We start from the raw sequence: 144,179 nt of genomic DNA on the forward strand, positions 1-144,179 counted from the left end.
CTTTCCTTGGGAACCATGGGGATTGAGTCATGGTGTTAGTCTTGTGCTTTTGGTATTTTGAGCTTGATTTACGGTTTGTTTATGTCTAGTGCAAGGCCTTGCCACTTTTTTGTAGTGTCATATCGTTATGGGTTTTCATGGTCTTCTTCTTGGTTTTTTCTTGTCTTCTCTTTTACTATTTTGAGTCTTGGGAATTGGATGGGAAAGAGGAAAGTTTATGGAACTCACGTAGAGTTGTTTACTACCTAAAAGGTAATGTAATATTCATATGAAGCTCTGTGTATGAGTAAGCACAACGGAAGGTAAGACTATGAATGTTGGTTGGACTGGTTGGGTACCTTGTGGTAAATGGACGGTGGTGGTACAAACATAAGGAAGGTAACCAAAAAGGTAGAGTAAATGGATCTGAGGTGTCAGATGCCTTGGCTATGTTGGGAACTATTGTTCTCAATATCATGCATGTTGTGCATGAATAAAGGAAGTTCTCTTAACCTTGACCTTGATATCTGGTAATTATTTTATGATCATGATTATGTTAATGTTTATATATGTATACAAGTATGCATGTATGTCATTGTCTGACAAGATGATGATTGTTTTATGCTAATGTTTATATATGTATGTATATGTGTATCTATGTTACTGTCTGACAGGGTTGTCAGGGATCATTCTTATGGTGGAACGATTGCTTATATAGGAGAATGCCATGAAGAGGTTCCTAGTCTTATGAGGAATTAGTTGGGAAGAGTAGTGACGACAAATATACAAGGTCATTATCATGTGGATATGAGTTGATATTGTATACTTGTATTATGCTTATGTTTAGGTTATGACAGGTAATGCTGAAGGATACATCAACAAAGTGAAAGTAGTGTGGTCTATGACATGTTAGGATAAACATGGACAAGACACTAGAAACAAGGTTTCTTGGTAGAGGTATTGTGGTTTCGGATGTGTGGTATTACTATTGTGCATATGTTATCCATGCTATACATGTTGCATCTCTAATGATTGTGCGCATATAGTATTGTGCATATGTAGTGTGTGTACATGTTGTTTATGCAATATTATGTACATAATGTCAGTATAGATAGTGTTATATGAATGTTTCATATTTAATGATGGGTATAGATGGTGCTATGTACATTTTGGATATGGAGTGTTGTGTAAAGATGATGCTATGTACATGTTGGAAATGTAGTGCTATGTACAAGTGTTATTGCGTGCATGTTGTACATGTGGTGCTATGTACATATGGTGTGGTGTGCATGATTGTACAAGTGGTGTCGTGTGCGTGTGGTGCTGTGTACATATTTTAAAAGTGGTGTTCTGTGCATGCAGTGCTATGTACATGTCATGGATGTGGTGTTGTGTACATGTGGTTTCGCGTACATGTCATGCATGATGTGGTACTGTGTACATGTGGTATTGTGTATGCATTGTATAGTGGTGTAGTGTACATGTGGCGTTCTGTACAAGTTGTGCAGGTGGTGCCATGTACATGTGATGTTGTGCACACATTGTGTAGGTGTTGTGGTGTACCGGTGGTACTGTGTACATGTTGTACATATGGTATTGGTGTACATGTGGTATTGTATGCATGTCATCCATGCTGCATTATGGGCATGCAATATTATGTATGTGCATCATGTAGTCATGGTATTGCAGCGTGTGTACTCGTTGTGTTGTACTCTATGTACGTACATGTATTGGGTGGTATTGCACATCGGGTATAGATGGATGCACTATGTTTTACACTGGTTGTAGGTGTGTGTGTTGTACGTCAGGGGTAGATGCATGTACTGCATGGTGTTGTGTGTCAGGTGTGGTTGTATGTGTGTGATGCACACTATCCGTATGTGCACCAGGTAGAGGAGAAGGCATTGGGTGTTTTCTGGGTGTGGCAACCGATGCGCTATCTATACAAAATAATAAAGGAAGAAGTAAGGATCAATAAAGGATAAGTATCAGTATTGTATTTCAGTTTCATTATGCATGTGATTTATGATTTTGGTATATGATGATTACATGTGAATTATGATTCTGGTTTATGATCTCGGATTCTGATTTATGATCTATGATTCTGGTTTATGATAGTTACATGTGATTTATGATTTTGATCTATGATGGTTGTCTTTTGAGCTAACTTGATGTCATATTTTTATACATGTTGATTTGGTCAAGGATGCTAGTTTTACTTCTTGTGATAGGAAGTGAACATGATTCCAAGTGTACCTTATTGACAAAATACCAATGAGGTATGATTTGGCGTTATTTAAATTTGTTTCAAATCTAATGGATGCTATTTTCTTGGTACAGGAAGCATGAACATGCCTAGTTGGGTAGTTGAAATCAACTGCAACAATTAACAACAACAATGAAAGAAATTATAAATTCACTAGTATGCTGGTAGAGCACTTCAGAAGTAGGGCCATTGTGGGACACTAGTACCCTATTATGTCCATTGATTTCCATGAGAATTCTATGTCTGGTATGATGGTTTTAAGGCAGTGATATGCCTTGGTTTTTTTATCTTCCGATGCGAGGAAGCCTTGCCAAGGGATGGATTGCCCGGGATGGGGTTGCCAACGGAACTTGGAAGGTGAGTGACTACATGGAAGGGGTGATTAGATTCTTGAGGGACTGTGTAGTAGAGAAGGGAAGTTCACTTATGGATTTGTTTTGGTCATTAGCATTGCCAAATGGAATCAGATGCACATTGGAAGTGTGCCCTAGAACAATGAGCCAGTAACTGTTCGCTCAAAGGACAAGTGGCGCAGGATTGTAGCACCAGACATTGGGTGTAGATTTGACCATGCATTGGATTTTGGACTTCCTGGGAAGGAGGTGGATCCTGATATTACTTTGAGGGTGGAGGAGTGAGCCTCTGGATTCCCTTATTGGGGATGCTGGCATCATATTTTTTTATCTGCTTGTTGAGCAAATTTGCATATCTGTATATGTATATGTGGTTATTGCAAATACTGCGATTAGTTATGTTATAAAGCTCCAGTATGTGGTATGTTGTCATGATGTTTTGATTTTGAGCAGGTCTTTCATTGTAAATACTACAAAGAGTTTTGTTATAAATCTTCATGGGTAGTGCCAGTGGAATTTGGAAGGTGAGTGACTGCATGGAAAGGGTGACCAAATTCCCGAGGGACTGTGTACCAGAGAAGGGAAGGTCACAGATGGATTTTTTTTTTGTCATTAGCATTGCTGGATGGAATCATATGCACATTGGAAGTGTGCCTTAGAACAATGAGATGGTAACTGTTCGCTGAGAGGACAAGTGGCGCGGGATTATAGTGCTAGACATTGGGTGGAGATTTGACCATTCATTGGATTCTACATTTCCTCGGAAGGAGGTGGATCCTGGTATTAATTTGAGGGTGGATGTGTGAGCCTCTGGATTCCCTTGTTGCGGATGCAACCATCATATTGTTTTATTTTCTTGTTGAGAAAATGTGCATATGTGTATATGTATATGTGGTTATTGTAAATACTGCAATTAGTTGTGTTATAAAGCTCCAGTATGCGGTATGTTGTCATGATGTTTTGATTTTGAGCAGGTCTTTCATTGTAAATACTGCAAAGAGTTGTGTTATAAAGCTTCATGGGTAGTATGTTTTGTTTTCAACAGTCATGTAGTTATAGGTGTCATTGAACACCGAGGATGGTGTTCCCCCAACGGGGAGGGTTCTGTAACAACTCTGGTGAAAATTCCATGTAAAAATATATAAATACCATGGATGATGGGACACATATTCAAAGCTGAATGGTGGGAAAGACATCCTAGGGGGTGTTCAATTGGTTGTTTATGGCTAAGGAAATTGGCAAAGGCAATGGTTAAGGCATTAAAGAGGCAAAAAGGTATTTTGCACGTTTATTTATGAAAATAATCGAAATTAGGAGAAAATGAAGATGAAAGGTCACATGTTGCATGTGAGGAGTAAATTGAAGGAAAATAATGGGAAATGAAGAAAATAGAGGCCTCATTAATAAAAAGGCTTTAGAGGATTAGTGGGAAAGACTTGGTCAGTTTAGCTTTGGAGCTCTCTCATTATTCTCTCTCTCTTTCATACTCTTGCATACTACAATAGGCTTCATTGCAGGTATCAAATTGCATGTGTATTTTCCTTGCTAGATTTGGCATGCATGGGATTGCATGTGTTTCTTTTCTACCATGGAATGGGTTTTGCCAGGTGTGATAGTATTTTAAGCCTAGCCTTGCCATTTCCTGATAGATTTGATGAGATGGGTTCTCTTATGTGGTTTGTGGGGGATGGTCGGATTGGATACAAAGCTGAGTGGCAAGGATAATTTTAAGGATGGAAGTTTATCTTAAAGTTTAGAAACCTTGACAAATCTTACCAGTACCTAATATGTAAATTATAAAAGGTTTGATGATATTTTTATAGAAATATTTAAATTTTCAATGATTTTATATTAGTCGATATAATATTTTGGTGATTTTTAAGGTAAACAATGGTATAGTATAAAATTTGGGCGAATCGTTTAAAAAAAAAATGGCAATTGACAAATCTTTTTTTTGGAAAAAGCGTGGAAAATTAGTCCACCTGCGAATATTAGCCCCTAAATTTTTCCCTGTTGAGTGGGGTGGACCTCTGAATTGACAAACACATGGTGGTAGTTGTCCCTGAACCAAACTGAGGATTCATGAAGCCACTGGCCTAGTAACCCCTAAACTGGACTGTGGGTTATGCTAAAGCTAGATTGTGTGCCTCAATGGGCCTAGGAATCCTTGCTGGTGAATGATGTGATATATGGTAAAGCCAAGAGGTGGATTTTCTCTCTGTTGGCCCTAGTGATTTCGGGATGGAATGCATTAGAGACTATGTCTCAGTGTAGGGCCTAGTGATCTCTGGATCAATCTTCGGATGCACGGTAAATCCTGAGAGACTAGGAGGCACCGAAATTCCTCATGGTGTAGGAAGAGAACTTGGTAGAATCCACATTGATTGGTGTTTTTGATGTGTTCTATGAGTCCCACATTCATGCTTGGAATATGGAATGGGAGTGATTGGCTGAAGGGAGACTTAGCGTAGCCAATCTATGGTCAAGGTGAATCTGTGACTATAAACATTAGTATAAAAGCACATGTTGTGAATCTATATAAAGTCATCAGTTTTAAATGGGACGACAACATTTAGAGGAGGATAGGTGGAAGCTACAGACTCTCTTTCATATCATGTCCCTACTACAACTGGAGTTTTTTGTGTCATTTTTTTTAGTCATTCCTTTGTTTTAAGTCTCTTTTCAGCGGTGGCGTTTATAAATTTTTTTTTTTTTATAGACCGGTTGTGTTATGAATTGTATGTAGGAAGAAACTAACAATTGAAGTATAATCATTTTGATTTAATATTTATTGTCTTGAGGTTTTTAGAAATAACAATAGTCTGAACAATAGCATGTCTGCAATTGATATGTGCAGTTGGTTAAGTTGGTGGTTGCATTGAAATTGCGGACCTTTAGGGAAAAATAAGGAAATGGTGTTGATCGATGTTTAAGAGCCCTAATCGAGTTAACTGTTTCTTTCACAGTAAAAAAATATTAAAATTAATGTTAAAAATCAATCATAATGCTTCAAACTATAACTACACCATAATAAATAAACATATGAGGGTAATTGTAAAAGGACTAATTTCTCGGTGGAGGTGCCTACCATATTTTCTTCCATATTAAATTACAATGTGCAATAGTACATTGCGGCTGTGGAGGATAATTTATTTTTTTCCTTTAGAAGAAATTTTATGTACTCAACTTAGATGATACATGCTTTAAGTATGCATAAAATTAGATGCAAACTTATTAAAACAAGATGACAACATATTTTAAGCCTAAAAAGTGTCATAAGAACCCTACAAGGTTACCATATTCATGATAATGCACCACTTATCAATAGTAAGCTGCATAATTTTGTATTTCCAATGCATTTCACATTTTTTTCCACATAAATGTTTTGAAGGCATGAATATTATAGTAAAGGAAACTATTTCTTAGAGTTAATTGGGTGTTCCATTCAATCGTTTTCACAATAGGCTTACTGTTTAAGCGAGGAGAGGGAAAACATTATCACCTACGCTATTGGTGATGCAGGAGCATCTGGCTGACAGGGCAAAGGCAACAGTGAAGGTGATATGGTCTCTGAAGGGGACGTAGGAGTTAATTCATTGAATGGATAGCGTACTTGTTTTTTTTTTTTTTTTTATTTCCTTCTTTTATTTAGTTGCCTAAGTTAATGTAGTAAATTGTAATTAGGAACAGTACGAATTAGTTAGAGTCATTGTTTCCAGACAGTTAATTTACTGTTATAAAAACATGAAAAGAAAATATGCTAGACGACCATGAAAAGTTCCGTATGAGGAATAACTGATGTAACCAATTGAACATAACTAATTGCAGTTAGTGACTGTTTGAGAACACTGATATTAAAAAGAGGGACAAAGCACAATGTAAGGGTTCGACTAACAAAGAAATAAAAAGGAGAAAAATATAAATTTTCTGTGCACATTCACCCTACAGTCTCCCAAACATTGTGTATAATAATTTGTGTAAAATTACTTCATGGAGATTGTTGTTATACCACTACAGGTTATAAAACGAAAGAGGAGATAACCGAAACCAGAGGAGAAATGACAGCGCCCAGATTACAGGCGGACTCAACCAAACAATCAGACATAAAATCATTTGTGTGAACAAACGATACGAAGTCGGGAATTGCAAGTCCAGATAAGCAAACAAATTTTGTAAACACCAGGTATGCGAATTTATAAATATAGTCCAAATCAGTTCCAGAGTTGAATTCATAGAAAACATAAATACAGTCATCCCATTCTTTGCTCATTTACATTCTGTTCAAAACAAAGGAACAAACCCAGTTCATAAATATATGACTCATACTTATAATAAGCGGAAGCTAAAACCCATAGTCCTCAACTCATTACCATAACCCAACGACAGTGACAAACTACAGAAGAATCAAATACAGACAGCGGCTCGAAGGCCAAAGATATACCGACCCTACAGTTGTAACACTAGAGCCAAGCGAAAACAACTAACGAACAGAACGCCACTACCCGTGGTCAATTGGAATGGCCGAGTTTCCATGCACTGAAACCCTCGAGTGGCTCTACCTGCAAAGAGAAACGACAAATGAAATGAGTTCTTGTGAAATGGAACAAAGGGGAATCAAAAGTTGAAGAAAACAATCAATACATATCTGGTTACCTGACGGAGGCAAACAATAATTCCAACCACTCCTCTAGGTTTTTCCCTACTCACAAGGAGCCGAAGACGTTAGACAACTGAGAAAAAAGGAGCACATATATCCAGCAAAGAACAGGGGACTTACCCAGATAAATTGGCAGAGGAACCGAAGGAATTCGCTACCTCAGTTCTGCCGGGCTCGTAGAGGAATTGAACTCGGAGCTGGAGAAACATTACCAGGAACAACGCAACCAACAATCGACTCTAAGACTCGTGGAAAGCATAGATAACGAACTGAGACAAGGACGCACAGAGATGGAGACATACAAAGTTGGATACCAAGCATACCATAACAATCGACATTCGAGGAGGAGACCACGAAGGGAGCAAACCTTACCAGGGTTTCAAACCTTGCTGGACGAATGGAAAAACTTCCAAGTCGAGTCCTGAACCAGTAAAGAAAGACAACAAAAACGAAACCCACATTGAAGCCGCGAAGACCGCCGAGAGCACACAGCACAAACGACCGAGAGAATAACGAATGAACCGAATGAGCGTGAAGGTGGTGAAACCCTATACCAAGGCGGGCTCATGGAATCCCAAGGAGGGATAGATGTCCAACACACAAAAACCATCGTACTAATCACCATAACCCTCATTTAATTCAATGCAGTTAAACAATTTTCATATATCAAAAAAATCTCTGTTAAACATTATTATCTGTTTGTACACCCACCAAGTGGAACGCGTTGACGGCGGGATCACGTGGGCTGGCCCCATCAAGTGGTATCAGAGCAGGAAGTTGAAAAAAAAAGGGAGATGGAGGTTCAAAGACGAGGACGTGGAAGAGGTGTGCGCAGAGTAGCAGACGAGGGCTTGAGGGAAGAATTGAGGGCCCTTACTGCTTCTTGGAAGCAGTGGAGGCAGGAAGGAGAAGAGACCCAGAACTTGGGGATGACAGTGAAGAGGAGGTAGTAAATGCTACGGACGGATTAGAAGAAGAAGCCCTGGAGTTAAGACTATTGAGATCGGTACTGTTAGCCAGCAGAAAACCCAAACCTGAGATCCCTAACTATGATGGCAGTCTATTCGCAGATGTTATACTGGATTAGGTAAGTGAGTTAGATAAGTATTTTGAAAACGAAGAGATCAGTGAGGAAAAAGGAGTCAGATTTGCTGCAACCAAGTTAAAAGGACACGCTGCTTTATGGTGGGATAGTGTCCAAGCAGACAGGAAGAGGATGAACAAGCTACCGATAAGGAAGTGGCCAAGGATGGTGGAAAAACTGAAAGGCAGATTTTTGCCTAAAGACTATCAGGTTGAGCTTTATCGAAGGGTGCAGAATTTAAGACAGAAAGGTATGACCATAAAGGAATACACAGAGGAGTTTTATCGTGTAAACTTGTGTGCTGGTTATACTGATGATACTCCAGAGAAGACAGCGAGATACGTGAATGGCTTGAGGCTGGAAATACTAGATGAGATCAGTATTCTCTCTCCACAGAATATAGAAGAAGCCTTTCAGAGTGCTGTAAAGGCTGAAGAGAAGATTAACAGGAAACAAAATAACAAGAGAGGATGAGGAAATAGTAGAGGACGAGGACAGTCCTACAACAGAGGGAGAACTACCACTAACAGCGAAGAAGGCAGCAGCTCCAGAGCTTCAAGGACAACAGAGAAGGGAGATAGCACCAGAGGAGGTCGGCCATATCAGCGGGGAAGCGGAAATGGTTGCGGAAGGGGGACTAATGTCCAGTGCTACAGGTGCCATAAGTGGGGGCACAGATCCTTCGAATGCCTGGAAGCCGAGCACGCTGGCCAGAGGGGAGCATTTGTTGCGCAGCCTGAGGAAGCTGAAGCACAGCCCCGGGTGGTAGAAAATGTGGCAGAAACAGGAGAGGCTTTAGTTTTAAACAAAGTATTGTTGAAGCCAGCCAAGGAGACGGATGATCAGACCCAACAGAAGGCACTGTTCCGAACAGTTTGTAAATCACATGGAAAGTGTTGTAAATTGATCATAGACAGTGGAAGTACAGATAATTTAGTTGCCACCAAGATGGTGGAAAAGCTGGGATTGAAGCGACTTAAGCATCCCACACCTTACAAGGTGTTGTGGCTACAGAAAGGCCACCAACTATTAGTTGATGAACAATGTGAGGTTGAATTTCACATTGGCAAATACCAGGACAAGGTTGTCTGCGATATCATGCCAATGGATATGTGCCATATACTTCTAGGGAGACCGTGGCAGTATGATCAGAAGGTGACGCACGATGGGAAGACGAATTGTTACAAATTTGTGAAAGATGGAGTAAAGCATACGCTTGTACCCATCAAAGAGGAGGATACAGTAGAAGCAAGTGGAACAAAAGCATTGTTAATGGGAGGAAAACAGTTTGTTAAGCAGATCGAGGAAAACGAGGTGAATTATGCGATTGTAAGGAGGACTAAGACAGTGTTGCTGAACAAAGAAAAGTCAGAATTGCCTACAGAGATTTAGGAGTTGTTAGAAGAATTTAAGGACATTGTAGTCGACGACTTACCAGATAAGTTGCCTCCCAAGAGGAGCATTAGCCATCATATCGATTTCATACCTGGAGCAAGCCTACCAAACAAGGCAGCATATAGAATGAGCCCGAAAGATAATGAAGAGATTCGTAAACAGGTGCAAGAGTTGCTGGATAAGGGACTGATCAGAGAAAGCTTGAGCCCTTGTGTGGTACCAACAGTACTCGCACCCAAGAAGGGTGGAGAATGGCGGATGTGTATGGATTCACGAGCTATCAATAAAATCACTATTCGGTATAGATTTCCCCTACCCAGAATGGATGACATGATGGATTGTCTTAGCGGGGCAACTTATTTCACGAAAATTGTTCTAAAGAGTGGATATCATCAAATCAGGATTAGAGAAGGAGATGAGTGGAAGACAACCTTATAGACCAATGAAGGGCTGTACGAGTGGCTAGTCATGCCATTCGGATTGAGCAACACTCCTAGTACTTTTATGAGATTGATGAATGAGATGTTAAAAGAATTTATTCGCAAGTTTGTGATAGTTTATCTTGACAATATTTTGATTTTCAGCAGAACAAAGGGAGAACATCTTCAACATGTTCGAAGGGTGCTAGAGAAGTTACAGCAGAATAAACTGCTGATAAACTTAAAAAAATGTACTTTCCTGCAGAAGGAACTAGTCTATTTTGGGTTTGTAATTGCGGAAAATGAATTGAAGATGGACCCAGAAAAGATTACGGCAATCATGAATTGGCCGCCACCAAAGACCTTATTTGAGGTACGTAGTTTTCACGGACTGGCAAGTTTTTATCGGAAGTTTATTAGGAACTTCAATGAAATCTGCGCGCCGATGCTAGACACCATCAAAAAGGCTAGTCAGCCTTTTTGTTGGACCAGAGCAGCAGAGGACAGCTTTCAGCTTTTGAAGCGGAAGATTACAGAGAGGCCAATCTTAAGGCTACCCGACTTTAACAAACTTTTTCAGGTTCGATGTGATGCAAGTGGGACAACTATTGGCACTGTGCTCAGTCAGGAAGATAGACCGGTGGCATTCTTTAGTGAGAAATTGAATGAAAGCAGGCAGAAATACTCCTCGTATGACAAGGAATTTTATGCCGTGGTCCAAGCTTTAAAGCATTGGAGACACTACCTGCTGGGCAACGAGTTTGTATTATTTTCTAATAATTCAGCGCTGCAGTATGTGATGCAGCAGCACAAATTAAACCATAAGCACGCCAAATGGGTAGAATACTTGTAGAGTTTCACTTTCATGTTAAAACACATTAGTGGGCAAGCCAATAAAGTGGCAGATGCCTTGAGTAGGAGAGCTTTGCTCTTACAGGAAAGTAGAATACAGGTGATGGGATTCGAACATCTAAAGGATTTGTACCAGACCGACACAGACTTCAAAGAAGCCTTTGAAGCCTGCCAAAATCCCGTGTTGAGGAATACAAGTCCATGGTTGGACTACAATTTGCAGGAAGGACTATTGTTCAGAGGTGGACAGTTATGTATCTCGGACTGTTCGATGAGGGAAAATATTGTACGGGAGAAACATAGTGGTGGTCTAGTCAGTCATTTTGGCATAGAAAAAACTTTGGAGCAGATCGGACACTTTTATCACTGGCCCAGAATGCGCAGGGATGTACAACGATATGTGAACAGGTGTAAAGTCTGCCAACTAGCGAAAGGACATAGTCAGAATACTGGACTTTACACGCCACTACTTGTTCCGAGCAGGCCGTGGGACTCAGTCAGCATTAACTTTGTCTTGGGACTGCCTAGAACGCAGCGGGGGTATGACTCAGTGATGGTGGTGGTTGACAGATTTTCAAAAAGGGCGCATTTTATCCCTTGCCGAAAAACTAGTGATGCCACGTAAGTAGCTCACCTGTTTTTCACGGAGGTTGTTAGATTACACGGCCTACCTAGATCTATCGTTTCTGATAGGGATGTAAAATTCACAGGACACTTTTGGCGCACCCTGTGGAAAAAGTTGGGCACGCAATTGAATTTCAGCTCTGCATATCATCCGCATACTGATGGACAAACGGAAGTGGTGAACAAGAGTTTGGGGAATTTATTACGGAGTCTGACTGGGGAAAATTCACGGTTATGGGATCGTGCTCTCACTTAGGCGGAATTCGCTTATAACGATTTGCCAAATCGTAGCACCGGACACAGCCCATTCCAAATCTTGTATGGCATGCATCCTCGGGGAATACATGAACTGCGAGATTTGGGAAAATTAGAGCGGAGAAGCGCGGATGGAGAAGATTTTGCCGAAGCAATGAGCAAACTACATGAATAGGTAAAATTAAAATTGCAGGACAACATGCAGAAATATAAGTAGCAAGCAGATTCAAGGCGGAGAGAAGTACAATTTAATGTTGGAGACGAGGTCCTTACACACTTGCGCAAAGAACGATTTCCTAAGGGCGCATATAATAAATTAAAATTTAAAAAAATTGGTCCCTGCAAGATCTTGCGTAAATTCTCAGCCAACACCTACGAAATTCAGCTGCCACCTGATATAGGCATATCACCTATTTTCAATGTGGCGGACCTGTTCCCATATACTGCCAAAGCAGAGGAAGACAGTGTGGTACGGCCAGAACGGGACACCCAAGTTGGAGACAGTTCTTGGATGAGGCATATTCCTTCGACTCAATCCCATGAGATTGAAGGGATTCTCGGTACCCAGATAGCCAAGAAGACACATAGGAAGGAATATCTACGATGACTCGTCAAGTGGAGAGACATCCAATGGAGGACAGTTTGTGGCTCAACGCGGCGCAGATATAGAAGGATGGCTATTCGGTGGAGGAGCTCATGGAACAGAGCCATGACTTTCTTTTACCCTAGGAGCCTGATGTAGGAGAATCTGGCTGACAGGGCAAAGACAACAGTGAAGGTGATATGGTCTCTGAAGGGGACGCAGGAGTTAATTCATTGAATGGATAGCGTACTTGTTTTTTTTTATTATTTCCTTCTTTTATTTAGTTGCCTAAGTTAATGTAGTAAATTGTAATTAGGAACAGTAGGAATTAGTTAGAGTCATTATTTCCAGACAGTTAATTTACTGTTATAAAAACATGAAAAGAAAATATGCTAGACGACCATGAAAAGTTCTGTATGAGGAATAATTGATGTAACCAATTGAACATAACTAACAGCAGTTAGTGACAGTTTGAGAACACTGATATTAAAAAGAGGGGCAAAGCACAATGTAAGGGTTCATCTGGCAAAGAAATAAAAAGGAGAAAAATATAAATTTTCTATGCACATTCATCCCTATAGTGTCCCAAACACTGTGTATAATAATTTGTGTAAAATTACTTCGTGGAGATTGTTGTTATACCACTACAGGTTATAAAATGAAAGAGGAGATAACCGAAACCAGAGGAGAAGTGACAGCGCTCAGATTACAGGCGAACTCAACCAAACAATCAAACATAAAATCATTTATGTGAACAAACGATACGAAGTCAGAAATTGCAAGTCTAGATAAGCAAACAAATTTTGTAAACACCAGGCATGCGAATTTATAAATATAGTCCAAATCAGTTCCAGAGTTGAATTAATACAAAAAATAAATACAGCCATCCCATTCTTTGCTCATTTACATTCTGTTCGAAACAAAGGAACGAACCCAGTTCATAAATATATGACTCATACTTATAACAAGCGGAAGCCAAACCCCATAGTCCTCAACTCATTACCATAACCCAACGATAGTGACAAACTACAGAAGAATCAAATACATACAGTGGCTCGAAGGCCAAAGATATACCGACCCTATAGTTGTAACACTAGAGCCAAGCGAAAACAACTAACGAACAGAACGACACTACCCGTGGTCAAGTGGAACGGCCGATTTTCCATGCGCCGAAACCCTCGGGTGGTTCTACCTGCAAAGAGAAACGACAAATGAAATGAGTTCTTGTGAAATGGAACAAAGGGGAATCAAAAGTTGAAGAAAACAATCAATACATATCTGGTTACCTGATGGAGGCAAGCCATAATTGCAACCACTCCTCCAGGTTTTTCCTTGTTCACGAGGAGCCAAAGACGATAGACAACTGAGAAAAAAGGAGCACATATATCCAGCAAAGAACAGGGGACTTACCCAGCTAAATTTGTGGAGGAACCGAAGGAATTCGCCACCTCAGTTCTGCCGGGCTCGTAGAGGAATTGAACTCGGAGCTGGAGAAACATTACCAGGAACAACACAACCAACAACCGACTGTAAGACTCGTGGAAAGCACAGATAATGAACCGAGACAAGGACACACAGAGACGGAGACATACGAAGTTGGATACCAAGCATACCATAACAGTCGACATTCGAGGAGGAGACCACGAAGGGAGCAAACCTTACCAGGGTTTCAAACCTTGCTAGACTAATGGAAAAACTTCCAGGTCGAGTCCTGAACCAGTAAAGCAAGACAGTAAAACAAAACCCACATTGAAGCCGCGAAGACCACCGAGAGCACACAACACAAATGACGAAGAGAATAACGAATGAACCAAATGAGCGCGAAGGTGGTGAAACCCTATACCAAGGCGGGCTCGTGGAATCCCAAGGAGGGATAGATGTCCAACACACAAAAACCATCGTACTAATCACCATAACCCTCAATTCAACGCGGTTAAACAATTTTCATATATCAAAAAAATCTCTGTTAAACATTATTATCTGTTTGTACACCCACCAAGTGGAATGTGTTGACGGAGGGATCACGTGGGCTGGCGCCATCAATTGGTCAATGCAATCAAGCAGTGAGGTGAGGGCATACATTAGCACTTACACTATTGGATGGTAGGCAAGAAGGAGAAATCGTGTAGCACTTGAACTATTGGACAACAAGAAATATCTCCTTACATGGTAAGCTTAAAACAACCCTGACCTTCTCAATCATATGGGTTAAAAGTAGGGGAGTAACAAAGAATCGAATTGGAAAGATTTCGCTAGAACATGTGTTGGTGAAAAGATATTATTCTCACTGGCACGATCTTTTCACTTTAGATGGAATTGATGTTACTTTATATTTTAAGAATGTTTCGATAGTGGGACACTACATCAAGGATCATATTAAGGGTGCCAAATTCATAATTATAAGTTTGAATAACACGTTTGATTTTGAAAACAAATTGATTGGTATATGACTCGAATTAATTACTATCAATTCAAAAAAAAAAGCTTGGTCAAATAAAGTTTCATGAAAGTCTTTGAAAAGAGATATGAAGTAATTTATGGAAATGTACCTAATCATGTTGGGTGTTTACCCTCACCTTGAAGGCTTTCCCTTTTTCTCTTCTTATTTTCCATCGACATTTTAAATATTGTACCGACGATTATTTATTTTTCATTTGTTGAATTTTCATTGTGAACCGGTGCATTTTCAGTAGTATCTCACACCCATTTAAAAATTTATTACAGACAAAATGGTCAAATTGGATAGATTATTAGAATTACTAAACACTCTAATACCATATATTTCTCATGACACAATTCAAATCAGTAAGGATACATTCAATGACTTCCTAATATTTTTCAAAAATGCACAAAGAAAATTTGAATTTTTGGAGTTAAAGTCATAGTTACAAAATGATGAATTATGTGATCGAAAGATGAGTTGTAATTTTGAACATGTTCTTATTTAGAACAAAAGTTTGTTTGAGCCTAATCCTGAGTCAGAGAATGATAGTAATGAAGTGGTTTCAAAAGAAAATTTGGATGTAGTGGAAAGTAATGTTCAAACAAGGGTATGCAAGAGTCATTTACATTCAGTTGTGAAACCTTTAGTTCCGAAAATATTTAGAAGACTGTGGGAAGAAATTGTACACAAAAAAATAAGATTTCTTTCGGATATAATAAGGATGTTTTGTATGTATCTTTTAATGTTCCTGTTTTTTCTATACCTATACAATTTTGTAGTGCTATATTTCTGGATGGTTTTGTTCCAGAACAAATTGATCGATCCTAATATTCTGATAGAGTTGGACATGTGAAAGATTGATGTTTTTATCTTCACCCATGTGTACATTGTGGAAAGTACTATCACCATTCAAACAAATTTTTTAGAAAGAAGACTATTGTAAGAGAGAAACTAAATTTTGGATCGTTTTCTTCTTGGGTTTGGTCCGAAATAGTGAATACGTTTTACAGGTCATACCATAGGTGTTAGGCCCCTATAATACTAGTGTATTCCCTTATTCTTATTATCATTGTAACCCCTTATTGTTATTGTTGTGCTCATGTTGTCCCCATATTTTTATTATTGTGCCCCACAGAGGCCCACTATTGTTATTTTTGTGCCTTTACATTATTATTGTTATGTCGGCTTTGACTATATTATGACCCCTTAGACTCTTATATATGGAAAGGAGTTCTTGTCATTTGTATTATCCAAGAATTGTTCACTTGTGTAATGTAAAGGAGGTGTCCCCCTCGAAGAGGCTAATTTTAAGTCATTTATCTATCTTTTCTTCTATTTTGTGAGCTGGTTCAATAGCAATTGCTGTCAAAACAGGTCATCGTGGCCATTTCGCTATAAATTTCTTTCTATGACGTTTCATAAGCTAAAATTAAAATCCATTTGAGACGAATTCTTGATGAATTAGGCATACAAATTTTAGATCTTGTCTCGCTATATTTTTGGAGATATGATCCAAGGAATGTAGGGTTTTTGCAGGCAACCGAATTATATCTCAAACAGGTGACGTGGGGAAAATCATCATAACTTTCTCTCTGAGAATCAGATTCAAATTTCATAAAAATGTATAGAAATAGGATGGAATGGAGTGTTCTATGTATTGGTTTCATGTCTGAAGGTCAAAAAAATGACACATGGCACTTCGTAAAATTTCGCTCTAACGAACCTGTCTATAATCCGATCATCTTGGGCGATTTGGAATAACTCTTTCTTGGAGAATCAAAACTTGATCAGACTTTTGGGGGTGGAACAAGGACTTAGAGGGCTACCATAGGACGAAATTTCAAACCTTTTAGATCCACAATTATAGAGATACAACTGATTCAATGTCAAGCTCCTACAAAGCCAAAAACGGTGTGTAGTATTTTTAAAATTTTGCATAAATTTGGTTTGAAAAATTAGTTTGAAGGAATTCAAAGGACATAGTGAAGCATAATTATCATTAATTGATGCCCCAAAGAAACAAAATGGAAACACCTAGTGAACAACTAGAAATATCTATCATGACTCATGAAGAAGAGGAAGATATGCAACATGATATATCAAAATTACGAGACCAAGTGCAACAAATTTCACTGTCACAAAAAGTAATAGAAGCTAAGATGGATGGTTTAAAGAAAGGCATGGAAGCTAATATGGATGGTTTAAAGAATGGTGTGGAAGCTAATATGGATGGCATGGAAGTTAAAATGGATGGTATAGAAACAAAACTTAAAGGCAACATGGAAGATTTGAAGACAGATTTTACAAAGTTGCTACAAGAAATGCTTACTAATGGCGAAAGGGTAGTAAAGGATACTTATGATGAGAATAAAATATATTTTAATCATGATTTCATAGACTCTAACATTGATTCAAGACCCACCATGTTCCAAAGATCAATATGAGGAAGTTTGATGGCAAGGATCCTGTAACATGGATACTACAGATGGAGCAATATTTCGATCTCCATAATGTGAAAAACACACAAAAGGTGCACATAGAAACTTTATATTTGGAACCCAATCAGTTTGTATGGTGTCGATGGCTTTTCTCTCGTAAGCAAATTGTCACTTGCGAAATTTTTACGGAAGAAATGATAGCACCTTATGAGGATACAAAAAGTAACAACTTTTTTAGCTAATTGGTAAATCTCAAACAAAAAGGTTCAATGGTGGAGCACATTGAGGACTTCCAAAAATTGAATATAAGGGTAAAATATATTCTAGAGGAGCATATGATTGATGTTGTCATAGGGAAATTAAAGGATAACATCTGACATGAGGTTTGCATTTGGGAACCTAATTCATTGGAGAAGGCATTTAGGTTGGTAAGAAAAATGAAAGAAAAATTATGGCAACAAGGAAGCCTACCAATCACAACTAAAAATATAGAAGTGTTGTTGCCCCTAGCCTTCACAACCTACAAGGTTGATACCACTACAATTGGAAGAAAAAAGAGCAAAAGGGATTTGTTACAGTTGTGATAACAAATACACTAAAGGTCATAAGAGTGATGAGAAGAAATTATTTTACATAGATTGTGAAGAGGAAGAAGAAAAGGAACAAGAAACATCAAAAGAAGAGGATACACACCATGAACAAAGCCTATATAAAGAAGAAATGAATCCGACCATATCCTATAATGCATTGGCTGGAATAATCACTCCTCAAACTATCAAGATATTGGAGGTTTTAACCCTGTACAGATATTATGTGCATATGAATTCTAAAAAACAGAAAATAAACAATACGAGAGCATAACACATAAAACACATATACACAAAGATTTTCCCCTGGATCCCAAAACCAGGACTACTAGACTTATTTTCCATTATGTTCCTTTCAATGTTACAATACATATATATACATGCCGAAGAATCCAATACCATGGACCGAAAACCACCGTGTCCAAAACCATGTTCGAAAATAATGCACAAAACCATAGGTAGGTTCACCATAACACAACCCAACATTCTCCCATTTGTTGTTTTCTTTCCATAGGGGGCCACAGGAGAGATTACTCATTTATCTAGCCCTGCAACGCCCAATGTTTCTCTACACCAAGAGAACTTCTCAGAGCTCACAAATTTTGTCAATCCATTTGTAATATTCTTCAAAGTGTCTACCTTTACTAGCAACACCTTTTTGTCTTCTATCATATCCCACACAAAGTGGTACTGAACATCAATGTGCTTTTTCTTTGAATGGTAAGCAGGGTTCTTGGCCAGGAAAATTACACTTTGGCTGTCATAGTCTATCCTTATAGCTCCCTATACAAATCCCATACTTGAACACAATCTCTACAACCAATTTGCTTCCTTGCTTTCATGAGTGGCTACCATGTATTCTACCTCTGTAGCTTATAGTGCCACTATAGATTGTTTCTTACTCATCCAACTGAATGCACCTCCAAATAGGTTAAACACATACCCACTTGTAGATCTTATTTGATCCAGATCTCCAACCCAGTTTGCATCAACAAAGCCACAAGTATCTAACACTCTGTCCAATCCTAGTCTTCCTTGGTAGCACAAACCATAATCACTAGTGCCATGCAAATACCTAAAAGCCTGCTTCATTTTTGTCTAATGCTCCTTTCCTGGTTTTGACATAAACCTGCTCAATACTCCCACTGCATGTGAAATGTCTGGTCTAGTACAGACCATCGCATACATCAGGCTACCAACTGCACTTTCATATGGAACACATGACATGTCCTCTTCCTCTTCTTGTGTCTTGGGACACTATTCAATAGATAACATTACACCTACATGAATAGGAACCATCACTGGTTTACTATCCTACATATTAAACCTCTGCAGTATTGTCTAGACATACCTCCTCTAGTTTAACCAAAGCTTCCTCCTTGCCCGATCTTTTTAATTTCCATGCCCAAAATATAGTTTATAGCACCAAGATCTTTCATGTTGAATTTGGAGGATAATTGGGTCTTCAAATCCTGGGTAATTTCTTTGTCATTTCCAACTAGCAACATATTACCACATACAAGACCAGATAAATAGCATAGTCACCAATTAATTTAAAATACACACAGTGATCTTATTTGTTTCTGGTGAAGCCAAGTCCCCATATAAATATGTCAAATTTCTAATACCACATCCTTGGTGACTGTTTTAACCCATACAAAGACTTTTTTAACTTGCATACGAGTTCTTTCTTACCCTTCACCGCAAAACTTTTAGGTTGATTCATGTAGATATCCTCTTCCAGATCCTCGTGAATAAATGTTGTCTTCACATCCATCTGTTCTACCTCAAAATCAAAAGTAGCAACAACATATAAAAGTAATCTAATAGAAGCTATCTTGGCAATAGGAGAAAATATATCACCAAAATCAATTCTGGACACCTGGGAATAACCTTTTGCAATCAACCAAGCTTTGTATTTCTCCACCTCTCCTTCTTCATTTGTCTTCTTCTTGAACACCCATTTTCTACCAATGGGTTTCCTTCTAGCTGGCAACTCCACCAAATCCCAAGCCTTATTTTTGTGCAAAGATTCCATTTCATCAACCATGGCCTCTTTCCAAAGTTTTCCATCGTCTGAATCTACTTCTTCCTTCACAGTTATGGGATAATCATTAGTAATATAAAAAGTAAAATTTGAAGAGAAAGCAAATGGACTATACCTTTCTAGCTACCTTCTTTCTCAAACCGGTTTTCTCACAACCAGAGTTTATGGTTCTTCATTTTCTAATTCCTCATCTATTGTAGAGTCTGATTCTTCCTCCTTTAGCTCAAAGTCTATCTTCTCAGGTTCGCTTGATGGGACTTCGTGTTTAATAACATCTTTTACCTCTCTGAACACCACATCTCAGCTATACACAACCTTCCTTATTACTGGGTTCCAAAGCTTATAACCCTTTAAACCATCCTTATACCCAATAAAGATACACTTTTCAGATTTACTATCCAACTTTGTTCTTTTCTCCTTTGGAACATGTACATATGCATCACATCCAAATACCCTCAGATGTGAAAGAGAGGGTTTATTAACAGTCCATACCACTTGTGGAGTCTTATCCTCCAACACTGATGAAGGTGATCTGTTGACTAGGTAACATGTAGTCTCCACCACCTCTACCCAGAATTCATGTCCTAACCCAGCACCACTGAACATGCTTCTTGCCCTTTCCATCAACATCTTGGTCATTCTTTCTGCAACTTCATTTTGCTCAGGTGTGTATGGAGTAGTCTTCTGCCGTACTATACCACACTTCTTACAACATTCTTCAAATTCCTTCTTGCAAACATCTCCACCATTATCTGTCCTCAACACCTTTATCTTCTTCTCTATTTGGTTTTCCCTCGGAGCCTTAAATTCTTTAAACATTTCAAAGACTTCATATTTCTTCTTAAGGAAATATATCCATGTACTCCTTGAGAAGTCATCTATAAATGATACATAGTACACAAACTTATCCATTGATGGAACCTTCATAGGTCCAAACACATCACTGTGCACAAGCTCTAATATATGTGTCTCCCTCTTACCACCAGAGGGGAAACTCACCCGATTCTGCTTCCCATATAAACAATTTTCATAGAAATCAAAATCTAGAGAGATGTTAGTCATACCTTCTACCATACCTTTACCATGAAGTATTTGAAGGCCCTTCTCTCCAATATGTCCAAGCCTTTGATGCCATAGCATGGTATTTTCTCCAGAGACCACTAGATTTTCTACTCCACTTTCAGGAACCACACAAATATTGCACCCATCAACAATAGTGCTACCTTTCAACTTGTATAGAGTTCCAAGCCCAACTCCCTGCATCAATACCAGTGCTCCCCGAACCATATTACAGTTATCTTTCTCAAACACTGTTTTTACACCTGCATCATCCATCTTTCTTACAAAAATTAGATTTCTGGCTAATGCAGGAATATGCAGAACACCCGGAAGTGTTCTAACCCTTCCACCTTGTAACTTCGACTTAAATTTTCCACAACCAACGATTTTATCCTTCCTGTCATCCCCCAATAAGACATCACCACCATCATATTTGTCATACTCTCACAACCAATCTCTATGGGGAGTGAAGTGAGAGGATGCACGTGAGTCAATCAACCATGCCTCATGATCTACATGTGTACTTGAAGAAGCCAAGTACACATCACCACCTTCATCTGAGGTGGTTTTTGCCTCTACAGAAGGAGCATCATCAAATCCATTTCCTTTGCCAGGAGCTTTAAATTTATAGTCCCTTTTGAAGTGACCTTCCTTTCCGCATTTCCAGCACACCTTTACAGGTTTTCTTGGAGATTTAGATCTCCCACTTGACGACTTATTTTTGTTTCTATTCTAGGACCATCCTCCCACAGACAAGACATCACCATTCTCGCTCTTCATATTTTTCTGTCTCATTTCTTCCGTTAGCAAGGATGAGACTATTTCATCAAACTGCAAGGTAGTTGCATTGCTACCTATTGCAATAACAAAACTATTCAACGAATTTGGTAGAGAACACAAAAAACTAATGCACCTATCTTCATGTAAAATTTTAATACAAATAAATAATAACTGACTTACCACAATATTAAATGCGTTCAGATGCTCTGTCACCAAGTCTCCATCTTTCATCCTCAGGTTATACAACTTTTTTGGTAGGAATAGTTTATTCACCAGAGACTTAGATTGGTACAAAGTCCCTAATTTGTCACACAATCGTATTGTGCTCTTTTCCTTCTGATCCAACTTCTTCCATTCTTCATCGGACACTCCGGTTTAGTACCCGAATCTACCATGATCCATTGATCTTTATCCACCAACATATCCTCCATCTTGAGTTTCCACAACTCAAAACACTGACCATTAAATTTCTCAATCTCTATCTTTCCACTGCTCCCCATCTTCTTTCAACACTAGAATCGATCCCGCAAATCTCTCACTGAGTACGGTCTACCACAGCCCGAGCGAAACCCCTCAGCAACAAAGGCATCCCCTTGAAGCCAAAACAACTATGATACCAAATGTAGGTTTTAACCCCATACAAAAATTACCTGCATACGAATTCTAAAACACAGAAAATAAACAATGCGAGAGCATAACACATAAAACACATATACATAGAGATTTTCCCCTGGAGCCCAAAACTGGGACTACCAGCTTGATTTTCCATTATGTTCCTTTCAATGTTACTATATATATATATATATATATATATATATATATATACATGCCGGGGCATCCAATACCATGGACCGAAAACCATCACGTCCAAAACCATGTGCGAAAACCATGCATAAAACCATAGGTAGGTTCACCAACCTAATATAGGGTCCCAAAAAAAAATTCCACGGGGCGCAACCCCAGACCCTGTAGAGGGGGGTGAACCGCCCCCCTCAAACCCCTTGTGATCCCCTTGCTGCGCAATCAACGCAACGCAGGGGGAGCTTCACCCCCCCTCTAACCGCCCGATTAACTAGGTAGGTTAGTAATGGAAAGAATATAACACAACCCAATAGATATAAGGACATATCAAGAAGAAAAATGTAATAGTGTTGATTGATTCAGGAAGTACCCATAATTTTATTCATTGTAAGATAGCGACTGAATTGAATTGCTTCCTATATCCAGCACCAGTGTGTCAAATAATGGTTTCAAATGGAAGAACCATAAATTTCTTTGGAAAGTGCCATAATATCAAGCTATCCATGGGAGAATATGTATTGAATAGCCCAATGCTTTCCATTCCAATGGGTGGTGTTGACGTTGTACTAGGAGTCGAATGGATACAATCTTTGGGTACGATAGCTTTTAGTTTTCAAGAAATTTTCTTGAAATTGTTTTCAGAAGTAAAGGAAGTTGAATTAAGAGGTATCACATGGAAACCGAGAAAGATAATCAACTCTAAAGGAATGACAAAATTTTAAAGAAATAACAACGTGGTGTAATTGCACAATTATGTTCACTAGAGGTTCCCACATCGAAATCAGCTATTTCTCCAGATCCCCAAAAAGTCTTGGACAATCATTCCAAGGTATTTGAGACTCCCAAAGGCCTCCCACCTATTCGTGATCATTATCATGCTATTCATTTGATTCCAGGAACTGTTCCTGCAAACATTAGTCCTTACAAATATCCCTATTCCCAAAAGAGTGAAATTGAACATATGGTTACAGAAATGCTAGAGGTTGGTATAATTCAACCTAGTCAAAGTTCTTTTGCTACTCCAGTAGTATTGGTGCACAAGAAGGATGGATCATGGTGCATGTGTCCATATTATAGGGAGCTCAACAACCTCACTATTAAAGGTAAATTTCCCATTCCTATAATTGATGAATTATTGTATGAATTGCATGGAGCAGTTTACTTCACCAAGTTGGACCTTCCTTCAAGATATCATCAAACCAGAATGAAGACTGAAGACATTCTAAAAACAACATTTAGAACTCATGAGGGTCATTCTGATTTTTTTGTCATTCCTTTTGGCCTTACCAATGCACATTCTACATTTCAAGGGTTGATGAATTCCATTTTCAAACCCACCCTTAGAAAATTTTTGTTAGTATTTTTTGATGATATACTAATCTACAAAAAGTCTTGGAAGGATCATGTTCAACATGTTGATAGAGTGCTCAAAATATTGGAGGAGAAACAATTATTTGAAAAACCTCCAAATGTTTCTTTGGAGTACAAGAGGTGTTATATTTGGGTCATATTGTATCTCATGAAGGTGTTGAGGTAGACCCTAGAAAAATTAAAGCCATTAAGGAATGGAAAATCCCCACATCCATAAAGCATTTGTGAGGATTTCTCGGGTTGACAGGGTATTATCACGTGTTTGTTAAGAATTATGGGAGAATAGCAACACCTCTAACAACATTACTGAAGAAAGATGCATTTTCTTGGACTTTAGAAGCAATGAAAGCCTTTGAATATCTTAAAGAGGCAATGTGCCAAGCACTAGTCTTAGCTACGCCATACTTCACAAAAACATTTATTGTGGAATGTGATGCCTCGAGAAATGGAATTTCTGCTGTTTTAATGCAAGAAGAAATAACCATTGCTTTTGAAATCGTCGAATCAAAGGAAATTATTTACACAAATCTATTTATGAGAAGGAAATGTTGGCAATACTACATGCACTTAGGAAATGGTGACCTTATCTAATGGGAAGAAACTTCAATGTAAAAACAGATCATAATAGTCTTAAATACTTTTTAGAAAAAATATTATCTTCAGAAGAGCAGCAAAAATGGGTCACAAAGATGTTGGGTTATAACTTTGAAATCATCTACAAAAAAGGGAAGCAAAATGTTGTTGCAGATGCACTCTTAAGAAAGGATGAGGATGTGGAAGCATTGATTCATGCCATTTCTATTATCCAACCAGATTGGATAAACGAAGTAAGGGATGAATGGAAGAATGATGAAGAAGTCTGGGTACTCATTCAAAAGTTACAACAATACCCCAGTACATCTAATACATTTAGCTGGAAAAAGGATTTGTTATGGTACAAAGATCGACTATACCTCTGTAAGAATTCCCAACTCAAACAAAAGATTCTTATGGAATTGCAAACCTCTCCCTTAGCTCGGCACTCAGGATTTTTAAAAACTCACCATAGGGTAAAGAAGGAATTTTTCTGGGATGACCTCAAATCTGATATTCAAAATTTTGTGGCAGAATGTTTGGTTTTCCAACAAAATAAAGTTGAAACAATTAAGGCCCCAGGTCTATTACAACTGTTATCCTTTCCAAGTCAACATTGGGAGCAGGTTTCAATGGGTTTTATCACAGGTTTACCCAAGTTTGAAGGAAAGAGTTTCATCATGGTGGTAGTTGATAGACTTACCAAGTATGCACACTTTTGTGCATTATCTCATCCATTTAAAGCCAATACAGTTGTTGCTTCATTTATGGAAAGAATTCAAAAGCTACATGGAAACCCAAATATTATTGTAAGCAACAGAGATCCCACTTTCAATGGAAATTTTTGTACATAATTGTTTTCTTGTCTGGGTACTCAGTTAGCTCATAGTTCATTGTATCATCCTCAATATGATGGGAAAGCTAAGATAGTGAACAAATGTTTGGAAGGATATCTTTATTTCTTTGTATCTAATAAACAGACACAATGGGTTAGATGGTTTCCTCTAACTAAATGGTGGTATAACACTTCCTTCCATACTGCAGTAAAAAGGACCCTGTTTATGGCACTTTATGGATATCATCCACCGTCTATCACATCATATTTAAGAGAATATTCTAAGGTTCAAGCAGTGGAAGATCACATCGAGCATCAACAAAAATTTCTCCAACTCTTAAAGGATAACCTCACTTTGGCACATAATAGAATGAAACAACATGCATATCAAAATCACAGTGAAAGAAGTTTTGATGCAGGTGACTAGGTATTTCTATAGCTATAACAATACAAACAAATTTCCCTCAAGTAAGCTAAGAAGGATAATAAATTATCACCAAAGTATTATGGTCTGTACAAGGTGCTGCAAAAGATTGGTACTATGTCATACAAATTGGAGCTTCTTATAGTTTCCCGAGTGCACCCAGTTTTCCATGCTTCATGCTTAAATAAGGTTATAGGTGGCAAGATCCTAGTTCAAACAATATTGCTAGAACTTTATGAGGAAGGAAAAATCATATTGGAACTTGAAGCAGTCACAGAAATAAGAACTTGACATCTACGAAATTGATCAATTTCAGAGTATCTCATCAAGTTGTGCCCATGTTGTCCCCATATTGTTATTATTGTGCCCCATAGAAACCCACTATTGTTATTATTGTGCCCTTACATTATTATTGTTATGTCAGCTTTGACTATATTGTGACCCATTAGACTTCTATATATAGAAAGGATGTATTGTCATTTGTGTAATGTAAAGGAGTTTTCTCCCTCGAAGAGGTTGATTTGAAGTTGTTTCTCTATCTTTTCTTCTATTTTGTGAGCTGGTTGCATAATAATATGATATGTTTGAGAGTATTGACCAACCTCCCAGTGATAAAGAGTACTTCATCTTCTCACCCTGTATCTGACAAGTGGGGAAATGATTCAATTGATGGTTTGCTACATTTTCAAATATTTGTCAAGTGATGCTAATTTAGAGATCCACAAGTGAGCCTGAGCCACAACCTGTACCAGTTAGAGTCATAGTTATAGCCAGAGAGACTTCATTTTTTACTGAATGAGTTGTTTGTGAACGAGCACTTTATGATTCATGATTGTTCTAGGAACTACATTGATGGTTCCAGAGTTGACATTTTTTATTGATCTAAGAATTACTATGAAGGTTACAAATGTGGGTATCGTTTGTGTTTTTCTATTAAAAACCACCATCCTTGGTTTGTGGTCATCCTTTGAAAACCATTTGTGAGAGACATTTAGCTCTTGGTTGAGATGAATTTTTCCGTTTTTACCTCTCGTCCTTGGACTTTGATACATCCTTTCAAATTAAGGGGGGAGGTTGTTAGACATATAATTCTTAGTATTAACATTTGGTTAGTGTGTGTTATAGTAATTAGTTGTTAGAGTCCAAGAAAAAACAAAAACTAAATCAACGTTTTTATCGTTGTATTAATGTTATGAAACCAACTCCTAAAAAGATAGAAAAGATAGATCAATGACTTAAAAATCAGCCTCTTCGAGGGGACATCCTTCTTTACATTACACAAATGAACGATTCTTGGATGATAAAAAATGACAAGAGCTCTTTTCTATATATAATAGTCTAAGGGGTCATAATATAATCAGATCCGACATAACAATAATAATGTAAGGGCACAACAATAACAATAATGGGCTTCTATGGGGCACAATACTAACAACATGGGTACTACATGGGCACAACAATATAATAAGGGGGTTGCACTAATAACAATAAGGGGTTACACTAGTAGTATAGGGACCTAACAATTAATATGTACACATTGCACATCATTCTTTGAGATCAATTCTTAATATAAAGTTGAATTTGGTTTCCAAATTATTGCCTTACACTAAGTACCATTTTGGTCATTCAATTGTGTATCAATATTCTATGCATTGCAATACAATCTAGGAAATCTAAACACCTCCTCATATTCATGTTGTCGTAGACCAACCTTAAAAAAAATCACAAACAAACAAATAAAAACATTGAAAACCAACACAAATACACACGAGAAATGATAAACATATATATAGAGATGGTAATTGAGTGCACTTACACTTCGGCCCTATATGTGGAAAAGGTGCTACACACATTAAGGCATTTTCATGTGCATATCAAATCAAGAAAACCAATTTCAGGGTGTCATGGTGGTATTGCGAATAATAAAGAGAGTAGTGATGATATTGTGTGATAATAACTAAATTAAGAAACCACTTTCACGCCTTAAGAAATGATAACTGACAACAATTTTTTTAGTTAGTATTCTATATTTTTTTATGGAGTTTCAATTACTCATATTATGTTTATGTTACCTTTGCAAGAACCTTAAACGTCTCTTCCCAAAAGTTTTGGGAAAGATTTATAATAATAATAAAATATGAGGTGAATGTGAATGTGAATGTGAATGTGAATGTGAATGTGAATGTGAATGTGAATGAGAATGAGAACAAGAACATATTTTACCTTTTGTGAAATCCAAGACTTGTTATATATTGTTAATGTAAAAATTAAAACTAGCACAACTACATTAATAAATGTGGTTGATATCCGTGGAAAACATCATTAATAAATGTGGTTGTGTAGTCATGTACTAGAAAAATAATTTACAAACATATCGACAAACAAAAATTTGTGTTTCAACAGTAATAAGATGGTTTATTTAAATTTGAGATAACATTGTACACCTGTAATTCACATGTCAATGTATCCAAAAATAAACAAGAATAAACCAATATTTACGTTAGAAAACTATCCAACTAAATAGCCAAAAAAATCAATTTCCCATTAGAAAAATAGCCAAATAAATTATGAAAATGTAGACTTTGACATTAATTGTGTAAAAAAGGTTTTCCATTTTAAGATTATAATAAATGAAATAGTACAATATATTAAATTAAATTAAAGTAAAAATATTACATACATATATAATATATTATTTTAAACCTTTCTTTCAAATTCAACTTTATAGCTATATATAATGCAGCATTTAGTGTTCTTAAACAATTAGGTTACATAGTGAGGATGGAGTATGTGGGAGTATAAAAATTGTACCATGTTCTCGCTATCTCCAAAAATCTCCAAACAAATTGTACACTGCTCTCCTTTTCCTTGTCAATCGTTTGTTTTTTATTTTTATTTTTGCAGTGTGACGAGCTGATCATGGGTCATTGTTGTTGCGGTGTTGTATGTGTAATGGTTATGAATAGAAGGTCAACGTATTTCTGGAATAGAAGTAGGAGGAGGATTAGGATTGTTTAGTGATGCATCATCACGGTTTCGAACTGGATGTGTACGTATTCCTGGTTGGTGGTATGAAGATGTGTTGGAGAAGTGGGAGTGGGAGGTGAAGCAGGATTGTTCTTTGATTCATCATCACTCGAGGGGTGAATGTTAATCTCTTCTAATTCCTAATAAATTCCCAGAAAAAATTAATATTTTAATTTAATTAGATATTCTTACCTTTGAAATGGGAAATTGTGACTTTTCATTTCTCAAACCATTAATTTCATCCATTGGATTGTGACTTAGATGAAGGATATTCCTAGTTCATCAAATCAATACAACCCAAACTATTTTTTATTTATGAAAAATCAAAATTCCTCAAACCCAATTCTAATATAAACCACGTTTTGGGCGTAATTTATTTTTTTGTTATTATTAATATTATTTTAATCATAAAAATAAATATTTGATGTCAAAATAATATGGTAGGATTGTAATGTATGGAAAGATAATTTTATTTTTTTAAAAGTAAATGTAGAAAGTTAAAATTTCTTAAGAAATTTTATTCTTAAGAGTTATATCATTTGACAAAATATACATACATATAAATAAAATAAATTTAACATTATTTAGAAATTCAAGTTTAACATTATTTGTAAATTGCAAAGACTAAGATTAAAATTACCTTGTAAGCAAAATAATTAGTGTTTGCAACATCAAGACCAAGTGTAGTGGCACTAGCATTTCAAAACACCAACATGCTTGGTTAGAATTTCTAGGATCATACATAAATACTTTGTTAGAATTCCCTAGATCAAAAGAATTAGTCATAAACTAAATTCATACATAGCGACAAGTGATCAACCATAACATTTAAGGCTTTGATTAGTTGTTCTATGTTTTCATGTTTTTGGTTTGAATATTGATAAATGATTTTTGGTCAGATATTAAGTTTTTTTTGTTTCAAATGTGTTTTTTTTCTTTTTAATTAAATTATTGGAAGATACTATGGATATATCAAAATTATGTTGACTCATCTTGCTCCACAGGCGTCGGATTTTGATATAGGGGAAGAGTGGTCCTTATTTTAACCATTGTATTTGATGTCCATGTTTTAAACCTTGAAAGCAATATGCTATCTAAAATCTTGAGAAGTAATCATGGCTCCCAAGCATTGAATAAAATCTCAACCAACTCATGAAGTTGAAACCCCACCTCAAGTTGACTCAGGGGTTAGAAACTCAACTAAGTAAGAAATACTATGTTTCATGGGAGAGATGACAAACATCTTTAAAGATTGGATTTCTAACCATGGTGAAAGGCTAGGACAAAATCAAGAAAGGGAATCAAAATAGAAAGAAAGGAAAGACCAGGACCTTCTAACTAATGTTGAGATAAGTAGAGAAAGAAAATATATTATGAAATAAGTTTAAAAATCCAAACTACCTAAATTCATAGGTGAAGGTAAGGGTTCATTAACAAAATCATAGACTGTAAGCGTTAAGATGGTTGTATCCTTCAAAGAATATTACATAGTGGGAAAAACACATATAGCAATGAACCTTCTCAAGCGTGAACCTCTATTATGGTGGGTAAATTAATAAACTAAATTACATGTCACTCCTTTTAAAATTACATGAGAAACATTTGAGGAAACTTTTATAACCAAGTTCAAGTCATTATAATACAAACACCAAGAATATGTATTTTGTGATGACTTACAAATTTATGAAATTTCATACTACTCATGATGTGGATTTATTTTCTAGAAGAAAATCATGAAATAATTACATTGAATGAAAGAGCTCCAATTTATTCAATGAACTCAAGGAAGCCAATTTATTTGATGATGGATGTTATCTAGTAAATTAACGAATCATGACAAGAATGATTTTTAAAATTAAGTGTTTTTCTCTCCATAAGCTAAGTGTATGTGTATGATTTGGGTCCCTATATGTCAAAATAATAATGAAGGGACAAGATAACATGAGGTGGTACCCTCATGCCCTAAATATCAATACTAGTCTATAAATTATGTTCTTTCAACGTGGTAAGTGTTTGTGTCTAATTCAACTCCCCATATGTTGAAAGACCAATGAAGGGAGGAGATAACATGAGATTATCCCCTCATGCCGATAATATCAATAATAACCTTTGAGAATTATGATATCATGTGAATTCATTTATTATGTTGATACGTCTCTAATAAATATGAAATTAAAATATGATTTGAGGGTATAAGGGACATATCAATTTATTATGACTTAGAGTAATGATGACCAGTTTAGAAGGAAGGAAGAAATTATGAATTATATCTCAACCATATAATCCTAACTTGGTGTCCAATGATATTCCTATCTTGCTGATAAATGTTTTCCTTGGCAACAGATGATGAACTTATCTTAGTGAATGATACCTTCCATGGTGGCAGATGATATTCTTATTTGGGTGACAGATACCTACCATGGTGACAAATGATAACCATGTCTTATTGACATATGCCTATAGGTGATGTTATTATCTTGGTGACAGATGATTGCCTTAGTGGTACATGATATTCCTTTCTTGGTGATAGATGCCTACTTTGGTGGCATATGATGTTCCTGTCTTTGTGAAATATGCTTACCTTAGTGGTAGATGATGTTCTTATCTTGGTGACAAATTCCTAGCTCAGTGGTAGATGATGGTCCTGTCTTGGTGGAATATTCTTGCCTTGGTGCTAGATGATATTCCTATCTTTTTGAAATAAACCTACATTGGTGGAAGATGATATTCGTATCTTTGGTCACAAATGCCTACCTTGGTGGAAAATGATGTTTCTGTCATGGTGAAAAATGCTTGACTTGGTGGAAAATGATGTTCCATTCTTGGTGACAGATGTCTTCCTTGGTGGCAGATGATATTAATATCTTGCTGAAAGATTCCTACCTTGGTGGTAGATGATGTACCTATCATGGTGACTAATACTTGCCTTAGTTGTAGATGATATTCCTGTCTTGGTGACAAATGCTTGCCTTGGTGGTAGATGATATTATTGTCTTATTGAAAGATACGATAACAACCCTGGTCAAAATTCCATGTAATAAAGTTAATAAAGGATAAATAATAACCAAGGTCATGGTTCACTTATTCCAAGTTGAATGTTGGGAAAAACATCCTAGTGTGGGTGTTCATTTGGTTTATTATGGCTAAAGATATTGGAAAAGGCACATGCAATAGATTTGGAAAGGCATGATGCATTAATTTCCATTTTATTTATGGAAATAATGGAAATTACGAGAAAAGTAAGGTGAAAGGTCATAGGTTGCATGTAAGGAGGAAAATGAAGAAAAATAATGGAAAATTGAAGAAAATAGAAGACTCGTTAATAAAAAGGCTTCTGAGGATCAGTTGGTACCTTTTTGCAGTTCAGTTTTGGAGCTCTCTCTCTATTATCTTTCTCACACACTCTTGAAGACTTAAAGAATTATTGGAGCGCTCTATCATTGGATTAAGGAAAGCAAAGGAAGGATAAAGAAGGCTAAGGGAAGCAAAGATCAATGAAGGAAGATCATGTTCAAGTAGCTACAACATGATTACTAGCAGGTATCGATTTGCATGTGTGATTTCCTTCCTATATTTTAAATGCATTATACATGCATGTGTGTATTTGGTTCTCTTGTTGTAATTGGAATGGGTTTTGCTAGGCGTGACAATGATTCTCAGCCTTGCCTTTCCATTTCTGGATAACCATTATGTGATGGGTTCTCTTTTATTTGGATAAGCTATATTATCCTATGGTTTTGAAACTTAGTGAGGTGGTCTCTAAAGACAAACACAACAGCTAGGAATCCCTGGACTGGAGAAGATGGAATTGTGGTAAATCCATATTTTCTGTACCTCGGTGGGCCTAAGAATCCTTGATCGATGTGTTGTCACCTACTACAAAATGTGTTTTTAGCTGCCCAAAGTGCAAAAGAGAAGAGACGTTTGTAGGAATCTTGCCTTTCCATTTCTGGATAACCATTATGTGATGGGTTCTCTTTTATTTGGATAAGCTATATTATTTGATGGTTTCGAAACTGAGTGAAGTGGTCTCTAAAGACGAACACAACACCTAGGAATCCCTGGACTGGAGACGATGGAATTGTGGTAAATCCTTATTTTGTGTAGCTCAGCGGGCCTAAGAATCCTTGACCGATGTGTTGTCACCTACTACAAAATGTGTTTTCATCTGCCCAAAGTACAAAACAGAAGAGACGTTTGTAGGAATCTTCGAAGCCTCAAAAGGACCCAAAGCCTAAATCATATGCTCTCCATTGGAAATTGCTCTGAACAAGATTTCCAATGATATGTGGAAGTCCAAAAATGGACTCTTGGATGAAAAGATATCGTCTTTTGAAGTTTCAAGGACTCGATCCTTAGGAAAGAAGGAATATTACAAGTTTGATATCAGAGATCACATATAAGAGGTCCAACAACATGTAATATTAGTGCATCTCATATCATAGGTTTGATATATCATATCTCTAGCAGTATCTACGATCACACATAAGGGATCTAATGCATCAGACCATCAAGATATTGCCACATCGCAACCGCAATCAAAACTTCTGAACATTTTACAACATTTTAAAGTTACGATATCACATAAAGTTCTGATATACTATAAAATTTCCATGGGACTCAAAAATAAGTTTACAAAGAATTTCCCCTCAAAACGAAGGGTGAGCGGACCCTTTTCTCTCTCCTCTAGCAGGACATCTGTTAGCACATGGTTGGTCCCGATAAGCTACACATGGCGACATAGGATTGGTTCTTATAAGGACAGGAGGTGGCACAAGATTGGCTTCGATAAGGACGCGTATTAGATGATGTCAACATGACATGGCGGTTCAGAATGAAACGTGGCAGGTAGTTTTGGTGTTTTGAGGGGCCTAAGGGGGCAAATCTTGGTGACATGTGTCACCACTCAGGAAGTGCCATGTGGTAATGATGATGTCATAATCAGAGATCGGTGATCAGAGAATGAGCATGTCACAACTCCAAAGTTATTCCCCTGACTGGAAACCTCCGATGAGAGGGGCTCCGATGTATTGGGCTAATGCATCATCTATAAGAAGTTAAAAAGCATTGGGTGCTATGTAGTTTACAAAGGAAATTGGCCCCTGGGTAGGAAAAAAAGGCCCTGTTGCCTAAAGGCTAAGCACCCGGTCACAACCCCCAGTCATATGACGAGAAATGATGAAAGGGGTATAATAGAAAGGGCCAAAGGAGATTGGGATTCACTATTTTGTAATTTTGTTAAGAGTAAAAGTCTCGATGAGGTAAATCTCTAGTATAGAATTATGAAAATTTTATAGGACATGATAACAATCCTATAGTATAATACAAGAAGTCTAAAGAGAAGAGTGAGTTGGAAGTTGTGATTCCTCGACACCACCAAGGTCACCACTGTTAATCGCTCCCAGCTCTAGAAAGTGGGAAGTTCAGGCAGTTAAGGCGAAAGAGACATGAACCGACTGAGTGACTGAAGAGGCAGCATCATGGTAGAGACGTGGCCTGATCAGAGGCCATCAAAAGAGAGACAAGGAGATATTTTCCTCCATCATCGTTCAATTTTCCTTTAGCTTTTATTCAGTAATTTCTTGTATTTTAAAGAAGGAATCATTTTGTTGCAATGATTTAGGCAACATAGCCTTTGCACGCCGAGACAACTAGTCGATCAAACAACTGGAGCTTAGGCTAAGATATTTTTGTAACTATTTTCAAAGCTTCCCCTCTCCTTATAAAAAGGGGGAAGAAACAATTAACTAGGGTTCCAGAACTCTGCACCTAAGAGGTCCAAATTCTGTGGTTCTAGTTTGGTTCTATTTTCCTGTTCATGAGGCACTTGAGCTATATATTGCTAAATGTAATGGATTGGTGATTTGGAATCAATTTGAAGGATTAATGAAACTCTTTGGTGATTCCTATCAGAGAAATGTTCAGTATGCTTCCCTCTTTGTTTATCACTTCATGTATGTTTTTCTCCCTTTGAAATCATGTAATAAAGCGGCAAGTCTCACACTAATTCATGGTTGTACATTTGTTGTTAAGTAGTAGTAGTACCTGTGTTAACTACAAATTTACTTATGTACCTATAATGTGTGCAAATTTACTTAATGTTATTTGGTGATAATGTATTCATGATGTGTAGAGCTTGAGAGCTTAATTAGCACTCCACTATTTGTGTTATTTCACCTTCTCATTCTTTCATACTTCTACTAGAGTTTGTTTTTTAGGATTCTGGGTTGTATCCAACCCTCTACATCGAATTCCCTCCTTCCTTTCCTCCTCTTCACTTTCAATACAACGCCAATATTAAGCTACCTATTGTTTTGTACTGACCACCAGAACTAGACATTTCTCCTTGAGATTAGTCCAAGTTACCCCCTGTGTCTTTATATCCCTGTATTTGCTTGAGTCTACCTTGATGAAGGACTATTGAACCAAGCCCCTTGAATTATCGTTTTCCTATTACGTGACAATGTGGAGTGCAACAATAATCCCTTTGATAATACTAAAAAGCCCTCCTCTATTTAAGATGTCCTAGGCACTGGTCTCCAATCAACCCAGAGGTTATCTCTAGGAGGCTTCTATATCTTCTGAAGCAATTTTGAAAAAGGTTATAGAAAAATCTACAACATCTGTTTAGTGCCAATTTTGGGGAATGAATCAGAATATTTTTCCCTTGGCATGACAATTTTTACATTCCCTCTGTCAGGTGAGCAAGGGAAGTGTGGGTTGAAGATCTCTCACCTTGGTGACTCCACTGTTTCAATCTTATTATAAACATCCTAGTGACTCCATTGTATATATATATATATATATATATATATATATATATATATATATATATATATATATATATATATATATATATATATATATATATATATATATAGATCATCCTAACTTTCAAGAGGCCTCATACTTGCTCTGATGCTAAATAGCATAAAACTTCCCCAACATACGATCCTAAGATTACTCACCTAGAGGAGTTTTCAAAATGGCCATTCCTGATAGAAGGTTGGACCAACACCTTAAGGATTTTCATGAATGCATGGAAAAACATGGTATTGTTTTTGAAGATGTTAAAAATAAATTGTTCATGTATTCTTTAGAGGAAGATTTCAGAGTTTGGTACAAAACAATACCTCATGGTAGCATATCTTCTCTAAAGATATTTCACATAGTCTTTAATCATTTTTTCAAAAGATTATATCCACCAGGTTCTCTATTTGAAGATTTTTGTGCACATTTTAATCATGAAAATATTTATGAGGTTAAGGATACTACTTAAGGTATTTGGGGTGCTCCACTCCAAGACGATATCTACTCGCATCAAGAAGCATCATTGAGTGATCAAGAAAGAAAAGAATGGGACATCATCAAGTTGTAGACAAACCCTCAGAGATATTATTCTGTCGAATTGTATGATTCTCCTTATTATGATTCATATGAATCCGATGGGATGTTGAGGAATGTAGGAATACAACAGTCCTAGTCATGGGAAGCTCCAAAAAAAGAGGAGGCCCACTAGGAGGTTTACAAAGAGGCTCCAATTTATGATCCACATCCTTCAAATGGAGAACAAGTTCAAGAAGTTGATATTAAAGTTGATGAATATTCTCCAATTTATGATTCATATGATTCATAGGAGGATGTGATGGTTGCATATTTTCAAAGGGATATACTTACAGACAAGTGGGGAGAATACTACCAACAATAGCTCCTTCAAGAGGAGCCCAAAGTTTAAGAGCCAAGCAATATCCATGGTTTCCTGTTGTAGAAATATTCCTCCGTGGAAGATGTTCAAGGAAGGGAGGAAACTGTAATTTTTTCTCATTAGTTACATGATCCAATAGCTGACTACACGACATCTTTCTTTGGTCTGCATCAATATATATCAATTCCAAGGTATGTGACAAATCTTTGGTCTGAAGTCCTTATGGGGTATATTCCTATTTTAGTCATTGATTTTAAAGAACACAACCCCATTAGAAGGTTCATGGAGGAGATTAACATTGTTGAGGATCAACAATCAAGTTGGGGGCACATATCAATTTTTTTTTTTTAACATTTTTCATGGTGAATGCTTGTTTTAATTTTTTAATTTCAGCACCATGGAGGCAACAGGTCCAACACCCAAATGCTGACCTAGTAGCATTAGAAGGTTGGCCTCACTTGGGTGAATTGAGCCCTATGCTTAAGTAGGATTTGTATATAAATAATCTCACTAAATGAGCATTTAAGATCGAGTTGTTAGAGTTTATTTTTCTACATTTTAGTATTGTGAGGAAAGGAATCCCAAAAAATAAAGTTCCATGGAGATTTTGTGGTTTTATAGATTCATTATATTTTTTACTCCATGCCCAATAGTGATAGCCACAGGTCTGCAGGTTCTCAACACATTTTCATCAAGGCATTTTCCTCAGTTGGAGCCAATGTTGTCACCTACTGCAAAATATGTTTTCAGCTGCCACACGTGAAAAAGAGTAGAGACGTTTGAAGGAATATTCCAAGCCTAAAAATGACCCAAATTCTAAATCAGTCCCTCTCCATTGGAAATTGATCTAAACAATATTTCCAACGATATTAGGAAGTTAAAAATTGGACTCCTAGATCAAAAGATATGGTCTTCTGAAGTTTTGAGGACTCAAGCCTTAAGAAAGAAGGAATATCAGAGGTCTGATATCAAAGATCACATATCGAAGGTCCAATAGCATGTCATATCAACACATCTCATATAAAAGGTCTGATATATCAGAGGTCCAGAAGAATCGAAGGTCACATTGGTGATCGCACATCGGCGATCGCACATCAAGGATCCAATGCATCAGAGCATCAAGAGATTGATGTATCGAAATCGACAATCAGAACTTCTAAACATGTGACAGTGTTTTAAAGTTTTGATATCACATAAAGTTCTTATATAGTGTAAAATTACTGAGGGACTCAAAAATAAGTTTACAAAGGATTTCCCTGCAAAACCAAGGGTGAATGGGCCCTTTTATCTCTCCTCCAATGGGACACGTGGCAACACTTGGTTGGTCTCGATAAGCTACATGTGGCTGTATAGGATTTGTTTCGATAAGGACACATGGTAGCACAAGATTGGTTCTGATAAGGACACGTGGTGGCACAAGATTGGCTTCGATAAGGACACGTGTTAGATGACATTAGCATGATGTGGCAATATGGAAGGACACGAGGCAAGAAGTTTTTCCATTTAGAGGGGCCTAACGTGGCGAATCTGGGTGACACGTGTCACCACTCAATAAGTGCCACGTGGAAATGATGATGTCATAAATGGAGATCAGTGATTGGAGATTTAGAATGTCACAACTCCAAAGCTATTCCCCATACTGGAAACCTTCGATGAGAGGGGATTTGATATATTGGGCTAGTGCGTGATCTATAAGAATTTAATGAACCTTGGGCATTATGCAGTTTACAAAGGAAAATAGCCCCCAGGGAGGAAAAAAATGCCCCAGCGCCTTAAGGATAAGCACCTGGTAACAACCCCCAATCATATCACGAGAAATGTTGAAAGTGGGTAAAACAAAAAGGGTCAAAGGAGACCGGTATTCGCTATTTGTAATTTTTTTAAGAGTAAAAGTCTCGATGAGGTAAATCTTCGGTTTAGCATTAAAAAAATGTTACAGGACATGATAGCATCCCTATAGTATAATAAAAGAAGTCTAAAGAGAAGGATGAGTCGACATCTATGATTCCTCGACACCACCAAGGCCACCACTGTTAATCACTCACAACTATAGAAAGTGGGAAGTTCAGGTAGTTAAGGCAAAAACCATGTGAATTGGTCGAGTGAATGAAGAGGCATCATTGTGGCAGAGACGTAGCCTGATATGAGGCCATCATAGGAATAACAGGGAGATATTTTTCTCCATCATCCTTCAATTTTCCTTTTAGCTTTTATTCTATAATTTCTTGCATTTTAAAGAAGGAATCATTCTGTTGAAATGATTTATGCAACATAGCCTTTACACTCTGAGACAACTAGTCGATTAGATAGCTGGAGCTCAGGCTAAGATATTTTTGTAACTATTTTCAAAGCTTGCCCTCTACTTATAAAAATGGGGAAGAAATAATTAACTAGGGTTCCATAATTCTGCACTTAAGAGGCTAAATTTTGTGGTTCCACTTTGGTTCTATTTTCCTGTTCATGAGGGACTTGAGCTATATATTGCTAAATGTAATAGAGTGGTGATTTCGACTCATTTTGAAGGATTAATGAAAGTATTTCATGATTCCTATCACACAAATGTGCAGTATGTTTCCCTCTTTTTTTATCACTTATGTATGTTTTTCTCCCTCTCAAATAGTGTAATGAAGCTATAGGTCTCACTCTGATTCACGGTTGTATAGTTACTGCTAAGTAGTAACAATACCTGTGTTAAGTACATATTTACTTATGTACCTGTAATGTGCACATATTTACTTAATGTTATTTGGTGACAATGTATTCATGATGTATAAAGCTTGGGACTTGTTGAAGGCTCTAAATTCTCTTCCTACAACAATATAAGGAAGATCACCCGGTTCGGACCTTAAAGCAAATCCTTTTCCATTTGGGATGGTCATTCCAACGGGTTTAACTAGGTTCAGTTACCTTTTCCCTATTTCTATTGGTTTAAGATGTGTCCTTAGTTACCAATAGGCAACGATATCAGATCGATTCTTCTTGCTCATCGGGTAAGAGAATGACCCTTAAATTATTTTGACAGCACAACAAAACCACTCTAAATTTTTTCCTCTTCAAAAGAGGACTAGTAGAATGAAAAAAGTATGATAACACATGAAATATCTAATCTAAGATGCATTAATCTAACTTATCTCGATTGAAGGAAATGGAAATCCTTCTCTCAATCGAGAGCCAATTAACTTAACAGGGAAAAATTGTTTTAAAGATTTGGAATTAAGATTGAGGAATTAGATCAAAAAGATAGCTCACAAGATCTGATTCCTTGTTAATAGAAATACTAACAATCAAACACTTTGTAAATATTTATAGAAGTGCGTATTGAAAATATATCCAATTCCTTGTTTATCATATCTGTAAGAACTAAAAATATTCATGATGAATTATTGAATTAGTTTGAATAAGGCATCATGTATGCAAGCAAACAATTATTATCCTAAATTGTAAGATAGCTCGTTGATCTAAGACTATAACTATTTTTCCTATGCAAACTTCAATTTTCATATTATATCTAAAATTAAGTCTCTAGAATAGTCTAAGTAGACTTTTAAATGAATTAATGCTCATGATTCATCAATACTGCATGAATCTGATTATTAACTCATACATTTGAAATATAAATTGAAAGACAAAAATAAGAATTCACTTCAATTAAATTTTGTAAACAATAGTGCTAAACATCATTAAATGAAATAAACATTATTAATAAATGAAATCAAATTACAGATCCTGACAGTACGGAAATAGTGCACAATCCTATGGGCCTGCAATCGATCTTTGCTTGCAGAAATGACATCCTCTCTACAACAGTAATACATAATAAAAAAGATTTTCTCCACAAACATATGAAAATCACATAGAGAATCATTTGTCGATGTGTTTTGAACCAACTAGTGTGGTTCATTGTTAGGACAAGTTGAGGAACAATTCTGAGTGATCCATTAAATAGAGCATGCAGGTCCTTCAACGGCTATATGAACGGGCAACAGTTAAAAAAGCCCTTAACGGCTAGATTAGACCAAGGCCTACGGGAGAGGGTCAGGGTTCGATAAATTATCCAAAAATATAATCATTAAAGAGACCATGGTTCAATTTATTACCATAATTATTAACTTCTCAAATAAATATTAATAATTTAATAATACACTAGTGTAATTTTTTTTTAATTAATTAATTTACTTATCTATTTATTAATTAATAATTTTATTAATATATATATTATTATAATTATAATTATTTTATTTTATTTTATTTATTTTTTTTTAATTTTTTAATTATATATATATATATATATATATATATATATATATATATATATATATATTTTTTTTTTTTTTAAGTTGCAATATTTTTATATTAACATCAAATTATTAAGATATTGTTATTAATAGTAATATTATTGTATTAAACTTTAGTAATATTATTATATATATCTCCAAGCTAATATTATTATATTAATTTCAAATTAATATTATTAATAATATTAGTCTAGGGTAAATTTTCTAATGAATAATATAATTATTAATAATAGACCAGGGTAAATTTTTTTATTTTTTATTTTCTATTTTTTATTTTATTTTATTTTTAATTTTATTTATTTATTTATTTATTAATTAATAATTTTATATATTATTATAATTATTATTATTTTTTTATTAGTTGCAATATTATTATCAAATTATTAAAATATTGTTATTAATAGTAATAATATTATATTAATCTTTAGTAATATTATTATATTAACTCCAAGCTAATATTATTATATTAATTTCAAATTAATATTATTAATAATATTAGTCTAGGGTAAATTTTCTAATATATGAGTAAAATGAATAATATTACAATTGTTAATTACTAATAATACAGGTCTAGGGTGAATAATTAAGATTATTAATTACTAAAGAGACTAATGTTATTAAAAGAGCGATATTATTATTACTAAACCAATGTTATCATAAGAAAACAGCGTCCAGCTAAACAAACCGAGAGGGGTCAGGCGAAGAAGAGGCTAAGGTAAAAGGGCTGGGATCCAACACCTACTAATCTTCCAGCCGTCATCCCTATTGAGATTCAAAGGTCTTTTCTCGATCTCAAGGGCTTCCCTCAATTTACGATGGTGAAACTGCGCAACTCTTGCGATAACTTGAGCCTCTTCGATACAGACTTGATGTTTAGTTTTCTGGGCATGCTCAGCAAGGGTTGAGGACTTGGCCCTTCCATGCCTCAATTCTGCTAAGTGCTCACTAATCCTCTGATTAATAGAACGACCAGTTTCACCAATGTATGGGGCCCCACGAACAGGGAATGACATAGACCCCTTTCATGTCTTTAGGGTCGACAGGGTTCTATGTCATTCCTTGCTCCTGTGGGGCCCCATACATTGGTGAAATTGGTCGTTTTATTAATTACAGGATTAATGAGCACTCAACAGACTTGAGGCATGGAAGGGCCAAGTCCTCAGCCCTTGCTGAGCATGCCAAGAAAACTAAATATCAAGTCTGTATCGAAGAAGCTCAAGTTATCGCAAGAGTTGCGCAGTTTCACCATCGTAAATTGAGGGAAGCCCTTGAGATCGAGAAAAGACCTTTGAATCTCAATAGGGATGACGGCTGGAAGATTAGTAGGTGTTGGATCCCAGCCCTTTTACCTTAGCCTCTTCTTCGCCTGACCCCTCTCGGTTTGTTTAGCGGGGTGCTATTTTCTTATGATAACATTGGTTTAGTAATAATAATATCGCTCTTTTATTAACATTAGTCTCTTTATTAATTAATAATCTTAATTATTCACCCTAGACCTATATTATTAGTAATTAACCATTATAATATTATTCATTTTACTCGTTTATTAGAAAATTTACCATAGACTAATATTATTAATAATATTAATTTGAAATCAATATAATAATATTAGCTTGGAGTTAATATAATAATATTACTAAAGCTTAATACAATATTATTACTATTAATAACAATATTTTAATAATTTGATAATAATATTGCAACTAAAAAAATAAAAAATAATAATAATAATAATAATAATAATTATAGTAATATATAAAATTATTAATAAATAAATAAATTAAAAATTAAAAAATTAAAAATAAAAATTTACTCTAGTCTATTATTAATAATTATATTATTCATTAGAAAATTTAATCTAGACTAATATTATTAATAATATTAATTTAAAATTAATATAATAATATTAGCTTGGAGTTAATATAATAATATTACTAAAGGTTAATACAATAATATTAATATTAGTAACAATATCTTAATAATTTGATGTTAATATAATAATATTGCAACTTTTATATATATATATATATATGTAAATAAAAAATAAAAAATAAAATTATAATAATAATAATTATAATATATATATATATATATATATATATATATATATATATATATATATATATATAATAGAGATAAATAAATAAATTAATTAAAAAAAAATTACGCTAGTCTATTATTAAATTATTAATATTTATTTGAGAAGTTAATAATTATGGTAATAAATTGAACCATGGTCTCTTTAATAATTATATTTTGGATACTTTATCGAACCCTGACCCTTTTCCCTAGGCCCTAGTCTAATCTAGCCGTTAAGGGTTTTTTTAACCGTTGCCCGTTCATATAGCCATTGAAGGACCTACATACTCTATTTAACGGATCGCTCAAAATTGTTCTTCAACTTGCACTGATGATGAACCACACTAATTGGTTTGAAATGCATCGACAAATGATTCTCTATGTGATTTTGCTGAAATCATTCTCACAATCAAGTATGGATCACAGAAGTCTAAACTCTTTATTAAACATATGAAAACACAACAATATCAAGCCTTCTTCCCCCAAGATTTGTATCATCTACAACTCTAAATCCCCATTACAATAATGATTATAAGAATTCTGGAATTGTAGAGAAGAGAAACCCTTAATACCTTCTAAAATCTGTTATTTATAATTTTTACAAATTTAATCCTCAATGAGAAAGTTGTTGAAGAGTAGTTATGCTCCATCAGTTTTCATTAGCCCAAAATCCTATTCTTCTATTGCTGGAGTATCCTCATTGATTGAAATATTTTTCTTCTCATCTCTTCAAACTGTTTCCCTGCAAAAACCAATCAATAATTTTAATTAAACTCAAAATACTAAATCTGGAATATAACACATATTAAATAAAAATTGAATTACCTCATTAAATAAAATAAATCTGAGCTTTCTATTGATGTCTGTGAATATTTAATTGGTCAAGGGGAATAGAGACAAATTAATCTTCACTTAGTAGAACTTGTTGGCAAATGAGAATGCATAAATTAAACTCAAAAAAATAGTTTTGTTTAAAAATTCAGGGTCGCTTGACCTTCTGCTAAATTTTAGGCTTGCTAAATGATCAAATATGACCATAATAATGCTTCATAAATGTTCTCCATGATTTTATCTATCCAATGAGTCATCCTGGGCCTCATTTGGCCAAGTAAAACTCAATTTAGGAGTTTCGAAATTTGTTAATTAATTCTAATTAGTTATAATTAGAAACCTAAATTAATTAATAAGAAATTAAATAAAAAATAAAATTTAATTAATAAAAAAATGATTAAAAATTAATTTAAATATAATATAATTTTAATAATATTATAATTGTATTATATTATAATTATAATATAGTAAAATTATAATACTAATATAATTTATTTGTAAAAATCATAACCAAATCTCATTTTGAAAAGAAAAATCAAACAACCTACGTGCTTGGTGTGAATAATAACGGAGGAGGGAAGAGTTAATGAGGAGAGATGGAGTGATAAGGAGGGTGAGCAGAGAGTGAGGTGTAGGGATAAGGAGTGTGAGGTGAGCATGATGGAGAGGAGGTTGGGAGTTATAGGGAGAAAAGCAAAACCTTATGTTAAAACCAAAATAGCTAATCGCATAAAATTCTATCATCGATCAGGGGTTTTGTTATATCGGACAAATGTGCACTCAATCAAAAATGTTGATACACTGATATGTGATATCAGAATATCAACGAATTTTAAAAATCAGAATTTTTAGATCGGCGATTTTATTTCGTCGTTTTTTGAATTGGGATTTTTAAATCGGGGTTTTGGAAAGGACGAGGTGGGTTGAAGTGGGGCCCACATGGAATTAAAAATTATACAAAATGAACTACAACCACTTTTCAATTTTGAAATTTCAGGTTTGACAATTTGTTTTCAAATAAGAAATTGGAATAAATTAATGAGATCCCGAAAATGCATTTTTTAACTGTTCTATGATTTGGCTGGGTCATTTTGTAGGGAATTAGTAAAAAATGAAAAAATAATAAAAATTAACTAGGAGTTAATATTTACAATGAACAATTATTTTAATTACAAAAGCTAAAATATTATACATTTTGTACATATTAAACTGAGGTGACAAAATGATCAAACTTCAAAGTAGTTCCATTTACAAATTGTTTAACCAAATGAGGCGAAACAAGTATCGATGGAAATATTGCTAAAAGGAAAATTAAATGAAATAATCAAAATAGAAATATGACGAAAATAAACAAAAATGGAAAAATTATAGTATAATTAAGTAAATGAGAATCATAAAAGGTGGTTAGCCAAAATTTAATGTAAAGGGTCCCCATTATTTGAAGAAAATAAATGAAAAATGGGCGGTGTTGGGTTTTCCCTACAACAATGGTGACACACTGGGAAGAACCAGTTATCTCTGGTTAAAGATAATGAACTTTAATTTACCTAAAGGTTAAAAATAATGGAGTTCACGAAATCGTCTAGCAATACAACGTTTTCATGGGTTCCACATAAATAGATTAAGAAAAATGAGTTTGTAAAGGTAAGTACTCAAAGAAGATTTGAGTAAAAGTCATGAATCCAAATTTTGGAAAATTTTATTTTAAAGTTACCTCATATAAAAAATAGAAGAAGGTACCAATATGAGGTTTTTGATAAAGCATATATCCATTTTTATGAATGGCCTCTAACATCACTTCTCTCTCAGTGAGCCTGAACACCCCGACAAAGTTGTATTTTATGCCGTACAAACCTAGTCCCGTGGCCACCAATCATCCATAGCCCCGACGGGTTTACTTGTATTTCCCATAATTCTTCTTTAATTACCCTTTTGATAAGTGAATTTTGCAAGCTTTTAGTTTATGATGTGCTTGACTGAAAGAGGTGGGATGGTAATAGAGACTTATGTTAATTGATATAATACTTTCATAATGTTGACTCCAATCTTTTTCCCCACGACTATCAATCAGAGGCTTTTATAAAGTGGATGGGTGAGAGGGATCCATTGTGCTAAACTCAAATCAGTGCTTTCCTTGAAAAGATAAACTATATTACTTAGTAAGAAAATGTGTTCCTCCATGAGAAATATTTAAAGAAAGTTGGTTTTATGGTTCCATAAATCTATTCCTTTAATGATAAATGAAATTCAATAAAATAGATAGAGTTAAAATATTTCCCATTTATGCCAACCACTGTTGGGTGACTAAAAGGCCTTTCACATAAATCATGGCAAAATCACAAAAATCAAATCATAACTAAAAGAAAAGTAAAATAACTCCAAACTAAAGTATGGAAAAGAAATCAACAAACAAAAGTAATAAAAAATTGAAGAAGGTGAAAGGTGAAAGAAAAAAATCCAAATTTAAAAGATAAACTCCAACAAAACTTCTTATACAAATTTCTCAACAAAAGAAGTACAAGAAGATAATCATGTTAATGTTCCTTCTTATGTTGATATTTACATAAATTTTATCCTACAAAGTTGTAAGAAATGAGGCTCTCAAAATGGAGAAGGTGAAGAGCAATGAGGATAGATAATATGCTAATTGAGAAGTCTTTGTCTCCTACAAATTTTCCTATTTCAAATCAAAACCTGCATAAAAGAATTTTAACCATTTTCTGACAAAAGTAATGCTCAAGAAACATACTAAAGGTTCATAAACTCCTTATTAAGTTGATTCTATGAGGATTATTAATTCTTCTCTGAAGAACTTCAGAGTAAACCAAAGAAATGATAATAAACTCAAAATATGATCTGGTAGAGGTATGAAAGGTTCTTGAAGACATCAGAAATATCATTTTCTCCAATACAAGGTTACTTCTTCTTTTAATTAGAATTAAAAGCATAAAGAAGTTAACTGAAATTTTATTAACCTAAAATCTAAACTTATTAAATATATACTAAAACAAGCAGTAAACTAAAAGAAAACCATGTTTCATGTTCAAGGAATAAGAAATAAACCAAATCCACAAAAATGAGAATGAAGATATTCTTCTTAATGACTTGCAGTGATGATTGTTCTCTTTGCTTTTCCATTTTGAATTTATATCAGCCCCAATAGATTGAAGTTGATTCAAAATCTGAAATAATGTATCAATTATGTAAATGAATAGGAATTGTATCCTTATATGATAAGCATGGAGTGAAATATCAAAAATTCAAATAAAAGAGAATTAAAAAATGAATTAACCATGGTTTCTTACATTTTCCTGTTCCAAATTTCTTATCAATTGTTGCATTACCTTAGTGGTTTCTCAAGAGTGAATTCAAAATCAAATGAAGATGCTTACTAAAAGATGATTGAGATGAAAAAATGTGCATTGAATAATGAGTAAACATGTTAGGTCCCTATAATACTAGTGATTCCCCCATTACTATTGTCATTGTATCCCTTATTATTATTGTTGTGCCCCTATTGTCCCCATATTGTTATTATTGTGCCCCATAGAATCCCTCTATTGTTATTTTTGTGGCTTTATATTATTATTGTTAGGTTGGCTTGGTTATATTATGACCTTTTAGACTCCTATATTTAGAAAGGAGGTTTTGTCATTTGAATCATCCAAGAATTGTTCATTTGTGTAATGTGAAGGAGGTTCCCCCCTCGAAGAGGCTGAATTCTAAGGCGTTGATCTATCTTTTCTATCTTTTTGTGAGCTGGTTTCATAACATTTGGTATCAGAGCTTTGGATTCTAGGGTTTCATTGCTCCAAACAAGTTATCGTGGCATTTGCGCTGTAATTCTTTTTCTGCGATGTTTTAGATGCTAAAACACAAACCCATTTGGGTTGAAATCGTTCTGAACCTTGGGTCCGAATTTCATAGCTTTTCGTGCTATATTTGTGGAGATATGATCTGAGGAATTTGGCCTTGTTGCAACCTCCCGAATTACATTCCAAACAGGTGACCTGGGGAAAATCATCATAACTTTTGTTTTGAGCATCAGATTGAAATTTCGTAAGAAGTTACAGAAAGAGGATAGATTGTAGTTTGTTGTGTTTATTTTTCAAATACTAAGGTAAAAACAGTGACACATGGTACTTCATAAAATTTCAATCTTCTGAAAAGATATATAATCAGGTCATCTTGGGAGATTGTGCATAACTCTTTCTTGCAGAATCTAAATTTGATCAGACTAGTGTCATTGGAAAGAGGATGAAGAGGGATACTGCAGGTTAAAATTTCAGAACTGGAAGATCCGAAATTACAGAGATACATCAGATGCAATATTGAGCTCCTACAAAGTAAAAAAAGGTGTGTATATTTTTCTAAATTTTTGCATAAGCTTGGTTTGAAAAATTATTTTGAAAGAATTCAAAGGGGAATAGTGAAGAATTATTAGCATTAGTTAATGCCTCGAAGAAAGAAAATGGAAACACCTAGTAAGTAACCTGAAAACTCTAGCATGAATCGTGAAGAAGAGGAAGAAATGCAACATGATATATCAAAATTACAAAACCAAGTACAACAAATTTCACTCTCACTAAAGGTAAATGAAGCCAAGATGAATGGCGTGGAAGCTAATATGAATGGCATGCAAGTTAAGATGAATGGCGTGGAAGCTAAGATCGATGGCATGGAAGCTAAGATGAATGGCATGGATGATAAGATGGAAGAATTGAAGATAGATTTGAATAAGTTGCTACAAGAAATGGTCACTAATGGTGAAAGGGTAGTAAAGGAAACTCATGATGAGAACAAAATAAATGTTAATCATGATTTCATAGACTCTAAATTGGATTGAAGACACACCATATTCCAAAAATCGTTATGAGGAAGTTTGATGGCAAGGATCTTGCAACATGGATACTATAGATGGAGTAAAATTTTCGATCTCAATAATGTGAAAAACATACAAAAGGTACATATTGCAACTTTATATTTGGAACCAAATCAGTCTTTATTGTATCGATCGCTTTTCTCTCATAAACAAATTGTCACTTGGGCAATTTTTATGGAATAAATGACAACACATTATGAGGATACAAAAAGCAACACCTTTTTTAGCCAATTGATAAGTCTCAAACAAAAGTGTTCAATGATGGAGCACATCGAGGATTTTCAAAAATTGAACATAAGGGTAAAAGATATTCCGAAGGAGCATAGGATTGATGTGTTCATAGGAACTTTAAAGGATAATATCCAACATGAGGTTCGCCTTTGGGATCTTGATTCATTGGAGAAGGCATTTAGGTTAACAAGAAAAATGGAAAGCAAAATTATGGCAAATAGGAAGCCTACCACTCACAACTATAAATATGGAAGTGTTGTTGCCCCTAGCCTTCCACAACCTATAAGGTTGACACCATAACAATTGGAAGAGAAAAGGGCAAAAGGGCTTTGTTACATTTGTGATAGAAAATACACTAAAGGTCATAAGTGTGCTGAGAAGAAATTATTCTACATAGATTGTGAAGAGGAGGAAGAAAAGGAACAAGAAATGTCAAAAGAAGAGGATATACTCCAGGAAAAACCCTAGATAAAGAAGAAATAAATGCGACCATATCTTGTAATGCATTGGCTGGAATTACCACTCCTCAAACTATCAAGATAGAAGGACATATCAAGAAGAAAAAGGTAATAGTGTTGATTGATTCAGGAAGTACCCACAATTTTATTCATTGTAAGATAGTAAAAGAATTGAATTTCTTCCTACATCTAGCACCAGAGAGTCAAGTGATGGTTGCAAGTGTAGGAACCATAAATTACTTTGGAAAGTGCCATAATATCAAGCTATCGATGGGATAATATGTATTGAATAGCCCAATGCTTTCCATTCAAATGGGAGGTAATGATGTTGTATTAGGAGTCCAATGGCTACAATCCTCGGGTACAATAGCTTTTAATTTTCAAGAACATTTCATGAAATTTTTTGTGGAATGAAAGAAAGTTGAATTAAGGGGTATTGCAGGGAAATCGAGAAAGATAATCAGCTCTAACGGTATGACAAAGCTTCTAAAAAAGGAATAACGAGGAGTAATTTCACAATTATGTTCGTTAGATGTTTCCACATTGAAATCATCTATTTCTCCAGATCTCCAAAAATTCACGGATAATCATTCCAAAGTATTTGAGACTCCCAAAGGTCTCCCAACTATTTGTGATCATGATCATGTTATTCGTCTGATTCTAGGAAGTTTTCTTCCAAACATCACGCTGTAAAGATATCCCTATGCCCAAAAGAGTGAAATTGAACGTATGGTTGCAGAAATGCTAAAGGCTAGTACAATTCAACCTAGTCAAAGTTATTTCTCTGCTCCATTAGTATTGGTGCACAAGAAGGATGGATCATGGTGCATGTGTCCGATTATAGGGAGCTCAACAAGCTCACTATTAAAGATAAATTTCCCATTCCTGTTATTGATGAATTATTAGATGAATTACATGGATCAATTTACTTCACCAAGTTGGATCTTCATTCAGGATATCATCAAATCAGAATGAAGACTGAAGACATTTCGAAAATATCATTTAGAATTTATGAGGGTCATTATGAATTTTTGGTCGTGCCTTTTGGCCTTACCAATGCACCTTCTACATTTCAAGGTTTGATGAATTCCATTTTCAAACCCTTCCTTAGAAAATTTGTGTTAGTATTTTTTGATGATATACTAATGAACAGCAAGTCTTGGAAGGATCATGTGGAATATGTTGACAGGGTTCTACAACTATTGGAGGAGAAACAATTATATGCAAAAAGCTTCAAACGTTTCTTTGGAGTACAAGAGGTGGAATATCTGGGTCATATTGTATCTCATGAAGGTATTAAGGTAGACCCTAGCAAAATTAAAGCCATTAAGAAATGGAAAATCCCCACATCCATAAAGCATCTGCGAGGATTTCTTGGGTTGATAGGGTATTATCACAAGTTTGTTAAGAATTATGGGAGAATAGCCGCACCTCTAACAACATTATTGAAGAAATATGCATTTTCATGGACTCCAAAAGCAACAAAGGCCTTCGAACATCTTAAAGAGGCAATGTGCCAAGCACCAGCCTTAGCTACACTAGACTTCACAAAAACCTTTATTGTGGAATTTGATGCTTCAGGAAATGGAATTGGTATTGTTTTAATGCAAGATGAAAGACCCATTGCTTTCGAAAGTCATCCAATCAAGGGAAAGTATTTACACAAAGCTATTTATGCGAAGGAAATGTTCGCAATAATACATGCACTTAAGAAATGGCGACCCTACCTAATGGGAAGACACTTCGAGGTAAAATTGGATCATGATAGCCTTAAATACTTTTTAGAACAAAGATTATCCTCTGAAGAGAAAAAAATGGGTCACAAAGATGTTGGGTTATGACTTTGAAATCATCTACAAAAAAGGGAAGAAAAATGTTGTGGCAGATGCACTCTCAAGAAAGGATGAGGATGTGGAAGCATTGTTGTGCACCATTTCTATTATCCAACCAAATTGGATAAACAAAGCAAGGGAGGAATGGAAGAATGACGAAGAAGTGTGGGCACTTATTCAAAATTTACAACAAGATTCCAGTACGTCTGATACATTTAGCTGGAAAAATGATTCGTTATGGTACAAAGATCGCTTATACCTCTGTAAGAATTCCCAAATCAAACAAAAGATTCTTATGGAATTTCACACTTCTCCCTTAGGAGGGCACTCAGGATTTTTAAAAACTTACCACAGGGTTAAGAAGGAATTTTTTTGGGATGGCCTTAAATCAGATATTCAAAAGTTTTTGGCAGAATGTTTGGTTTGCACACAAAATCAAGTTGAAACAATTAAGACCCCAGGTCTATTACAACCTTTATCCATTCCAAGCCAACGTTGGGAGGAGGTTTCAATGGATTTTATCACAGGTTTACCCAAGTCTGAAGGAAAGAGTGTCATCATGGTGGTAGTTGACAGACTTACCAAGTATGCACACTTTTGTGCATTATCACATCCATTTAAAGCCAGTACAGTTTCTACTGCATTTATGGAAACAATCCAAAAGCTACATGGAAACCCAAAGATTATTGTAAGTGACAGAGATCCCATTTTCACTGGAAATTTTGGACAGAATTATTTTCTTGTCTTGGTACTCAATTAGCTCATAGCTCATCTTATCATCCTCAATTTGATGGGCAAACTGAGATAGTAAACAAATGTTTGAAAGGATACCTTTGTTTCTTTGTATCTGATAAACAGACACAATGGGTCAAGTGGTTGCCTCTGGCTCAATGGTGGTATAACACTTCCTTCCATATTACAACAAAAATGACCCCATTTATGGCACTTTATGGATATCAGCCACCATCCATCACATCATATTTAAGAGAAAATTCTAAGTTTCAAGCAGTGGAACATCACATCGAGCATCAACAAAAAGTTCTCCAACTCTTAAAGGATAACCTCATGTTGGAGCAGAATAGAATGAAACAACAGGCAGATGAACATCGCAGCGAAAGAAGTTTTGATGTAGGTGATTAGGTATTCCTACAGCTACAACCATATAAACAAATGTCCCTCAAGCAAGCTAAGAAGGATAATAAATTATCACCAAAGTATTATGGTCCGTACAAGGTGTTGCAAAAGATTGGTACTATGGCATACAAATTGGAGCTTCCTGAAGATTCTCGAGTGCACCCAGTTTTCCATTTTTCATGTTTAAAGAAGGTTATAGGCGACAAGCTCCTAGTTCAAACAATATTTCCAGAACTTGATGAGGAAGAAAAAATTATATTGGAACCAGAAGCAGTCACAGAGACAAGAACTTGACAACTACGAAATCGATCAATTTCGGAGTATCTCATCAAGTGGAAGAACTTATCTACTGAATATTCCACATGGGTGGATGAGAATTTTATAGAGAAGCATCTAGAACTACTCAAGCGTTGAGGACAACACATTTTTGAAGGAGAGGGGCATGTTAGGTCCCTATAATACTAGTGATTCCCCCATTACTATTGTCGTTGTATCCCTTATTATTATTTTTGTGTCCCTATTGTCCCCATATTGTTATTATTGTGCCCCATAGAATCCATCTATTGTTATTTTTGTGGCTTTATATTATTATTGCTATATATAGAAAGGAGGTTTTGTCATTTGAATCATCCAAGAATTGTTTATTTGTGTAATGTAAAGGAGGTTGCCCCCTCGAAGAGGCTAAATTCTAAGGCATTGATCTATCTTTTCTATCTTTTTGTGAGCTGGTTTCATAACAAAACGAGATGAAAAAGATATGCCACCTTTCACTAGTGAATTTCCCTGATTGAAAGGCATGGTGCAAAAAAATTAAATGAATCGTAGGTGATGAAATTTTCATTTAACCAAGTTGATTGCTAAGAAGAGTAAAATATTATCGATGTACATACAGCATGAGGAATGTATATCCCTATAGTTAGAAGGTTATCTTGACGAATGAATAATTGGATTTGTTGAAGTTATAATTAAAATACATCCAAACTCTCAAATAGGCTCTGAGCCACTTCAAAAAAAAAAGAAAAAAAAAAAGAAAAAAAGAAAAAAAAATGTGAGTAAAGGGAAAATAATATGAAAGAGTGTGATGCCGTGATTCTACTAAATTTGGCAATTGTAATATTTAAAACAAGCATAGATAAAATTATGGATAAGATCATTTTCTGCAAGTATTTTTTGGCAATATTTTCTTCGTTTCTAGCAAATTAGAGTGATAATGAACATAATAATTTGATTCTAGTTGTATCGATGCGAGAAAAAATATGATAATTTACTCTTATCGCTAAGTAAAAAAAAATATAAATTCCCGAGTTTCTGCAGACATCGGAATATCGGAAGAAAAACGTTGATGAAATCCTATGGTTGTATATTTCAAACATGTGATATTCTAACCTTCTGATAGGATTTTGAACGTAACAACTAAAAAAATTTAAGTAGGAAAGGATATCGGAGGTTTGCTATCAGGAATTGTTAAGAGCTACTTCCGATGACATGTTTCGATATGGTGGTTTTCGATATGGATGATTGACTACATTGGAAGGAAAGGTTTATCGGAGGTAGGAGTGATGAAATTATCGAATATCGGAGGGGATGGGAATATCAGAGATCAGTGATCAGAAGATTTGAAACGAGTACAGAAGGTAGCATTGACGATACACCGATGTGCGATATGGAACAAACCCGATAGTTTTATTATGTCGATTTATTTTCATATTGTATCTGAGACATCTGAACTTCTAAACATATACCTCAACCAAAATTTTGATTCATGAATGGAGGTGATATCTTTGAAAACTCGAGCTTAATGTCATATCAGGTCCAGGGGTTGTATGGACATCACAATATTTTGATTGTTGCTTATATGAAATGTTTCAATATTCAAAAGATCTGATAACGTTACATGGAAGTCCTGTGGGGTCAACAAATTTTAAAGTTTTTAATTCAAAAGAAGGAAGCCAACTGAATTTTGCCTTTTTACAAGAACCTCCTTTTAATAATTTAATTAACGGCCGGGCATATTTGATCGGAGAGTAATTTTATCGAAACTTTCTTATGAAGAGAGGTACGAAATATAATGATCCAATATTAATCTTCTGATAATGTATTAAAGGCTTATCATGATTTCAATGAAAAGAAGCAAAATTAGAGAATCCTTAAATTTAGACAAAACCATCAATACTTCCCTGAACATGTTGCAAATTTAGGAAGCGTTGACTGCTTGCTTATTTTAAATCTCCAAAGTTAAGTGAATGAAAATCTGCAAAGAGAAACAAAAAAAAAAAGAAACAAACTATGAAAAATAAAATCAAATGATAGATGAAGATGAACTTGTAAAATGCATACCTCGAAGAATATTAACTGTAAGTTTACCTTATGAATCTTCAAGTTTGCCCATGCATTTCTCAAAATTTTCATATGTTCAAGACCATCTTTTTATTCAGTTTAAAATGTTAAGCAATGAACTTTCAGATTGCATCCACTTCAAATTTACATCAGGGGAAAAGAGTGGTGACTTATGAGCCTTTTAGAAGTACTTGTGAATCAAATATTGTCAAGCCATAGTAATTCTTTGGAATTTCTTCATACATGATTTAAAATATTTTTGTCAATGTGATAGAGTTTTTCAAAAACAATACAATCAAACGGTTCATCAGGTTTTGATACGTTTTAAGTCACTTTTCCATCAAATTAAAAGGGAATGCTAGAAACTTGGATTCATTACTTGCATATTAAAATATGCATACCGAAATAAATGGAAACATAAAAGAAATCTTGATCTAAATTAATCTATTTCTATTTTTAACTGAATAGAAGGAAACATGACTAGGTATAGTCATACTTCCAATGTAACCATTCTCTCATTCTAATTCTTGTATGTATGTAAAGATCAAACGTTAGAAATAAGAATATAGTTAAATGAATAAATTTAAATATAGTATGTACACTAATTTCTAATATACTTACAGAAAGTAGTTTATTTGCAATTACCTTATCTTGAAATATCTCGTCCAACAAAATTTCAACTAAATAATAGAAATCTGGATGGATTTCCATTAATGATTGGGAGAGATTCAAAAGAGAAGATAACAGACCAGATTGTGAAAATGAAGTTTTAAATACAATGGTCCACAAAAAATTGTCAGTGTTGTGTGCATATGTTAAATTATCAACAATCTTCCGTGTAGGATAACTTTCCAAATGTATCTCAAAGGAGTCTATCAAATATGGATGGAAATATGATAGAGTCAACGAAATATTATTAATTGGATTAGATTGTTGGTCATATTGTGAAAATAAACTTTCCCATTGGCACTATTTTGAGAAGAAAGATGCAAGTGATAATAGATGAACATCAATTAAAATTGGAAGAGAAATAGATCTTGATGTTCATGATTATAATTTGAATCTTCATTTTCCCATTTAGGCAATGCATCAATTGAATGTTCAATACTAAACTGCTCAATATGCCAACATAAGGTATATAAAAATTGAAAATTGAAAACATAAAAGAAATTTGAAGTTAAACAAGATAATTGAAGGAATAATAACAAAATTGAATTACACTAGTGTTACAATTATTGTCATAACACAATTGGGACTGACTTGAAGCAATTTCCTCTTCACAACAATTGGCTAGAATAATGGAATTCGAATGATTGTCAATACCAACTTGTGAATTAGAGAGAGGGTCAAAATTATGAATAAGTGTGAGAATTTTATCATCATATAAACCATAGATTGGAATGGGCGCTTCAATGCTAAACTCATGAGCATGATTTATTGTTTGAAAATGAGAACTAGTTGAAAATTTTTCTAAGTTGGAGTGTTCTTCATATTTACATGTGATTTGAATTTGATCATGGGATTTAATTGTGAAAAATACAAATCAACATCCTCAATGGAAGAGTAACTATCGTAAATGACATGTTGACATTAATTATAATTCCATTCAATCTTATCTGATGTATGAAACCAATAAGGAATATGGAACACGTTTATTAATGCCAAAATAATGATCAATTAATGTTTCTCTATCTTGATAAAAAGTAATTGGAAATTCATTTATATCAGCCTCTATGTTTTTTGAAATAACGTTAAAGCGAAGAGAGGATAAATTGCTACCAGCAAAAATATCGAGATAGAGGTAAAAATGAGAATCAGAAACAATGAATTTGAAAATGTCTTTATTTGTAGATTCTTGTAAATTCCTTTCATTGTAAATTTTAGGTTCCAGATCATTCATTTGTGTACTTGTGATTTATTGAAGATTGTTATTTGGCTGCCATGAATTTGGTATTTGATCAATATGATTAAATCCATAAATTTGTATAGCAGGTTCTGTTTTATTGGTAGTTTCAATTTCTGCTTGTACTTGTTGATTTACTATCTGATTTTCTGAATTTAATGCACACTGCTTTTCATATTTCAAAGCAGTATGTTCTCAAAGATTGTTGCGAGTATCTTCTTGTAATTGAATAGTAAAATTTTCTAAGCTTTGTAATTGAGATTCACTAATATGTGAAGGTGCATCTTGATCAATATTAATATTGTAGGATGTGTGCACTAAATGAACAAATTGATAGTAAATAGTAGAGGCCACTTCATCATCATTAGTTTGCACCTCCATATTAGAATTATCAATTATGTTAATAAGAATTGGAGAAGATTGATCAAACCTTGTAATTATTGCATTTGGATTTGAAATGGAAGGCATAGAACAAATCTATTCAAACCAATCCATCAATTTGATTTCTAAAGTTTTATCTACAATTTTGAATCTTAAACAATTTAATCGAAATCTAAGGGTAAATCCATGAAAGATTCATTTTCAAACTTTCTTAAATATTCGATTTCATCACATACCTATTTATAATCATAACCATCAAATTGATAAAGGAACATTGTGATAAATTGATCCCAATTGTGAATAGAGGCAACTAGAAGAGATTGACACTAGCTTCTGGCTTTTCCCAAGAATGTAAGAGTAAAAATCCTTCATAAAATATGTTCATCAATATCATGGAAAGTAGAATTTGAAAGTTTTTGAATGAATCGTAAAGCATGCTTAAATACAAAAAAATTATTCTTACCATTAAACTTTACCTTTGACAATTGTCTAACTATTTCTGGTGGAGTATTAGCAGATGCATGCCTAGAAATACAACTCCAAATGGGAAGTTTGAGAGAATTCATTGTAATAAAAATAAAACGTTAAAATAAAAAAAATTCCAATAGACAACAGGTCTTCAGGCCCTCCTTCTAGCGTGAAAAATGTTGAAGGATCGAAATTCTCTACCTTCAACAATATAAGAGAGACCACTGGGTCCAGACCTTAAAGCATCTCCTTTTCCATTTGGGATGATAGTTACAACTGGTTTAACTAGATCCACTTACCTTTTCCCTATTGCTATCAGTTTAAGATGTCTCTTTAGTGACCAATAGGTAGGGTTATCAAATTGATTCTTCTTTCTGATGAGGAAAGAGAATTGCCCTTAAGTTGTTTTGACGACATAACTAGACCACTCTAAAGTTTTGCCTCTCAAAATGAGGACTTCTAGAATGAAAAAGGTGTGACAACACATGAAAGATCTAATCTAAGATTAAATTAATCTAACCTATCTTGATTGAAGGAAAGGGAAATCCATCTCTCAATCGAGAGTCAATTAATTTAACAAGGAAAAGAGGCTTTAAAGAATTGGAATTAAGATGGAAAAATTAGATCAAGGAGATAACTCACAAGATCTGATTCCTTGTTAAAAGAAATACTAACAATCAAACACTTATTATATAGCTACATAAGTGCCTATTGAAAATATATCTAATTCCTTGTTTATCATATGCGTAAGAACTAAAAAGATTCATGATGAATTACTGAATTAGTTTGAATAAGGCATCATGTATGCGAGGAAATAATTATTATCGTAAATTGTAATATAGATCATGGATTTAAGATTATAACTATTTGTTCCTAAGTAAACTTCAGTTTTCATATTATATCTAAAATTAAGCTTGTAGAATAGTCTAAGCAGACTTTTAAATGAATTAATGCTCATGATTCAACAATATTGCATGAACCTTATTATTAACTCATACATTTGAAATATAAATTGGAAGCTTGAAATAAGAATTCATTTCCATTAAATTATGTAAACAATAGTGCTAAACATGATTAACTGAAATGAACATTTTTTAATTAATGAAATCAAATAACATATCCTCATAATACATAAGTAGTGCGCAATCCTATGGGACTATAATTGATCTCTGCTTACATAAATGGACTCCTTATAGTAGTAGTACATAATAAAAATAGTTTCCACAAACAAATGAAAACACAACAATATTGAGCCTTCTTTCCCCAAGATTCGTCTCAGTTATAGCTCTAAATACCCATTATAATAATGATTTCAAGAATTCTGGAATTGCAGAGAAATATCATTTTCTCCAATACAAGGTAACTTCTTCTTTTAATTAGAATTAAAAGCATGAAGAAGTTGACTGAAATTTTATTAACCCGAAATCATCACATATTAAATTTAAACTAAAACAAGCAGTAAACTAAAACAAAACCATGTTTCATGTTCAAGGAATAAGAAATAAACCAAATCCACAGAAATGAGAATGAAGATATGCTCCTTAATGACTTGCATTGATGATTGTTCTCTTTTCTTTTCCATTTTGGATTTATATCAGCCCCAAAAGATTGAAGTTGATTCAAAATCCAAAATAATGTACCAATTATGTATATGAAGAGGACTTGAATCTTTATATCATAAGCATGGATCGAAATATCAAAAATTCAAATAAAATAGAATTAAAAAATGAATTAACCCTGGTTTTTTATCTTTTCATGTTCCAAACTTCTTATCAATTGTTGCATTACCTTAGTGGTTGCTTAAGAGTGCCTTCAAAATCAAATGAAGGTGCTTACTAAAATATGATTGAGATGAAAAAATGTCCATCGAATAATGATTCAAAGGACAAAAACTTAAACGAACCGTAGGTGATGACATTTTCCATTAACCAAGTTGATTTCTAAGAAGAGTAAACTATTGTCGATGTGCATACAACATGAAGAATGCATATGCCTATAGTTAGAAGGTTATCCTGATAAATGTATACTTGGATTTGTTGAAGTTATAATTAAAATACATCCAATCTCTCAAATAGGCTCTAAATCACTTCGGAAAAAAAAATTTGACTAAAGGGAAAATAATATGAAAGAGTGAGATGCCATGATTCTACTCAATTTGACAATTGTAAGATTTAAAACAAGCATAGATAAAATTATAGATAAGATCATTCGCTGCAAGATTTTTTTGGGAAAGTTTCCTCCATTTCTAGAAAATTAGAGCGATAATGAGTTTAATAATTTAATTCCATTTGTACCGATGTGATACAAAATATTATTATTTACTCATATCGCTAAGTAAAAAAAATATAAATTCCCGAGTTTCTGCAGACATAGGCATATCGGAAGAAAAATGTTGGTGAAATACGTTAGTTGTATCTTTCAAACACACAATATTCTAACGTTTTGATAGGCCGTTGAACTTAATGGCTAAAAAATTTAAGTGGGAAAGGATATCAGAGGTCCTATATCAGAGGCTTGCTATCAGGAATTGTTAAGAGCTGCTTCCAATGAAATGTTACGATACAGAGGTTTGCGATATAGATGAATGAAAATATCGGAAGGAAAGTTTTATCAGAGGTAGGAGTAATGAAATTATCGAATATCTAAGGGGATGGGAATATCAAAGATCGACGATTGGAAGATTTGAAATGAGTACAGGATGTAACATTATGGATATGTTGATGTGAGATATAGAACAAATCTAATAGTTTTATTATGTGAATTTAATTTTATATTGGATCTGTTAGTGTCAGTCTTTCCAGCCTTTCTCCAATGATCAAACATGCTCTTACAAAGTGATTTTAAGGTGTTAAGGTCAAATTTTGTCATTTCAGTGAGTCTTCAAGCAAAATTTGGTCACTAGGTATTAGGTCTAGGGTTTTCTCTTACTTTTGTCAAAGTTGTCCAAATGTCGGCTCATGTCACCATTCAGATGAGTGTGCCATCATTAAAAGGGTTGTCTTTATCATGTCAAGTTCCAATGGGTCATTTTACACCTTGTTCATGCTTCAGTTGCACCTAAGTAAGGTTCATTTCCCTCTCCTAGGGTTTTGAAGGCAATTTCTCCTGGATGGTCAAATCATCAACAAAACTTGTATCCCGATGTTCATACACCTTCCCCTATCCTTAATGTACCTTATTAAACACTTCCCGTCACGGAGATCCCCCAAATTCCTCATTTTCGCACAAACCCTAGTTTCTTGCTACAACTTGGCAATTTTTTAGGCTAGGCCTGTGTTTTGCCCTTTTGGACACATTCCCCTCACTCAATATTTGAAATTCCACTTTCCCCTACTTCCTAACATCCCTCCCTACTTCCAAAAAATTTCTCAAGAATTTAGGAGCCCCTTATCCCCTTCGTTTCGCTTCATTTCGACAAATCCCTTGTTCCACACATCGGGGTAGGTTTTACTCAAATGATGTTTATGAGAAATCAAAGATGAATTTGGGAAAAATGAGAGATATTTTTTCCAAAATAGGCCAAGGAAGAAAAACCTCCTTCACTTTTTACACAGGTGTCATGGTTTTAGAGAAATGTCAAATATACAATTGCCTCGGGAGAATTGATACACCTCTGAAGACCTTGGGAAAATCAAGTTTTCTCCTAGCTTGGTTGGCCAAATTACTTGCTTGATGAGTCAAATGATAACCAGACACAAATATCTTTCCAATGATCTATCATGAGCTCAATTTGGAGTTGACGAAGACCTTCAAAGGTTGACTGCAACAGCATTCTGCCTTGAGGCAACCTCATTTGCCACATTTTGACCAGTCTTGGGAGATTTGATTTTTGACAGAGCAAATGAACTCCAAATTGAAAAATTCCAATTGGGTTGGAAATTAGCCTCAAATACCTTTCCAACTAGCTATCCTGCACCCGATTTGGACACCAAGAAGGCCTCCAAATGTCTCCTGGAAAACGAGCGATGCACTGGGAAGGCGCGGCGCATTGGGCAGTAATTTCCAGTGTAAATTTACACTGGCGCGGCGCACCGGGAAGGCGCAGCGCATTGGGCTAAAAAGCCTGAAATTCATTGAAATATTCCTCCAAATTGCAAATTCTTCATTCCAAAACTAGGTAGAGCCTCCATTTTCGTGTTTCATCCAAGTTTGTGCTAGGGTATGGTGGTTGATGGATGGTAATCGTTCAAACAAAAACTCAAACCCTACCATGTCAAAATCTTCACATGAAAGTTGATGTTTAGAGTTTTCACCAAAGTCATTCCCCCAGCCCATTTCTTCCTTATTTCCATCATTCCTAAGTTTCCCTACTCCCTAAAATCATCAAACCCCTATCCCAAATTCTTTGTCCCAAAATTCTCAAATTCCAAAACCCAAACCCTAACCCTACCAAAACTCTCCTAACCCTATACATAAAACCCCTCAAACCCTCCTACATTTCCCTAATAAAATTTGTCCCAATAGTCCCTAATCCCTCACTATTTTTCCCTCCCCTTACTATCCCTCATGTCATTGTTTTCTCTTGGTGACAAAGGTCAAACACATCATCAAAGGCATTACAAGACAGTGTGACATATCAACACCTATTTGTCCAAGATAGTTTGTCCACTAGCAGACATGACATCTGATCCGTCATATGATCATGAAGAAGAGACACACAGTGGTTCACCAACAGAGGTACATGCACCCAGGAGGCCTCATAGAGGTGGCAAAACATCCGTGAAGACCAGCAGGCTGCCCAAAGAAGCCTAAATGAGAAGACACCCATTCAGCAAGAAATTAATGAGGATCAGGAGTCAAATCTCGAGAGAATCAACATCCACTTGGAGAGACTGCTGGACAAGGCTGATAAGGACCATGCATTGCTGAGACACTTGGCTTTCCACTACATGGCGCGTAACAAGGTCTGCAAGGCATGAATCAGGAATTTAAAGGCAAAATTGAGGAAAGCAATAAGGAAGCAAAAGAAGAAAAGGGAGCTTGATCGTCTTCAGATATTGGCTGAAGCCTCTTTAGCCCAGCATAACACTTAATGAGGAAGCTCCAGCCCAAATTTCAAGAAACTTGGGGAATTTTTGGCATTTTGGCAAATTTTGGTACAAAAAACAGGGTTTTTCTCCCTGTGCGCCACACCATGTGGCGCGCACTTTTGCTAGAGAGCTCCAAATTTCTAAAAGCTTACATTTTTGGATTTGGCATGAAAGATCATGACTGCTGTTGCATGGCCAAGAATTTTGGGCAAATTTTGAGTCCTCAAGAGGTCAAAAACACTCAAAAAATGACCTCTCTGCCCTTATTTTGACACACAGGAAGCAGTCCTGGGAGGTTGCAGTTTTGGAGGGGCAAATGACATCCAAATTGAAAAATTCCACTTCGGGTGGAAAGTAGACAGGTAGGGATTTCCAATGAGCTATATTGGGCTCAATGTGGACTTCAGGAAGTGCCTCAAAATCAGCCTCAAAGTGGCGTGATACATAGAGAAATTGGCGCGACGCATAGAGGATTTTTGCTCAATTTTTCATCTTCCAGCTCAGAAATTCGACCAGTTTGACTAGTTTTGCTTTTTGATGTAATTTTTGATCTATCTTGATGTAATTGGATAAACATGATGTAACTTTGGCACTTATTTACTTGTTCTAGAGGATTCATTCACTAAAGAGTGAAAATTTAATGAATGAATCAGTTTCCTACCTTATAGAGGCAAGTTGTTTTGATTGCCTAGATTTTAGTGCTTTGTTTAGAATTATTTGAAACAGCTCCTAGAATAATAAGTTCGACCCCTATAGGCAAGGGAATGGGTTGGGCTAGTCTATATCATGTAATTCCAAAGTCATTTTCAGGGTTGGACACTTGAGATTGCTTTGGCATATCATTGTACATTCTATCTCTGCATTTTTGGCTAAGGAAAGACTAGGGTTTTGTAGCATTGTTTGGGATCCATGTGGCTTTATGTTTTGATGGTGTTCTTCTCTAAGTAATTGTAAGTTCATTAGTGTTATGTGTATCATTTTCCTCTCTTTTCTTCTGAATTTGAACAAATGAGTGATTAAGGTGGAGTCCATTAACTGTTATTCTCTGCTTTTGAATTTGTTTAAATTTCCATGTTTTCATCTATTTAAGGAGAATTCTTGAGACTCTCTTGCTCTCCTTAGCTCCTCACCAGTCTGATCTATCCATTCACTCACTTTTAAGCATCAAAATGATTTCCTTCCTTGCCCCAATCAGAACTCTGCAGAAACTGTGCCTCATCCCCGAGCCCAATTTGCCTTTCCCTGTTTCCAACACAAAACCCCCAAAAACTCAAATCAAACCCTTGTACTTCATACCTAGCCTAAGATTAGATTTTATTTCAGTCATCTCGAGCCCCACCGCTTGTCTTTTGCCGAGATTGACCTGGAGAGAGCCCTCTCCTGTCCTCGTAGGGCTAGCTACGAGCTTGAGCGTGGTTTGATGTGGACCTAGAACCTTGTCTTTTCAGCCTGAGACAAATCTAGGCTCTAACAGGATCCAAGACATCGGAACTTTTAAACATATGCCCAAACCAAAATTTTGATTTATGAATGGATGTGATATCTTTTAAAACTAGAGTTTAAATTCAGATCGGGTCTGGGGGTTGTATGGACATTGCAATATTTTGATTGATGCTTATATGGAATGTTTCAATATTCATAAGCTTTGATAACGTTACATGGAAGTCCTGTGGGGTCAACAAATTCTAAATTTTTTAATTCAAAAGAAAGCAACCAACTGAATTTTGCCTTTTTACAAGAAACACCTTTTAATACTTTAATTAATCATCGAGAATATTTGATCGAAGAGTAATTTTATCAGAACTTTCTTATGAAGAGAGTTACGAAATATAAATATCTGATATTAATCCTCCGATAATGTATTAAAGACTTGTCATCATTTCAATTAATAGAAGAAAAAATAGAGAATTCTCAAATTTAGACATAACCATAAACACTTCCTTGAACATGTTGTAAATTTAGGAAGGGTTGGCTGCTTTCTTATTTAAAATCTCCAAAAGCAAGTGAATGAAAATCTGCAAAGAAAAAAAAAACAAAAATAGAAATAAACAATGAAAAAGAAAATCAAACGACAGATGAAGATGAACTTGTAAAATGCATACCTAGAAGAATATTGACTATAAGTTTACCTTATGAATATTCAAGTTCTCCCATGCATTTCTCAAAATTTTCATATGTTCAATACTTTTTTTTTTTTATTCAGTTTAAAATGCTAAGTAATGAACTTTCAGATTGCATCCACTTCAAATTTACATCAGGGGAAAAGAGTGGAGAATTATGAGCTTTTTATAAATACTTGTGAATCAAATATTATCAAGCCATAGAAATTCTTTGGAATTTATTCATACATGATTTAAAACATTTTTTTCTATGTGATAGAGTTTTGCAAAAACAATACAATCAAATGGTTCATAAGCTTCTGATATATTCTAAGTCACTTTGCCATCAAATGAAAAGGGAATTCCAGAAACTTGGATTCATTACTTTCTTATTAAAATATGAATTACGAAATAAATGCAAACATAAAAGGAATATTGATCTAAATTAATCTATTTCTAATTTTAACTTGATAGAAGGAAACATGACTAGGTATTATCATACTTCGAATGTAACCATTCTCTCATTTTAATTCTTGTATGTATGTACAAATCAAACATTAGAAATATGAATATAGTTAAATGAATAAAATCTACTATGTACACTAATTTATAATATACTTACAGAAAGTAGTTTATTTGAAATTACATTATCTTGAAATATCCCTTCCAACAAACTTTCAACTAAATCATAGAAATATGGATGGATTTCCATTAATGATTGGGAGAGATTCAAAAGACAAGATAATAGGCCAGATTGTGAAAATGAGGTTTTAAATACAATGGCCCACAAAAATTTGTTAGTGTTGTGTGCATATGTTAAATTATCAACAATCTTCCGTGTAGTATAACTTTCCAAATGTATCTAAAAGGAGTCTATGAAATATGGATGGAAATCTGATAGAGTCAACGAAAGATTATTAATTAAATTACATTGTTGGTCATATTGTGAAAATAAACTTTCTTGTTGGCACTTCTTTTGAGAAGAAAGAAGCAAGTGATAATAGATGACCATCAATTGAAATTGGAAGAGAAATAGATTTTGATGTTCAGGATTATAATTTGAAACTTCCTTTTCCCATTCAGTCAATGCATCAATTGAGTGTTCAATTTTGAACTGCTCAATATTCCATCATAGGATGTCTAAAAATTGAAAATTGAAAACAGAAAAGAAATCTGAAGTTAAACAAAATAAATAAAGGAATTATGATAAAATTGAATCATAGTTTACACCAGTGTTACAATTATTGTCACAAAACAATTGGGACTCACTTGAAGAAATTTCCTCTTCCCAAGAATTGGCCAGAATAATGGGATTCGAACGATTGACAATACCAAATTGTGAATTAGAGAGAGGGTCTGGATTATGAATAGGAGTGATAATTTTATCATCATATAAATCATAGATTGAAATGGGTTCTTGAATGCTGAATTCATAAGCATGATTTATTGTTTGAAAATGAGAACTAGTTGAATTTTTTTTGAGTTGGAGTGTTCTTCATATTCACATGTGATATGAATTTGATCACGAGGATTCAATTGAGAAAATACAATCAAAATCCTCAATGTAAGAGTAATTATCATAAATGATGTATTGGAATTCATTAGAATTCTATTCAATCTTATATGATGTATCAAAACAAGAAGGAATATGGAACACATGTTCATTAATGCAAAAATATTGATCAATTAATGTTTCTCTATCCTGATAAAAAGTAATTGGAAATTCATTTATATCAACCTCTATGTTTTTTGAAATAACATTGAAGCGAAGAGAGGATAAATTGCTATCAGAAAAAATATTGGGATAGAGGTAAAAATGATAATCGGAAATAATGAATTTGAAAATGTCTCTATTTGTAGATTCTTGTAAATTTTGTTCATTGTAAATTTTAGATTCAAGATCATTCATTTGTGTACTTGTGATTTATTGAAGATTGTTATTTAGCTGCCCTGAATTCTGTATTTGATCAAGATGATCAAATCCAGAAATTTGTATAGCAGGTTGTGTATTATTAGTAGTTTCAATTTCTGTTTGTACTTGTTGATTTACAATCTAGTTTTCTGAATTTAATGCACAGTGACTTTCAGATTTTAAAGCAGTATATTCTCCAATATTGTTGTGAGCATCTTCTTGTAATTGAATAGTAAAATTTCCCAATCTTTGTGATTGATATTCACTAATATGTGAAGGTGCATCTTGATCAGTATTAATACTGTAGGAAGTGTGCACTAAATGAACAAATTGATCGTACATAGTAGATGCCACTTCATCATCATTAGTTTGCACCTCCATATTATAATTCTCAATTATGTTAATAAGAATTGGAGAAGATTCATCAAAGCTTATAATTATCTCATTGGGATTTGAAAGGGGAGGCATAGAAAAAAAATATTCAAACCAATCCATCAATTTGACTTCTGAACTTTAATCTTCAATTTTGAACCTTAAGCAATTTAATCGAAAGCTAATGGTAAAATCCATGAAATATTCATTTTCAAACTTTCGGAAATTTTCAATTTCATCACATACCTGTTCATAATCATAACCATCAAATTGATAAAGGAACATTTTGAAAATTGATCCCAATTGTGAATAGAGGCAATTAGAAGAGATTGACACCAACTTTTGGCTTTTACCAAGAATGTAAGAGTAAAAATCCTTATAAAATATCTTCATCAATATCATGAAAATTAGAATTGAAAATTTTTGAATGAATCCTAAAGCATGATTAACTACAGAAAAATTATTCTTACCATCAAACTTTACCTTTAACAAGTGTCTAACTATTTCTAGTGGATTATTGGTAGATGCACGCCCATAAATACAACTCCAAATGGGAATTTTAAGAGGAGTCATTGTAATAAAAATAAAACGTTAGAATACAAAAACTCCAATAGAAAACAAGTCTTCAAGCCCTCCTTATAGCACCAAAAATGTTGAAGGTTCGAAATTCTTTGCCTCCAACAACATAAGGGAGACCGCTACGTCTAGACCTTAAAGCAACTCCTTTTCCATTTGTGATGGTAGTTCCAACTAGTTTAACTAGTTCTAGTTACCTTTTCCCTATTGCTTTGGTTTAAGATGTTTCTTTAGTTACCAATAGGCAGGGATATCATATCAATTCTTCTTGTTGATCAGGCAAGAGAATGACCCTTAAGATGTTTTGACGACATAGCCAAATCACTCTAAAGTTTTTCCTGTTAAAAAGAGGACTTCTAGAATGAAAAATTTATGATAACACATGCAAGATCTAATATAAGATGAAATTAATATCAGCCCCAAAAAATTGAAGTTGATTCAAAATCCAAAATAATGTACCAATCATGTATATGGAGAGGACTTGAATCTTTATATAATAAGCATGGAGTGAAATATAAAAATTTGAAATAAAAGAGAATTAAAAAATGAATTAACAATGGTTTCTTACCTTTTCTTGTTCCAAATTTCTTATCAATTATTGCATTACCTTAGTGGTTGCTCAAGAGTGCCTTCAAAATCAAATGAAGATGCTTACTAAAATATGATTGAGATGAAAAAATGTGCATCCAATAATGAATCAAAGGTAAAAAACTTAAACAAACCGTAGGTGATGAGATTTTCCATTAACTAAGTTGATTGCTAAGAAGAGTAAACTATTGTTGATGTGCATACAACATGAAGAATGTATATCCCTATAGTTAGAAGGTTATCCTGATGAATGAATACATGGATTTGTTGAAGTTATAATTGAAATACATCCAAGATCTCAAAGAGGCTCTCAGTCACTTCGGAAAAAAATGTGACTAAAGGGAACATAATATGAAAGTGTGATGCCATGATTCTACTCAATTTGGAAATTATAAGATTTAAAACAAGCATAGATAAAATTACGGATAAGATCATTTTCTGCAAGCTTTTTTTGGGAAAATTCCCTCTGTTTCTAGCAAATTAGAGCGATAATGAATGTAATAACTTGATTCCATATGTACCGATGGGAGACAAAATATGATTATTTACTCATATCTCTAAGTAAAAAAAATATAAATTCTCGAGTTTCTGCAGACATCGGAATATCGGAAGAAAAATGTCAGCGAAATCCTATGGTTGTATCTTTGAAACACATGATATTCTAACCTTCTGATAGGCCTTTGAATGTAATGGCTAAAATATTTAAGTGGTAAAGGATATCAGAGGTCCTGTATCGGAGGTTCGCTATCGAGAATTGTTAAGAGTTGCTTCCAATGAAATTTTGCGATATGGATGATTGATGATATAGGAAGGAAAGGTTTATTGGATGTAGGAGTGATGAAATTATTGAGTATTGGAGGGGATGGGAATATCAGAGATCGACGATCATAAGATTTGAAATGAGTACGGGATGTAACATTGTTGATACACCGATGTGCAATATGGAACAAACCCGATAGTTTTATTATGTGGATTTAATTTCATATTGGATCTGAGACATCAGAACTTTTAAACATATGCCCCAACCAAAATTCTAATTTATTAATGAACGTGATATCTTTCAAAACTAGAGTTTAATTTCATATAGGGCCCGGGGGTTGTATGGACATCGCAATATTTTGATTGATGCTTATATGAAATGTTTCGATATTCATAAGCTTCGATAACGTTACATGGAAGTCCTGTGGGGTCAACAACTTTTAAAGCTTTTAATTGAAAAGAAAGAAGCCAACTGAATTTTTCCTTTTTACAAGAAACTCATTTTAATAATTTAATTAACCGTCGGGAATATTTGATCGGAGAGTGATTTTAACGAAACTTTCTTATTGAGAGAGTTACGAAATATAATGATCCAATATTAATCTTCTGATAATTTCTTAAAGTCTTATCACGATTTCAGTGAATAGTTGCAAAATTAGAGAATCCTCAAATTTAGATGTCACCACAAATACTTCCCTGAACATGTTGCAAATTTAGGAAGGGTTGACTGCTTGCTCATTTTAACTCTCCAAAATCAAGCGAATGAAAATCTGCAAAGAGGAAAAAAAAAGAAATAAACTATGGAAAAGAAAATCAAATGAGAAATGAAGATGAACTTGTAAAATGCATACCTGGAAGAATATTGACTGTAAGTTTACCTTATGAATCTTCAAGTTCTCCCATGCATATCTCAAATTTTTCATATGTTCAAGACCATCTTTTTATTCATTTTAAAATGCTAACTAATGAACTTTCAGATTACATCCACTTCAAATTTACATCAGGGGAAGACAATGGTGGCTTATGAGATTTTTAGAAGTACTTGTGAATCAAATATTTTCAAGCCATAGCAATTCTTTGGAATTTCTTCATACATGATTTAAAACATTTTTTTCATGTGACTGAGTTTTGCAAAAACGATACAATAAAATGGCTCATAAGCTTCTGATATTTTCTAAGTCACTTTGCCATTAAATGAAAAGGGAATTCCAGATACTTGGATTCATTACTTGCATATTAAAATATGAATAATGAAATAAATGCAAACATAAAAGGAATCTTGATCTAAATTAATTTATGTCTAATTTTAACTTAATATAAGGAAACATGACTAGGTATAGTCATGCTTCCAATGTAACCATTCTCTGATTCTAATTCTTGTATGTATGTACAGATCAAACATTAGAAATAATAATATAGTTAAATGAATAAATTTAAATCTGGTATGTACACTACTTTCTAATATACTTACAGAAAGTAGTTTATTTGCAATTACCTTATCTTGAAATATCTCTTCCAGTAAAATTTCAACTAAATCATAGAAATCTAGATGGATTTCCATTAATTATTGGGAGAGATTCAAAAGAAAAGATAACATGCGAGATTGTGAAAATGAAGTTTTAAATATAATGGCCCGCAAAAATTTATCAATGTTGTGTGCATATGTTAAATTATCAACAATCTTCCTTGTAGGATAACTTTCCAAATGTATCTCAATGGAGTCTATGAAATATGGATGGAAATCTGATAGAGTTAACGAAAGATTATTAATTGAATTATATCATTGGTCATATCGTGAAAATAAACTTTCCTGTTGGCACTGCTTTTGAGAAGAAAGAAGCAAGTGATAATAGATGAACATCAATTGAAATTGGAAGAGAAATAGATTTTGATGTTCATGATTATAATTTGAAACTTCCTTTTCCCATTCAGGAAATGCATCAATTGAGTGTTCAATACTAAACTACTCAATATGCCAACATAAGATATCTAAAAATTGAAAAATGAAAACAGAAAAGAAATCCAAAGTTAAACAAAATAAATGAAAGAATAATAAAAAAATCAAATTGTAGTTTACACTAGTGTTACAATTATTTTCACAACACAATTAGGACTGACTTGAAACAATTTCCTCTTCACAAGAATTGGCCGGAATAATATAATTCGAATGATTGCCAATACCAACTTGTGAATTAGAGAGAGGGTAGGGATTATGAATAAGAGTGAGAATTTTATCATCATATAAATGATAGATTGGAATAGGTTCTTGATCGTTGAAATCATGAGCATGATTTATTGTTTGAAAATGAGAACTAGTTGAAACATGTTATGAGTTGGAGTGTTCTTCTTATTCATAAGTGATTTGAAATTGATCATGAGGATTCAATTGACAAAAATACAAGTCAACATCCTCAATGGAAGAGTAATTATCATAAATGACGTGTCAAAGTTCATTGAAATTCCATTCAATCTTATCTGATGTATCAAAACAAGAAGGAATATGGAACACATGTTCATTAATGTCAAAATAATGATCAATTAATGTTTCTCTATCTTGATAAAAAGTAATTGGAAATTCATTTATATCAGCCTCTATGTTTTTTGAAATAACATTAAAGAGAAGAGAAGATAAATTTCTATCGCCAAAAATATTGAGATAGATGTAAAAATGAGAATCGGAAACAATGAATTTGAAAATCTCTCTATTTGTAGATTATTGTAACTTTTGTTCATTATAAATTTTAGATTCCATATAATTCATTTGTGTACTTGTGTTTTATTGAAGATTTTTATTTGGCTTCCCTGAATTTGGTATTTGATAAATATGATCAAATGCATAAATTTGTATAGCAGGTTGGTATTATTGGTAGTTTTAGTTTCTGCTTGTACTTGCTGATTTACAATCTGATTTTCTAAATTTAATGCACAGTGATTTTCAGATTTCAAAGCAGTATATTCTCCAATATTGTTGCGAGTATCTTCTTATAATTGAATAGTAAGAATTTCCAAGCTTTGTGATTGAGATTCACTAATATGTGAAGGTGCATCTTGATCAGTATTAATATTGTAGGAAGTGTGCACTAAATGAACAAATTAATCGTACATAGTAGAGGCCACTTCATCATCATTAATTCTCACATCCATATTAGAATTCTCATTTATATTAATAAGAATTGGAGAAGATTCATCATAGCTTGTAATTATCTCATTTGGATTTGAAATGGGAGACATAGAATAAATATATTCAAACCAATCCATCAATTTGATTTCTAAAGTTTTATCTTCAATTTTGAATCTTACACAATTTAATCAAAATCTAACGGTAAAATCCATGAAAGATTAATTTTCAAACTTTCGTAAATATTCGATTTCATAACATATCTATGCATAATCATAAGCATAAAATTGATATAGGAACATTCTGATAAATTGATCCCAATTGTGAATAGAGGCAACTAAAAGAGATTGACACCAGATTCTGGCTTTTCCCAAGAATGTAAGAGTAAAAATACTTCATAAAATATCTTCATCAACATCATGATAATTAGAATTTGAAAATTTTTGAATGAATCATAAACCATGATTAAATACAGAAAAATTATTCTTACCATTAAACTTTACCTTTTACAAGTGTCTAAATTTTTTTGGTGGAGTATTGGCAGATGCATGCCCAGAAATACAATTCAGAATGGGAAGTTTAAGAGGAGTCATTGTAATAAAAATAAAATGTTAGAATACAAAAACTCCAATAGACAAGAGGTCTTTAGGGCCTCCTTCTAGTGCCAAAAGTGTTGAAGGTTTGAAATTATCTGCCTACAACAATATAAGGGAGATCACTGGGTCCAGACCTTAAAGCAGCTCCTTTTCCATTTGGGATGGTAGTTACAACTGGTTAAACTAGGTCTAGATACCTTTTCCCTATTTCTATCGGTTTAAGATGTGCCTTTAGTTACCAATAGGAAGGGATATCAAATCAATTCTTCTTGCTGATAAGCCAAGAGAATGACCCTTAAGCTATTTTAACGACATCGCCAAATCACTCTAAAGTTTTGCCTCTTAAAAAGAGGACTTCTAGAATGAAAAGGTATGATAACACATGCAAGATCTAATCGAAGATGCAATTAATATAACCTATATTGATTGAAGGAAAGGGAAATCCTTCTCTCAATCGAGAAACAATTAAATTAACATGGAAAAGAAGCTTTAAAGAATTGGAATTAAGATGGAGGAATTAGATCAAGGAGATAACTCATAAGATTTGATTCCTTGTTAATAGAAATACTAACAATCAAACATTTAGTAAATAGTTACATAAGTGCCTATTGAAAATATATCCAATTCCTTGTTTATCATATGCGTAAGAACTAAAAATATTCAGAATGAATTACTGAATTAGTTTGAACAAGGCATCATGTATGCAAGGAAACAAATATTATCCTAAATTGTAATATAGCTCGTCTATTTAATATTATAACTATTTGTTCCTATACAAACTTATGTTTTCATATTATATATAAATTAATCTTGTAGAATAGTCCAAGAAGACTTTTAAATGAATTAATGCTCATCATTCAACAATATTGGATGAATCTTATTATTAACTCATACATTTGAAATATAAATTGAAAGCCTGAAATAAGAATTCATTTCAATTAAATGATGTGAACAATAGTGCTAAACAGCATTCACTGAAATGAACATTTTTTAATAAATGAAATCAGATTACATGTCCTCACAGTACATAAGTAGTGCACAATCCTATGGGCCTGCAATCGATCTCTACTTGCAGAAATGACCTCCTCCTTATAGCATTAGTACATAATAAAAGGGGGTTTCTCCATAGATAGATGAGAACACAACAATATCGAGCCTTCTTCCCCCAGGATTCATCTCACCTACAACTTTAAAAACCCATTACAATAATGATTTGAAGAATTTTGGAATTGCAAAGAAATATCATTTTCTCCAATACAAGGTAAGTTCTTATTTTAATTAGAATTAAAAGCATGGAGAAGTTGACTAAAATTTTACTCACCCAAAATCATCACTTATTAAATCTAAACTAAAACAAGAAGTAAGATAAAAGAAAACCATTTTCTTTTATAATCGTTTTCCTCTAGCTGTTAGGTTGACCTTTCTTCCTATTTAGCCTTCTTCTGAGATCTGTCTCTTCATCTTGTGCTGAAGATGAACCACACTGGCTGGTTCGAAACGCGTCAACCAAATACTTTCAATGTGATTTTTTTTCCGAAAATATTCATAAATTAAAAATAAACCATGTTTCATGTTCAAGGAATAATAAATATACCAAATCCATAGAAATGAGAATGAAGATATGCTCCTTAATGACTTACAGTGATGATTTTTCTCTTTTCTTTTCCATTCTGAATTTATATCAGCCCCAAAATATTGAAGTTGATTCAAAATCCAAAATAATGTACGAATTATGTATATGAAGAGCACTTGAATCTTTATATGATAAGCATGGAGCGAAATATCAAAAATTCAAATAAAAGAGAATTAAAAAATGAATTAACCATGGTTTCTTACCTTTTCCTATTCCAAATTTATTATCAATTATTGCATTAGCTTAGTGGTTGCTCAAGAGTGCCTTCAAAATCAAATGAAGATGCTTACTAAAAAATGTGAATTGACTAATGAGTCAAAGGAAAAAAGCTTAAACTAACCGTAGGTGATGAAATTTTCCATTAAGCAAGTTGAACGTAATAATTTGATTCCAGTTGTACTGATGCAAGAAAAATATGATTATTTACTCATATCGCTAAGTAAAAAAAATATAAATTCCCGAGTTTTTGCAGAAATTGGCATATTGGAAGAAAAATGTCGGTGAAATCCTATGGTTTTATCTTTGAAACACGCGATATTCTAACCTTCTAATAGGCCTTTGAGCGTAATGACTAAAAAATTTAAGTGGGAAAGTATATCAGAGCTCCTGTATCGGAGGTTTGCTATCGGAAATTGTTAAGAGTTGCTTCCGATGAAACGTTGTGTTATGGAGGTTTGCGATATGGATGATTGAAAATATCTGAAGGAAAGTTTTATCGGAGGTAGGAGTGATGAAATTATTGAATATCAGAGGGGATGGGAATATCAGAGATTGGCGATAGAAAGATTTGAAATGAGTACGGGATGTAACATTGTCAATACGTCGATGTTTGATATGGAACAAACCAAATAGTTTTATTATGTGGATTTAATTTCATATTGGATCTGACAAATCAAAACTTTGAAACATATGCCCCAACCAGAATTCTAATTTATCAACGGATGTGATATCTTTTAAAACTGGAATTTAATGTCATATTGGGTCCGGGGCTTATATGGACATCACAATATTTTGATTGATGCGTATATGAAATGTTTCGATATTCAGATGCTCTGATAATGTTACATGGAAGTCTTGTGGGGTTAAAAACTTTTGAGGTTTTTAATTCAAAATAAAGCAACCAACTGAATTTAACCTTTTTACAAGAAACTCCTTTTAATAATTTAATTAACCATCGGGAACATTTGATTGAAGAGTTATTTTATCAGAACTTTATTATGAAGAGAGTTATGAAATATAATGATCTGATATTAGTCTTCCGATAATGTATTAAAGGCTTATCACAATTTCAATGAATAGAAGAAAAATTAGAGAATCCTCAATTTAGACGTAACCATAAATACTTCCCTGAACATGTCGCAAATTTAGGATGGGTAGACTGCTTGCTTATTTTAAATCTTCAAAATCAAAAGAATGAAAATCTTCAAAGAGAAACAAAACAAAAAAAGAAATAAACTATGAAAAAGAAAATCAAACAACAGATCAAGATGAAATTGTAAAATGCATACCTGGATGAATATTGACTCTAAGTTTACCTTATGAATCTTCAAGTTCTCACATGAATTTCACAAAATTTTCATATGTTCAAGACCATCTTTTATTCAGTTTAAAATGCTAAGTAATGAACTTTCGGATTGCATCCACTTCAAATTTACATCAGCGGAAAGGAGTGGTCACTTATGAGCTTTTGAGAAGTACTTGTGAATCAAATATTATGAAGCCATAACAATTCTTTGGAATTTATTCATACATGATTTAAAATATTTTTCTCAATGTGATAGAGTTTTACAAAAACAATACAATCAAATGGTTCATAAGCTTCTGATATGTTCTAAGTCACTTTTCCATGAAATGAAAAGGGAATGCCAGAAACTTGGATTCATTACTTTCTTATTAAAATATGCATAACAAAATAAATGCAAACATAAAAATGAATCTTGATCTAAATTAATCTATTTCTAATTTTAATTAAATAAAAGGAAGCATGACTAAGTATAGTCATAATTCCAATGTAACCATTATCTCATTCTAATTCTTGTATGTATGTACAAATCAAACATTAGAAATAAGAATATAGTTAAATGAATAAATTTAAATCTAGTATGTACACTAATTTCTAATATACTTACAGAAAGCCGTTTATTTGCAATTACCTTATCTTGAAATATCCCTTCAAACAAAATTTCAACTAGATCATAGAAATCTAGATGGATTCCCATTAATGATTGGGAGAGATTCAAAAGAGAAGTTAACATGACAGATTGTGAAAATGAAGTTTTACATAAAATTGACTGCAAAAATTTGTCGGTGTTGTGTGCATATGTTAAACTATCAACAATCTTCCGTGTAGGATAACTTTCCAAATGTATCTCAAAGGAGTCTACAAAATATTAGTGGAAATATGATAGAGTCAACGAAAGATTATTAATTGAATTAGGTTGTTGGTTATATCGTGAAAGTAAACTTTCTTGTTGGAACTGCTTTTGAGAAGAACGAAGCAAGTGATAATAGATGAACATCAATTGAAATTGGAAGAGAAATAGATTTTGATGTTCATGATTATAATTTTAAACTTCCTTTTCCCATAAAGGCAATGCATCAATTGAGTGTTCAATACTGAACTACTGAATATTCCAACATAAGATATCTAAAAATTGAAAAATGAAAACAGAAAAGAAATCTGAAGTTAAACAAAATAAATGAAGTAATAATAAAAAACTCGAATCGTAGTTTACACTAGTGTTACAATTATTGTCACAACACAATTGGGACTCACTTGAAGCAATTTCCTCTTCACAATAATTGGCCAGAATAATAGAATTCGAATGACTGCAAATACCAACCTGTGAATTAGAGAGGGTCAGGATTAAGAATAGCAGTGAGAATTTTATCATCATATAAATCATAGATTGGAATGGGTTTTTTAATGCTAAAATCATGAGCATGATTTATTGTTTGAAAATGAGAACTAGTTGAAACATTTTCTGAGTTGGAGTGTTCTTCATATTCACATGTGATTTGAATTTGATCATGAAGATTCAATTGACAAAAATACAAATCAACATCCTCATTGGAAGAGTAATTATCATAAATGATGTGTCGACATTCATTTGAATTCCATTCAATCTTATCTAATGTATCAAAACAAGAAGGAATATGGAATACATGTTCATTAATGCCAAAATAATGATCAATTAATGTTTCTCTATCTTGATAAAAAGTAATTGGAAATTCATTTATATCAGCCTTTATGTTTTCTAAATAACATTAAAGTGAAGAGAGGATAAATTACTATCGGCAAAAATATCAGGATAGAGGTAAAAATGAGAATCGGGAACAGTGAATTTGAAAATGTCTCTATTTGTAGATTCTTGTAAATTTTGTTCATTGTAAATTTTAGATTCCAGATTATTCATTTATGTACTTGTGATTTATTGAAGACTGTTATTTGGCTGCCCTAAATTTGGTATTTGATCAATATGATCAAATCCATAAATTTGTATAGCAGGTTTTGTATTATTGGTAGTTTCAATTTCTTCTTGTACTTGCTGATTTACAATATGATTTTCTCAACTTAATGCACAGTGATTTTCAGATTTCAAAGCAATATATTCTCCAATATTGTTGCGAGTATCTTCTTGTAATTAAATAGTAAAATTTTCCAAACTTTGTGATTGAGATTCACTAATATGTGAAGGTGCATCTTCATCAATATTAATACTGTAGGAATTGTGCACTAAATGAACAAATTGATCGTACATAGTAGAGGCCACTTCATCGTCATTAGTTTGCACGTCCATATTATAATTCTCAATGATGTTAGTAAGAATTGGAGAAGATTCATCAAATCTTGTAATTATCTCATTTCGGTTTGAAATGGGAGGCATAGAACAAATATATTTAAACCAATCCATCAACTTGATTTCTGAAGTTTTATATTCAATTTTGAAAGTTAAACAATTTAGTCGAAGCTTAATGGTAAAATCCATGAGAGATTCATTTTCAAACTTTCATAAATATTTGATTTCATAACATACTTGTGCATAGTCATAACCATCAAATTGATAAAGGAACATTTTGATAAATTGATCCCAATTGAGAATACAGGAAACTAGAAGAGATTGACACCAACTTCTGGCTTTTCCCAAGAATGTAAGAGTAAAAATACTTCATAAAATATCTTCATCAATATCATCAAAAATAGAATTTGAAATTTTTTGAATGAATCATAAAGCATGATTAAATACAGAAAATTTATTCTTACCAGTTAACTTTAACTTTGACAAGTATCTAATTCTTCTTGGTGGAGTATTGGCAGATGCACGCCCAGAAATACAACTCGAAATGGGAAGTTTAAGAGGAGTCATTGTAATAAAAATAAAATGTTAGAATACAAAAACTCCAATAGACAACAAGTCTTCAGGTCCTCCTTCTAGCGCAAAAAATTGTTGAAGGTTCAAAATTCTCTCCCTACAACAATATAAGGGAGACCACTATGTCCAGACCTTAAAGCAGCTCCTTTTCCATTTGGGATGGTAGTTCCAATTGGTTTAACTAGTTCCAATTACATTTTCCCTATTGCTATCGATTTAAGAAGTGTCTTTAGTTACCAATTGACAGGGATATCATATCGATTCTTCTTGTTGATTAGGCAAGAGAATGACCCTTAAGCTGTTTTGATTACACAACCAAACCACTCTAAAGTTTTTCCTCTTAAAAAGAGGACTTCTAGAATGAAAAAGTTATGATAACACATGCAAGATCTAATCTAAGATGCAATTAATCTAACCTATCTTGATTGAAGGAAAGGAAAATCCTTCTCTCAATCGAGAGCCAATTAACTTAACAGGGAAAAGAAGCTTTAAAGAATTGGAATTAAGATGGAGGAATTAGATCAAGGAGATAACTCACAAGATCTGATTCCTTGTTAACAAAAATACTAACAATCAAACACTTAGTAAATAGTTACATAAGTGCCTATTGAAAATATATCCAATTCCTTATTTATCATATGCATAAGAACTAAAAAGATTCATGATGAATTACTGAATTAGTTCAAATAAGACATCATGTATGCAAGCAAACAATTATTATCCTAAATTGTAAGATAGCTTGTCGATCTAAGATTATAACTATTTGTTCCTATGCAAACTTCAGTTTTCATATTATATTTAAAATTAAGCTTATAGAATAGTCTAATCAGAATTTTAAATGAATTAATGCTCATGATTCAACAACATTGCATGAATCTTATTATTAACTCATGCATTTGAAATATAAATTGAAAGCATGAAATAAGAATTCATTTCAATTAAATTATGTAAACAATAGTGATAAACATCATTAATTGAAATGAACATTTTTTAATAAATGAAATCAAATTACGTATCATCACAGTACATAAGTAGTTGATAATCCCATTGGTCTGCAATCGATCTCTGCTTGCAGAAATGGGCTCCACCTTACAAGCAGTAGTATATAATAAAAAAGAGTTTCTCTACAAACAGATGAAAAAAAAACAAGATGGAGCCGTCTTCCCCCAGGATTGGTCTCACCTACAGCTAAAAATCCCCATTACAATAATGATTTGAATAATTCTGGAATTGCATAGAAATATCATTTTCTCCATTACAAGGTAACTTCTTCTTTTAATTATAAATAAAAGCATGTAGAAGTTGATTGAAATTTTATTAACCCAAAATCATCACTTATTAAATCAAAACTAAAACAAGTAGTAAACTAAAACAAAACCATGTTTCATGTTCAAGGAATAATAAATAAACCAAATCCACATAAATGAGAATGAAGATATGCTTTTTAATTACTTGCAGTGATGATTTTTCTCTTTGCTTTTCCATTCTGAATTTATATCAGCCCTAAAATATTGAAGTTGTTTCAAAATCCGAAATAATGTACCAATTATTTATATGAAGTGGACTTGTATCTTTATATGATAAGCATGGAGTGAAATATCAAAAATGAAAATAAAAGAGAATTAAAAAGTAATTTAACCATGGTTTCTTACCTTTTCCTATTCCAAATTTCTTATCAATTGTTGAATTACCTTAGTGGTTGCTCAAGAGTGCCTTCAAAATAAAATGAAAATACTTACTAAAAGATGATTGAGATGAAAAATGTGTATCAAATAATGAGTTTAAGGAAAAAAGCTTAAATGAACCATAGGTGATGAAATTTTACATTAACCAAGTTCATTGCTAAGAAGAGTAAAATATTGTCGATGTGCATACAATATGAAGAATGTATATCCCTATAGTTATGAGATTATCTTGATGAATGAATACTTGGATTTTTTAAAGCTATAATCAAAATACATCCAAGCTCTCAAATAGGCTCTAAGTCAATTCAGGAAAAAAAAATGTGACTAAAGGGAAAATAATATGAAAGAGTGTGATGTCATGATTCTACTCAATTTGGCAATTGTAAGATTTAAAACAAGCATAGATAAAATTACGGATAAGATCATTTGTTGCAAGCATTTTTGGCAAAATTTCCTTCGTTTCTAGCAAATTATAATGATAATGAACATAATAATTTGATTCCATCTATACCGATGCGAGACAAAATATGATTATTTACTCATATCGCTAAGTAAAAAAAATATAAATTCCCTAGTTTTTGCAGACATCGACAAATCGAAAGTAAATGTCGGCGTAATCCTATGGTTGTATCCTTGAAACACGCGATATTCTAACCTTCTGATAGGCCTTTTAATGTAACGGCTAAAAACTTTAAGTGGGAAAGGATATCATAGGTCTTGTATTGATGTTTGCTATTGGGAATTGTTAAGAGCTTCTTCCGATGAAATGTTGCGATACAGAGGTTTGTGATATGGATGATTGACGATATCGAAAGGAAACATTTATCAGAGGTAGGAGTGATGAAATTATCGAATATTGGAGGGGATGGGAATATCATAGATCGGTGATTAGAATATTTGAAATGAGTATGAGACGTAACATTGTCGATATGCCGATGTGCGCTATGGAACAAACCCGATATTTTTATTATGTGGATTCAATTTCATATTGGATCCAAGACATCAGAACTTTTAAACATATGCCCCAACCAAAATTCTGATTTATGAATGGACGTGATATCTTTTAAAATTGGATTTTAATGTCATATCGGGTCTAGGGGTTGCATGGATATCACAATATTTTGATTGATGCTTATATGAAATGTTTCGATATTTAGAAGCTCTGATAACATTACATGGAAGTCTAGTGGGGTCTACAAATTTTAAAATATTTAATTCAAAAGAAAGAAGCCAACTGAATTTCTCCTTTTTACAAGAAACTCCTTTTAATAATTTAATTAACTATCGGGAATATTTGATTGTAGAGTAATTTTATCAAAAATTTCTCATGAAGAGAGCTACGAAATATAACGATCAGCTATTAATGTTTCGATAATGTATTAAAAGCGTATCACAATTTCATCAAATTTAGACAAAACCATAAATACTTCCCTGAACATGTTGCAAATTTAGGAAGGGTTGGCTACTTTCTTATTTTAAGTCTTCAAAATCAAGCGAATGAAAATCTACAAATAGAAACAAAACAAAACAAAAAGAAATAAACTAGGAAAAATAAAATCAAACAACAAATGAAGATGAACTTGTAAAATGCATACCTGAAAGAATATTGACTGTAATTTTACCTTATGAATCTTCATGTTCTCTCAAAATTTTGATATGTTCAAGACCATCCTTTTATTCATTTTAAAATGCTAAGTAATGAACTTTCAGATTGCATCCACTTTAAATTTACCTCAGGGGAAAAGTGTGGTGAATTATGAGCTTTTTAGAGGCTCTTGTGAATCAAATATTGTCAAGCCATAACAATTCTTTGAAATTTCTTCTTACATGATTTTAAACATTTTTGTCAATATGACAGAGTTTTACAAAAATAATACAATTAAATGGTTCATAAGCTTCTAATATGTTCAAAGTCACTTTTCCATCAAATGAAAAGGGAATGCCAGAAACTTGGATTCATTACTTGTTTATTAAAATCTGCATAACGAAATAAATGCAAACATAAAAGGAATCTTGATCTAAATTAATCTATTTCTAATTTTAACTGAATAGAAGGAAACATGACTAGGTATAGTAATACTTCCAATGTAACCATTCACTTATTTGAATTCTTGTATGTATGTACAAATCAAACATTAGAATAAGAATATAGTTAAATGAATAAATTTAAATCTAGTATGTACACTAATTTCTAATAGACTTACAGAAAGTAGTTTATTTGCAACTACCTTATCTTGAAATATCCCTTCCAACAAAATTTCAACTAAATCACATAAATCTGGATGGATTTCCATTAATGAGTGTGAGAGATTCAAAAGAGAAGATAAAAGGCCAGATTGGGAATAAAGTTTTAAATAAAATGGCCCACAAAAATTTGTCAGTGCTGTGTGCATATGTTAAATTATCAACAATCTTCATTGTAGGATAAATTTCCAAATTTATCTCAAAGGATTCGATGAAATATGGATGGAAATCGGATCGAGTCAAGGAAAGATTATTAATTGAATTAGATTTTTGGTCATATTGTGAAAACAAACCTTCTTGTTGGCACCGCTTTTAAGAAAAAAGAAGCAAGTGATAATAGATGATCATCAATTGAAACTGGAAGAGAAATAGATTTTGTTGTTCATGATTATAATTTGAAACTTCCTTTTCCCATTCAGGCAATGCATCAATTGAGTGCTCAATACTTAACTGCTAAATATGCCAACATAATATATCTAAAAATTCAAAAATGAAAACAGAAAAGAAATCCAAAGTTAAACAAAATAAATGAAGGAATAATAACAAAACTGAATCATAGTTTACACTAGTCTTACAATTATTTGCACGACAATTGGGACTAACTTGAAGCAATTTTCTTTTCACAAGAATTGGCCAGAATAATATAATTTGAATGATTGCCAATACCAACTTGTGAATTAGAGAGAGAGTCAGGATTATTAATAGGAGTGAGAATTTGATCATTATCTAAATCATAAATTGGAATGGATTCTTGAACGATGAAATCATTAGCATGATTTATTGTTTGAAAATGAGAACTAGTTGAACATTTTTCTGAGTTGGAGTGTTCTTCATATTCACATGTGATTTGAATTTGATTATGAGGATTCAATTGAGAAAAATAGAAATCAACATCCTCAATGGAAGAGTAATTATCATAAATCATGTGTCGACATTCATTAGAATTCCATTCAATCTTCTCTGATTTATCAAACCAAGAATGAATATGGAACACATGTTCATTAATGCCAAAATAATGATGAATTAATATTTCTCTATCTTGATAAAAAGTAATTGGAAATTCATTTATATCAGCCTCTATGCTTTTTTAAATAATATTAAAGCGAAGAGAGGATATATTGCTGTCAACAAAATATCGGGATAGAGGTAAAAATGAGAATCGAAAACAATGAATTTGAAAATATCTCTATTTGTAGATCCTTGTAAATTCTGTTCATTGTAAATTTTAGATTCTATATCATTCATTTGTGTACTTGTGATTTATTGAAGATTGTTATGTGGCTGCCCTGAATTTGGTATTTGATCAATATGATCAAATCCAAAAATCTGTTTAACAGGTTGCGTATTATTGGTCATTTCAATTTCTGCTTGTACTTGCTGATTTACAATTTGATTTTCTGAATTTAATGCAGATCGATTTTCATATTTCAAAGTAGTATATTCCCTAAGATTGTTGTGAGTATCTTCTTGTAATTGAATAGTAAAATTTTCCAAGATTTGTGATTGAGACTCACTAATATGTGAAGGTGCATCTTGATCAGTATTAATATGGTAGGAAGTGTGCACTAAATGAACAAATTGATCATACATAGTAGAGGCCACTTCATCATCATTAGTTTTCACCTCCATATTAGAATTCTCAATTATGTTAATGAGAATTGGAGAAGATTCATCAATGCTTGTAATTATCTCATCTGGATTTGAAATGGGAGGCATAGAACAAATATAATCAAACCAATCCATCAATTTGATTTCTGAAGTTTTATCTTCAAATTTCAATCCTAAACAATTTAATCGAAATCTAATGATAAAATCCATGAAATGTTCATTTTAAAACTTTCATAAATATTCGATTTAATCACATACCTATTCATAATCATAACCATCAAATTGGTAAAGGAACATTCTGATAAATTGATCCCAGTTGTGAATAGAGGCAACTAGAAGAGATTGACACTAGCTTCTGGCTTTTCCCAACAATATAAGAATAAAAATCCTTCATAAAATATCTTCATCAATATCATGAAAAGTAGAACTTGAAATTTTTTGAATGAATCATAAAGCATGATTAAATACAGAAAAATTATTCTTGCCATTAAACTTTACCTTCGCCAAGTGTCTAACTATTTCTAGTGGAGTATTGGTAGATGCATGCCTGGAAATACAACTCCAAATGGGAAGTTTGAGAGGATTCATTGTAATAAAAATAAAATGTTAGAATACAAAAACTCCAATAGACAACAAGTCTTCTGGCCCTCCTAGTGCCAAAAATGTTGAATGTTTGAAATTATTTGCCTACAACAATATAAGGGAGACCACTGGGTCCAGACCTTAAAGCAACTCCTTTTCCATTTGGGATGGTAGTTCCAACATGGTTTAACTAGGTCCAGTTACCTTTTCCTTATTTCTATCAGTTTAATATGTGCATTTAGTTACCAACAGGTAGGGATATCAGATCGATTCTTCTTGCTAATCAGGAAAGAGAACGACCCTTAACCTATTTTGACGACACAACCAAACCACTCTAAAGTATTGCCTCTCAAAATGAGGACTTCTAGAATGAAAAAGGTGTGATAACACATGCAAGATCTAATCTAGGATTAAATTAATCTAACCTATCTTGATTGAAGGAAAAGGAAATCCTTCTCTCAATCGAGAGTCAATTAACTTAATAGGGAAAAGAAGCTTTAAAGAATTGGAATTAAGAAGGAGGAATTAGATCAAGGAGATAACCCACAAGATCTGGTTCTCTGTTAATAGAAATACTAACAATCAAACATTTAGTAAATAGTTACATAAGTTCCTATTGAAAATATATCTAATTCCTTGTTTATCGTATGTGTAAGAACTAAAAATATTCATGATGAATTACTTAATTAGTTTGAATAAGGCATCATGTATGTGAGGAAAAAATTATTATCCTAAATTGTAAGATAGATCATGGATCTAAGATTATAACTATTTGTTTCTATGCAAAATTCGGCTTTCATATTATATCTGAAATTAAGCTTGTAGAATAGTCTAAGCTGACTTTTAAATGAATTAATGCTTATGATTCAACAATATTACACGAATCTTATTATTAACTCATACATTTGAAATATAAATTGAAAGCTTAAAACAATAATTCATTTCAATTAAATTATGTAAACAATAGTGCTAAACATCATTAACTGAAATGAACATTTTTTAATAAATGAAATCAAATTACATATCCTCACAGTACATAAGTAGTGCACAATCCTATGGGCCTGCAATCGATCTCTACTTGTAGAAATGGCCTCCTCCTTACAGGATTAGTACATAATAAAAAGGAGTTTCCCCAAAAATAGATGAAACAACAACAATATCGAGCCTTCTTCCCCCAGGATTCGTCTCACCTATAGCTAAAAATCCCCATTACAATAATGATTTTAAGAGTTCTGGAATTGCAGAGAAGAGAAGCCCTTACTACATTCTACAACCTGTTATTTATAATTTTTACAAAATGAATTCTCAATAAGAAAGTTGTTGAAGAATAGTTCTGCTCCATCAATTTTCATTGGCCCAAAATCTTATTATTCTATTGCTGGAGTATTCTCATTGATTGAAATATTTCTCTTCTCATCTCTTCAAACTGTTTCCCTGCAAAAACCAATCAATAATTTTAATTAAAATGAAAATTAAACTCAAAATGTTAAATCTGGAATATAACACATATCAAACCAAAACTTAATTACTTAATTAAATAAAAGAAATCTGAGCTTTCTATTGATGTTTGTGAAGATTTAATTGGTCAAGGGGAACATAGACAAATGGATTTTCACTGAGTAGAAGTTGTACGCAGATGACAATGAATAAAATTAAACTCAGAAAATTAGTTTTGCTTAAAAATTCGGAGCTTGATTTTCTGCTGAATTTTATACCTATTAAATTATCAAATATGGTAATAAAACCACTTCATAAATGTTCTCCATGATTTTATCTATCCAATGAGCTCTCATGGGCGTAATTTGGCCACCTAAAACTAAATTTAAAAGCTTATAAAGTTGGGGAATTAAAACTGCTAGAATTTTGGAAATTATGTTTTCTCAGCCACAAATGAAAATTTTAAATTAAATTCTAATCTTAAATTAAAATTATTAATTTATAATAATTAGTTATAATTAAAAAAATAAATTAATTTATAAGAAATTAATTAAAAAGATAATTTAATTAATAAAAAAATGATTTAAAAATTAATTACAATATAATATAATTATGTTAATATTATAATTCAATTATACTATAATTATAATATAATAAAATTATAATACTAATATAATTTATTTATAAAGCTCTTAACCAAATCTCATATTTAAAATCAAAATCAATCAACCTACGTGCTTGGTGTGAATAGTAATGGAGGGAAGCGTTAATGAGGATAGGTGGAGTGATAAGGAAGGTGAGTGGAGAGTGCGGTGGAGGGATAAGGAGGGTGAGGTGAGCATGATGGTGAGGAGGTCAGGAGTTATAAGGGGAAAACTAAAACCTTATGTTAAAACAAAAATAGGCAATCACATAAAATTTTATCAGTGATTAGGGGTTTTGTTATATCGGACAAATATGTGCTCAATCAAAAATGTCGCTATGCTGATATGTGATATCGGAATATCAATGATTTTTAAAAATTAGAATTTTTAGATCGGCGATTTTATTTTGGTGTTTTTTAGATCGGGATTTTTAAATCTGGGCCTTAGAAAGGAAGATGTGGTTTGAAGTGGGGCCCACATGGAATTAAATATTCTACAAAATTAACTACAATCACTTTGCAATTTTGAAATTTCAGGTTTGGTAATTTGTTTTAAAATAAGAAATTGGAAGAAATTACCGAGATCTCGAAAACATGTTTTTTAACTGTTCTATGACTTGGTTGGGTCATTTTGTAGGACAGTTAGTGAAAAATGAAAAAAATAATAAAAACTAACTAGGTGTTAATATTTACAATGAATTATTATTTTAATTACAAAAGTTAAAATATTATACATTTTGTACATTTTTTAACTCAGGCAACAAAATGATAAAACTTCAAAGGAGTGTCAATTACAGACTGGTTAACCAAATGAGGTGAAACAAGTATCGATGGAAAACTTGATAAAGGAAAAATTCAATGAAACAATCAAAATAGAAATGTGACGAAAATAAAAAATGACAAAATTGTAGGACAATTAAGTAAATGAGAATCATAAAAGGTGTTTGGCCAAAAATTAATGTAAAGGGTCCCCATTATTTGATGAAAATAAATGAAAAATGGGGGGTGTTGTGTTTTCCCTACAACAGGACCTTAATTAGCGATCCACTATTTCTACCATTTCACCTCCTACATCTTTCATACTTCTATTGGAACTTGTTGCTTAGGATTTTGGGTTGTATCCAACCCTCTGCATCGAATTCCATCCTTTCTTTCCTACTCTTCACTTTTACTACAATGGAAATATTAAGTTGCATATTGTTATGTGTCAGCCACCATAACTAGACATTTCTTTTTGAGATTAGCCCGATCTACCCCCTATGTATTTAGAGCCATGTATTTTCTTGAGTTTAGCTTGATGAATGACTATTGAACCAAGCCCCATGAATGATGTTTTTCCTATTATGTGACAATATGGAGTGCAGCAATAAGCCCTCAAATAATCTTCAAAATCAATCCTCTCTTTAAGATGTCCTAGGCACTGGTCTCCAATCAACCTAGAGGTTGTCTCTAGGAGCCTTCTATATCTTCTGAGCACTTGTGCAGAAGGTGATAGAAAAATCTACAACACGATGAATGATAGGATATACGATAAAGCCTTGAGGTGTGTGCCCTCGATGAGGTCTTGGAATCCTCATTGGTGAATGGTGGGTTATATGGTAAATTGTGGAGGGTGGAGTCTCGATTAGGCCTAGCAATCATCGATCAATGAATGAAGGGATATGTGGTAAAGCCTAGAGAATAGGATATAGGAGAATTCTTCATGGTGTAAGTGGAGAGATGCAGAGGCACCAATGATTGTTTAAGGCCTAGTGATCCAATGGGGATTGCAATAAAGACGGAGGAAACCTGGATTAGTTTTGTTGTGACTCCCACATTCATTCTTCGAATATGGCACGGGGGTGATTGGATGAAAGAAATATTTGGTTCAGCCCAATCTATGGTCGGGTGGTTCATGAAAGTTCTAGGCCTGGTTGGCTTATGCATTCATTAATAATATTTATTTGTCCTTTATATTTCATCTATAAATGTACTGGTTCATATGTGATTTTTATGGCTGTTGTTTCCTTGTATTTTATGTTGGTTATATGCTGGTTATAAGTATGTTTTATTACAAACTTAATCTATGGATCTCATGATATTTTGATTAGAAAATGAATGTACAATGAATATATGACCTAATAGATAATACACAACTATTTTGATAAGGCTACAATGCTTCTTGACGAATCTCAGATAAGTATGAGACTCCTACGCTCAGATTTGTTGTTATGACCTGTAGATTATATATTTGTGACATATTTCCTGAAATGCCTATCATGGCTAGTAGGGTTCAGATCAAGTAGTTGTACTAGTGATTTCATTAGTAGCCTTATTCCATTGTTATTTATCATTTCTAAAAGTTTCATGAAGTTTTTCGCGATGGCCTGAGAACTATCCTTAAAAAAAGTGGCTCAAAATCTAGGGTTGCTGGCATAGATGAGCAACGTGGTGTTGGGAACTCTTATGATATAGCATAAAAATTGAGAAGCTTGAAGGAAAAAATAAGAAGTTTCAAGGAAAATGATGATAGAATCATGTAGGAATAGGAGAAACAAGTAGAAGTTAATGTAGTCATCCTTCATATTTTGTCAGAATTATAGAGACAGGGACCGCTTCGGCTCAATCATGGGCAGCAGGACAGGACTAATGGGGCATATGCAAGTGATCTCATGATGGACATAGGTCAGATAAGAATGACACGATATGAGATGGTAGGCTGTAGCAAGCATCATATGAGATGGTAGGTCAGAGAGGTACTACGACAACAAATCCAAGGAATTCTACGAGCTAGAGATGGGATCAATGACAAATGAGGAGTACTCGACTAAGTTCATAGAGTTATTAAGTTATGTACCATTTATTAAGGATGAGAATGAAAATTTCAAAGATTTGCATTAGGGGAAGTTTGAGGTCTAAGATGGTTCTCCTAAGGAAATTATAAAATAATAGTGGAAATAATAAAATAAGATTAGATTACATCATCAAATTTTGGAGGGAAAAAAGAAAAAAATGTTTTTTCAACTCACATTTTCAACTTATCTCTCTATGAGTTTACTCAAATTTCGAATGAAAACAGTCATTGGATGCATAATTTGATTCCTCATCCATGGATTACCCATGTTGCGTACTTTCTATGGAACCTTGCTACATAAAAATGAATAATACATGAAAAACGTGATGAAAATCAAATTTTTTCATGTATTTCTCACTTTTCATGTAGCAAGGTCGATCAAAAGTATGCACCATGGTTACGCCTTGGATCGGGAATTAAATTTTGCATCCAATGAGTACTCCCACTCAAAATTGAGTAAAACCTTATGGACATAAGTTTAAAATACAAGTTGAAAAATTAGTTTTATTATTCTTTTATTTTTTTATCTTTTTACTTTTTTACCCCAAAAATGGTGAATCATCCCCCATGGTTGACTTCATTATCTTGAATCATATTGGTTCTTATAAATTTTATTTTTGTTGTACATTTTTCTTAGGAGGCCCATTTTAGACCTCGAAATTCCCTTAATTTTAGTGGATTTCCATTAGCATTTATATATCAGATTGAGTATGATGAGCCTCAATCACTTGAAGAAGTCATTGGGAAATTGAAGCATTGTTATGAGAAATCAAAGAACAAGGAAAAATCTCATCAAGATTGGAAAGGGAAAGAAAATCTAAAGGTAAATGGAAGCTGAAAAGAACAAGGCCTCAGGATGCGGGTGAGAAATAAAATGTTTCACCTTGAAAGAAGTTTAATGGATCATAACATGGAGTGAAGAAGAATAAAGGTGATGGCTTGGGATGGTTGCAATGTTGGAAATGTGGTAAGGAACATATTAATAGGGATTGTCCGTAGAATCATGGTGGTATGCCTCATATTTACAATGCACAGAAAGCACAGACAGTTGGGGATGTTGGGCAGAGAATTCCACGGATCTATGTAATGTTGGATAACATGCACGCATATCACCAGGCATTTATTATCAAGATGGATAGTAAGATTTTTGATCAAGTTGTTTGTATTTTTTTAACCCTGGATCTATTTATGGTTATGTTAGTCTTGGCCAGGTGGATAAGTGTGTTTTGAATAAATAAGTGCATGAAAAATCTTGGTTAGTGCAATTGGCTACAGTACAAAGAAAAAAGTTCATCATTGGGTATGAGCTTGTGCATTCGAGCTAAACGACATGCCTACATCGACATATTTGAATGTATTACCACTGGGATCATATAGTATTCTTTTGGGTATGGATTGGTTATATCTTCACAGGACTAAGGTGGACTGTTGTGACAAAGATATTGAATGTTTAGATGAAAATGGAGAACAGAGGATCTTGTAAGATAAGAATAATGAAAGATCAGTTAGAATGATGACAACTATGCAGGAAAAGTGTAGTCACAGAAAACAGTGTGTGTTATTTTTTGTACATATTTCTAGTGATAAAGATAAGGAAATGCTTGACAAGGGATACATTAGGCCAAGTGTATCACCTTGGGGTGAACCAATGCTATTTTTGAAGAAGAAGGATGGTACTCTTAGGTTATGTATTGATTACATGCAATTGAACAAGGTAACCATCAATAACAGGTATTCCTTGTTGATGATTGATGACTTTTTTTATCAGTTGAAGGGAGAAGTAGTGTTCTCAAAGATCAATTTGAGATCTAGATATCATCAAGTATGCATCATGGAAGAGGACATTTACAATACAGATTTCAGTACTAGTTATGGGAATTATGAGTTTATTGTAGTTCCATTTAGTTTAACTAATTCTCAAACAAATTTTATGTGCTTGATGAATAGTGTATTGTGTCCTTATATGGACAAGTTTGTTATTGTATTCATTGATGAAATATTGATATATTCTAAAAATGAGGAAGAACATGTTGAACACTTACTAGCACTGTTGATATTGCTAAGGGAGCATCAGTTGTATGTCAAGTTAGAAAATGTAGTTTCTTTAAGATAGAGGTACATTACATGGGATGTGTTGTTTCCAAAGAAGGCATAGCAATGGATGTAGAGAAGATAAGGGTTATCATGGAGTGGGAAGCTCCTAGAAATTTGGATGAGGTAAGAACATTTATGGGGCTAGCAGTTTATTATAGGAGGTTCATCAAGAACTTCTCTCGCATTGCATATCTTACTATGTCACTATAGAGGCAAGGTAAGAAATTTGAATGGACCGAGGAATGTGAAACCAGTTGTGGGAAATTGAAGCAGTTGTTGAGAAATGATCCAGTTTTAAAGATTATAGATCCAGACAAAGAGTTTGTGGTATGTATAGATGCCTATAAGAGATTTCTTGGTGGAGTCCTAATGCAAGAAGGATGGGCAGTGCGTTATGAGTCACATAAACTGAATGAGCATGAGAAGAATTATCTGACACATGATCTTGAGTTGGCAGCGATCATCCATGCATTGAATATGTGGAGGCACTATATTATTGGTAGGAGATTTGTATTTATGAGTGATCATAGTGGATTGAGATACTTGTTTGACCAACTAAATCTAAATGCCAGGCAAGCTTGATGGTTGACCACAATTAGTGATTTTGACTTTGAGATCAGCTACATCAAGTGTAAGGAGAACATGATTTTAGATGCTATTAGCATGAGAGTCTAGGTGAATCACATAGCAGTTATGAGTTATTATGGGACAGACTTATAGTATCGATTTTATAGGCAGGACAAGAGGATGACAGGTACATGGAGCTTATGCACAGGTTATAACATGGTATAAATGATCAGGATGTGGACTATCATCTTACAATAGATGGTTTGGTTAGATTTAGGGATAGGATCTATGTGTTGAATGAAAATGAGTTCAACAAGACTATATTGCAATAATTTCATGCTAAACTGTATTCAGGTCACCTAGGATACCAGAAGACATTAACATTAGTGAAGAAATTTTATTATTGGCAGAATATGAAGAAGGAAATGCCAGATTGTGTGGCTAGATACTTAGACTATCAGCAAGTCAAAGAAGAGTGTAAGCATCCAAGTGGACGACTACAACTGATTCTGGTTCAAGATTAGAAGTTAGAGGTCATTTCCATGGACTTCATCACGGGGTTTCCAAGGACATCTAGAAGACATGATTCTATTATGGTTGTGGTGGTCAGGTTGACAAAGGTAACATACTTCATTTGAGTGAAGTCTAATTATTTAGATAGTGATGTAGCACAGGTCTTCATTAGATATGTAGCGAGATTGTATGGTGTTCCAAGGAAGATTTTTTCATATGGGGATGCTAAGTTCACTTGCAATTTTTTGAAGGAGTTGTTTACAGGTTTAAGGATAGAGTTGGCCTTCAACACAACTTATCATCCATAGATAGATGGACAGACATAGAGGGTCAACAATATATTGTAGGGGATGTTGAGGATGTATGTGATACATTAACAAAGGATATTGGAGGAGTACCTTTCATTGGTTGAGTTTTCTTTTAATAATGGTTATCAGGAATCACTGATGATAAGTACATTCGAGGCACTGTATGGGCAGAGTTGTAATGCTGCCATTAGTTGGACTGATCTAGTGAATAGGGAATTGATAGGATAAGACATGTTGGCAGAGATGGAACAGGAAATTCGGGTAATCAAGAAGAATCTAAAGGAAACATAGGACCAAAAAAAAAGTTATGCAAATCAGAACACGATGTTTAAGGAGTTTCAGGTTGGGGAACATGTGTATTTGTGCATAAATCCCAAGAAGAGATCCATGAGGATTGGATCATCTGCCATGTTGGCACCTCAGTCTTGTGGACCTTTCAAGATTCTTGAAAGGATTTGACCAGTAGCCTATCGAATTGCACTGCCTCCGACAGTGAAATTCCATGATGTTTTCCATGTGTCATTACTTAAGTGGTATGTTAAATATGTTGATCACGTGATTGACTAGTCTATATTCCAGGTGGATCCAGATGGAGAATTAGAGTTGAAACCTTAGTGTATATTGCATAAAAAGATACTTATGCCCCAAAACCGAGAAATCCAGTAGGTTAAAGTGCAGGAAGAACATTGGGTCTGATGAAGCTACATGGGAGATGGCGGATTAGATACAGGGTATGTATCCTTATCTATTTGCTGCTTAAGTGAATGCTTTTGACATATATTTTGGTGTGGTGTTTGGTATATGTATATATGTATATTTAAATACCACCATGAGATGTGTTATAATCTCCAATAAGTGGTATGGGTGTCATGGTGTTATGGTTGTCATGTTGTTAAGTTGTCATTTTGGTTTGCTTCTCAGAAAGTTGATCATTGTAAATACTACATCAAGCTAAGTTATAAAGCTCCGTGTGTTATAGCTCCAAATATCACCCTTGGTATTTTTGATTCTTGGTTTATGGCCTAGGGCAACCCCTCCTTCCAGACTTGGTCCAAATATTTTAAAAACAATGTTTTACTCCCTGTACACTACTTTTGCCTGTGTTAAAAGCGTGTACACATGGGTCAGTCTATGCCAAACCCACGTATATGTGTTAAAACACTTAAAAAAATTAAATTTCCTTAACTATGGGGGGAGATCACGGGTTTTACCTATTGATTACCTATTAGTGCCTGTGGCCGAACTATTCCCAACTGTTTCCCAACTAAAAAACTAATTTGGGAGAAGTATAAAAAGACTTAATGGGAAGGCCTTAAGGAAGAGAGAAATGATAGAATTAATATATTGATATTATCCCCTGATCAAGTCTGAAGAATCCCTGTGCTTCAAGCACTTCCCCAAGTTCAGGAAACCCTTGTTTCCTTGAGTTTTGATGTTCTCTCATATGCTTGGAGATATCATGGTATTGGTTATGGAAGGAGGTTGTTGAATACTGGGACTGGACGGACCTGGAGGATGGTTCCACTTGGAGCCGGAAGAGGAAGACTCAGGTGAACTCTTTCCATGCTTTTATTATAGTTTTCTACAATAAAAAGAAACGTTGTCTTGTTCCTGATATCAACTTTGTTTATGCATCTGATGTTACTGTTAAGGTTTATATATGAATGACTATTTTAATGTATAACTAACCATCTACTTATATGATATGAAGTTTATTTCACTATAATTCTTTACCTATATGCTGCTATGTGTATTTGAATTGGCTGATTTGTAGGTTCGAAGATCATGAGGAGTTGCAAAGGGTTTGAACCCTAGCTGGAACTACCCAAACGAAGGACATATGAGTATGTTCATCCTCGCATAGTTAGTTTGTTTAAGCATTTTGCCTGAGTTGAATGCTTGTTTCTTGCTATAGATTACTCCTGCTCTGCAAAGGTTTTGACCCAAAGCCCTAGGGGACTTATTCCCTCAACAGAATTGGCGACTCCACTAGGGATAACAATCTTGTTATTCCTAGTTTGGGTTATTTAGTGCCAATCAGGGCTAAGTTATTATTTTGCTTGCTGTCACTGTACTGCCTACTCCTGTAGGAACTCAGACTTCAAATCTGGTCTTTTTCATCAAGCCTCATTTTTATTTTTCTTGTAAAACTTCATATATGCATCTTTTTCTGTTTACAGAAGCATACACACATTTTTTTCTGTGAACTGAAACCGCATATACGCGAGTTTCTTTTGGCAGAAGCGTGTGTACATGCAGTTGTGTAGAGACATAGTCGCGTATACAATTTTTTACATGATTTTTTCAAATCTTTCTTTCTAGAAAGATTTGTTTCTTGGTCTATGTGGTTTTTGAGTGGTCAGTTTCTGTTTTTAGAATTTAATTTTTCAGTGAGCTTACTGTTACAAATTCTCTCCTGCTTTGAAAAGTTTTTGGCCTCAGTTTTCTTTACAGTGAGTTTTATGATTTTTGTTTGAACACACAAGGCTTCTTATAGAGGTTCTTGATCGTTTTGGTCTTCCAGAACAGAAGATTGTCTGCAATCTTAGTGTCCAACTTCATTTTTATGGTTTGCATGCTTTTCTTCCCGTCAGTTTTGTGGCCATTCACTTTTTCTTTCTTTTCAAAATTTTCTTGTTGATGAATTTGAAAGTGTGCCTTTCCTGATTTCTTGATCAGTTTTCTCAAATCTCTTTTTGCTGCTTTTGGATCATTTAGTGCAAGGTGAAACACCTATTTTGTTCAAGTTTTCATTCATGTTGAATTGATAACTTACAAAGCTTCCTTGTGATTTTCTTTCGGTCTTTGAGTCTTTGGTGGCATTTTGAGTGCTTTTGAAAAGTTTTTTTTATCCTTTTTTTGGAAAAGAAAGGTCCTTCAAAAACATTGTTTTTGCTTTCTTTGCCGAATTTGAGTTTGGTTTCTTTTGGTTTTTGAAAGTGATTTGGGATCTTTTTGATTAGTCCTTCTTGTTTTGGGAAATATTTTGTGTTCAAAATTTGTATTCCTTTCAAACACTTAAGTTGGCTTATAAACATATTGCTTTCATTTCTCTTTAGAGTAATCTAGAATTTTGCGTTATCATGTACACTTTGCATTAGGTTAGTTTTGCATTGTTAAAGCATCAATAGTTTTTTAGTTTTTAACAATGTAAACTTTGAAACGGGAACTATAAACTCAAAACGGGAACTCTGGCCAAAAAACCCCAAAAAAACATCAAAAACAGTGCTAAAAACGAAAAGTGTGTATACTGGAACGATGTTTTTTTTTTAGGTGTCAATTTTGAACGTGTTTTAAAAATGGCGGTGACTACGAAATTTACTACGAAATTTTCGTGCAAAATATAGCTTCAAAACGAAAGTGATGCTACTGGAATAACGTTTTTTTTTTAGGGTCAATTTTCAAACTTTTTAAAAAATGCTAATAAAACCAAATTTTTATGTCTTAAACAAAGTTAATTTTTAAGGAAAAAACACATTAATGTTTCTGGTAGAATATCATTTTTCTTTACTAAGTATAAATTTAACATGTTTTCAACCACACCATGCTAGATACAAAAGAAATTGAAATTTTTTCAACTATAAAATTAAAAAACCATGACATTATGAACAAAGTATATCACTGAATGAAATCAAAAGTCTTTATTTGTATATTGAATAAAACAGACATTATATCTCTAATTTGATATTGCATTGTAGATATTTAAACAATAAAATTTATCATACTTAAGACATAATCCAATAACATAAAAATGCTTCATAACTTCTCATTTAACAACATATGGAAAACATTAATTTTATTTGAAGATATGATGCATACATCAGTTATATAATCTGTCTTAAACAATTATTCAAAATCACTCATATTTTCTTGCACACCATCACAATTCACATCTTCAGATGAGTGACTGGATGCTAACGAAGATGTTCCATATTCTTCTCTTTCATCAACTAGTGCCCCATCTGAGTCCACATGCATGCCCAACATTCCAGGTTTCAAAAGTCTTCTAGATCTACGACTGGTTTCAGCAGACTCCCATGTCAACACTATTCCTTCTGGTAACAACCTTTTCAGAATCTCTATCGTCTTGAAGCGAAGAGTTCCTCTCTTTGTTAAATTGAAGTCATAAACAAGTATGTCAACATCCTCCAATTGTAATATGTCTGTGCGGCGGCGATTTATATTTGTACCCTTTCTTTTTCTTTTTCCACCATTTTTTTTGTCAACTACCATCTCTGGCTTATACACACCATTGAATGGGTGTGTATTTGTGGCATACCAATGTACTTCAACACTTGTAACATCCTCATTTTCTGTAAAGACCTTTATAACTTTAGCAACCCAAAATGGACAGCCTTTGGGATCTCCATCTGCTAGCATTGCAATCATGCAACCCTCCTTAATATCATGTACTGAACCCCTATAAAGGTCTTCCATGGCTTCACGTTGTGCACGAGATCTTCTGGAACCAATATACATCTCTCTTTCCATTGCCTATGAAGAATTAATAATACCTTGAGTTTGTTGCTGTTCAACAATGTTTACTTCCTCTTGTTCATTCGACACATTTTGTGGCAAAATAAATGGATTTTTCAAAGGTATATCTTCATTGGTTGTTGTTGAAATGATATCACTTTGATTATTGAAAAATGACTCCCACCAAACTGAATCAGCAATGTCAAAGTACTCATATGTATATCTAATACATTTTTTAATTTCTTCTAGCCAATCAGAATAATTTATATGTCTATTCTGTCTGCGTGCATTCTGAACTTCACCAACTGATTGTAATAACAATATTTTTGATGCAAATATTGGACGATCTGGAATGAACTTCAAAAATTGCAACCCTGATGACGGTGCCCATTCTGTAGTAGTTGAAAACTTCTTGCCCCATATTAGTGTTTTCCCATCAATTTTTTTTATACGAAATTGATGTTGGAAGCTAATATCATTAAGTTGTTCAATGCATTTCCCCACACCATATGATCCTAGAATAAACCTTCGCATGTCAACAGTTTCTTCCAACACTTCAAAAGCAGGCTCTGGCATGTATGATTTCTTAATACATTCAATTAGTGATGGCAAGCTCCCAACTTCTTTCCTCCTCAATGTGACTGAAAAACGACTGAACATCTGATCAATATGGTCATGAGTGTGCCCAACAAGAAGGAAACCAACCTTTACCTTTTGAAAAATTCTCAATTCAACAAGCATGTTCAGATACCCAAAAACAACCTGATTTTTGTTTTCACGGCAAGTGTTGTCCAATTGTAGATACAAAACTTCAGGAAGATTACCAGACCAATGAGAAATCACATCATGAATTATGGTTATGGTCAAATTTGCATCATTATGAATATTTGGAGCTGTGAAGTACACCCTTGGCAACATTTTCCCATTGAAGACCATACAACCGACCAAGTGAAACTGAATAAAATTTTCCTCTTGTAGATTTTTGGGTGTGCGAATAAAATGTGGTAAAAGTTTTTTCTTCTGGTCCATACCATCAATTATCAAACCCAAATATTTATTTGGATTATCATAACACTTCTTTCGATGCTTGTACAACTTCTTCCTTTCATTTGTTTGTTGTTCGCGATGCTCCTGAAGTTCTTTGACAATTAAATCTACACAACATAAAAGAAATTCATTAAGAAATATGTTTTCATAGCTGATGACTATACAATTTTGAAAGTAAAAGTTATGAACACTTACCTCTTTCTGAGCCTTCACATTTGTCCCTTTTTTATTTAAGAGAAGCACATGTACTGCAAATCCCCATCCTTGTCTTCTTAGGAATACGAACATTATTGAATTCTTTCTTCCATATCTTCACAAAATATTGATATGTAATAAATTGGCCCTGTCCCTCAGCACTTTCTGCATATTCTTTGTATAAGTTGTAGATTTCTCGTCTTGAAAAATTATCTGGAATATGTATTGTCTCTCTATTTGGCATACACTCTCCATGCTTTGAAAAGAAATCTTTCATCCATGACATTGCAGTATTTGATAATGGCCCAAACTGTCTTTTATAACGTACTTCTGAATAAAATGTGGGATCCTTTTCCAAATTTTCTTGAATTCTCGAGAGACGAAAATTCCCAATTGAATGAAACATTTTGAAAGCTTTTCTACACAATAATAAATTCCTAATATGATAATCATAACCTGACAATGTAGATTGCATGCAGCCAACTAAATATGAGTTTTTCATGCTTTTATTCATTGACAAATATCTCTTCCTGCTTTCTAATGCAAATGTGAAATCCATACGTTTCAAGCAATTTTTTTGGCAACATTCACTTGAAATGAGAGCGCTGATATAACTTCTTCTCGTCAGATATTCTGCTCTACCCCTCGTATAACTAGAATAGTTTGCATTGATACGAAAAGGTCTGCTCCTACTCCTCGATACAATATTTCTTGGCAACATCTCCATCATTGGATCATCACTGCTGCTCTCATCATGTTCTTCATCACTGCTGCTCTCATAGTCCTTAGAATCAGGACTAAGATGACATTGTCATACTCCAATCTTTTGAAAATCATCATCCCGCGCTTCATCACTGCTACTCTCATAGTCCTTAGAATCAGGACTAAGAGGACATTGTGATACTCCAATCTTTTGAAAATCATCATCCCGCGATTCATCGTTGCTGCTCTCATAGTCCTTAGAATCAGGACTAAGAGGACATTGTGATACTCCAATCTTTTGAAAATCATCATCCCGCGCTTCATCACTGCTTCTCTCATAGTCCTTAGAATCAGGACTAAGAGGACATTGTGATACTCCAATCTTTTGAAAATCATCATCCTGCGCTTCATCACTGCTGTTCTCATAGTCCTTAGAATCAGGACTAAGAGGACATTGTGATACTCCAATCTTTTGAAAATCATCATCCCGCGCTTCATCACCGCTGCTCTCATAGTCCTTAGAATTAGGACTAACTGGACACTTTGACACTCCATTCTTTTGAAATTCATTATCGCACTCATCATCACTGCTGCTCTCATAGTCCTTAGAATTAGGACTAAGTGGACACTTTGACACTCCATTTTTTTGAAATTCATTATCACACTTTTCATCACTACTGCTCGCATAGTCCTTAGAATTAGGACTAAGTGGACACCGTGACACTCGTTTATTTTGAAATTTGCCATCATGCACGTCAAAACTGTTGCTCTCATAGTCTTCAGAATTAGGACTGAGTGGAGACCGTGACCCTCCATTCTTTTGAACTTCACCATCAAACTCTTCAAAACTGCTACTCTCATAGTCCTCAGAATTAGGACTAAGTGGACATCGTGACACTCCATTCTTTTGAACTTCACCATCATGCTCTTCATCACCGTTGCTTCATAGTCCTTAGAATCGGGACTAAGTGGAAGAATTGACTTTCTATTCATAGTGGAAGAATTCCCGCTATATTCATCAATATGAATAGAGTTCTTACGCGATGAAGATGTTGATGGTGTATAAATCGAAACCTCACCATCAGAACAATCCATCCCTTTCAAATAGAAGATGTTGAATGATACAAATGGAGTCTCCTAAGAATATTATATAGCTTAAAGAATGAAATATTCCCTCCAAAATTATTCCCTCCAAAAATTTTCGCGAAAATATTTCCCTCCAAAAGTTTGTTAGATTTATTTACCTTTATTATTTTATTCTACAATTCATTGAAAAACATAAACTAAATTTTTTTATGAAATCAATCACTGAAATTCAAATTGTAAACTACAACTTCTATATTAATTATTCTAATAGTTAAAGTATATAATATTTACTAAACAACTAATTTTTTTTTTTAATTTTTATAATATATTCTAAAACAAATTAATCCCACATTCAATCCATTGTAAAATAACTCTACAATATTCGCTCTATAATAATTTAAAACAAATTATCCCACATTAATCGTACAGAAAAACATCTTCGTAATTTCACTTATATATTAAATTTCGTTATCACTATTACTTACCTCACATCCAGGTTTTCTGAAGTTCGTTGAAAGACGTGAATTTGTGGAGCAGCTATATTGCTATCAACAACATATTCAACGAAGAATTATCGCAATTGAAAGGTAAGTTCAATTTTTTTTTCAAAATTTTCATATTAAATTAATTTAACGTCGAAGAAGATTTTTTTTTTTAAATTAATAATTTTTCCAAGCCAAAATAACAATTATGTCAATCGTGAGCATGGTGGGCCCAATCAAACTCAATCACCCAATAACCGTGGGTAGGCTGTCGTCGTGCCCCCTTCCCCCAACCCATTACAGATCTTTCCCATTCACCCATGCCCTCTTCCCCCTTCTACCCTACCCATGCGCCAGCCCTTGCCACCCCTAACTCACCCACCCATGCACCCTTTCCCCAACTCTTCCTTCCCTACCCCACAACTCTCCTCCCCATAAGCCCACCCCCTAACTCCCATTCCCCTCCAATCTCAACTCCTCCCCCCCTTCCTTAACGCCGAACCCATGGGCCCCACCCCCTAACTCCTTCCCCGTGCCCCCTCTCCCTCCACCCCCTTCTGCCCCTACCCTTACCCCCCACCTACCCCCCAACCCCCCCCCCCCACCCCCACCCTAACCCCCCCCCCCCCCGCCCTACCCTACCCTAACCCCCCTAACCCTCCACCCTACCCTACCCTACCCCATCCCCCTAACCCCCATTCCCCCCCCCCCCGCCCCCTACCCTACCCTACCCTACCCCCCCCCCAATTTCCCCCCCTGCCCTACCCTACCCTACCCTAACCCCCCTACCCCCTCCCGCCCCCTACCCTACCCACCCCGCCCACCCCTCCCCGGCCGGCCCCTCCCCTACCCCTCCCCGGCCCCTTCCCCTCCCCGGCCCCTCCGCCCACCCCTCCGCCGCCACCTCCGCCGCCCCTCCCCGGCCCCCTCCGCCCACCCTCCGCCCACCCCTCCACCTCCCCCGCCCCTCCCCGGCCCCCTCCGCCCACCCCGCCCTCCCCTCCCCCTCCGCCGCCCCCTCCCCGGCCCCTCCACCCACCCTGCCCTCCCCTCCCCTCCCCCTCCCCCACCCCCTCCCCGGCCCCTTCGCCCACCCCGCCCCCTCCGCCCGCGCAGGGCCACCCCCGGGCCGCCCTGCCCCGCCCAACCGGTGGCGGGGCAGCCCGGGGGTGGCGCTACGCGCGCGTCAGCGCCACCCCCGGGCCACCCCGCCCCGCCCGACCGACGGCGAGTCGATTCCCGGAATCGACCCGCCGCCGGTCGGGCGAGGCGACGCAGCCCAGGGGTGGCGCTGCGCGCGTGGAGGGGGCGGAGGAGTGGGAGGTGTGGGCGGAGGGGGCCGGGGAGGGGGAGGGGCGGGGGAGGGGGCCGCGGAGGGGGCCGGGGAGGGGTGGGGGGGGGAGGCGGAGGGGCGGGGCGGGGTGGGCCGGGTAGGGGCAGGGCGGGGTGGGCCGGGTAGGGGCGGGGCACCGGGTGGGCCGGGTGGGCGGGGTGGGCGGGTAGGGGCGGGGCGCCAGGTGAGCCGGGTGGGCGGGGTGGGCCGGGTAGGGGCGGGGCGCCGGGTGGGCGGGGTAGGCCAGGTGGGGATGGGCTGGGCCAGGTGCGGGGGTGGGGATGGGGTGGTCCGGGTGGGGATGGGGTAGGATAGGGGGCGGGGGGGTGGGGGAATGGGGTAGGGTAGGGGGCGGAGGGCGTGGGGGGGAATGGGGGGGGTAGGGGTAGGGCAGGGGGATGGGGATGGGGTGGGCGGGTGGGGGGATGGGGATGGGGATGGGGTGGTCCGGGTGGGGGGATGGGGATGTAGGATAGGGGGCGGCGGGGGGTAGGGGTAGGGCAGGGGGGGGGGGGGGTAGGGGTAGGGCAGGGGGCGGGGGGGTGGGGGAATGGGGTAGGGTAGGGGGCGGAGGGCGTGGGGGGGAATGGGGGGGGTAGGGGTAGGGCAGGGGGATGGGGATGGGCCGGGTGGGGGGGGGGATGGGGATGGGGTGGTCCGGGTGGGGGGATGGGGATGTAGGATAGGGGGCGGCGGGGGGTAGGGGTAGGGCAGGGGGGGGGGTAGGGGTAGGGCAGGGGGGGGGGGGTACGGAAGGGGTGGGGTAGGGTAGGGGGGGGGAATGGGGTAGGGCGCGGGTGGGGAACAGGGGGGGTACGGGGGGAGGGTAAGGGTAGGGCGCGGGTAGGGTGTAGGGGGGGGGGGGGATAAGGGATGGGGGGGGTGGGGGGGTAAGGGGTAGGGCGCGGGGATGGGGGGGGATGGGGTAGGGGGGGACACGGGGTGTGGGGAGTGGTGGGCGCAGTGCGGAGGGGCGGCCGCGGGGAGGTGTTGGGGGGTGTAGGGGGTTTTGGGGGCTGGGGTGTGGGGGACGGTAGGGGGTAGGGTGAGGGGGGGAAGATTAGGGGGTTGTGGGGGGTGCATGGGTAGGGGCTCGCCCATACTTGCCTAAATGTCTACTTAGCCTCATTATCCCTCACCTGACCTCCCGCTCGCCCATCGACCCGCCTGCCCGTTAGAGGTGGCTGGGCAATTCTGATTATACAAATAAAAAATTTATGCTATATTTTTGTTATTAATTCAAGTTAATATGTTTTTTTATTTACTAATTTATGTGTTTTTTTTTAGGAAAATGGCATCAAGGAAAATTTCTGTGAATCTTTCTGGACCAAAGAGTCTTAAAGGTGTATCTTCAAAAAACATTGGTGAACGAACTCCACCTGAGCTCATGCCTACAAATATTTCAAGTGCTTCAAGTGATAAGAAGCTAATCTCAAATTGGAAAAGTTCAAAAGAGGTGAAATTTCCATCAAGAGTCTGGTATGTGAAAGAAAGAGAGAGCACAACTGTGAATATATATCTATACATTGATATACCCCAAAATAATGAAAATTTGGAGGTGATGGGAAGAGTCATAGATATGTGTTCGGTACCAAACACTGAAGTTGTTTACGTACTTACAAAAGCTCCCAAGTCACATGAAAGGATTAAATACCGACTATCATATTCATTATATGACACGAGAGAGGTATCTACAAAGTTGTGTAAACAAATCGTAAATGAGATGACACAAAACATCGTAAGTATTGTTATTTGTATTTTTATTTTAAGTTTTGAAAGTGTCTCGCTATATTTTTTTAACTTTGTTTATATTAACATATGATATTTTGTTTGGCAGAATTTTGTTGAAAGCTGTTCAATTAGGTTGGGAGGCATTCATTTCATAGAGCATGATATCATGAAAGTTGTCAGCCATTTTTACTCAGTGTCAGAAGAAGATATGGAAAACATGGAAAATGTAGTAATTGATGATGCTACAAAACTACATCCAAAGAATCAGAAAAAAAGGCCTCTGGTGGATAAATCTAGCAAGGGTAAACAAGTTACTTTTGAGGACGATGAAGTTGAAATTGACAATGAAGCATATGTTGCCATTACTGAAGATGACATTGGAACTGAAGAAGGTCGTAAAAGACAAAAAGTAACAATGCCCAAGAATAGATCTCTTGAGAATGTTATGACGAAAAAAAGTAGAGTTGAAGATCTTGAAGTAGTCATTACCAGTAGTCAAGAACCTAGTGAAACTTCAAAAGAAAGCAGAGAAATCATTACACCAGGAGCTGCTTTAGATGATGGCATAATCAAAACAAAACAAAATGCCATTCGACAGAATTTGATAAAGAGAAACTTAATTGATGGTGGTCGTACATTTCAGCTAAATGTCAGACAAACTTATAAGGCAAGTGAAGGACAATGCCAATATCAAATCAGAAAGCCACATCATCTGCATGTTCACAACTTGAAGACATTGATGAGGTACAATCCATATGCTCATGTGGTTAGTTATGTGCTTCTTGTTGATCCACTTCAAGTTCCCAACAAAGAAGCATTTGATAAGTCAAAATGTTTTGAATACAATTATTATGTGCTTGGGGGGAACCATTCTGTTGAAGCTCGAAGACAATTGATGGAGGAATATCCTAATAACCCACGTTTTGAAACAATGAAATGTATCATTTATGCTGGTTTAAATGAAACAGAAGCAAAGTTAGTGGCATTGGATCATAATTCAGATAATGAATATAGGATGTCTATGACTTTGATCCAAAAGGTTAGATTTATTCATAGTGAATTCCTAGAAAAATGTGGTGGGGATAAGATAAATATTACTGCAGATTTCCGAAAGGAATGTTGTATGGAAATAGGCTATCAAATTGAAGAGAAAACCAATTCAAAAGGTGGAAAAGACAGCAGATATAGCGATTTATTCAGAGGTATTGATAACATTTTCCAATTGGCATTTAGAACTGGAGATATTTGGAATTTGATTGATGACATTTTTAGCATGTGGGAAGACATTGGCATTAAAAACCAGAGGGTCAAAAAGTCTAAGCCATTGATATGTAGCAACAATAAATCAGCTCCTGAACTGAAGCAACTTCCAGACGATATGACCATCACGCCTTGGAGGGCGATGCAAGGAGTGAAAGATGAAAAAATTGTCAAAACAATATTATCTCGTGTGAGGTCAGGGGAATTATCATTGGAAGAAATGTCTGAAGAATTTCAAAAGTAAGTTTGCTGAATTATTTTTACTTATTTCCAGGATTATAGTTATCTTTTAAATAAAACATGTTGTTATTGGTAGTATTTGTTATACATATCATTATATTAACTTTTTCTTACTTTATCTATGCAGTCACAAAGTTTACATGAAAATTCAGGAACAAATGGTTAAACTGTTGAATGAAGATAGTTGGGATGATGTTGTACGCAACTATCCAGATTCAAGTTCTACATCAACATTAAAAGCTTTTTATCTTGCATTTAAAAAGGTAACTTGATTTATACATTCAGTTTTAATCATCTGTGTACTATTTTTAATTTAAAACTTACACATACATTTGTTTGTTTGGTAAAAGATGAAGAAAGAAGATAATGGAGCACCAGACAGTTTCAAGACTTTTATTGAAAAAATAAAGATTGAAAGACTGAGAAAGCAATGTATTAAGAATGTTGTACTTGATCCAACTCTTAATCATTTCATTTGGAATGGGCTAGACACTATTCAATATCAAGTAATACAAGGCGACTGTGAAGACATTGCTAAACTCGTACCAAAAAGGGATTATGCCCTGGTTATTGCAGATATTCCCCATGGTTTCAATATTCCAAACATTTACTATGATAGTGACCCTTATACTTATCAAGTTTTTAATAAAGTGGTGGCGGGATTTATGGAAGTGACGTCATCACCATTATGGAGATTTGTGACATTTCATTCAGACACACAATTGGCAATGGTATTGTCAAGCTTCAAGGGGAAAACAAATTCAAGGATGCAGCTTACATGGTAAGATGTTTAAAGGTATATTTGATTAATGTTGAAAAATTCATTTATGTACAAGTTAATTGAACTTTTACTATTTTATGTTACAGGCAAAAGTCAAATCTTCTTAACAATGAAGATCAAAAATTTATAAATGACTGTGAGTTCATTCATATTGATAGTTGGGCAAAAGATGATAGCCATATGTCTATGATTTTTAATCGGGTGGAGAGAAAGAGTCATAGCCAAATACTGACTTATGATGCTGTTGTGAGAAAACTAACATATGAAGACAAAGAAACGAAAGGAGAGATAGTTAACATGTATCAGAAACCACAATTATTGATTAACTATCTTATAGACATATGTTCAAATGAAATAGATTGGGTTCTGGATTTATTTTCTGGCTCAGGTAGGTTTTGCCACATGGAATTGAATTTCAATATGTTCTTTTTTTTAATTAATATGTCATTGTACTAATTTACTTCATTATTTTTTTGTGCTTGATAATTAGGTTCAACACTAGCATGCTGCCTTCAAAAAGGAAGAAATTGCATTGCAATTGAGAAAGATCCATTACAATGCAATTTCATTCAGCAAAGAATTAATGCTCTTCAATTTCTTCCAGATGAAATGCAAGAAATTGGGTTGAGGAAAGGGGACTTTAGTGAATCACGTGTGGCAAAAAAGGCAAAGGAACCCCAACCACCATTACATGGAATGTTTCGAAAAACATATATTGGGAGATTTGCAGACATCAAAGACCCATTAGAAGAGGAAATTGCGCAAAAGGAAGTAGAAAATATTGTGGAAGATGACAATGATGAAACTCTAGAGGACGAAGAGTTTGGATTACGTGACATTGTTGATTAAATTTAAGTTATACCTGGAAATCAAGCTTTGCAATGTTTTGACTCTGACATTTCATGAAAAGAATAATCAATGAATTAAAGTTGTTATGTGTTCAATATTTGTAATTTGTGATTTTCGCATTGATTTTTAAGTTAATTATTATTTTTTGAAAAAAAAGTTGTTATTATTATTCTTTTGACATGAAATTCATAAAAAAAACTATTATTTGACCATTTTTAGTTAATATTTTTGTATAAAAATTGTGATTTTGACATGTTAATTTTAGCAAAAAATTATCAAAACGTTTAGTTTTTTTTTTTATATTTATGTTAAAAATGGTTATTTTTATGTCCATTGTTAAAAAATGTTGTTTTTTAGAAACAATTATTTCATGTGGATTGAAAAATTAATTAAGGATGTATAAATATGTAGATTATCTAAAATTCAAACTATCGACTTTCTAATTTAAAAACGAAAAACAATAAAAATCCCCCTAAAAAAAAAAAAAAAAATAAGATAGAGAACAAGAAAATATGAATAAAATGACGACTTCAAAAACTATCAAATTTAGAAAATAATTTTTTACATTTCACACACTAGAAAATTAAAAGTCAAAAAATAGGTCTTTTAAAAAAAGGTTGTGATGCAGAATACTCACTTTTTAAAATCAGCATGAAAATCACTACCATTCTAAAACTTGATTTCATCCTTGAACATGAAAAAAATTAAAGTTCCAAAAACCATGTTCTAAAAAAAACATGTGTATTCTGCATCACCACTTTTGAAAATCGGGTCATTTTTTTGCTATCTCTATGAAACGGGTAACAGTATCAGTTCCCGTTTCAAAGTTTACATTGTTTTTTGTGAATGTGAAGTCTGCTACAAGAAAGGAAAAGGGAAAAAGTTTTTACTTTATAGAAGTTTCTTAGAACCCAAGTAGAAGTTTCTTTTCATCGAAGAACAAACAAGTACATTGCATATAAGTTAGTTTTTCATTAATTTCTTTTGTGTCATAAGAACACCATCAGTGTCACTTCCGTATTGTCCCTTTGACTTAAAAAGAACAACCACTTAAAAATCAAGCACTTAATAAAATAAACTAGAGCTTTTTATATTGTCAATCAGATACACCAACAAGTTTTATGTTATTTAGGGCCTTGGATTAGGCGAGAGGAGAGTAAACTCTCCAAGGCCATTCTAAATTGTGAAACATAGAAGTATGAATAGAGAGTGAAATCCAATAGTGTTAGGGAGACCAGGAAAGCTTCGTGACTGGGAGTTAAGCACAAGGGTTTGTGAAGATAAGGACGAGAGATAACCCCTCTCTTACTTGTCAGATTTTACCTCACGACTGTTCCACCCGGCTTCTGATATGAGTTGGTATCTTTAGTTGCCTATCCTAGGGATCTACATAGGTGGCTGCGGAGGGGAATCCTGTGGCACCTGAGGTTGATGTTGCATCACGTTCAAGGGTACTTCTGGAGGGCACCCTTGCGAAGCTTGGGGGCTTGCACTGGCAAAGGCTGTTGTCTGGAGATCAGCGTAACTACTTTTGATACCTTCGCTAGTAGACTTGGGGCGTAATTACCCCAATCTATTTTCGGAAGGCCCTTATTATTCACTTTCTTATATTTTGGTGTCTGGTCCTAATCACCCGGAGTGGAAATACTTGAAAGTTGTTTGACTGCTGAATTATTTAGGGACATTTTTAGTGTGCATTTTGTGCTCCCAGTCAGCCACGATTTCAATTTTCTTGAGTCTTTAAGTAAATCTTATTAAAATAATTCAAAGTGGCTGACCAATCACTTAGATGGCCCCGTAGACTTCATGGGCTTTCACTTACAAGTCCAGAGCCTTCTCCTAGAAGGAGTAGGAGCGATTCTTCCAGTGGTTTTCAACCAGTGGCAACTGGTGCATCGGAGATTGATCCTCCGCTTGAGGGCATTAGTGTTCCAGGTAGACCTAGCACCACCACAGAGTTAGAGAGGAATACACTAGTTCTTTCTTGAGTACTCTTCCAGTCGGAAGATAATATTAAGGTAGAAGAGCTGTCAAAGTCAATTGCAACTCTGAATTCTCCTCTCCCTTCTGATCATCCAGACTATTGTTATACGTCGGAACTTCGACACACAGGCCTTCAACCCTAGGTCCATACACATACATCCCTTCGATGACCACTGCTGGAAGCATGCCATCCACCATGAGTGGTACGAGTATGTAGACTCCTATATCATTACAAGTGGGAGGAACTATTTCCATCCCTTCTACATCTTTATTTGGGTCTACTACCAGCACATCCTTATTTGGGTCTACTTCCATTTTGTCGACGAGTGGAAGTTCCCAAGCTAATGCATCCAGTTTTGGATTCTTCCCTTTTGGAATGCCCTCTCAAGGTATTCCTTCAGTTCCATTAAGTGTACCATTAACCGCCTCCACGTCCATGATGAGTGGATCGGCCTCTTTACAGGGTTTCCCATTTAGAAGTGGTCATGTACCACATTCCAATCCGATAGTGGGGTCTATGCATTTTGCTTTCATAGGTCAAGGTAGCAATCATTTCTAGAGTTGGAAAAACCCTGCGATTAGCGCGATAGGAACTAGGAGTTAGTTTTTCGGCCAACAAGGGAATGTGTTGTATTCCTCAGTGAATTCATTTCAAAGTTTTCCACCCTTAGCTAATGCTTGGAACCCCTACCAAGGGTTGTCAACTTCTTATAATAATTTGTTAGGGGGGGGCTTTGCTGGTTACGGAGGTTTTTCGGCTGGAGTTGGTCAAACTCCGAGTTTTGCTGGACCACAAGGGTCATATTTTAGTTTAGTAGGTTCTACCAGCTACTTTGGGCAACCTGGTGCCTTTCAAAATCTAGGTCATTCTTTTCCAACTTTTGGGAACCCTGCCCAATTTGGGTGGAATCCCTAAGGTCCTCCACGACTTCCATTTCTGGCCACGCTCACGGTGTTGTCATATTCGACCCATCAGGTATTCCATGTTCTATGTTAGAATATCCAAAAATGGAATTTCTCTGTAGAATACCACTTTTGGGTATTCTAAGAATCGCATCAGGACAAGGTATTATTCTTTTTTTCCATTCTTTATCACACTGCAATGAGACGATGAATCGATTCATTTGCTTTTTCCCCTTAATATTGTAATTATTAGGGTAAAAGACATAAATAGAGTCTCAATGCTTGTTGGATATGGTCCGATCAGTTTCTCTGCCAGACTTGACTAAGTTAACGAACGATCCGATCAGATACAATCTGGCTTGGCCTCGAGTCCCAACCAAACTTCCATCGGATATCCCAAAATTCGAAGGGAAGAGTGGTGTAGACTTGAGTGACCACGTAACCACATTCCATTTATGGTGTTCATCTAACTCCCTGATCGATGATTTGATTAGGTTGAGATTATTTCAGCGCACCTTAACTCGGAATGCAGCTAAGTGGTAAATAGAGTTACCAGAGGGCACCTTTACATCTTTCACCGATTTTGCTAACATTTTCTTAAACCATTTCCAGTTGCCTATCTGTTACAAATCCAGAACTGAGCTTCTGGCCAATTTTCATCAAGACACAGCTACTCACATTTCGGATCATATCCAAGAATGGATACGGAGAAAGAGGCTCATTAAAGCTAAAATTCCACCTGAATTCTATCTCGAATGGTTTTTAAAATCATTACAACCCGAGATCTCCAAGGATGTTTCTATGTTCGGCATTTATTCGGAAGAGTAGGCTATCTTTCACGCCTAGCAGTTAGAACTGATATATTCTCAGTCTGGGACTCTTTAGAAAATCTTGCCTAATGCTCCTAGATCCATGGTTGATATAGCCAAATCGAAGCCAAGTCCGCATGCAGACGGTATTGTTGGATCGATTGATGTAAATGCGGTGAACCTTTTGAGCCAATTGCAGCAGTTGTCTATAGAAACTGCTTCTTCCAATTAGGCTGCATCGTCTACCCCTACACCTTCTCAACCTTCTTCCGTAAACGCCGTTCAGGCTTCTAACCCCAAAGGAAATCAAAATTCCGACGGGAAGAAGAAGGGACAAGGTAAAAAGAAGAATTAGGATGGGAAGGGTAATGCGAACAAACTTGGCAATGGTGCTGGTGAGAGTGGAAAAGAGTATAAGAAGAAAGTTAAGTTTCCATGCAAGTTATGCAGTGGAGACCATTTGACTCATCTCTGCCCAAAAATTCAAGATGTTCAGTGCTTGTTAGTGTAGCAAGGTCTTCTAGCTCCCAAGCTGTCTTAACAAACCCTTTCCCCCAAGGCAGCAGTTGCTTGTTGGTGCAAACTCAAACCCTGGTACCTCTGCACGGGGCAACTAGGAGGAGGATAATTCCTCAAATGTTTTCATGATGAGTTCTAATGTCAATGTGGCTACACGGTCATGGGATTATGGTGAAGCAGAAACATCCAAGGATAAATTTGTCCCTGGAACTACAGATCCACTTCATATTGAGCGACCCTCTGTCGAGTCTATACCTCGGATACCGAAAGGTTCCACCAAACATGCGACTATCAACCTGAATGCTAGGGCAGCCCAGAACTACTCCATTGTAGAAGATCTGGCTCAAAGTCCATGCACTATGTCTGCTTTAGAGGTACTCTAGTCATGTCCAGCTCAACGAAGTGCTTTGCTTTCAGCGATCGGGGTAGTTGATCCAAACAATTCTTTAGTGCTCACTTTTGACATGCTCAATGTCAAAAAGAGACTTCCTCATCATATGGATTTTCAAATAAAGTCTACTTACCAGAAAACTAATATTTTTTGAATAGTTATAGATGAGGGAGCTTCCACATGCATAATGTCTATGTCATGTTGGAAGGCCATTGGATCACCTTCAGTTGTTCCTTCACCCACACTCTTGATAGCATTTGACGGACATTCTCATAGGCCACAGGGGATTATCCTAGCCTTTCTTATATGTGTTGGAGTAAAGGTCATTAATGTCGAAGTATAAATCGTTGATGCCAACCTAGATTACAATTTCGTCTTAGGATGGAATTGGATTTATGAAATGGATGTCGTTATTTCAACTCTGTTTCGAGTCCTTTGTTTTCCTCATAAGGGAAAAATTGTTAAGATTGATCAATTGGATTATTCTACAGTTGACCCTCATGCAACTTCAGATTCTAATGTTCCATTAGTGGATAACCCTCGTCAACCCATCGAGAATCTACGAGTTGGGATGTATTCTTCACTGATGGGTACGTTTGATCTTCCCACTCCTATAGCTTGAATCAATGTCATTTCATCACCCAAAGAGTCTTCATGGGAAGAGTTCTTACGGACTCATTATTTTTCAAACCCTTGGACTTTGCCTTCACCTACAACTACATTAGATGAAGGACAAGTCAGTGGAATGGCATTCCCTATGGCTGCAGCAGAGCTTAGATATCAGTCTATCGTTAACTCTGTAGATGACCATCCTACTCCTTTCTTAGAGGAAAAGTTAGATGGTGATGTGGGCCCAGCTTGGACCCTTGACTCTACTTCTGCTATGGATTGCTTAGATACGGTCTTACCATTTGAGGAAGCAATCTTAGAAGCAATGACAGGTGTAGATCGACCTTGGGAAGATTTACACCATCGTTCATATTTTCTTCCCCCATTGCAGGGAGTCGAATCCAGGTTCTCTAATCTGCTTAGTAGTGATGTTTGTACATTTTCAAACCCTTTGGCTCCAGCACACATTCGCGCCGAAGGTAATATGTCATTCATTTCAAAAATTGTACCGATAAACATCTCTAGGAACCCTAATGTGATAAAAAATGTCTTCATCAGAGCCGAGTGTTCCCCTGAAGAGATTCAAATTTACACCGACCTCTTTAAAGAGTTTTAGGATGTATTTGCTTGGTCTTATGAAGAAATGCCTGGTATTGATCCATCCATTGTTTAGCATGAGATCAAGACGTATGAAAATGCTAAGCCAATTCGTCAGAAGCTTCGACCGGTCAATCCTAGGAAAGCAGCAACTATTAAAGCTGAAGTAGCAAAGCTGCTCAAGGCAGATTTCATATACCCCATTCCTTTAATGGATTGGGTTTCTAATCCAGTCCCGGTTAATAAAAAACAAGGAATGATCTGAGTGTGCATTGAATATAGGGATTTGAACAAAGCTTGTCTGAAAGATAATTACCCCACACCGTTTATTGATCAGATAGTTGATGAATGTGTGGGTAATGAGATTTTCTCCTTCATGAATAGAATCTTTGGTTATAATCAGATATCTATCCGTCTAGAAGACCAACATAAGACAACTTTCATATGTCCCTAGGGTACCTTCGCATACAAAAAGATGCCTTTTGGTCTTAAAAATGTTGGAGCTACATTTCAGCGGGCCATGTCATACGCTTTCCATGACATCAAGCATGTCATCGAAGCATACTTGGATGATTTAGCTGCTCGTTCTCGAAAGAGAATTGATCACCCTAGTCACCTTCAGTTGGTTTTTGAGAGATGTCGATTTTACAATATCTGGTTGAATCCAAATAAGTGCATTTTTGCGGTTACATCTGGTCGGTTGTTAGGGTTCATTGTGTCAATTGAAGGGATTCAAGTTGATCCCTTCAAGGTGGAGGCAATAGTTCAGTTGCCTCCCCTGTCTTCCATTCGACAACTTCAAAGTATTTAGGGGAAGGCAAATTTCTTGAGACGGTTTATAGTAAAGTATGCTGAGATAACTAAAGGATTTATGTGTTCGCTGAGGAAAGGAGTTCCATTTTTATGGGACAACTTTGCACAACGATCTTTTTATGCCCTAAAGCAGGCGTTAATCTCTGCCCCACTTTTGAGTCCACCAGATTATGGTAGAGATTTCCTTTTATATCTTGCAGCCACAGAATCAACCATATGTATGGTTCTGGTTCAGGAAGATGATGCTCTCATGAAGCATGTGATTTACTACTTGAGTTGAGGCTTGGTAGGCCGTGAACTACGCTATTCTCCAGTTGAGAAATTGGCCTTGGCAGTTGTCCATGCTATCCAGCGGCTTCACCATTATATTCTATTACGCAAAACATTTGTTTAGCGGCAGTCAATCCTTTCCAATTTTTCCTCAATAGGCGAGTGATTGGAGGAAAATACAATCGATGGATTGTCATTTTACAAGAATTCGATCTCGAGTTCTTGTCGGCCAAGTCTAAGAAATCATTGGTTTTTGTGGAATTAATTTCCGAGCTGCCTTGTGGAGAAGATACTATTTATGAGGAAAGTTTCCCCAACAAACATCTGTTCCTCATCTCTTTACAAGATCCCTGGTATGGAGATATCATAATCTATCTCCAAACTTTGAAGTTTCCTCCCGCTTCCTCCAAGGATGAATGTTGAAAATTACATCACCTGGCTAAGAACTGTGTCATCATTGGTGATAAATTATATCACCGAGGGGTTGATTCAATCCTTAGGTGTTGTTTAACCTTAGAGGAAGCAGAGTCCATGCTTAATGATTTCCACAGTGGAGCTTTTGGTGGTCATCTTTCAAGGCTTGCTACAGCCTAGAAAATCTTGCATGCCGGCTACTTTTGGCCTTTGATTTTCAAAGATTGTATTGAAGCGGTCAAATGTTGCCACCCTTGTCAAGTCTATACTCAGAAGATGCGTGTGCATCCAGCTCCTCTTTTCCCTGTTATCACTGTCGGTCCTTTTACAAAGTGGGGTATTGACTTTACTACTTGTAATCCGCCTTCAGCAGCGAATCACAAGTACATTATAGTGGTCGTAGACTACTTTACAAAGTGGGCTGAGGCCATGCCCACTTATAAAAATGATAGTGAAACAACAGAATTGTTCCTCTTCAATCAAATTATTTCTCGTTTCGGTATACCGAGAGAGATTGTCACTGATCATGGCAGTCATTTCCAGAACCAACTGATGTCCGAATTGGCTCTTAAATTGGGTTTTCAGTAGGAGCATTCATCTTTGTATTATCCTCAGGCAATTGAGCAAGTTGAAGCCATGAATAAGTCCCTCAAGACGATCCTGCAAAGGACAATTGACAAAAATCACCCCAATTGGCATCTCATGTTGTATTCAGCTCTCTGGGCTTACCGAACCTCGGTAAAGACTACCACCGGTTTTACACCTTTTCAGTTAGTTTACGAGTTGGAATCTATTTTTCCTGTTGAGTGCAAAATTCCATCCCTCAAGCTGCCTGTTGAGCTCCTTCCAGAGACCTCTAGTCTCAAAGAACGCCTCCTTCATTTGGAACATCTCGATGAGCAGCGTCGAGATGCCGCCATAATCAATGAGGCTCATAAGAAAAGGGTTAAAACTCAGTATGATAAAGTTGTCTGTCCTCGAGTCTTTTCTGAAGGCAACCTTGTCTTGGTCTATGACCAAGATAAAGACGCCTTGGGGGTAGGAAAATTCAAGTCTATGTGGTATGGTCCCTTCATAGTGAAATGAGTTTTAGGAAAAGGGGCTTATGAATTAGTCGATTTTGAAGGGAACAAGTTAGTGGAGCCCCGAAATGGGCTCTAGCTCAAGAAGTACTTTGCTTAGGCTACAGCTGAGCAAATGGCTTCTTTGTATATTTTGTATTTTTGTACATATTCTATCGGGAGTTTTTTGTGATATTGACACTTTTTTGATCTACTTTGGCAGGTGTTGATGGATGACTTGGTCTATTTCAGATTTGCCAATGGTACTAGTCGGCACACTCAGAATCTTGCTTCTGCAGCTTGGGTGATTTATTATCCATCTGGTTAGTTGTTGGTGTCAAAGGGAGTATGTATTGGTTATGTGTCAAATAATATTTCCGAATATACTGTCGTTATTAATTTACTATCCGAAGCTATTTATTATGTAATTGATTTGTTGGTAGTGTATCTTGACTCACAGCTGGTAGTGTTACAATTGAATAATATTTATCGGGTTTGGGATCCTTATTTATATCACCAATTTTTGAGAGTGAGGATGTTGAAAAAATCATTTGTTTTTATTACTTATTTTCACATTCCATGATCTGACAATTCATTAGCAAATTCTATCACTAATCAAGCATTAGATTGGCATATCATTCATTCATCAAGATAAAAACTAAACATCAAAAATCTGGAACTATATCTATCTATCTATCTATATATATATATATATCATAAAATCGCTCGTGTGTACATAAAGTGTTTCAAAAATAATATACAAAATCGGGACTAAATGCCCATAATCATGTCCAGTATATCTAATGACCCGGCTTAGGATGAGCAGCTAAGTAGGTGACTACTGCTTTGGCCACACACTGAAAAAGGCAAACCCAGTCGCGTGGTACTCCTACCACGCGACATTGCATATCCTCAGGTAGATCTTCTATGGCCTCCATCGGTACTCGGTGAGTCAATCTCACCAAGTTTTGATGGACTGCATATAGGACCCTCTCTCTATTTGTAGCCCCCTCTTCGGCACCTCCTCTGCGATGCTTGTGCTGCGGAAATCCATCTGGTCGTACCGAACCCACTTCTGGAACATGATCATTACGTCAGTATTTTAGTCCCATCAAAAATATCATTAAGGTCATTTTTATATTTAAAAAACATAAAAAATCTTAAAAATTGATAAAACTTATAAAATGGTTACCTATCTCTCCCCATGCAACATTTGGTGGCAGCACCAAGTCCGGATCTCCTCTGAAATCCATGCCAGCATAGGGATAGTCGTCCATAGCGATGATTTGTTGTTCCCACCAGGAGAAGAACTCATCATCGAAAGCAGTCCTCGGCACGTCTCTGCCTCCAAGGCGTTTCATCAAGTCGGCCCACCTGCCCATCCGAGGATCTCGGGGGTTAGTGATAGAAACTGATACTCTGGGACATAGCCCTAGAACTTTCTCATAGAAGAAGGAGCACAAAATGGTTCGTATCCAAAATTTTTGGTCTGTCCTTTCTGAATGGAGGACAACTGGCTCTTCATGTTGGTAAGAATAGGTGTACACCAATCAAAAACTGTAGTGAGACACTCCACGGCCAAGCTCATGGATAGTCATGATGCTTGGTGCAATGAGGCTGATCCGTTTATCCTGACTATGGTGAATAGTAAGATCCTCAGGGACAAACTCTCTACATGTTTTATTGGAATTTGGCTTCCAATTTTCTCAGGATGCCCTGGACAGTATATATGCACGTAGTCTTCCACTGAAAGACTACCTCGTGTTCAGCCAGTCGAATGTACAACTTCTCCTCTCCGGGAGAGACTAGTGATAAAGTAAATATCTTCTACCTCTATCCTCAAAGGCATTTGATCAATCATAAAAGCATCATCTTCGATACTCCAATAGTGGATTAACATTTCAAGCAAGCGGGTGTTGGCCTTCATATTTGGCATTTTGAAAAATTTCAATAAACCGCATCCCCTCAATGCATCTAAGGCCTGCTGATCATTCATAACTTCATTATTAATGGTAGTATGCTCCCTCTCTCTCCAGGTGATTGTCATCCTGAAAGAAAAATGATTTCCAAGCGTTAGTTTTTTGTGTTTAAATTTCAAACTACGTATACACAGGTCCCTTTCATACACAGTCACGTGTAGGGCTTGTGTATATGCGGGTTTATAATATCCAACCCATGTATATGCCGCGTTGAAATTTTTAACATAAATTCCTATGGTAAAATCTCAATAAGAATTCCTAAAAATAATCATAAATTAATGCAAGCTAGAATTGGGGGTTACCTGATGATTTTGATGCAATTTGAACAGTCCAGTTCTTTAGGGGGCAAGTTTGCTCTTTTTTTTTCCACAGCTTTTGCTCTCAACACAAATGGTACAAACGGTGAGTCAAAAAGTTATTTTATAAGCTTTGAAAATGTCAAATTTTTTCAAAACTTGATTTTTTTCGTCTCATGAATCTTTTAACTTATGAGCTTGGATTGTCGGGAATAGGTTTTTTTTAGGACATTTTGGAAACTTTTTCAGAATTTTCACGTCGGTTCCATGACTGCTAACCCATCATGGCAGGTATTGTTTATTCACTGGCATATAGGTTAGGGAAACCATTTTTTCCGTTTCATTTTCCATACTAGCCTCCATTTGTCGATACACTTGCCATAGGGTTGATCCCATCATGTTATGGTTAGTAAGCCATGTTCACTCGCCATTTTTTAAATCATGACACAATGGTAGAGCCATCCTTTACATGGGCATCGTAGTTAGCACCTCACTAACATTGGTTGCCCATGCTGTTTCATTGAGTAGGCTCATGAGTCCTCTCTAGTCCCGCCATGACTTGTGCATTGAAGAGTCATTCCTCTTTGCTTCTTTGTTTCGTTCTGGCCTTATACCCTAGAGGCTTTTTTGTGTTGAGTTGTACTACTGCATTCCATTTTGACCATTTGCACCTTTTGGCCTTGAGCCGGCTTCACTAGGACTCGTGTTTAAGCCACTTTTTGACCATGTCTTCTGCAAAAATCAAACTTGCAATCCATTAGCTTCTGCAACTTAACACACCCTCAGACCCATGGAAGGAACATCATTTTGAGCGTCCTTGACCAGCTTCACCTCCTTGCATTGAGCATAGGAATGTTCACATCCTAGGAACTAGATCATCTATTTCACTGACACTTGTTCTTTCCACTATACTATAACATTCTTTTATTCTTTTTCAGCTTAAAGAAAAAGACAAAAAAATTTACATATTCCAAGAAGAGTGGGAACGGGACAACATTTCCATATATTGTTGGCAACTAGAGTTAGTCCTGTCACCCTTAAACAAAGTACTCAAAAGAAAGTTTCTCCTCCATTTGGGCGGGATTTAGTTTGACTTAGGTACATCGTAACCTTGTTATTGAGTCAGTTCTCCTCCGATTGGTTATCTCCTCCAACCATATGGAGAGTTTGTTTGTGCCTCCTATATGACGAACTTATACAGAGTTATCATATGCTGCCACATGGTCATCATTGAGTTGTGCTTTTGTTCAAGGGAAGTAAGCCTAAGTCGGCCTCTCTGCGGTGTCTCTTGACTTATTTTTCAGTCAGCCATCCCTGGTCTATCATCACATCAGTTATATTGGTCCCTTACTCGTGCTGGTTTGAGAAGGTCTCCATTGACTTCTTGCTGGCAGGTCTTGTCCTTATCGATGATGACATATTGCTCTGAGGACAGGCCTAGAGCCGCACCTTGGCCCTATTTTCATTATAGATAGGTCACCTTGTGCTCAGCATCAATCAGTATCATGGGTCTTTGACTAAGTGGTTTCCCTTATGTTCAACATCAACTTTCATTATCACACATTGGGATTCGTGTAGTGCCTTGGTTTCCATTTGACCCTATTGGTGGATTCCTCGCCTCTATGTCAGCTTTCATTATTGGTTGGTTCAGAGGGTTTCTATCGTACGCTAGCTACATCTTGTGTATGCCGGAAACGTGCTTCAGTCGAGTTACTACATATTTTTTCGTTCGATTCCTTCCACATTATTGGCCTATGGGTTACACTCACGCTAGATTGATGAAGGTTGCCTTAATTCCTTCCTTCTAGCAGATCTTTTCCCATCAACTATGACTCATTGCTCTGGGGCAAAGGTCTAGAGTCCATTTGGCAGTACCTTGAGGTTTGCAGTCATCAGTGGAAAATCCTTCGCTATCGATAGTGGGAAACCATCATTGTCTACTGATTGATAGATTCTTCCAAGTGTTCGACTTCATCTCATCTATTTGCACTTGTTAGATTGTACTGGGTACCTTGACTCTCATTTTCATTATCGGTGAGTAGTCTTGTGTTTGTTAATGGTATACATCAATGATCGGTAATCAAATGATTTCTCACATGGTCAACTTTAGATCATTTATTCCCATTGTGTAGAAATGTACCACGGTGGTCGGTGAAGACCTCGGATTTCATCAACATTCTTTGGTTCACTTGTCAGTTGCTCCTTTTGCTGCTAGTTGACACCATTTCACATTATATGTTGCAGTCCTTCACAGCGACATCCTATATGCTAGCATCTGAGTTGCGATGTAGTATCATCTTATTCCATCATGTTCATTTGGTACTATTAGGATCAATTTTTGACTTCAGTGATCAGCTTCATATTTCAGCTTCATTGATCATCTTCTTATATGTGATATTTAGACATGTACTTGTTCGATCATAATCAGATGATCCGTTATGTACTTTCAATTCCCTATACTTGTATACATAGTGGATCCGTTTGTACTTGATATGCGGACATGCTTTACTTTTTTTGAGCATGGGTATGCCTGCCTCAGATAGTTTTTTCTTTCTGATCTTCTTTTGTTGGCTTGGCGGGCTAAAATCTGGTGTAACCCTTCTCAGTTTTTGATAGGTTTCCTTTCCATATATTTAATACATTTTGGCCATCATGTACCCCTTCTGACCTCATATATTAGGGGGCATCTGTTATAGCTCCAAATATCACCCTTGGTATTTGTGATGCCTGGTTTATGGCCTAGGGCAACCCTCCTTCCAGACTTGGTCCAAATATTTTAAAAACAATGTTTTACTCTCTGTACGCTACTTTTCCCTGTGTTAAAATCATGTACACACGGGTTAGTCTATACCCAACCTGCGTATATGTGTTAAAACACTTAAAAAAATTAAATTTCCTTAACTATGGGTGGAGATCACGGGTTTTACCTGTTGATTACCTATTAGTGCCCGTGGCCCAACTGTTCCCAATTGTTTCCCAACTAAAAAACTAATTTTGGAGAAGTATAAAAAGACTTCAATGGGAAGGCCTTAAGGAAGAGAGAAAATATAGAATTACTATATTAATATTATCCCCTGATCAAGTTTGAAGAATCCCTATGCTTCAAGCACTTCCCCAAGTTCAGGAAACCCTTGTTTCCTTGAGTTTTGATGTTCTCTCATATGCTTGGAGATATCATGGTATTGGTTATGGAAGGTGGCTGTTGAAGACTGGGACTGAATGGACCTGGAGGACGGTTCCGCTTGGAGTCGGAAGAGGAAGACTCATGTGAACTCTTTCCATGATTTTATTATAGTTTTCTACAATAAAAAAAAATGTTGTCTTGTTCCTGATATCGACTTTGTTTATGCATCTGATGTTATTATTATGTTTTATATATAATGAATATTTCAATGTATAACTAACCATCTACTTATATGATATAAAGTTTATTTCACTATAATGCTTTACCTATATGCTGCCATGTGTATTCGAATTGGTTGATTTGCAGGTTCGAAGATCATCAGGAGTTGCAGAGGGTTTGAACCCTGGCTGGAACTACCTAAACGGAGGACATCCGGGCATGTTCATCCTCGCATAATTAGTTTGTTTAAGCATGTTGCCTGAGTTGAATGCTTGTTTCTTGTTGTAGATTACTCCTGCTCTGCTAGGGTTCTGACCCAAAGCCCTAGGGGACTTATTCCCTCAACACCATGGAAATTATGTTTTTCTTTTAGAAGTATTTTTGGTTGTGTTGAAAAGTGTAACTAGGTTCGGTCTTCATAATGACATGTAATTATAATTTTATGTAATGAGATGTAAATAAGGAAAATGAAGTTATTATAATGACTTGTGTCATGGGTTTCATGAGAAAGGGATTTTTTTTCGAGTTAAGACTCCCATTGAGAGTCTTTAGGATTTATTTGTCATCTATTCATAAAATGTAAGAGTCATTGTCATGTAAATGAAGTCATGTTACACTTTGTAAAAGGTCAATATTGCCTATGTAAAGTGTCCTCCAAGAACTTGTCGACAAACCTCTTCAAGTTGGCCTACATATGATGAAGAAGCTGCTAGATCAAGTCGGCCTAACTCCATCTATCAAGTCATCTTAAAGACCCATTGAAGAGGTACATAAATAGAGGAACTCGACCTCATTTGGAGATACACAATTTAGATAAGAAATTCGATTTGATTTCAGCGAAGAGAAGTGTAGAAGGAAGTGCGAAGAAGAGGCAGTGAAAAGGATTTTCTCTAGGGTTACAAAAGTCACTCTTCTAGGGAAATGAAGAAATATCTTCTGGGAAGTGAAGAAGGGATATTTTGGATCAACGAAGAAGGGAGTAGATAAGATTCTTCTAGGTACACAAAGAAGGATTATTTTGGGACTTCCGAAGTATGGTTTCTTCTGGGATAGCGAAGGAAGAAATCTTCTGGGGCAAAAAAGGAAAGACCCTTCTGGGTAATCAAAGTAGAGACCGAGATTCTCTATATAAGGCCTAGAGTCTAATATTATTTAGGGAATTTGTGAAGGTGTAGTGGAAAATGATAGAGACTGAGCTTCTCCAAAAAGGAGTCGAAAATGAGCAGTACTAGGTCAAGAATAAAGACTAAGGAAGGAAAAGGAAAAGCCTCGAGGTTGGTGACAAGGTTCTTGAGAGGATACTCAAGCCAAGGGTGATTTTCAAGGTCTTGGTACTTATCAATTGAAGATATAGAAGAAGAATTTTTATCAGGTTTTCGTCTCAAGAGGTGAGAGGTTTTGGACATGGCTCAAGAAGCCTACATACTATGTCACTTTCCTTTTATGCATTTTGGTAATTGTCTTGATGAAAGAACACACTAATAATATAACTAAGAAAAGACTATAAGATAAAGAAGTAAAAGTGCATCACAAGCATTTATCAAGTAGAGAAATTGTTAACCTTGAATGCCCTAGATTTCTCAACATGATATCAGAGATTAGGTGTTGAATACAAGAAGGGGTAGTCAAAAGCAAGCCGACACACAACATTCAATCTTCAAGTAAGGGATCAAATGAAATATAAGTTTATCAAAAAAATCAATATCTACATCATAAAAATTCTAGCTCAAAGGAGGAAGTACGAAGAAAAACCAAAACCCTAAGGAGTGAAAGCTCTTCAATTCAAGAAGGATCATGAATCAATCTCTCTCTCATTAATCACTCAAGAAGAAGGTCCTCTATAAACATCGAGATTAATTTGGAATAAAGCAAAAATATTACAAGTAATTCATGAATATATCTAATAATATCAAAATGTATTTTTGTAAGGAAAGCAATAAATTGGTTGGGGCTGTAAATTTCCTTGCAGGAAAGAAAATGACTGACCTAAATATTATTGAGAGTGAGGTCACGGATCACACTAAAGGATAAATAAACCGGCCTTCAAAATAAGATAATAAATATCATGCTAGATACATGAAAGGAGAAAGTGATAGCCCAATGGATTCTTATAGAATCTATCAAAGACTCTCTAATCTCATATGTATCAAAATTGGAAACTACAAAAGCTATATATGACAAACTAGTAGACTTTTTTTTCTGTAAGTACCGTAGGAGAAGTAATCTCCTTAAGGCAATAACTCTACAAAATAAAGATATCCAAGGAATATAGAATAGCCTCATACTTCATAAGGATATCAGAAATTTGAAAACAACTACAAGAACTAGGAGAAGTTATGTCTGATCGATAGATGACCATAGTGGTACTAAATAAACTACCAGAAGAATGGGGTAACTTCACTTCAAGTCTATATGCGAACAAAGAGACTACTCCATTGTAATATTGAAGAAACCAAAATGAAGGTAAAGATTGATGTCAGACCAAGTAAGCAGAATCAAGGATATGCTACTGTTGGGACAGGGTTCCCGGGGGTCAAATTTTGGCATTAACTTTTTGTATAATAGTAAATTCTCCAATTTTTAAGGAAGTAGAGCGTGAAGGTCATAAGATTCAAAGGGGGTTTAGTCCCTTAGGTGGTTAGAAGATAGGGATTTTTGAGAACCACCCATGGTTCATGCACCATGGTATTGTAAAAGCGAAGGCTATATATAGAAGAGTCATAGTGAGTCTAGGAAGTAACTCATAACTATAAGATCGTTGTAAGGGAAAGTGAACGAAGACACGAAAGTCTGTTTCTTGTACTGACGTGAAGGGGAAGGCTCCTGTAGCTGAATGCATGAAGACCTTGGTAAGTCCATAGGTTGAGTGTGTGGGCCCTGTAGCTGAGTGTGCAAGGAAGACGAGTCTAGAATTGAAATAATACATCTAATAAAGACAGTTTTGAGCCATGAATTATGTATCTATGAATTTGTAATTGTTTATGTAGTTTCTGTATTTTCGCTCTATATCTGAATTTATATGAACGAATGCTTAATGAATGCACGAAATTAGTAGATCATCTTAATTTATTGATGTTATGAATTTTTGGAGGCCTTCGTGAAGGTATAGATTTTGTTTATATGAATTACTGCAATTATCTGTTTTGGAAGGATTAGGATTCACGAAGATCTAACTAAACCATAGAAGTCACAGGAACTCATCACACTAACCTCTAGATGCAAAAACTTGGTTCTGTCATCCCCCAATACTGCTTCGGGTGAGACTGCAGTGTGCACAATGCGGGTCTTTTCCAAAAGGGCCAGCAGTTTAGGGTTTTGTTGGTTGGCACAACTAACTTTGAACTTAAGTCAGGACCCATCAGGCCAACAAATGGTTCCATTACTGAGATCAGGATCTATCTAAGGAATATGTGATAAGTGGTTCCCCACTAAGAAAGAGATTAAAAAGTGGATAGATCAAAAACTGCATGCATTTGCATCTTAGGAAAATAGGAATATGTTCATGTGAAAGGAAGAGTGGTTGAATAAATACCTATTCACAGACGAACACGAGATATTCTTCTACTCTTTTTGGTACAAATTGTACAAGTGGTTATCAAAATTGGTAGATAATAAGGGTATGTGGAAGGTTCACGACCCTATTATGTGGACCCTAGAACTAGTGAAGCACTTGGACGCTTCAAAAAACAAAATCGCATGAGTTGTCGACCACTGGATCGATAGTATTATGGGAGGATTCATTATTGAGTTCAGAATCGATATGTCCACTAGTTATAGTGAAGAAGAGAATAGGTTTTTTAAGGGACCAAGAGCTAAGTACCTGAAATCCCTGAAGACCTTGATTATGATGTTATTGTGCGAAAAGCGAGTTATGCCTTTAAACTGATGTTTGGGACTACTCGAAGAAGGAGAGAATTCAGAAGGAAGCTAGATTTAGGATCAGAATATAGTTTGTTTTTTGGATCATCTGATAGTGATGACAAAGGTATTATTCTAAAGACACCATGAAGTGTGTTGCAGATCGTAAGCCAAGATATCACAAGGATACCTAATCCATCCACTCCACCTCCTCCTCCACCTCCACCCCACACACCTACACCTCTGCCTCCACCTCCACCTCCATCATTCAACATGGAAAACATGATGAACATGCATGTATTTAAGGGTATGGGTACTGAAGACCTTGAGCAATTTTGGTTCGTTGTAGATGTTGTATGGAAGGAACATAAGATTACTGATGAAAACATGAAGAAAGCATAGCTGGTCACAGCGCTACAAGACAGAACGTTGAGTTGGTATATCATTTTTTTCTCAGGAAAACCCAACGTGACTATGTCAGAAACACAAGCAGCGCCGAACAATGAATTTAAGAAACCCAAGTGACAAGTCAAGTCAGTAACGTAGTTCAAAGAGATCTACCAGAGGTTAAATGAGTCTACATGGGACTTTGATCAAAGACCGAAGTGTCTAATTCAACAGGCTAACATGAGAATCACAGATGATCAACATAGAGACTTGTACATTTCTTCGCTCCTACCTCATCTGTCACAACAGAAAATAGGAACACAAGTTGAAGCCTTGGATATTGTCATGTGATTGGAGGCTTCACCTATGCAGGATACGAATCTATGCGTACAAAAAATTTAGTCACAACTACCTAGCCTGCATATGGAGTTATAGAGCCTTAAGAAGGAAAACAAAGTCTAGCCTGAGGTGCACATAGAGGTTTGGTGCCTAAAATGTAAGGGTCATGGTCATGATAAGGACCACTATCCAGTCTACTAGAATTATCTTGTTGGGGGAGGTCCTATCGCCATGATGCCAGAAAACACCACAGGGCCAAACACATGAGTAGCCTTATGGTCCGCTATCTGTCAAATCTCTGAGAAGCACGCGAGCAATCATTGTCATCTCCTGCAAACGTTTGCGCAGACCTGCAACAGTCATTTTGTACTATCTGGAAGTACTTTGGACATGATGAGCGTAACTGCCAAAGCTATGAGCTAATGATGGAGAGGACCCCTACATATAGAATCTAGGTGGAAAATCATCCTCAAGATTAGGGTGCGGGTGCAGCGTGCAAAGGATTCCAAAGTCAAGGAAGAGGGCAAGGAGGAGGAGATGGAAGGGGTTGCAAACAGGTTATTTGTTACAATTGTGGAGAGGCAGGCCATTTTGCACGTGACTGTACGAATCCGATGCAACCCTCCTGTCAGTATTATCGGTAGTTTGACCATGTCATAGAATATTGCCCAGTAGTTATCAAAAAATGCAAGAAAAGAAATCTCAAACACCTATGCAGAATATCCAAATGATGAGAGAGGAGCCTCATGGAGAGGGGCCTAGCCTCAATATCATTACAATAAGCAGTATATCCACATGAGAAGATAAGAGGAAGTAGCCAAAGGCTGAAGGATGGGTATGCAAGGTAGCTGAGAAGGAAGTTGGGTTCGATCTGAGCCGCACAAAGGAAACTTTTATGGAAGCTAAAAAGAGCCTCGCAAAAGCTTCTACCTGAGGAAGTCAGGAGAAGCATGGAGGAAACAATGGTGAACAAGAAGTAGACCCTTTGTTGTTAGAAACATTTTCGAAGACTTGTATGAAGCTTCTACGGGATAGAAAGGTGGTAGAAGGGCTACAGGAACTAACTGATAATTGTATAGGTAAGATTAAAACTCCTATAGAACAACACGTAGTACGCAAAGTGGGCCAAAGCAAGAAGTGAATAGGTCACGAGATGAGACTAACTTCGCAAATTGGGGAGTATGAGATGGACTAGGTAATTCTTAATCTTGGATATTATACTAATTTTCTACCAAAGAAAACTTGGGAAAGAATGGGGAGGCTTGTGCTACAATGATCTCCTTTCCAGCTACATATGGCAAACCAGCAAAAGTTCATTCCTATGGGGTGCCTGTATGGGGTCACGGTAGATATTGAAGGAGTTAGCAACCTAGCTGATCTTGAAGTGATTGAAATAGCTGACGATAGTAACCCTTACCCTGCTCTACTAAGCATTGATTGGGACTTTGATATGGATGAAACTATCAATCTCAAAAAGAATAGAATGACATTTGAAAGAAAGGATCTCCAGGTCATTGTTCCATTAGATCCAACTAAAGGTGTGCGATATACTGAACCGGTCCGCGATTATGAGGAAGATAATGGTCTTGATCAGATTTATAAGATCACTACACGCGATTGGGACTGGATCAACCCTACATCGGATGGAAGGATCGCATGACATAGGGAGAGTTCCTTCACTTCAGATTCTAATGAAGAGCTTGAGCATTGGTAGACCCAATTACATGAAGTCTCCTTGATTTTTGTAATATGTTTTCGAAATCGCTTCAATGCATATCCATTGAGGTACAAACTTTAGCTTATTATGATGGGTTAGAAGATGTTAATTTTTTTCAATAAGTTTGAAACATATGTGCTAGAAGAGCATCGGTTCCAAGTGCTAGATCTGGAACTATGAGCAACGTCTGCTCGTTGGTGGGGCACACATCAGGACAACTTCACCAATTGGAAAGAATACCGGAGAATGATGAAGCTAAGGTTTGGGTATGCCAATACTTGTATAACAGAGAAATACACAAGGAAGGATGATCTATGCGAACATTTGGCATGATGGACTACAACATGGGGTGAGGAACTGCAACCGGAATGGGTTCACATCTTTTGTCACACTTTGGATACCATCCCAATGAATTGGTACTTGGAACTAGAGATGCGACATGGGATGGCTGAATAAGATATCCTGAAGGAAAGCTTCTTGTTAACTTTCAGCTTTGAAGATGGCTTTGAATGTATTGATGAGGCGCTCTAAGAAATCAAAGCAACAATCTTCAAAATACCTGAGGAACCAGTGTTAAGTCCCTATACTACTACTGTAACCCCTTATTGTTATTAGTACAACCCCCTTATTATATTGTTGTGACCATGTAGTCCCCATATTGTTATTATTGTGCCCCATAGAAGCCCACTATTGTTATTATTGTGCCCTAACATTATTATTATTATGTCGGCTCTGATTATATTATGACCCCTTAGACTCCTATATATAGAAAGGAGGTCTTGTCATTTGTATCATCGAAGAATTGTTCATTTGTGTAATGTAAAGAAGGTTACCCCCTCGAAGAGGCTTATTTCTAAGGTGTTCATCTATCTTTTCTATCTTTTTGTGAGTTGGTTTCATAACATTTGGTATCAGAGCTTTGGATTCTAGGGTTTCGTTGCTCCAAACAGGTCATCATGGAATTTGCACTATAACTTGTTTTCTGCGACATTTTAGATGCTACAAAGAAAACCCATTTGAGCTGAAATTGTTCTAAACCTCAAATCCGAATTTCAGAGCTTTTTGCGCTATACCTACAGAGATATGATCTGAGGAAGTTGGCCTTTTTGCAGACTCCCGAATTACATTCCAAACAGGTGACCTGGGGAAAATAGACATAAATTTTGTTTTGAGCATCAGATTGAAATTTCGTAAGAAGTTACATAAAGAGGACGGATTGCAATTTCCTGTGTATATTTTTCAGATCCTAAGGTCAATACAGTGACACATGGAATTTCATACAAGTTTGCTCTTCTGAAAAAGGTATATAATCAAGTCATCTTGAGAGATTGTACATAACTCTTTCTTGGAGAATCTAAATTCGATCAGACTGGTGGCATTAGAAAGAGGATGTAGAGGGCTATTGCAGGTCGCAATTTTAGAACTTAAATATCTGAAAGTACAGAGTTACAGTCATTTCAAGATGGAGCTCCTAAAATCAAGAAAAGGGGAGATGAGGAAGTTTGATGGCAAGGATCCAATAAATTGGATGCTACAGATGGATAAATATTTTAATCTACATGGTGTACCACTATTACCAAAGGTATGTATTGCATCTTCATATTTAGAACAAGCTCAATTTTTATGGTATAAAGGGCTCTATTCTTGTAAACAACTTATTACGTGGTCAATTTTCACGGAGGAAATTATAGCACATTATGAGAATACAAAAAGCAACACCTTCTTTAGAGCAACACCACAACAATTGGAAGAAAAAAGAGAAAAAGGGATTTGTTACAAAGTGGAAAGAAAAATTATTGCAACAAGTTATTTTACCCCTCACAACTATAAATATGTAAGTGTTGTTTCTCCTAGCCTTCCACAACCTACAAGGGTTACACCACAACAATTGGAAAAAAAAAAAGAGAAAAAGGGCTTTGCTACAATTGTGATAGAAAATCCACTGAAGGTCATAAGTGTGCTAAGAAGAAATTATTTTACATAGAGTATGAAGAGGAGGAAGAAAAGTATCATGAAACATCAAAAGAAGAGGATATACACTAGGAGCGAACCCCGGAGAAAGAAGAAATGAATCCGACCATATCTTGTAAGGCATTGGCAAGAATTACCACTCCTCAAACTCTCAAGATAGAAGGACATATCAAGAAGAAAAAGGTTCAAGAAGTGAAAGATCATATCAAGAAAGAAGAAATGAATCCAACCATATCTTGTAATGCATTGGCCGGAATTACCACTCCTCAAACTATCCAGATAGAAGGAGATATTAAGAAAAAAAATGTTCAAGAAGTGAAAGATTACATCAAGCATCAAGAAATGAATCCGACCATATCTTGTAAAGCATTGGAAGAAATTAGCACTCCTCAAACTCTCAAGATAGAAGGACATATCAAGAAGAAAAAGGCTCAAGTAGTGAAAGATCACATCGAGCATCAACAACAAGTTCTCCAACTTTTAAAGGATAACACCACTTTGGTACAAAATCGAATGACACAACACGTAGATCAACATCGTAGTGAAAAATGTTTTGATGTAGGTGATTGGGTATTTTTACTGCTACATCTCAAGCAAGCTATTTATGAGAAGGAAATGTTGGCAATACTACATGCACTTAAGAATGGCGACCTTACTGAATGGGAAGACACTTTTTGAAGGAGAGAGGCATGTTAAGTCCCTATACTACTAGTGTAACCCCTTATTGTTATTAGTACAACCCCCTTATTATATTGTTGTGCCCATGTAGTCCCCATATTGTTATTATTGTGCCCCATAGAAGCCCACTATTGTTATTATTGTGCCCTAACATCATTATTGTTATGTCGTCTCTGATTATATTATGACCCCTTAGACTCCTATATATAGAAAGGAGGTCTTGTCATTTGTATCATCGAAAAATTGTTCATTCAGGTAATGTAAAGGAGGTTGCCCCCTCGAAGAGGCTTACTTCTAAGGTGTTCATGTATCTTTTCTATCTTTTTGTGAGTTGGTTTCATAACAACCGATATAATGGATCCAACCAGATTGGAATACGCAGTTGCGTAATGCGTTGGAATGTTATAATATGACTACAGAAGAGAGAAAAGATGATCCCAACAACATTAATATTCCCGAGTCTGAAGTACAGCGTGACGTTGAGGGACATAAGGCAGCAATCCCTGACATATCAGAGCCTTTAAAGACTAAGCAAGTAAATATTGGATCGGACACGCAGCCGAAGTTTGCTAAGATAGGTGACTTTTGGGATGAAGATACAATTGATAAGGTCGTAGAGCTATTGTATGAGTATCAAGACTTGTTTCCCACCAAGTTCTCTGATCTAAAGAGGATAGTAGGGGATTTGGGCATCATGAAGATTATTTTGAAGCGACATGAAAATCCTATAAAGAAGCGTCGCTACCAATTAAATACCAAATATAAGGAAAAGGTGTGCAAGGAGTTGGATAAGATGCTAGAAGTTGGGATCATTAAACCTATGGAGGAATCAAACTAGGTAAGTCCCTTGGTAGTCCAAGAAAAGAAGCAGCAGGATGAAATTCGGATATGTGTAGACCTGAGGAAGTTGAATGATGTGTGCATCCATGACCCATTCCTTACGCCATTTACATATGAGGTGTTGGAGAATGTTGGAGGGTAGGAAGCCTACTCGTCCACTAATGGGTTTTCGGGGTACCATCAGATGAAGATCATGCCGAAGGATCGAAGTAACACAACCTTTGTGATGGAATGGGGTTGTTTTCAATATACGGTAATAACTTTTGGGTTGAAGAATGCGCCTGGAATATTTTCAAGAGAGGTAATTTCAACTTTAAGGAATTTATGCACAAATTTTTAGAGGTCTACTTTGATGATTGGATCGTGTTTGGGTTGGTCAAGAACCATGTTGCTAGTCTACGCCTCATGTTGGATACCTATCGAAGACATCAGATCACCCTTAACCTAATAAACTGCATCTTCTGCGTAGCGTATGGAATATTGTTGGGTCATGTGGTTTTCAAGCAAGGATTGATGGTAGACCATTCCAAGATAGTTTTCATTGTTAATTTGGATGCCTTGAAGAATGTAAAACAGTGGTGTGCAATGTTGGGACATACTCGATATTATAGAAAGTTTATCAAGGCGTATGCGCAAATAACTGTGCCAATGGAAAGACTGTTGAAGAAGGATGCACCATTTTGCTGGGACAAATATTTCTAGAAAAATTTGGACATTTTGAAGGAGAAAATGATCATTGCGCCCATTCTAGTCTTCCCATATTGGAAAACTGAGTTTCATGTTCATGTGGACTCATCTTGTATTGCACTAGGTGTGGTGCTGACCCATCCGGACGAAGGAGACATTAATCATCCTATAGAATTTGGGAGTAGGAAATTATCAAATGCGAAGAAGAACTACTCAACTACGGAGTACGAAGGACTAGCAATGGTGTACAGACTACATAAATTCTGACACTATCTATTAGGCGCACACTTCAAAATATATACAGACTATTCTTCTCTAAAATACCTGGTTAATAAACCTTTGTTGGGGGGAAGATTTACAGGTGGTTGTTGTTATTCTAGGAATATGATTTTGAGGTAATTGTGAAGCCCGGATGCCTAAATGTTGGTCAGGATCACCTATCCAGGATTGAGACTAGTGATGAACCTACAAGTTTTGAGGAAGGGTTACCTAATGTGCAATTCTTTTTTGTTCATGTCGCAGACGATCACTTCAAAAAAACAATTCAGTTTTTGTCTACCAGAACAGCCCCAGAAGGATATTCAACGCAACAGAAGAAAGAATTTTTGGTCCGAACAACTGAATTCTCTATGATCAATGGACAATTATACAAAATGGACTCTGATGAGATATTGCGTAGATATGTCTCGGAGTATGAATGGCCAAAAAATCTTGCAAAAGCGCATGAAGGAGTAGTGGGAGGGCATTATGCAGGAAGAGTGATTGCACAGAATATCCTGTGTGCAGGGCTTTGGTGGCCAACAGTGTATAAGGACTAGAAGATATATTGTAGGGCATGCGATGCTTGTAAGAGGATGGGGAGACCATCACGAAGGGATTAGTTGCCATTAAATCTGCAAATAATGTTGCAGTTGTTCGATAAATGGGCGATAGACTTTGTGGGTCCAAATCAACCACCATGGAAAAAGACTGGGGGGCACTACATTATTATAGCAACTAAATAATTGACACAGTGGGTGGATGCGCAATTGGTAAAGGACTGTAGCGCAGCTACCACTACAAATTTCATCTTTGAGTTTATTTTGTCCTGGTTTGGCTACCCTAAAATTTTAATGAGTGATAGGGGCACACACTTCTTAAACGAAACAATTTTTGTGATGCTTGAGGAATTCTAGGTATATCATCAGAAGAGTGCTCTATATCACCCTCAAGCTGATGGTGTTGTAGAAGTCTTTAACAAAATCTTGGAGAGAGCCTTGACAAACGTTTGCAACATGAAGTGGAATGATTGGGATGTTTTCATACCAGCAGTCCTTTGTGGGTATAGGACCACTTGTAAAAAGTTGATAGGCTAAACCCCTTTCTGACTGGTATATGGGAAGGAGGCTCTAATTCCCATGGAATACATTGTGCCAAGTCTGCAGATTGCATCATTGATAGATATGGTTGATCACAATACTATGGAGGAGTGTATCACACAGTTGGTAGAACTGGAAGAAGATCATTTCCTAATGGGGTTTCATCAACAGGTGCAAAAGGATCGTGAAAAGGCATGGCATGATTGCCATATAAAACAATGTACATTCCAAATTAATGATATGGTTTTGTTATATAACATTAAATTTACAAAATTCCCTTGGATGTTTCAAATGCATTGGTTGGGACCCTATGTTGTGAGATAAATTACCGATGGTGGTGCAGTTCAACTCATGAAGCTGAACGGGGAATTATTTCCAAGAAAAGTAAATGGCAGTGGATCGAAGTGGTACAAGGGTGATCCTGCCCCTGCACAATGACTATATGATGGTAGGGTAGTCTTAGTACTCCAGGAATTTGTAAGGAAGTATGGGACTATAAAATATGTTGCCCAAAAATGGGAAGGCCCAAGTAAGGGGGTTGCATGATGGAGGGAAGTAAGGCTTAGGGGGGAGCTACACCATACAAGCTACACCATGCAACGTGGTAAAAAATTGAACATGGGAAGCACTTTAGATAATTGGATGGTAGATTTCTGTTGGAAGGAGTGGGGAAGATGCATTTATGGAGCATATATTTGGAAATATGCCACCAAATATGCATTAATGATAGGAGATTGGAGGGAATGGGTGGATTCAAATTCAAATTCCACTATAAATATGGCATGCCACCTCGCATTTAAAAACTTTTCTTCCTAAAGTTTGTATTGGGATTTTTTACCTTGCTTTATCCCAAGTGTTGCACTATATGTCTGGGCCATTTTCGGAGGAAATTCTTTCACAACCCGAGTTCGCCAACTTACTTGATTGGCACCGTAAGATAATTTTTGACAGGATAACTGCAACTCCCTTTGAGAGGGAAGCAGTGCCATATGTCCCTGCAGGATTTCCGACTACGGAACCTAGGTCTCCTAGACCTAAGCCTTCTACTTCCAAGGCCACAGATAAGAAGCAGAAGAAACCGCAACAGGTCCCGATGAGGCAATCACTGCAGAAAAATCCCATAGAAATCCACTAGAAGGGGAAGATGGATCGATCTTAGCAGCCAACTGAGCCAATGGATTTGGAGGAGGAAGAACTACATGGAGGTGTAGAGGAGATTGATACCGAGGAGGGTGAACTGATGACTCGACTTTTGAAGTATATCCCACTGTGCAAGGCCACAACTAAAGTGCCTAAAGATCCAGAAAATGCAAAATTCATGGTATCTACACCACTATTACCAGTGAAGGTGGTGTTTGAGGGCACATTGTTGGCCCACATTTTGACCCTAAAAAAGGAGGATTGGGACTTAGGGAATCATGAGAAGTTCCCTAAGATGGCACCAACCAAATACATGTCAAAGGTATATTATGAAGAATCGGGTGTTACGCGGTTGGAGCCGATGAAGTTGGTAGTTGGTGTTGGCGCCGCAGGGCTCTTGAACATGCTTTGGGTGCCGCATTTCAGTCACACCAACATAAACACCGTTTGTGTGCACTAATTGCTCACATTAGTGAACGATCGGTGTCTCTGGCTGGGAGAACCCATCCCCATGATGGACATGATGGTCGATCGGATCACCTTGTTTCCATATCAAGAATTGGATACGGTAGAAGCATTTGGAAGAAAAAACACAAGAGAATAAACTCACGGATGAGATGAAGAGTGATTTTGGCCTAATAAAGAATTATCGTGGATACTCCATCTTCTCTCTCTCAGATCCCATGGTGCATCTTTCCATGCAAATATTGGCAGGCAAGATCATGCTTAAGTGTCATGCAGATGAAGTTCCGACACTAATCATCTCTTTGGCTACGCAATACGATAAAGGAGTCCAGGTAACTTGGCTCAATACTTATGTAAGGAAGTCTTCGAGAATTACAGGGAGGCCCAAGATGAGGGCAAGGAATTTCATTACACCTGGTTTCTATTGTTGATAGATCTGGTGGCATGGAGGACTTCGAAAGATAGTCAATTTCCTCCCCATGAGTTAGACCTCCCGAAGGTAGCAAAGTTTGCTTCTTTGTTGGCTACAAAGGACCCCGCATGCATCACTAGGGCGAAGATATTCCGGGTGCTATTCGAGATGGATTTGCGGACGGTGATTAGCCATAGGCCAAGGTTCTCACCCACACTGTATTCCCAATACGAATGCATAAATGATTTCAAGGCAGATTTCCATAATTTGCATGTTCACGAAAGGAGGGATCCATAGAAGACATGGCATAAGTTTCCATACTTGGTGGCTGAGGAAGACATAGATGGGATCGTGAGATCAAAGTGGCCAAGTGAATGGCTTACCCCATCAGATGTTGGCACAGATACAAGTCAGGTCGGAGGATACCACCGCGCAAATGATGGGAATAGAGGAAAAGAAGGAAGCACGAAAGGCTTCTGCCCAAGAGAAAGCTGCACAGCGAAAAGAAGCTGCTACCATAGAAAAGGAAGAAGTGGAAAAAGACCAAGAAACACAAGCAACCACAATGTCGCGGGTCACCATCGACATTGAAGAGTTAGACACACAGCAAACACCGAAGTAGGAAGAGACCAAGGAAGAAGAAGAAGGGGGTGTGGAGCTAGAATCCCCCTTCGTGGTAAAGAAGAGGAAGAAATAGACATCCATAAGGCCACGCAAGAAATAAAATTTTGATCGATCAGATGATGCAACCCTTTATTCCTTACTGAAGGGGACTTGGATGAGATCGGTGACATGGTCCAGGACACAACAACTGACCTTTAGGTCCATTTCAAAGAACAATATCAGGAGGCATTGGGAAAGGTGCTACAGGATCTGCATGAGTTGTAGAACCATACAGGTAGGTTACAGGTGAGTGTGGGACAAGCGATTTGGGTGAAAGTGAGCCTCAATCAAGTGAGCATGTCAGTTCTTGATGTGGACATAACTTTAGATCTCCATGTAGTTTAGTTACCAGATCGAGCCCTGCACGGTGAGACAGAAGAAGAAATGACCCAACTACCATAGATGAAGAATCTAGGCTTAACATTCCGACACTCCCTATCTAGACCCTGCATGAGCTACACTAGGTGGAATTTGATGAATTACGGATTAGAGAGTAGCGAGTTCTGCTCGTAATCAATGAAGTAAAAATGAAAAACTAGCAAATTTTTGAAGAAAATGTGCAGGTACTGAAGGAGAAAGAGGAAATCACCACGTTGAGCCAACAATTAGAGGCAGCCATAACACAAGCTTTGTAGTGAGCATCCAGAGCTCAATATTTCGGCTGAACCAGCTTCTGCAGAGAAGATCCAAAAGCTTGCCGCTACAATAAAGGAGTCTAAGGACGAAATTGGGAGCGTTCGATTTGAGCCGCAGTTACAGATTTCAGAAGTGTAATTAAATTTGCAGGCCATGACTCCTCGAGAGGTTCGAGAGCAGCACATAGCTACTATGAAAGAGGGCATGATGACTTTAAAAGAAGAATTCAAGGGTTCATTGAGCTATTTGAGTAAGCCATGTATTTATGGACCTCACTACAGGAGCATCCAACTCTATAGAAGATTGGCACAAACATCAGGGACAAGTAGAGACAGTTCGATGAAATCTGGTCAACTTCGCGAAAACTAGCATACAATGGTTCAAGCAGTTGCAGGAAGGCAAGATTATACAAAATGAAATTTATGAGTCGCACCACAAGGAAGCAATTCTCACTGCACGAACACAACCATGGACATATGAGGCTAGCTAGTTGACTCGGTTAGTATAGAGTAAGCTTAAGGGGATGCAACAGACTCAGAGGACCATGGGACTTGTAGTTGAAGGCCCAACTACTGAAAAGTTTGTCGAGGAAGTGCAGTAGGCTGCTATGCAGGGAACATCTGACCTATAGGTTTTGAAGTTGGATTTTCGTGAATTACAAGCAAAGATCGAAGCACCTGCAGAGTGACTCAAGGACGAGTCACGAAATATTGTTGGGGACATGTTGGAACAGGGTCACTTTGGGTCAAGTTTTGGCATTAATTTTGTGTATAATTATAAAGTCTCCCCCTTTTGAGGAAGAAGAGAATGAAGGTCATAAGAGTCAAACGGGCTTTAGTCCCTTAGGTGGTTAGAAGATAGGGAGTTTTGAGACCCACCCATGGTTCGTGGACCATGGTATTGTAAAAGCGAAGGCTATATATAGAAGAGTCATAGCGAGTCTAGGAAGTAACTCATAACTAGAATATCATTGTATGGGAAAATGAGAAAAGACAGGAAAATATGTTTCCTATACTTAGGTGAAGGGGAAGGCTCCTACAGTTGACTGCGCGGAGACCTTGGTAAGTCCACAGGCTGAGTTCTTGGGCCCCTGCAGCTGAGTGTGTAGGGAAGAAGTATCTGTAACTCAAAGAATACATCTAATAAAGATAGTTTTGAGCCATGAATTTTGTATCTATGCATCTGTAATTACTTCTACAGTATCTGTATTTTCTTTCTGTATCTAAATTTATATGAATGAATTCTTAATGAATGTGCGAATGTAGTAGATCAACTTAATTTATTGATTTTATGAATGTTTGGATTCCTTTGCGAAGGTATAGATTATGTTTATACAAATTACTGCAATTATCTATTTTGGAAGGATTAGGATTTATGGAGACCGAACTAAGCCCTAGAAGCCACAGGAACCCATCACACTGACCTTTTCATGCAGAAACATGTTTCTATCATCCACCAATATTGCTTCAGGTGAGATTGTAGCCTGTGCTACGAGGGTTGTTTTTGAAAGGGCTAGCAATTTATGGTTTTTTTGTTGGTGCAACTAACTTTGAACCTGGGTCAGGACCCATCAGGCCAACAACTACAATGAAAAGAAGCAAGGGAAAATTTAGAAGGTTTTCTGCTCCAAAGAAGAGGAAGAACATGGATAAGATAAGATGATATGGATGTAATGAACTTGGGAACTATAGCAGAGATTGTCCTAACCATGGCAAGGAAAATAAGAATAGAGAAGAGGCACACATTACCAAGGAAGTGAAAGAACTTGAGTCAAAGAAGCCTAAGAATGAAGAAATAAAAGATCTATACTCTGACAAAGATGATCTTCTTCCCGAGAAGGTACTTTCCACTTGTGAATTATGGATAGGTGCAGTTTAAATAAGATAGGATGCATAAGATTATAAAATAGTATAGAAGCATTAGAAGTAAGAGCTCGTGACATGGGAAGTAGAAGGTATGTATGGTATAGATCCTATTGATTACAAAGGATAGGAAGCTCTTTAATACTTATAGAAGAAAAGGTCATCATTGACTCGCATCATCATACAAGAAAACATCTGCAGATAAGGATATGAAACATCCTCAAATTTATCTGATATAATTCTCATCAAAGGATTCACCAATTTAGAAAGGAATAAAAGGTTTTCATCAGGAATTCCAAATCATAGGATTCTAGGAATGATGGTATGACGACATAATAGGAAAGTAGGTCTGAAGGATAAAATCCTTTTGAATGAAGCTGCAACAGGAAGTCTAGATGACCGAAAAGTAAGATGAGGTATGCATTCTCACATAGAGAGTTATGAAAGGCATGTCATATGGTTTGAAATAATTGATTATTATTTCCATCCTGGGAAATATTATTAAGAGAAGAAAGAATCTCCTCCTCTAAAGGATTGCAACAAAGAATAAGTCACACTAGATGAAATAAACATAATTTGTTCTCACATGAATCATGAGGAAGTTGACTACAATCAAAGAATTATGATTGCAAGCTCCTAGGAATTAAGTGTGTGTGAAAAGAAAGGAAGAGATCGGGATAATATGCAACAAAGGAATAGAGAATCTAAAGTCCAAGAAGATTTGACTAAGATATCTCCCATAAATATATTGAGACTCTGATGGAAGCAAAATATAGAAACCCTTAACAATAAATATCAGAGGGAGATGTATCAATCTGCATGCAAGATGTTGACACTTACAGGAAGTTGTCATGGTGAAAGATCATCTCGAAGGTAATTCTATTTTGAAATAATTGATTATGTTTGAACTAACATCCGGTTATCCTTATGTAGAATTGTCGAAGGGAAGATATGTGAATTACTTCCAAACAAACCATATAGAAAGATGTAATGTCCTTTCAAAAATATCGCATGAAAACATAATGACATGAAGCAAAGCCAGATGGAGAATTTCATGAATTACTTTCTGACATCAAAGGAAGGAATTCTTCATGCACCTGGTTGTTTTAGGATCTCCACATGAAGAGCTGCGATAGGTCCCTAGTTAAGAGGGGGATCTTGAGAAGAAGTTTCTTACCTGGAAGAAACTTGGAAATTCCTAAGCAGGGATATTAGGTACATTCCTCCATAATAGGAATGACTACATTCCTTGAATGGAATAATACCTCCTAGTTTGAAAAGGAGAGATAGACACATTGTTCTATTCTTCATCAGAGAAGACAGAATGGAGGATTGTGTAATCATTTGGTATTTGATGCTCTTAGGGGATGAGATAGGGCATCCCATGAAAGAGTAGTTGTCAAGGATCGATATTTCTTGTGGGACTGGGGGGTCCACAAAAATAATAGTCCTTGTGGAACATATCCTGAGTGAACCGAGGTTGGGTATGTTCCTAGAAAGACAATGAGGAGTTTTCCTATAAATCATTGGTCTTGTCAGCATTGTGCTCTAATCTTATGGAGAGATAGAGTTGTTAGTCAAGGCCTTGCTATATAAAAATGTTGGTGTGTATGATGTTATACAAATGAGTTACATATATAAATCCTTCTTATGAAATATGCTTCTAGTTGAGAAAGTCCAAGTACCATTTTGAATACCTTGCTAGTTAACAGGGAGCATTAAACAATGTAACTAGGTTCGGTCTTCATAATGACATGTCATTATGATTATATGTAATGATATGTAAATAAGAAATATGAAATTATTATATTGACTTGCTTCATGGGTTTCATGAGCAAGGGACTTTGTTTTTGAGTAAAGACTCACATTCAGAGTCTTTAGGATTTATTTGTCATATATTAATAAAATGTAACAGTGATTGTCATGTAAATTAAGTCATCTTACACTTTGTAAAAGGTCAATATTTCCTATGTAAATTATCCTCCAAAACTTGTCACCAAACATCTTCAAGTCAGCCTACAAATGATGAAGAAATTGCTCCAGCTATCAAGTTGGCCTAGAGACACAATGAATAGGTGTATAAATAGAGGAACTTGGCTTCATTTGAAGATACACAATTTGGATAAGAAATTCGATCTGATTTCACTGAAGAGAAGTCAGAAAGAAGTGTGAAGAATAGGCAATGAAAACAATTTTGTCTAGGGTTACAAAAGTCACTCTTCTATGCCATCGAAGAAATTTCTTCTAGGGTAGCCAAGAAGGGATCTTTTGGATCAACGAAGAAGGAAGTAGATAGTATTTTGTTAGGCAAACAAAGAAGGATTAATTTGGGACTTACGAAGTACGGTTTCTCCTGGGATAGCACAAGAAGAAATATTCAGGGGCAGCAAAGGAAAGACTCTTTTGGGTAATCAATGTAGAGACCAAGCTTCTCTATAGAAGACATAGAGACCGAGATTCTCTTGGGAAGTTGTGAAGGTGCAGTGGAAAAGGATAGAGACTGATTTTCTCCAAAAAGGATCCGAAAAGGAGTAGTACAAGATCTGGAAGAAAGACAAAGGAAGGAAAAGGCAAAGCATCAAGGTTGTGACAAGGGTATTGAGAGGACACTAGACTCAAAGGTCATTGTCAAGGTCTCGGTACTTATCAACTAAATATCTAGAAGAAGAATTTTGATCGAGTTTTCCTCTCAAGAGGTGAGAGGTTTTGGCCCTCGCTGAAGAAGACTACATACCATGTCACTTTCCTTTTATGCATTTTGGTAATTTTCTTGATGAAATAACACACTAATAATCTAACTAAGAAAATACTATAAGATAAAGAAGTAAAAGTGCATCAGAATAAATTATCAAGAAGAGAAATTGTTGACCTTGAATGCCCTAGATTTCTCAACAGGTTGTAGATGTCATTGGACGTAGAGGATGGTGTTCCCCCAAGGGGGAGGGTTCTATAACAACCCTGGTCAAAATTCCATGAAATAAAGTTAATAAAGGAGAAATAATAACCAAGGTCATGGCACACATATTCCAAGATGAATGTTGGGAAAAACATCCTTGTGTGGGTGTTCATTTGTTTTATTATGGCTAAGAAAATTAGAAAAGGCAAAGGAAAAGGATTTGGAAAGGCATGAGGCATTAATTAAAATTTTATTAACGGAAATAATGGAAATTAGGAGAAAATGAAGGCGAAATGCCACAGGTTACACGTGAGGAGGAAAATGAAAGAAAATAATGGGAAATTGAAGAAAATAAAGGACTAATTAATAAAAAGGCTTTTGAGGATCAGTTGGTACCTTTTGTCATTTCAGTTTTGGATATCTCTCTCTATTCTCTCTTTATCTCTTACTCTTGAACACTTATAGACTTCTTGGACCACTCTAGCATTGGATGAAGGAAGGTAAAGGAAGGACACAGAATGCAAAGGGAAGAAAATATCAATAAAGGAAGAGTAGGATTAAGCAACTACTGTAAGATTACTTGTAGGTATCAATTTGCATGTCTAATTTCTTTGTTAGACTTGGCATGCATGGTACATGCATGTGTGTATTTAGTTTTCCTGTTATCATTGCACTGGGTTTTTCCAGGTGTGAGAGTGATTTTCAGCCTTGCCTTGCCATTTTTGGATAGCCATCGTGTGATGGTTTCTCTTTTATTTGGTTAAGCTAGATTGTTGGATGGTTTCGAAACTAAGTGAGGTGGTCTCTAAAGAAGAACACAAGGCCTAAGAATCCCTCGACCCAAAAAGTTGGGATTGCGATAAAGGCAGATTTTGTGTACCTTGATGGGCCTAGGAATTCTCAACTTATGAATGGTGAGATATATGGTAAATCCTAGAGGTGTGTGCCCTCAATCAGGCCTAGGAATCCCTCGACCCAAAAAGTCGGGATTGCGATAAAGGCAGATTTTGTGTACCTCGATGGGCCTAGGAATTCTCAATTGATGAATGGCGAGATATACGGTAAATCCTAGAGGTGTGTGCCCTCAATCAGGCCTAGCAATCTTCAACCAGTGAATGGAGGGATATATGGTAAATCCTCGATGGTGGAGCTTCGATTAGGCCTAGGAATCCTCAAATGGTGAATAACAAGATATATGGTAAAGCCTAGAGCCTAGCAGATAGCAAAATTCCTCATAGTGTAGGTGGAGAGATCTTGAGGCATCCATGCTTTTTTAAGGCCTAGTGATATAGTGGGGATTGCAGTAAATCCTAAGGAGACCTAGATTAGTTTTGTTGTGAGTCCCACATTCATGCTTGGAATATGGCACGAGGGTGATTGGTTGAAAAAAATATTTGGCTCAGCCCCATCTATGGTCGAGTGGTTCTTTGAAGTCCCAAACCAAGTTGGCTTATGAATTCATTAATAAGAGCTCTTTCTCCTTGGTATTTCATGTGTAAATGTACTATTTCATATGTGGTTTTTATGGTTGTTGTATCCTTGTTATTTATGTTGGTTATATGTTTCTTATGACAATGTTTTATGGCATACTTGTTGTATGGCTCTCATCATGTTTTGATTAAAAAATGAATGTATAATGAATATATGACCTAATATATGATAATGTAGTTATTGTGATAAGGAAACAATGCTTCTTTACGAATCTCAGATAAGTATGAGACCCCTATGCTCATATTTGTTGTTATGACCTGTAGATTACATATTTGTGACATGTTTGACGAAATGCATGTCATGGCTAGTAGGTGTTAGATCAAGTACTTGTACCAGTGATTTCATTAATAACCTTATTCCATTGTTATTTATCATTTTTGAAAGTTTCATGAAGTTCAGGGTAGTGGCCTGATATCTAGCCCTGAAAAAGTGGCTTAGAATCTAGGGTAGCTGGCACAGAACTGCCTGAAAAAATCCACAGTTGTTGCCATTCCTTGTTGTGGGAGCGACTTGAAGGCCTCAGTCACATGCATGGATTTTCATGGGAGAAGCAGAGGGTCCATATTAGTAAAATGTCAAGTTGTCTCAGGGATTGGTCACCTAGAAGGGTTGGTTGGCTCTTGAAGGTTTTGTAGTATGTGTGGAAGGTCAAAATGGTTTTCTTTTTTTGGTTCCACTTCTTTAAATTGGGGAGTTGAATCACATCATAGTATCCTCTCATCACATGTTTACCCTAGTGGACCAGTTAGCCTAGGTAAATGTGGGAGGAGGGCATTATAGACACCTACAGATGATGTTCATGTCATGGTGACATATGCCCCAAATCAATTAATTAATAAAAGAAATCAATATAGGGAAATACAAACAAGACATAGGGAAATGAAATTAAGGTAAGGATAAATATTGGAAGACTTTATCTAATAAAAGGGAAAGTAAGAAGAAGAACATGTTGAGGGTGATGGAAATAGTTATAAATAATAGATCAAGGCTCAAGGATGGCTAACTATGGTGTTGAGCCTACGGTTGGGAGGAGTTGGTCCCATACCGTCATTTTGGAGTTGTTGAAGTAAGAGGAAGGACCCAAATCCAAAGTCTTTGGATACAAGGTACACATCATAGTATACATTATTTTTATGGGTATTACATGTGGTACATCAGAGCGAGTATTCCTAGTACATCTTAATATATTATTGCAAGTATTTCTTATGCTTTAGAGTCATAACAACAAGTTAGAAGGAAAGATGAAATTAAGAATTATATGTTAACCACATATGCCTAATTTGGTGACGAAAGATATTCCTATCTAGGTGACAAATGTGTACCATGGCAGAAGATAATGTACCTATCTTTATGACTGATACTTGCCTTGGTCACAGATGATATTCCTGTATTGGTGACAAATGCCTGCCTTTGTGGAAGATGATATCTTTATTTTCTTAATAGATGCCTACAGACAATGTTCTTGTCTTGTTGACAAATGTTTGCCTTGGTGCCCTATGATATAATGGAACAATGAATCACATGATTATGTTAAATTAAGGATGAATTAAATTGAAGTGGATAAGTATGTCTTACCCCAAATAAATTGAATTAATAAAAGAAATAAAGGCATGAAAAAATACAAACAATACATCAATCCTAAGGCTCTAGTG

This window comes from Pinus tabuliformis, chromosome 1_2, assembly GCF_031772625.1.
Source record: "Pinus tabuliformis cultivar Carrire ecotype Pingquan chromosome 1_2, CPIR1, whole genome shotgun sequence".
Lineage (NCBI taxonomy): Eukaryota > Viridiplantae > Streptophyta > Pinopsida > Pinales > Pinaceae > Pinus > Pinus tabuliformis.